Here is a 143516-nt window from a genome sequence, read left to right as displayed (position 1 = left end):
TTAAATTCTTTTCTTTCAGCTACATCATTATGAGTGTAAAAAATGCAACATATTCCTGCATATTAGTGGCATATCTACATTTTTTATGCATACATTTTCAGTTCTAATAATTTTTAGATGGATTCATTAAGGTTTTTATATATAGTGTCATGTCATCTGAAAATTGCAATTTTTTGTTATTCCTTACAAATTTGGATGACATTTCTATCTGATTCTTTTCTTATTACTGTGGTTACCACTTTTGGTACTAGTTTACACAGAAGTGGTGAAACTGGATATTTGTGCTTCCTTCCTGATCTTGGTGTAAAGGTTTTTACTTTTTCAACATTGAGTATGATATTACCACTCTGATTTTCTCATATGGCCTTTTTCATGTTGAGGTATGTTCTTTCTAAATTCATTTTGTTGTGCCTTATTATAATGAATAGGTTGTATTTTGTCAAATGCTTTTTCTGCATCTATAGAGATGAATATATGGTTTTTACCCTTCATGATTTTAATGTCATTTATCACATTGAAGTTGGAAACACCAAATGCATCACTAAAATAAGTTACAGTGGATAACAGCTAATGATTTTTAAAATTTAATATTGAATATGTTTTGGTGAAACCTGTTGAGGAATACTTGCATATAATGGTTTTCATATCTGTGTAATACTGGCCTTTTGAAATCAATTTGAAAGTTTTCATTTATGCTCTATTTTCGTTTAGTAGATTGAGAATAGTTATTAACTTTTTTTTTTAAGTGTTTGATAGAATTCCCCTGTGAAGCCATCTGAACCTGGACTTTGCTTTGCTTGGGTGATTTTTGATTACGGATTCAATTTTATTACTGGTAAACAGTCTGTTCCAATTTTCTATTTTCCAATTTATCTATTCCTTCTAGTTTGTCTAGTTATTAGCATATAATTTGTCTCTATATTATTTTATATTTCTTTGCACTTAAGTGATTCTGTTGTTATTTTAGCTTCTTGACTCATTTTATTTCTTTTTTAATGTTTAATTTAGTTTTGAAAGATACAGTGACCAGGGTAGAAGAAGGGGGGGGGGGAACAGAGGATCCAAAGTGGGCTCCGCACTGACAGCAGCAACCAATGTGAGGCTCAGACTCACAAACCATAAAGACCATTACCTGAGCCAAAGTCTGATGTTCAACCAACTGAGCCACCTGATTTTATTTTTTCGAGTCTTCTTTTTTCAGTCTGGCTGAAGTTTTTGTTTTGTTTTTTTTTCAGTTGTGCTTATTTTTTCAAAGAACAACCTCTTGATTTCATTGATATTGTCTTTTTTTTCTTTTAATTTATATTATTAGTGTATGGAAACCAATTTGACAATAAATTTCATATTAAAAAAATAAAAAATGCATCCATTTAACCAAAAAAAAATAGTAGATTTTTGTTGAATTTCACAACCAGGAAATGCCGGGTCTTTCATTTGTGGCCTGGTACACCCTCAAGTGGCAGATGGAGAGACTTCCCCTTCATTCTCATTGTGCAATAAATGTTAGATTTTAATGGCTTTATATTTTATATTTGAACAGTCATTTATATTCACAGAAAAAATAAGGGTAAGGTATAGAGATTTTCAATATACTTTCTGCTTCCACACATGCAGCTTCCACCAGAACCCACATACTCTACCTGAGTGGTACATTATTTCCAATAGATAAACCTACACTGATACATTATAATCAACAAAAGTCCAGAGGTTACATTATTGTTCATTCTTAGTGTTGCGTGTGTGTGTGTGTGTGTGTGTGTGTGTGTGTGTTTGGAAAAAAAGTATATTGAGTTGTATGGATCTTTATAGAATTACAGATTCTAAAAGTCCTCTGTATGCAAAATATTCCCCTCTCTCCTTTTCCAACCACTGATCCTATTGTTTTCTCTGCAGTTTTGCTTTTCCCAGAGGTCTTGTAGTTGGAATCACACAGATGCAGCCTTGTTATTGGATTATTTAAAAAACTATCCCAATATCAGATGTTTTTTGATAGTGAAAATGGGCCACAAAAACAGCAATATTGATAAGGATTAAGATTAAACTTAGTTATAAGAAGTTGTTCTTGATGGGTATTACAAAAACAAACACGTGGTAAGATTCTAGAGTTGTTTCCTTATTGCTGACTGTGTGAAATAAGATGAGAAGAAACAACTGAAGAGACTTGGAGTTGGGAGTGACAGAATAGTCCACCACAAGAGCCTACAAGTTTGTGTCAAACAAGATACTTTGGCGAGGAGAGTGTATACCTCAACCCTAAATGCTGCTTGAATGGAGATTCACTTTTAACATTTACTAAGTACAACTGACCAAACAGTTGGAGGAGGCTGTTAGAAAGCAGGCTACAAATTTCTCACCATGCAGCTGCCCTGGCAGAGTGCTGAAATCCCTATAAAAGGATTACTTCAGGACACTGCGGTGGCTCAGTCAGTTAAGTGTCCAACTCTTTACTTCAGCTCAGGTCTTGATTTCACAGTTTGTGAGACCAAGCCCTGCATCAGGCACTCTGCTGCATACTTGGGATTCTCTCTCTCCCTCTCTCTATGCCCCTCCTTTCTCTCACTCTTAAAAATAAATAAATAAAAGTTACAGAAATAATTAATTCTCCCAAATTAAATGGAGGAGACACTACTCATTCCCACAAATGTGCTGTATCACCTAGCTAGGAACTTGAGACCAATTTAGAATATATGTGAAGACTGCCAAAACCTTCCAACCATCAGTTACATTGGACAATCTGCTACTGTGTTCTGGTTATTTGAAATTAACATTATTGAAAGACTTTGGGTCTTTCCGATGCTGAAACCATAACTTTCCCTAGAAAGTTATCTAGGGAAATGATCTTACATGTAGAATTTGGAACCCAGATGTTTCCATTATTATCCAGGAAGTAGGAGATTTCACTTTTCCCTATAGTGTCTGCCCCTCCTACAAATCCCAAAGCTAAGGCTGTACTGCTTCTACAGGTGAAATGACATTTATGGACATGGGGGAGATGAGCTGAGAACATCCCTTCCCTATAACTTCTTCTTGTCCCATCTCTCACAAACAGTCTCACTCTAAAGTCTCATTTGGGTAAGTGACTATTTCTCAGCTTCATTAACAGTAAGTGTTCAAGACTCAGAAGGGAGGTGAGATGAGGCATGATTTTTGGTTGAAATATTAGAATATTCATAGCTTCAGTCTTACAACTTATTGAATTATAACTACCATCAGTTGATATTTCCAGGTTAAAGGTGAATTTAATTAATGTTATTAGAGTATACAATTATATACTTATAGAATGACATTTGTGTGCATATCATGTTCCATTTCAAATTTGAATGCATTTTACTTTTTCTCACTTTGCCTGCTTATTCCTTTCTCCAGGATTTCAGAGAATTAAATAGCTTAAAAGAATGATATCTTTGTCATCATTCATCATGTTTCCCTCTGCACCCTGTACTCTTTCAATTGCCAGAAAGCAGCAGATGCTTTCCAGTTACTTAATGGTATCTGATGATTAGCATACTAATTATTTTGACATTAGTACCTTTTACAAAAACATGTTCTTTTACAAAAAAGTGTTCTTTTTTAATTTTTCAAATGTTCAGCTCTGTTTCTCATGGTGTCACTATCACTACTGAACCAACCAACTTACCTGCACCTTTTCACTTACAATTCTCATAAGGACTTTAAGCTATAAATAACTAGACATAGGTTTTGTGGTTCATTTTTAAGAGTATGGTAAAACTAAGGAGAAATGTGATGCTATTGACTGAAACAATAATACAAAAGAAGATGGGATGTGATTTTTTTCATATAGATTATACAGCGTGTGTGTGTGTGTGTGTGCATGCGCACACGTGCATGTGGCAGTCTAGAAAGCACTGTATAAATATTATATAATTTATTGGATAATAGAACTTCGAATGAAAGATTTTTTATAATTGTAAGGAAATACATTTTATAAAACTTTATTTTCTCCTATATAACATAATCTACTGAGAAATATCACTTGGGTTGTTGCAAATGATTTCTTCCTTTCATTTCCCCTTATTATTTCAGACATTTGATGTCAGTCCAAAGAACTTATGATGGGTGTTTGTGCCAGGTTTATTTAAGGGTGATATTTACTCACCATTATCTATGATTATGTACATAATTTTGGCTTAAAATATTCAAAATACCCTCAAGTAAGAGCGTACACATTAGAGTGAACTTCATCTGCCTTATCCGTCTTCCAGGACTGTTTAGTGTTTGCACCCTCTACCCCAGGAAGAACTAATTATCTCTCTTCAGACTGAGTACTGAGATGTGCATTTAGATTTAGAGGTTTTCAATATTTGTGCTAAGACCAAGTTCCTTTTTATGTACTCACCAATCAAATATACATATTTTTTAAATATTTCATTTCTACAGATAGAATCCATGTCTTCCAAATCCCATTATTTTTCCTTGGTAGGGTTTTCAGATTTATTGAATATAATCACAGGATGCAGGAACTGAAATTCAGAAAAGTGGCAGTGACTTTTTGGACCACTATATATTACTTGCATACATGCATTTAATATGTGTATGCAATAGTTGGTATATACATCTACTAAAATAATTATTCATCATTTTTATGATAATTAAATTTAACTGAATGTCTTACACTTGATTGTCCAACTCAAACCTATGGCAAACATGGTAATTTCTTATCTAGGCTCAACACCAAAACCATTGAGAGTGTCACGGTGGGGGGATGGCAGAGAACATTATGTATCTACTCAGCAGAAATACACCTTTTCAGTATGTGATAGCCATTTACAGAAAGCAGGCATGACTTAGAGGTGGTCAGCCATATATTCCATAAGCTGGTAAAATATTAAAAGTTATATATATATATTTTATTGAATATAATTTATTATCTCTTTTGGGGGGATACATGTCTTATATCTTTAAAATTCATATACATTAAGTAAGTAATTATACATACATACTAGTGGCCAACAGCCAAATGTTCCTTTACTGACGCTGGACTATGATCCCTACAATTTGGATATCATTGTGCCTTTAAGGCAATATAGCCTAATAGATCAGGCCTAGTCTCTAGGGCCTAATATGACAGCATAACCCAAGTGTTCTGTGGTATAGATATATATTTGTGGCAACTATTAGTTTTTTGTTTCTGACTTTGAAGATAAATTTGTCACATAATAAACATTTGGAAACAGCCATTTAATCGAATGTGCAATTACTGCTTTATAAAATCCCATATATCATGTGATTATAGAACATTTTTTTTACCTCAGCAATGACATTCTGAGTTTCACCCAAGAACACTCACTCTCAAAATATCTTCATTGAGAACAAAGGTGAGTACTCCTTTCAATAGAAGAATAAATAGAATAAGTAGTACAGCTAAATATTTTAATCCCTGTATCACATTATTTGGGTAAAATAATTATGCTTACATACAGGGCAAATACCATAATAAATAATTGCAAAATTATTCAGTGACATTTTACAAAGTATTCTGATGCTGGAAATATCAGCATATTTTTTAATTGGGACATTTTTACATATGTTCATTTATTTATTTTCAGAGACAGTGAGTGTGTGACAGTTGGTGAGGGGAGAGAGAGGTAGAGAGAGAATCCCAAGCACGCTCTGAGCTGTCAGTGCAGAGGCTTACACAGGAATCACTCACAACCCTGAGATCATGACCAGAGCTGAAATCAATCAAGAGTCAGACCGTTAACTGACTGAGTCACCCAGGCACCCCTATTGGAGGATTTTTAATGGTGTGGGAGGATATCCTCATATTAAATGAAATCCTTTGAAAATATCTCCATGCAAACATTTTAAAACAACTTTGTGGACATCATAAACTGGATAATCATGTATTTGTCTTCTTGTCCACTTGAAAATTGAGAAATGGTCTTCAGCAATTCCCTACTGATATAAAAAGAGATTACAAAATGAATCACTGTGATGAAAATAAAAGGGAATGTGGCAGGTTCAACCTGAATAAAAATTTTAATAAGATTTGGAATAAAATAGTTATTCTTATCCTCTGGTATGTCTATATGCAAATCCCCATATCCCTGATATGAATACATTAGGTTGTATGTCAATGAGAATTAAGATTACTGGTAAAAAGATGATTAATAATAATCTGATTTTAAGGTGAGATTATGCTGAATTATCAAAATAGACCAAATGTAATCATGATGATCTCTAAATGTGGAAGGAGGAAGAAGAAAAAGTGTCACAGAATGTGATGGAAGACTTGCCTGGGCATAATTTTTTCCCAATTATTTGTTTGGTAATTCTTTCCCCATTAGCATAAAATTTATAACAGTTCAACTATATGAACACCTATGCATACTTTATATGGCTATTAGTATTCTTGGTGCTGAATATGAGACAGGGCAATGGAGGAAAGGTAAGAACAACTTTCTAAAAAAGAAATGAATGTACTGTAGGAGTATGGGGAATGGGTACATCATCCTGGCATGAATATGGATATGAGTTCTTTCTCTTTGTCCCCCACCCCGCCTCCCTCTCTTTTCTTCTCTCTCTCCCAAGTTAGATGATGCATATATTATAGAATATAGATAGATATATGATGGATAGATAGATAGATAGATTGATAGAATGATAGATATAGGAAGATGACAGATAGGTAGGTATGTATATAATATACACATAGTAAAATTGGTGTACAAATAATGTTGAGACTGTATTCCTAAGATTTTATACAACATAGGTTTACTGATTAAACGAGTAAAATAAAAATTGTGGTGATGATTTTGACAAGAAAATGAATCACATTGATGATGTAAAGTGTAATTTTTTTCAGATACACAAAAGGATCTATTTTTTTGGCTACTGTGATGATGACATATTCCATTTATATTACTATTAAGATAGGCCAAATTTTACACATTAGTATTGTAATTTTTGCCAACACCTTCCTGCTTCTCTTCCACATCTTCATGCTCCTTCTGGATTACAGGCCTAAGCCTTCTGAAATGACCATCTATCCCTTGGCTCTTGTCCACATACTAAAACTCTTCCCTGCACTGTTTTTAATGTCTACAGACATATTTGAAGTACTGAACATTCTAAGTGATTTCAAATTCAAGGCTTTATTCTGTATGATCAGGGAGACACGGGGTCTCTCCTTGAGCACCACCTGTCGCCTCGGCATGTTCAAGGCCATCATCATCAGCCCTAGCACCTCCTGGTTGGCCAGCTTTAAACATACGTGCAAAAAGTACATCTTCCATTCTTTTATCATCTTATGGTTTCTCAGTTTGTCTCTCATTAGTAACTGCATCTTGTATACTGCTGCTCCTTCTAAAGTGACCCAGAGCAGTCTACTGCGTGTCAGTAAATACTTCTCACTTTCTCACCTAAACTCCATCATCAGGGAACCGTTTTTCACTTTTTTAATATCCAGGGATGGTTGTTTGTTGGAGGCATGCTGCTCTCAAGTGCATACATTATGATTCTCTTGTGCAGTCATCAGAGGCAGTGCCAGCACCTCTCCTCAAGAGTCTCCCCCTAGAGAAGGGCCACCCAAACCATCCTGCTGTTGGCGAGTTTCTTTGTGGTCATGTATTAGGTGGGCGTCATTATCTCCTTCTCCTCCACTCTGTTATGGGCACATGACACGTTCATTCTGGATGTCCAGAAGCATGTGCCAATGTCTATGCCACTGTCAGTGCATTGGTGCTAACAAGTTCTAATAAAATAATAAAAAATGTGATTCAAAAGTATGGGAAAATTACAATCAAGTTATAAGTACATATTCTGAAAATCGTTATCTATAACTGATTATTTTGATTTTATTCAAATTATGGAGTGTTTATATATAATATTTAAATGTAATTTTAATTTATATGTAATTGAAAGTTTTACTGTATCTAAATATTTTTCAAACCTCTGTTACCAAGTACCCTCGAGTTTCTTAGTATAGTATCAAGGAGGATTTGATATTCCCATGTGTTGACAATTCCTTTATCTTTCGTTTTATTTCTCAAACACCCTTAAGGAAAATTTTTCTGTATACAAGAGAAATACACTCTAAAGCATGACTATTGTACTTTAGTACAATGCTAGTAATTACCTATTGGTAATGCAACATTTGAAAATTCTATTTACTCTTTTTAGTTCAAGATATTTAGCTGTGCATTTAATTTTAATTAAGCAAGACTTTTCTAACACTATATTTATTTATGTGTGTTCTGGCACCTATTAAGGCTGCAGAGTGTACTCTCACCTCTGTAGGTTTTCTAATTTATTTTTCTCTGCTTTAAAACGCTGTGCTTTTTAATGTTTTTGTTGTAATTTCTTTTGTTTACACAATTTGATTAAGATTTCTGGTGAGTATCTTTATCTGCTTTTGTTGCAATGCATTTCTTTTTTATAACATCATGCCTAGTTTTTAAATTAGAAATTTATAATCATCATTTCTTTAATTTTGCTTTATTATTTTGTATAGACTAGTGAAACAATTAAATGATTCTTATTTCTTCCCATTCTGATCTTCATATTTCATCGTGACAACTCTATTCTCCATAAATGTTCTCTATTTATGTCTTTAGCTTCAATATTTTTGTTCAATATCTAGTATATTATTTCTCTCATCAACTCAGACTAATATAATTAACTACTATATTGTGTACTAAATTGAATTATTTAATTTTCTTTTTTTGTATTTTTTAATATGAATTTTATTGTCAAATTGATTTCCATACAACACCCAGTGCTCATCCCAACAGGTGCCCTCCTCAAAGCCCATAACTCACTTTCCCCTCCCTCCCACCCCCCATCAACCTTCAGTTTATTCTCAGTTTTTAAAAGTCACTTATGGTTTGGCTCCCTCCCTCTCTAACTTTTTTTTCCTTCCCCTCCCCCATGGTCTTCTGTTAAGTTTCTCAGGATCCACATAAGAGTGAAAACATATGGTATCTGTCTTTCTCTGTATGGCTTATTTCACTTAGCATGACACTCTCCAGTTCCATCCACGTTGCTACAAAAAGCCATATTTCATTCTTTCTCATTGCCAAGTAGTATTACATTGTGTATATAAACCACAATTTCTTTATCCATTCATCAGTTGATGGATATTTAGTCTCTTTCCATAATTTGGCCATTGTTGAAAGTGCTGCTATAAACATTGGGGTACAATGTCCCTATGTATCAGCACGCCTGTATCCCTTGGGTAAATTCCTAGCGGTGCTATTGCTGGGTCATAGGATAGACCCATTTTTAATTTTTTTGAGGAACCTCCACACTGTTTTCCAGAGCGGCTTCACCAGTTTGCATTCCTACCAGCAGTGCAAGAAGGCTCCCTTTTCTCCACATCCTCTCCAGCATCTATAGTCTCCTGATTTGTTCATTTAGCCACTCTGACTGGTGTGAGGGGGTATCTCAGTGTGGTTTTGATTTGTATTTCCCTGATGAGGAATGACATTGAGCATCTTTTTATGTGCCTGTTGGCCATCTGGATGTCTTCTTTAGAGAAGTGTCTATTCATGTTTTCTGCCCATTTGTTCACTGAATTACTTGTTTTTTGGGTGTGGAGTTAGGTGAGTTCTTTATAGATTTTGGATACTAGCCCTTTGTCCGATATATCATTTGCAAATATCTTTTCCATCAGTTGCCTTTTAGTTTTGTTGATTGTTTCCTTTGCAATGCAGAAGCTTTTTATCTTCATGGGGTCCCAATAGTTCATTTTGCTTTTAATTCCCTTGTCTTTGGGGATGTGTCAAGTAAGAAATTGCTGTGACTGAGGTCACAGAGGTTTTTTTCCTGCTTTCTCCTCTAGGGTTTTGATGGTTTCCTGTCTCACATTCAGGTCCTTTATCCATTTTGAGTTTATTTTTGTGAATGGTGTGAGAAAGTGGTCTAGTTTCAACCTTCTGCATGTTGCTGTCCAGTTCTCCCAGCACCATTTCTTAAATACACTGTCTTTGTTGCATTGGATATTCTTTCCTGCTTTGTCAAATATTAGCTGGCCATCCTTTTGTGGGTCCAATTCTGGAGTCTCTATTCTATTCCATTGGTCTATGTGTCTGCTTTTGTGCCAATACCATGCTGTCTTGATGATGACAGCTTTGTAGTAGAGGCTAAAGTCTGGGATTGTGATGCTTCCCACTTTGGTCTTCTTCTTCAATATTACTTTGGCTATTCAGGGTCTTTTGTGGTTCATACAAATTTTAGGATTCTTTGTTCTAGCTTCGAGAAGAATGCTGGTGCAATTTTGATTGGGATTGCATTGAATGTGTAGATTGCTTTGGTAGTGTTGCCATTTTAACAATATTTATTCTTCAAATCCATGAGCATGGAAGGTTTTTCCATTTCTTTATATCTTCTTCAATTTCCTTCATAAGCTTTCTATAGTTTTCAGCACACAGATCTTTTACATCTTTGGTTAGGGTTTATTCCTAGGCATTTTATGATTCTTTGTGCATTTGTGAATGGGATCAGTTTCTTTATTTGTCTTTCTCTTGCTTCCTTATTAGTGTATATGAATGAAACTGATTTCTGTACATTGATTTTGTATCCTGCAATTTTGCTGAATTCATGTATTAGTTCTAGTAGACTTTGGTGGAGTCTATCGGGTTTTCCATGTATAATACCATGTCATCTGAAAAAGTGAAAGCTTGACTTCATCATTGCCAATTTTGATGCCTTTGATTTCCTTTTGTTGTCTGATTGCTGATGCTAGAACTTCCAACAGTATGTTAAACAACAATGGTGAGAGTGGACATCCCTGTCATGTTCCTGATCTCAGGGGGAAAGCTCTCAATTTTCCCTATTGAGGATGATATTAGCTGTGGGCTTTTCATAAATGGCTTTGAGGATGATTAAGTATGTTCCTTCTATCCTGACTTTCTTGAGGGTTTTTATTAAGAAAAGAGGCTGAATTTTTTCAAATGCTTTTTCTGCATCGTTTGACAGGATCATATAGTTCTTTTCTTTTCTTTTGTTAATGTGATGTATCACATTGATTGAGTTGCCAATGTTGAACAAGTCTGCAGCCCAGGAATGAATCCACTTGATCATGGTGAATAATCCTTTTTATATGCTGTTGAATTCGATTTGCTAGTACCTTATTGAGAATTTTTGCATCCATATCCATCAGGGATATTGGCCTGTAGTTCTCTTTTTTGACTGGGTCTCTGTCTGGTTTAGGATTCAAAGTAATGCTGGCTTCATACAATGAGTCTGGAAGTTTTCCTTCTCTTTCTATTTTTTGGAACAGCTTGAGAAGGATAGGTATTATCTCTTCTTTAAATGTCTGGTAGAATTCCCCAGGGAAGCCATCTGGTCCTGGACTCTTATTTGTTGGGGGATTTTTAAAAATATTTTTAATGTTTATTTATTTTTGAGAGAGAGAGAGATAGAGCATGAGCAGAGGAGGGACAGAGAGAGAGGGAGACACAGAATCAGGAGCAGGCTCCAGGCTCTGAGCTGTCAGCACAGAGCCTCACGTGGGGCTTCAACTCACAATCTGCAAGATCATGACCTGAGCCGGAGTTGGACACTTAACCGACTGAGCCACCCAGGTGCCACAATTGGGAGATTTTTGATGAACTGATTAAATTTCTTCGCTGGTTATGGGTCCATTCAAGTTTTCTATTTCCTCCTGATTGAGTTTTGGAAGTGTGTGGGTGTTTAGGAATTTGTCCATTTCTTCCAGGTTGTCCAGTTTGTTGGCATATAGTTTTTCATAGTGTTCCCTGATAATTGCTTGTATTTCTGAGGGATTGGTTGTAATAATTCCATTTTCATTCTTGTTTTTATCTATTTGGGTCATTTCCCTTTTCTTTTTGAGAAGGGTGGTTAGAGGTTTATCAATTTTGTTTATTTTTTCAAAAAAAAACAACTCTTGGTTTCGTTGATCTGCTCTACAGATTTTTTAGATTCTATATTGTTTATTTATGCTCTGATCTTTATTATTTCTCTTCTTCTGCTGCGTTTAGGGTATCTTTGCTGTTCTTCTATTTCTTTTAGGTGTGTTGTTAGATTTTGTATTTGGGATTTTTCTTGTTTCTTGCAATGTATTCCTCTCAGCAGTGACTTCGCTGCATCCCAAAGCATTTGGATTGTTGTATTTTCATTTTCATTTGTTTCCATATATGTTTTTAAATTTCTTCTCTAATTGCCTGGTTGACCCATTCATTCTTTAGTAGGGTGTACTTTAACCTCCATGCTTTTGGAGGTTTTCCAGACTTTTTCCTGTGGTTGATTTCAAGCTTCATATCATTGTGGTCTGAAAGTGTGCATGGTATGATCTCAATTCTTTAATACTTATGAAGGGCTGTTTTGTTACCCAGTATGTGATCTATCTTGGAGAATGTTCCATGTGCACTCGAGAAGAAAGTATATTCTGTTGCTTTGGGATGCAGAGTTCTAAATATATCTGTCAAGTCCATCTGATCCAATGCATCATTCAGAGCCCTTGTTTCTTTATTGATCCTGTGTCTAGATGACCTATCCATTGTTGTAAGTGGAGCATTAAAGTCCCCTGAAGTTACCTCATTCTTATTAATAAGATTGCTTATGTTTGTGATAATTATATATATTTGAGGGTTCCCATATTTGGTGCATAGACATTTATAATTGTTAGCTCTTCCTGATGGATAGACCCTGTAATTATTCTATAATGTCCTTCTTCATCTCTTGTTACAACCTTTAATTTAAAGTCTAGTTTGTCTGATATAAGTATGGCTACTCCAGCTTTCTTTTGACTTCCAGTAGCATGATAGATAGTTCTCCATCCCCTCACTTTCAATCTGAAGGTGTCCTCAGGTCTAAAATGAGTCTCTTGTAGACAGAAATAGATGGGTCTTATTTTTTATCCATTCTGATACCCTATGTCTTTTGGTTGGAGCATTTAGTCCATTTACATTCAATGTTATTATTGAAAGATATAGGTTTAGAGTCATTGTGATGGCTGTAGGTTTCATGCTTGTAGTGATGTCTGTGGTACTTTGTGGTCCTTGCAACATTTCCCTCACAGAATCCCCCTTAGGATCTTTTGTAGGGCTGGTTTAGTGTTGATGAATTCCTTCAGGTTTTCTTTGTTTGGGAAAACCTTTATCTCTCCTATTCTGAATGACAGACTTGCTGGATGAAGGATTCCCAGCATTCCTTTCAGGCCTGCCAAGTTTCAGTAGATAGGTCTGCCACTACTCTTATGGGTCTACCTTTGTAAGTTAGGGCCTGTTTATCCCTAGCTGCTTTCAGATTTTTCTGTTTATCCTTGTATTTTGCCAGTTTCACTATGATATGTCGTGCAGAAGATCCATTCAAGTTACGTCCAAAGGGAGTTCTCTGTGCCTCTTGGATTCCAATGCCTTTTTCCTTCCCAGATCAGGGAAGTTCTCAGCTATGATTTGTTCAAGTACACCTTCAGCCCCTTTCTCTTGCTTCTTCTTCTTCTGTAATTCCTATGATGCAGATATTGTTCCGTTTGATTGCATCACTTAGTTCTCTAATTCTCCCCTCATACTCCTGGATTTTTTTAGTCTGTCTTTTTCTCAGCTTCCTCTTTTTCCATAATTTTATCTTCTAATTCACCTATTCTCCCCTCTGCCTCTTCAATCCGTGCTATGGCTGCCTCCATTTTATTTTGCATCTCACTTATAGCATTTTTTAGCCCTTATGACTATTTCTTAGTCCCTTGATCTGTAGCAATAGATTCTCTGCTCTCCTCTATGCTTTTTTCAAGCCCAGCAATCAATTTTATGATGATTATTCTAAATTCTTGTTCCATTGTATTGCTTAAATTGGTTTTGATCAATTCGTTAGTTGTTGCTACTTCCTGGAGTTTCTTTTGGGGACAATTCTTCCATTTTGTCATTATGGATAGTCCCTGTGGTGGCTCCAAACTGCAGGGCACTTCCCATATGCTGTCTGGAGTAACTTGTGTTGGTGGGCGGGGTGGCAGTCAGATCCGATGTCTGCCCCCAGCCCACCGTTGGGACCACAGTCAGACTGTTGTGTACCTTATCTTCCCCTCTCCCAGGGACAGGACTCACTGTGGAGTGGTGTGGCCCCTGTCTGGGCTACTTGCACACCACCAGGCTTGTGGTGTTGCTTCAATGGGATCTGGCGTATTAGCTGGGGTGGATCCACAAGGTGCACAGGGGCGGGAGGGGCAGGCATAGCTCGCTTTGCCACCGGTGGTCCCCTGCAGGAGGGGCCCTGCAGCACCAGGAGGGAGGCAGACCTGTTGGAGGGATGGATCCACAGAGCACCACGTTGGGTGTTTGCATGGTGCAAGCAAGTTTGTTGACAGGAACTGGTTCCCTTTGGGATTTCGGCTGGGGGATGGGAGAGGCACATGGTGCTGACCAGTGCCTTTGTTCCCCGCCTAGCTGAGCTCTGTTTTCCAGGGCTCAACAACTCTCCCTCCTGGTGTCCTCTCTCCCTCCTGCTCTCTGAGCAGAGTTGTTGACTTATAACATTCCAGTTGTTAAGTCCCGCTGGCTGTCAGAACTCAGAGTCCAGCCCCTCCGCTTTTGCAAGCCAGACTTTGGGGGCTCTGCCTTGCCGGGCTGGTTGCCCCTCCACTGCCCTGGCTCCCTCCCACCAGTCTGTATAGTGCACACTGCCTCTCTGCCCTTCCTACCCTCTTCCATGGTCCTCTTGTCTACGCTTGGCTCTGGAGAGTCCATTCTGCTAGTCTTCTGGCGGTTTTCTGGGTTATTTAGGCAGATGTGGGTGGAATCTAAACGATCAGCCAGATGTGGTGAGCCCAGTGTCCTCCTATGCCACCATCTTCCAAGCACCCCCCACCTTAATTTTATTTTATTCCCACAGTGAAGTTTATGTTCATAAAACAATACTAATGAATAATAAAGCCACCCAATCTTACTAGGCCATTTCTCTTGTGGGATACTTGAATGGGCCATATTTTCTAATTTTAAATTTCTCCTTATATGTAAGCAAAAGAAATCATGACATGGGTGTCTGGGTACCTAAGTTGGTTAAGCATCTGACTTTGGCTCAGGTCATGATCTGGTGGTTTGAGTTTGAGCTCCACATCAAGCTCTGTGCTGACAGCTCAGATCCTGGAACCTGCTTCAGATTCTGTGTTTCCTTCTCTTTCTGCCCCTTCCGTGCTTATGCTTTGTCTCTCTCTGTATGAAAAATAAACATTAAAAAAATTTTTTTAAGAAATCATGGCATGCCTCTTTTGAAATCTCTTTACCACTTATTTGTTTAAAGTTATTGAAATAATGAATGAAAAATGGAATATTCTTCCTGCAACATCATCCTGGATCTCACACAAGTCAAACTCGTTTAATATTTGATGAATGTTGAAGGGTAACTAACTCTGTCACCTACACAGTTCATGAAATAAGGTTATTCCAGCACCTCGATTTTCAGAACAAGAAAAAATGCCTAAATTCTCTAGTAATAATCCTTCTGAATGTGATTTCCTAAGAGTACATATTGTTTGCCAGTCACACTCAATTTCCTTCCATAATCATCATTTGTATTTCTATCCTTATTCTCCATTTTGGAAATTAAGATACTGAAATCTAGCATAGGTTCCTTTTTAAATGTCTTATTAAACACCAGGGACCAACTTCTAACTGTTACATAAAATGATCTTAAATAGTTCTTTCAATGCTCATAGCTATATTCAATTTTAAGGGAATACTAGCTTTCTGTGAGAGATCCACCACCTCTTATTTGTTAATTTTAAAGTAAGAAAATGAAAGACAGATTTCTTTTCTTTTTCACATTTTTATTTGATTTCTAGTTAGTTAACATAAAATTTAGCATTGGTTTCAGGAGTAAAATCCAGTGATTCATCACTTACATATAAACCCAGTGCACATCCCAACAAGTGCCTTCCTTAATACACATTACCCATCCCCTACCTACCTCCCCTCCAACAACTCTCAGTTTGTTTTCTATATTTAAGAGTCTCTTTTATTTTTGTTGATTGTGTCCTTTGCTGTGCAGAAGTTTTTATCTTGGTGAGGTCCCAACAGTTCATTTTTGCTTTTATTTCCCTTGCCTTTGGAGATGTGTCAAGAAGTCGCTGCAGCTGAGGTCAAAGAGGCTGTTGCCTATTTTCTCTTCCAGGATTTTGATGATTTACAGTCTCACATTTAGAACTTTCATTCATTTTGAATTTGAATTATTGAGTTAAAATTGAGTCATTTTGAATTATAAGAAAATGGTCCAAGTTCATTCTTCTGCATGTTGCTCTCCAGTTTGCCCAGCACCATTTGCTAAAGAGACTGTCACCCCCCGCCTTTCCACTCTCTTTCACCCTAAGTTTGTTCTCTGTATTTAAAAGTCTCTTATGGCTTGCCTCCATATATAGATTTTTTTCTTTCCCTTCCCCGATGGTTTTCTGCTAAGTTTCTCAACCTCCACATATGAGTGAAAACATATGAAGTCTGTCTTTCTCTGAGTGACTAATTTCACTTAGCATAATATCCTCAAGTTCCATTCATGCTATTGTAAATAGTAAGATTTCATTCTTTTTCATTGCCAAGTACAATTTCACTGTATCTATATACCACATCTTCTTTATCCACCCATCAGTGGATGGATTTGGCTCTTTCCATAATTTGGCTATTGTTGGCAGTTATGCTATCAACATTGGGATACATGTGTCCCTATGAATCAACACTCTTGTATCCTCTGGATAAATTCCAAGTAGTGCTATGGATGGATTGTAGGGTTATTCAATCTATATGTTTTTGAGGAACTTCCACACTGTTTCCCAGAGTGTCTGCACCAGTCTGCATTCCCACCAACAATGCAAAAAGGTTCCACTTTCTCTATATTTTGTTTCCTGAGTTGTTAATTTTAGCCACTCTGACCAGTGTGATGATGTATCTCGGTGTAGTTTTGATATGTATTTCCCTAATGATGATGAGTGATTTTGAGCATCTTTTCATGTGTCTATTAGCCAGTTGGATATCTTCTTTGGGAAAATGTTTATTCATGACTTCTGCCCATTTATTCACCAAATTATTTGTTTTTCAAGTGCTGAGTTTGTTAAGTTCTTTATATATTTTGGATTTGAACCCTTTTTTTTGATATGTCATTTGCAAATATCTTCTCCCATTCCATTGAGTGGCGGGGGGGAGCGGAGGGCAGGGAAAATAGATGATGGCCATTGAGGAGGGCACTTGTTGGGATGAGCACTAGGTGTTTTATGTAAGTGATGAGTCATGGGAATCTACTTCTGACGCGAAGAGCACACCATATGCACTGAATGTGTGTGTGCGCATGCACACACACACACACACACATATGTATATATATATATGTGTAGTTCATTTCCCTCTCCTTTTTTCCTTTCCCATATTCATCTGTTTTGTTCTTAAATTCCATGTATGAGCATAATCATATGATATTTGTCTTTCTCTGACTTATGTCACTTAGCATAAAACTCTCTAGTTCCATCCACATCATTGCAAATGGCAAGATTTCATTCTTTTTGATGGCTGAGTAATAACTATTATATATATATACCACTTCTCCTTTATACAGTCATCAGCCCATGGATATTTGGGCTCTTTTCATAATTTAACTATTGTTGATAATGCTGCTATAAACATCAGGGTGCATGTGTCCCTTTGAATCTGTATTTTTGTATCCTTTGGGTAAAGCCAGATCTTTTGAAAGCCAGATGATCAGTTGTAAGTATTTTGTAGTAAAATCGCAAAACATGCTACTTTAACTCCCTGATTCCCAGGAGGAAACAATTTTAAAATCATCACCACAACCTGATGACAGCCTTCTCAGAAAAAATAAAATAAAAAATAAAAACAAACAAAACCTTTTACTTAGTGATGTCCAAAATCTACAATTAAAGAGTCATTCTCTAGGTCACTGTTTTCAAGCTTTGGCTAATTTTGATTTACTCAACCCCACCTGAGTTCTAATGAATCAGAATCTTCAGGAGAAGGCTTGGGAATGTGTATTTTTCACATGGATTCCAGATGTTTCTGGCAGTTTACTATGTTTGGAAATTTCTATTTATATTTCTCATTAAGGGGCACATCACTAGCAAATTCAAGAAACGTAGCTCTTTGATGTGTTGTTTGCATCTGAACCTATATTATCTTATTGTAGCAAGATTCTGAAGCAAGATCTGTAACACTACTGAGGAAAAAAGAAGAGGGAGTAAACAGCAAAGGCTAACTTCCACAATAGTTCCCAACAGTGGATGTTGGACCCACTCTTAATATCAACAGGAGACCTAAATATTTTTAAATGCAGGGATGATGTGCTTCTATTAAATGAAGTCTTATGAAAAAAATTTGCACATTTGGATGGAAATTCACATATGACATAAAGTAGAGAAATGTGTGTTTTTCCTCTTGAAAATTGAGAGCTTGTTCTTCAGTAATTCCCTCCTAAGGTTATAGAAGAGATTTCTGCAATGGAAAATAAAAGAGAGTGAGCCAACTTTAAAAAAAATAGGGGAATGGTGGTGGTGCCTGGGTAGCTTAGGTGCTTAAGTGCCTGACTTTTGATTTTAGTTCAGGTCATGATCTCACATTTCCTGACTTTGAGCCCTGCCTTGGGCTCTGCTTTGACAGCTTGGAGGCTGTTTGGGATTCTCTCTCTCTCTCTCTCTCTCTGCCTCTTCCCTTTTTTCTCTCTCTCTCTCTCTCTCTCTCAAAAATAAATTAACTTAAAAAAAAGAGATTTATACAGGTTCATGTTGAATAAACATGTTAACAGAATTTATGTCAAAAATAACTGTTTATGTACACTCCTCGAGGATGTCCACATCCAATTTCTAGTACTGTAATGTGAACACACAAGGTTATGCAACAGTGAGAATTAAGGCTATAGATAGAAGGAAATTTGATAATCATATGTCTTTAAGGTGAGGAGATTATGTTGAATTTACAGCACTCAGAAAGATCCTGTCAGGTGGAAAAATAGAAAGTGTTAGAATATCTGATCTGGAAAGTATTTTCTCCCAATTGTTTATTTTGATAAATTTCCCCATTAATATAAAATTATTTCAGTTGAACTATACAAATGCTTATGAGTCCTCTGTATGTACATCACCATTCTCAGTGCTTAATATTAAACAGTGTAATGCGGAACAGTAAAGCAATTCTTTCTAAAGAGGAAATTTATGCACCATAGTGTATGAATACTGAGCACATTATCCTGCCATGACTGTGAAAATGTTGTTTGTATCTTTCTATCTCTCTTTCTCTGTCTCTCTGTCTCTGTCTCTGTCTCTGTCTCTCTCTCTCTCTACATATATATGTATATGTGTGTGTATATATATATATATATATATATATATCCAACCATATCCAACTATATCCAAATAACTATATCTCCAGAATTTATAGAAACCCCAGGACTAGACCCACAAACGTATGGCCAACTCATCTTTGCCAAAGCAGGAAAGAACATCCAATGGAAAAAAGACAGTCTCTTTAACAAATGGTGCTGGGAGAACTGGACAGCAACATGCAGAAGGTTGAAACTAGACCACTTTCTCACATCATTCACAAAAATAAACTCAAAATGGATAAAGGACCTGAATGTGAGACAGGAAACCATCAAAACCCTAGCGGAGAAAGCAGGAAAAGACCTCTCTGACCTCAGCCGTAGCAATCTCTTACTCGATACATCCCCAAAGGCAAGGGAATTAAAAGCAAAAATGAACTACTGGGACCTTATGAAGATAAAAAGCTTCTGCACAGCAAAGCAAACAACCAACAAAACTAAAAGACAACCAACGGAATGGGAAAAGATATTTGCAAATGACATATCGGACAAAGGGCTAGTATCCAAAATCTATAAAGATCTCACCAAACTCCACACCCAAGAAACAATGCAGTGAAGAAATGGGCAGAAAACATGAATAGACACTTCTCTAAAGAAGACATCCGGATGGCCAACAGGCACATGAAAAGATGCTCAACGTCGCTCCTTATCAGGGAAATACAAATCAAAACCACTCCTGAACAAATCAGGAGACTATAGATGCTGGAGAGGATGTGGAGAAATGGGAACCCTCTTGCATTGTTGGTGGGAATGCAAATTGGTGCAGCCACTCTGGACAACAGTGTGGAGGTTCCTCAGAAAATTAAAAATAGACCTACCCTATGACCCAGCAATAGCACTGCTAGGAATTTACCCAAGGGATACAGGAGTATTGATGCATAGGGGCACTTGTACCTCAATGTTTATAGCAGCGCTCTCAACAATAGCCAAATTATGGAAAGAGCCTAAATGTCCATCAACTGATGAATGGATAAAGAAATTGTGGTTTATATACACAATGGAGTACTACGTGGCAATGAGAAAGAACGAAATATGGCCCTTTGTAGCAATGTGGATGGAACTGGAGAGTGTGATGCTAAGTGAAATAAGCCATACAGAGAAAGACAGATACCATATGTTTTCACTCTTACGTGGATCCTGAGAAACTTAACAGAAACCCATGGAGGAGGGGAAGGAAAAAAAAAAAAAAAAGAGGTTAGAGTGGGAGAGAGCCAAAGCATAAGAGACTCTTAAAAACTGAGAACAATCTGAGGGTTGATGGGGGGTGGGAGGGAGGGGAGAGTGGGCGATGGGTATTGAGGAGGGCACCTTTTGGGATGAGCACTGGGTGTTGTATGGAAACCAATTTGACAATAAATTTCATATATTGAAAAAAAATATCAAATAATTAATCAATGTAATGCACCATATTCAGAGTATAGAAGAAAAAATTATCATTTCAATACATACATGTTATTATTTCTCCTCTATCATTGTTAGATACTCACATCAGTATCTATCGTTGTTATTTCTCCTCTATCCTTTGTGATTTTGTTAATTTGAATCGTATCTATCTCTATTTCTCTTTTTATGACTCTGGCTAGAGGTTTATAAATTTCATTAATCTTCCTAGAAACAATCTTTTGGTTTCATTGATCTTTAGTTTCCATATCATTTAGTTTCCATATCATTGATTTCTGTTCAAATCTTTATTATTTCCTTTCTTCTGCTGGTTTGGGGTTTTGTTTTTTCTTTTTCTAGCTCCTTTACATGTAAGGTTAGGTTATTTACTTGAGGATTTTCTTGCTTCTTGAATTAGCCTATATTGCCATAAACTTCCCTCTTAGAACTGCTGTTGCTGCATCCCAAAGGGTTTGGACCATTTGCTTTTATTTTCACTTTACATACAATTTTTTATTTCTTTGATTTCTTGACTGACCCATCCATTATTTCATAGAATGTTATTTAACTTCCATGTATATGTGGCCTTTCCAGAATTATTATCGTGGTTGATTTCTAGTTTTACAGTGTTGTGGAAAGGAAATATGTATCATATGACGTTGATCTTTGTGAATTTGCTGAGACTTGTTTTGTGACCTATTATGCGATCTATTCTGGAGAGTGTTCCATATGCACTTGAAAAGAATGTGTATTATGCTGTTTTAGGATGGAATGTTCTGTATATATCTGTTAAATCCATCTGGTCCAATGTGTCCTTCAAAGCCACTGTCTCTTTGTTGGTTTTCTATTCAGATTATCTGTTCCTCCAAATAAGTGGGGTATTAAAGTGCCTTACTATAATTTTATTACTATGGATTAGTTACTTTATGTTTCTTATTGACTGTTTTATGTATTATTTGCTCCCATGTGAAGAACATAAGTATTTACAGTTGTCACATCTTCTTGGTGAATTGTCCCCTTTATTATTATATAGCGCCCTCCTTTGTCTCTTGTTACAGTCCTTGATTTAAAGTGTATTTTTTCTGGGGCATCTGGGTGGCTCAGTTGGTTGAGCATCCAACTTTGGCTCAGGTGAGTTTGAGCCCGTGTTGGGCTCTGTGCTGACAGCTCAGAGCCTGGAGTCTGCTTTAGATTCTGTGTCTCGCTCCCTCTCTGCCCCTCCCCCACTCATGCTCTGTTTCTCTCTGTGTCTTGAAAATAAATAAACATCAAAAGGAGAAATTTATATTAAAAATAAAGTGTATTTTTTTCTTATATTAATATTGCTACCCTGGCTTTCCTTTAGAGATCCATTTGCTTGATAAATGTTTCTCCATCCCATCACTTTCAGTCTGAAGGTGTCTAGGTCTGAAGTGAGTTACTTATGGAGACCATATAGGTTTTTACTTATGTTTTATTCACTCTATCACCTATGTCTTTTGATTGGACTATTTTGTCCACTTACATTCAAAGTAATTATTCATAGATATGTAGTCATTGCTATTTTGTTACTTGTTGTGTGGTTGTTTTATAGTTTTTCTCTAACTCTTGGATTTTGGTCTTTTTGTTTGTTTCTGTCTCTTTCATGGTTTTCTCTTTATTTTTTTTTTCAGTAATATATTTGTATACCTTTTCTTTTTCTTAGCATATCTGCTACAGGTTTTCATTTGTGGTTAACATTTTGTTTGTTTATAACATATATTATAGCACTGTCTATCAAGTTGATGGCTGCTTACGTTTGAGCCAGTTCATACTCCTCTCCTTACCATGATTTACATATATGGCATCATATTTTACATCCTTTATTTTGTGAATGCCAGGCTTCTTTTTACAGAAATACTTATTTTTACTGATTTTGTGTTTCCTATTTTTCAAATTCTTATTCATGGTCTTTTCTTTTCACCCCAAGTCCCCTTCAACAAATCTTGCAGGACTGGTTAATGGTCATGAACTCCTTTAGTTTTTGTTTATCTGAGAAACTCTTTATCTCTCCTATGCTGAATGATATCCTTGACAAGTAGAACATTCTAAGTGACAGAGTTTTCTGTTTCAGCATTTTGAATATGTCATGCCAGTCCTTCCTTGCCTGCAAAGTTTCTGCTGAAAAATCTTTTGATAGCCCATGGATTTCCCTTGGATATTACTTTAGTCTTTCCTCTTGCTGCTATTTTTTTCTTTATCACTACTGTTTTCTATTTTGATTACTCTGTGTGTTGGTGTGGACTTCCTTGGGTTAAATATGTTGGGGGTATCTCTGTGTCTCATAGATCTGGATATCTGTTTCTTTCCCCAAATTATGAATGATTTCCATTATTGTTTCTTCAAATATATTTTCTGCCCCCACTTCATTTCTTTTCTCTTTCTGGGATTTCTATAAGGTGAATGTTATTAGTCTTGATGGATTTGTTGAATTAAAGTCTATTCTAATTTTGTGAAATTTTCTTCTCTCATCTGCTTCCATTATTCTGTTTTCTAGATCATAAATTCATTTCTCTGCTTCCTCTAGTATGCTACTTATTATACCAATTTCGTTTTTATTTATCATGTTCTTTATCTCCAATTGGTTCTCTTTTGTCTCTTCCTTTAGTGTCTCACTGAGGTCATACACTCTTTTCTCAAGTCCTGTCAGTATCTTTATGATCATTATTTTAATTTCTCTATCAGGAACATTACTTACATTTGTTGCAGTTAGGTCTCCTGCTGATTAGTCCTGTTTTTTTATTTAGGACATATTCCTCTGTCTCATTTTGTTTAACTCTCTGTGTCTGTTTCTGTCTGTTAAGAAAGTCAGCTACATCTCTTGCTCTGGAAGGTAATGTTCTCATTGAGAAAAGTTCCTGTAGTCCCTGCAGTACAGTGCCCCCTGTGCATTGTGACCTGGCACTTAAGGACTGTCTCTTGTGTGTGTACTCTGTGCCCTGTTGTGGGTTACTTTTTTCCTTAAGTCCAGTTGTCTGCAGTGGCTCTCCTTGCCTGTGGTGGGGTGTTTTATTCCCAGCCTTAGGTGAAGTGCATTTTAACAATTGACGTGCTGGTCTGCTTGTTAAATGAGGTCTGAAACCACTGCTTCTGGCACCTGAAAGACCTAAGTGTTTCTGGGAAGTGGGTATGGGGTATATGCAATTTTGCCAAGATGCACCTCAACTTGCATAGCAGCCACCTCTATGCCAGCACAGTCACAGCCCCCAGAAGTACCGAGGCCTTGCAAATCATGTGGGTAGGGATATGACTTGGTGACATTTGCTTATTTTTTCTGGGGGAGGTTCACTGTAGGGCAGGAAATGAGGCAGGTGTCTGCTCCCTACCACATAACTGCCCTTCCTACCCTCTTTGATATCACTTCCTCTCTATCTTTAGTTGTTAAGTTTGTTCTGCCAGTCTTTGGGTCCTTTTCTGGGTTATTTACACTGATGTGAGTATCTAGTTGTATCAATGGAATGAAACAAACTTAGGGTTCTCCTACTTTGCCATTTTCCTAGCTTTTCTCCATAATTTTTCTTTTTTGTTTCTGTACACTCAAGCTATTGTCTGGAGCCACATACTGAATGCAATATGAGATTACTCACATTCAGCCATTTTTGCACATATTGGAAAATGTATATTTCTCTATTCATAGACTCAATAATTAAACAATATGAATTTTATCCAATTATATACAAAATGATTATATATAAACATAATTATACATTATGTAGAATTTTATAAAATTAAAAATACAATTACCACATGATCAAGTAATTCCAATACTGGATACTTACCCAAAGAATATTACATCAATAATTCAAAAAGATATATGCACCTCTCTCAACACACAAAAAACAAATAATTCAGTAAAGAAATGGGAAGAAGACATGAATAGACACTTTTTTCAATGAAGACATCCAGATGGCTAATAGACACATGAAATTATGTTCAACACCACTCACCATCAGGGTAACATAAGTCAGAACCACAATGAGATACCTCCTCACACCTGTCAGAATGGCTAAAATGAACAATTCAGGAAACAACACATGTTGGCAAGGATGTGGTGAAAGGGGAATCCTTTTGCACTGTTGGTAAGAAGGCAAACTGGTGCAACCACTCTGGAAAACAGTATGGAGGTTCCTCAAAAAATTAAAATAAGGGTTATCTTGTGACCCAGCAATTGTACTACTAGCTAGGCATTTATCCAAAGGATAAAAAGTGTCAATTTGAAAAGGTACATGCACCCCATGTTTATAGCAGTGTTGTCAACAATAGCCAAATTATGGAAAAAGCCAAAAGTCCATCGACTGACAAACGATTAAAGAGGATGTGGTGTGTGTGTGTGTGTGTGTGTGTGTGTGTGTATGAGTGTGTGCGTGTGTGTGTGTGTATAATGGAATATTAGTGATAAAAATGATATCTTGCCATTTGAAATGATGTGGATGGAATTATAGTGTATTATGCTAAGCGAAATAAGTAAGAGAAAGAGAAATATATTATCGCACTCACATGTGGAATTTAAGAACCAAAATAGATGAACATAGGGGAGGTATGAAAAAGTAAGATAAAAACAGAGAGAGAGAGAGGCAAATCATAAGAGATTCTTAAATACGGAGAAGAAGCAGGGTTGCTGGAGGGGAGGTGGGTGGAGAGGACAGACTAAATTGGTGATGGTCATTAAGGAGGGCAGCTTTTTGGGATGAGTACTGGGTATTTTATGTATGTGATGAATCACTGCTTTCCACTCCTGAAAAAAATAATACTCGGGGCGCCTGGGTGGCACAGTCGGTTAAGCGTCCGACTTCAGCCAGGTCACGATCTTGCGGTCCGTGAGTTCGAGCCCCGCGTCAGGCTCTGGGCTGATGGCTCAGAGCCTGGAGCCTGTTTCTGATTCTGTGTCTCCCTCTCTCTCTGCCCCTCCCCCGTTCATGCTCTGTCTCTCTCTGTCCCAAAAATAAATAAAAACGTTGAAAAAAAATTAAAAAAAAATAATACTACACTGTATGTTAACTAACTTGAATTAAAATAAATTTTTTAAAAAAGTATACTGTCTGTAATTATCAACTTTTAATATTCATCATATCTTTTCTAAAGTTAATGACTACCTTCATTAATGGGAGTTTGCAATATCCATCATGATTTCAAATACTATGTTAAATCAATTAATTTTAATAATTTGTTTTTATATGGAATAAAAAATGTTCATTAGAGTAAATTTGTTTAGTTATGAGATAATAGTAATTTTCAAATTTGAAAGTGATAGTATCCCTTATTATCAAAACTATACTCTTAATCTCCAATCTCTTCATTCTCTGATAGTTTCCATTTGTAACTTTTATACAAAAATGTTTATTTACATATGTGACAAGTATATTTCAATTTAGATGTTGAAATTTAAATTTTACAAATTCTACTGTATGAATTCATTAGGAAGAGCGACTTTTTTTAAAATCATTTTTTATGTAAATTCCCATTAGTTAACATGCAGTGTAATATTTGTTTTAGGTGTAGAATTTATTGAATCAGCACTCACATACAACACCCAGTATTCATCACAAGTGCACTCCTTAATCCCTATCACCTATTTAACTCAACCCCTCACCCACCTCCCTTTTACTAACAATGTTTGTCTCTACAGTTAAGAGTCTGTTTTTTTTTCCACTTGCCTCTCATTCTTCCCTCTATGTTCATTTGCTCTGTCTCTTAAATACCACATCTGAGGGAAATCATACCGTGTTTGTCTTTTTCTGACTTGCTTCATTTAGCATAATATTCTCTAGCTCCATGCACGTTGTTGCAAGTGGTAGATTTCATTCTTTTTATGACTGAGCAATATTCCATTGCATGTATATACCACATCTCTTTTATCTGTTCATCAATCAATGGACACATGGGGTCTTTCCATAACTTGGCTATTGTTGACAATGATGCTATGAATATCAGCATTCATGTTCCCCTTCCAATAGGTATTTTGTATCCTTTGGGTAAATACCTAGTAGTGCCAGTTTGTAGGTTAGTTCTATTTTTAACTTTTTGAAGAACTTCCATACTGTTTTCCAGAGTGGCTGTACCAGTTTGAACCAAATTAACAATTTAAGTGGTTTCCCCTTTACATACATTGATTCCTGCATTGTTAACTAGTTCTCAACACAGTGGCAGTGACGTTTAATGTCCAGATTTATTTAATTAAGAATGTGAGAGAAATTAAATCAAGAGGGAATAAATATACAATGAGAAGAAAGGTTTTTTCCATTTATGATATGTGAGGTCATCAAGCCCTCAAAATTCCTACCATCAGTGAGCCTTTATATTTTGGAACAGTAGTACGTTTTTGCCTTAAAAACTCATATTAAAATTCTACATTCCATCCTTTAGGGAGAAAAATGTTAGGATAAAGCTCAACTGATCCTAGTCAACATACATAAAGAAGAGGGAATATATTCTTCAAAATTTTAATTTCCAAGAATTCTTCCAAATTCAATGTTTACACATTTGGTGTGACTCCCATTTTTTTTTACTCTGATGCCTTGAGACAAGATTATAAAAGATCTGTCATACTTGTGGAAGAATATTGATATAATTTCCTGGTATCTTGTTTATGATAGAAAACTCACTACCAACAGGATATTGGGATTTTCCCAAAACATAAAGAATGGATATATAAGATAAACCCCTCTAGTTTTTCCTGACTACCACATATGTAGCGATATTTTCTTCCAAATGGTATTGCTCAGAATTAAGTGTGTTGAAATTATACATACACTTCAAGAACCATAAAATTCCTGAGTAAACCTGAACAAAGATGTAAAATGTCTGTATGTTGAAAAATATAGAAAACTCATGAAAGAAATTGAAGAAGACATGAAGAAATGGAAAAACATTCCATGCTCATGAATTGGAAGAATAAATATTGTTAAAATGTCAATACTACACAAAGCAATCTACACATTCAATGCAATCCCAATCAAAACTGCACTGTAATTCTCAAAGCTAGGACAAACAATCCCAAAATTTATATGGAACCACAAAAGATCCCGTATAGCCAAAGTAATGTTGAAAAAGAAAACCAAAGCGGGAAGCATCACAATCTGTACTTTAGCCTCTATTACCAAAGCTGTAATCATCAAGACAGTATCTTATTGGCACAAAAACAGACACCTAGACCAAAGGAATAGAATAGAGAACCCAGAATTGGACCCAATATCCAATGGAAAAAAGAAGTCCCTTTAGAAAATGGTTCTGGGAGACCTGGATAGCAAGATGCAGAAGAATGAAACTGGACCTCTTTCTTACACCATAATCAAAAATAAACTCAAAATGGATGAAAGACCTAAATATGAGACAGAAAACCATCAAAATCCAAAATGAGAACACAGGCAACAACTCTATTTGTCTTTGGAACTTCTTACTTGACATGTCTTAGGAGGCAAGAGAAACAAAAACAAAAATAAACTATTGGGACCTAATCAAGATAAAAGCTTCTGCACTCCAAAGGAAACAATCATCAAAACTAAAACGCAACCAACTGAATGGGAGAAGCTATTTGTCAATGACATATCAGTTAAAGGGTTAGTATCCAAAATCTATAAAAAACTTACCAAACTCAACACCTAAAAAATAAGTAATACAGTGAAGAAATGGGCAGAAGACATAAATAGACACTTTTCCAAAGAAGACTTACCAGCAATCAGAATCCAACCTTACATTAAATGAATAATTCCCCACAATCAAGTGGGATTTATTCCTGGGCTTCAAAGGTGGTTCAAATATTCACAAATCAATACATGATACACCAAAATAGTAAAAGAAAGTATAAAACCCATATGATCATTTCAATAGATGCAGAAAAAGGATTTGACAAAGTACATCATCTCTTCATGATTTAAAAAGCCTCCACAAAGTAGGGATAGAGGAAACATACCTTGACATACACAGCCCATGTATATAAAACCCATACCTAATAATATTTTCAAAGGGGAAGAACTTAGAAATGTCCTCTATGGTCAGGTACCAGAGAGGGATGTCCTCTCATTCTCATCACTGTTATTTAACATAGTACTGGAAGTCTTAGCCACAGCAGACAACACAAAAAAATAAAAGGCTTCCAAATCAACAAGGAAGAAGTGAAACTTTCACTATTTTCAGCTGATATGATCCATAATGTAGAAAACATGAAAGACTCCTCCCCCAAAATTGCTACAACTGGTATATAAATTCAGTAAATTTGTGTGATACAAAATCAATGTACAGATCTATTGTATGTCTGTACATCAATAATGAAGCACCAGAAAGAGAAATCAAGGAATCAATCCCATTGTTAAATATGCAAAACCATAAGATACCTAGGAATAAAACTAACCACACTGATAAAATATCTGTATTCAGAAAATTATACAATACATATGAGAGAGATTTAAGATGACAAAAACAAATGGAAAAACATACCATGCTCATGGACTGCAAGACCAAATATTGTTAAAATGTCTAAATGTTACAAAGTTAAAATGCACCTCCCCCACTCAACTTCTCTCTCACTCTCTCAAAAATAAACATTTAAAAATTTTTAAATTAGAGAAGAGAACACAGGAAGTAATCTTTTTGACAACAGCCATAGCAACTTTTACTAGACATGACTCCTGAGGTATGGGAAATAAAAGCAAAAATAAACTACTGGGACTTCATCAAAAGAAAAACTTATGCACAGTGAAGGAAACAAAGAAATTAAAAGGCAACCTATGAAACAGGAGAAATATTTGCAAATAACATATTTAGTAAAGGGTTATTATCCTAAACATATAAAGAACTTATTAAACTCAACACCCCAGAAAACAAATAATCCAGTTAAAAACTGGGCAGAAAAGGGGCGCCTGGGTGGCTCAGTTGATTGAGCGTCCAACTTCGGCTCAGGTTATGGTCCCATAGTTCATGAGTTCAAGCCCCACGGCTGACTCTGTGCTGACAGCTCAGAACCTGGAGCCTGCTTCAGATTCTGTGTCCCCGTCTCTCTCCATCCTACCCCTGCTTGTGCTCTGTCTCTCTCTTTCAAAAATGAATAAACATTTAAAAAAATTTTAATGGGCAGAACACATGAATAGACATTCTTCTAAAGAAGTCATCCAAATGGCTAAAAGACACATGAAAACATGCTGAACTCACTCATCATCAGGGAAATACAAATCAAAACAACAATAAGATGGTACCTTACAACAAGCACAATAGCTAAAATTAACAACACTGGAAACAACAGGTATTGACAAGGATGTGGAAAAAGTGCAACCCGCTTACAGTGTTGGGAGGAATGCAAATGGGCACAAGCACTCAAGAACAAAGTATGAAGCTTCCTCAAAAAGTCAAAAAAGGAGTTACCCTTTAATCCAGTGATTGCTATACTAGACATTTATCCAAAGGATACAGCAATACGGATTTGATGGGAAACATTTACCAGATGTTTAAAGCACCATTATCAACAATAGCCCAATTGTGGAACGAGCCCGAATATCCTTTAACTGATGAATGGATAAAGAAGATGCTGTTTTATGCACAATGGAATATAACTCAGGCATCAAAAAGAATAAAACTTGTTATCTGCAATGATGTGGATGAAGCTAGAGAGCATATGCTAAGAGAAGTAAGTCAGTCAGAGAAAGTAAAATACCATATGATTTCATTCATATGTGTTATTTAAGAAACAAAACAAAGGATCACAGGGAGAAAATAAAGGAGAGACAAACTAAAAAACAGTCTCGTTAACTATAGAGAACAAACTAATACTTACCCCAAGGGAGGTGGGGAAAGAGATTGGCTATATGTAAGTATTGAATCACTATGTTGTACCCTTGAGTATAATTTACCCTGTGTGTTAAATAAATGAAACTTAAATAAAAACTTAAAATGTAGTTGGTATAGAAAAGGAACAATATTTAAAATTTATGCCAACACAATGGTACAAGAGCGGCTAGAAGGTGCTAATAATTGTAAAGCCTTAGTTGTAATGATGATTAATAACAAAATAATCACAGACTACTAACTACACATACTGGCTTCCTGCTCTAGGCTTTGGGAGGAACAATACCATTAACATAAAGGAAACTGGGATGTGGCTAACAGATATTTATAGGAAACCTGTTAATCCCTAGGCACCATGATAGGCTTGAAGAGGTAAGTGGGAGGGACAGAGTGAGAGAAAGACAGTAAAGGAATAAAATATGGACCCTGCCCCAAGGAGCTGTCATCTTATGAAGGAGGCAGATGCATGTTTATAATCACAGCAACAGTCAGCAGACAAAGGTGATAACAAAAATGATAACATTGCCATTAATGGTGTGTTTGCTCAGTGTCATGCCAGGCATGTACCTGAGTATTTTGCAGTGTTAACTCCCTTAATCCTAAGAACAGGTGCTATGAGATATGTACTATTGCAGAGAATTTACATCAATAAACTCTGCCCAAGGGAGTTGAGGGAAGATTTATGGGCAATGAAGGATATATAGGAGTCTATCACTGTCAAGAGTGAGAAAGGACATCCCAGGCAGCAGGAATAGCATGAACAATGGCAGATGGAGGGTAGGATGTGTGTGAGGACTGAAGGAAGGATCCATGTTGGGGGACACAGCATCACAGACAGTAGGAAACATAGTCCTGGGGGAAGGGTGGTGTGAGTTAGGTTGGGACCTAATTGTGGAGAATTTGTTAATTAAAGATGTTAGGGAAGAGAAATGGGGCCTTGAATAGCTTTGGGATTTATAACACTATTTCTGGACTTTTGTGGACCAGGGAGAATTTGGAAGCAGGAGACATAAGACAAGGGTCTTAAAAGACACTAGAAACATTGTAGGAGAACACAAGGCATTCGGAATGTCATCTCAGTTTTACACGAGGAATACATGGGAAAGAGACATTAAAGACTATGGAATTACTTACATTGAGTCTTGCTAAGGCATATATATGAATATTCAAATGAGTCCTGTGCACTATTCATGTAGAATCTACAAACAGGTTGAGAGAAGAGTCTACACAAGCCTCCCTGAGGGTTATGTAGAGAGAGGGGAGGGGTTGAGAGACTTCAGTGGTAGGACTCACAGGACCTGACAAGTGACTGGATATGAAGGTGGCAAGGCCACAGACTCAGGTAAGGATGGGTGAGAAGGAGAGGAGAAAAGACCTTGTATGATGTTGTAAGGATTAAAAGTGAGGCTCCTCTAGGAGGTGGTGGTGCTCCGCCAGGGATGAGGAACAAATTTCATGGGCTCCTGAGAAGGTGCTTGACTCAAGACTAATCTGCAAAGTGTGCATGAGGACAAAGGGAGCAAGGAAATCTATTCATATTTTATGTGCAATCAGGCTCAAGAAAGAACCCTGTTTCCATCCCTCCCACTCCTTATTCTACCCAGTAACATGTCCATCAGTTTTATAAATCTCTGACCATTGTCTCTGGGAGATCTGGGCAGGTAGGCCTGTGTAGAAAACTCCGACGTTCAGCTGGTCTAAACCCCTTTCTCCCTTGCCTGCCTCCACCATGGAGGCCTAACATCTAAATCCTTGTATTACCAGAAAAGCCATGTGACTCAGATACGAGCTTCCAGGGTGTGGTTGGAGCAGAGCTGGAGTTCTCAAGGGCCAGGTTTCCTTTTGAGGGTCAGTTTAAGTGGGTTGACTGGATCTGGATCACTTCACCACGTTGTGGGTTCTTCTGAGTGGGCCTTCTTAACTCTGGTTGATGGACCCATGGGGTGATACCTGAAACTTTAAGGGCTGTAGGAGTTGTTAGAATAACAGTATGTGGCCCAGTCCACCGTGGTCTAAGGTTCCCTCTTCCTATCTTTGACCCACACAGAGTCTCCTGGCTGAAAGGGGTGAATGGGGGTCCCTAAGGAAATTGGGGCCCTCTCTATGGTGTATCTCTGTAACTTATTTAGGACTGCCCCCAAGGTCTGGAGCTGTTCTCTTATTCCCTTGTCTCCAATCTAGTGTAGGTCTCCTGGGAGTTTTCCTAAACATGGGGGGAGGGGGTTGCCCATATAATAACTAAAAAGGGGAGAAACCCAGTGCCCCAGGCATGCATTGGGCATGAAGGAGGGCCAGCAGTAGTAAATCTGGCCATGAGAGATTAGTCTCTTGGTGCAACTTAGCCAGGGTTTCCTTGAGGGTGCAATTCATCCGCTCTACTTTCCCTGAGCTCTGGGGTCGGTAAGCAGTGTGCAGTTTCCAGGTAGTGTTGAGGGACGTGGTCAGGGTTTGTATAACATCTGCCACAAATGCAGTTCCGTTATCACTGTGTATGGTTACGGGTAGACCAAACCAAGGCACAATCTCCCATAGAAGGGCTTTAGCCACCTCGCAACTTCATTCCGTTCTGGTTGGGAATGCTTCACCCCATCCCCAATGTGTGCAGATTATTACAAAAAGGTACCTGAACCCTTTATTTGGTTGTATGTCAGTAAAGTCCGCCTCTAAGTCTTCAAAAGGGGTGGCCCCCCCATCCTTTGCGTGCCAGGCAGGGGCCATGGGGCAGACCAAGCATTGTTTTTGGCACACGTTACACATTGCTCACTGACAGCTTGGCATAATGCCGGCAGCTTGCTGATATAGTAGTCCTTTTTGAGGAGGGCCTCCAGTGCAGTTTTCCCTAGGTGCGTGAGTTGGTGATATTCCTTCACTAGGTGTTTTCCCATAGATGTCGGGACAAAGATGTGCCCATTTGGCATGACCCCCCATTCCTCTTTGCTTACTGTGTCCCCTTCTGTTGAGGCCCAACTTCTTTCTTCATTGGGGCAGGGAGGCTTCCCTCTGGGGTGCAAGAGTCATAGGTAGGAGCTTCACCTGGGTCACCACAGGTGGCCACTCTGGCTGTTTTGTCAGCCAGGCGATTTCCTTGATTTATGGGGTTGTCTTTTTTCTGATGTCCCTTAAAGTGTAGGATAGCTACTTTGTCTGGCAGCCATACGGCCTCAAGAAGCTTTAGTATTTCTTCCTTGTTTTTTTTTTTTCAACGTTTATTTATTTTTGGGACAGAGAGAGACAGAGCATGAACGGGGGAGGAGCAGAGAGAGAGGGAGACACAGAATCGGAAACAGGCTCCAGGCTCTGAGCCATCAGCCCAGAGCCTGATGCGGGGCTCGAACTCACGGACCGCGAGATCGTGACCTGGCTGAAGTCGGACGCTTAACCGACTGCGCCACCCAGCGCCCCGATTTCTTCCTTGTTTTTGATAGTTTTCCCTGCAGCAGTAAGGAGGCCTCTTTCTTTATAGATGGCCCCATGTACATGCACAGTAGCGAAGGCATACCAGGAATCAGTGTAGATGTTGACTTGTCTACCTCTGCTAAGGATGCGGGCTCGGTTTAAGGCATGCAGTTCAGCCCGTAGTGCCAACCATCCTTCCGGCAAGGCCTTGGCTTCCAGAATTTCGGTGGTTACCGCATATCCTGCTATTTGGCTGCCCTCTTGTAAATAGTTGCTCCCACTGCTGAACGGGGTGATCTCTGGGATTGTTATAGGCTGGTCTTGGAGGCCCGGGTGGCTGGTGTAGACGTCATCCACTACTTTGGAACTGTCATGGTCAGGTTCTCCCTCCTCCTTAGAAAGGAAGGTGGCCGGGTTTAGTGTTCTTACTATTTCAAGAATGACCCTTGTGTTTTCGTAGAGAAGGCCTTGGTATTGTGTCAGCTGAGAATTGGAGAGGAAATGATATCCTGGGGTGCTTATGAGGGACATGACCGCTTGTGAGACCTTAACATTAAATGTTTGTACCAGTATGAGTTTGCCTCCTTGATGAGCAGGACTGTGGCTGCCAGTGCTCTGAGGCATGGTGGCCATCCTGCAGCCACAGGATCAAGTTTTTTTGACAGGTAGGCCACTGTCCATTGCCAAGACCCCCATGCTCTGAGTGAGCACTCCAAGGGCTATTTTGTCCTTTTCATGTACAAAGAGGTTAAAGGGCCTTTCTATGTCAGGCAAACCCAGGACTGGGGCTCGTCCCAGAGCTGACTTTATTTCTGTGAAAGCAGCCCTTGCCTCCTCAGTCCATGCAAGGGGCTCCTGGTCTTGCCCTCCCAACAGGTCATAGAGGGGTCTCACTATGGTTGAGAATCCAGGAATCCAAATGCGACAGAACCTTGTGACCCCTAAAAATTCATGAAAGCCTCATTTTGTTTGGGGTTGTGGCAGTGTGGTGATAACTTTCTTCTTTTCCAGTCCTAGTTCTCTTTTTCCTTTTGTGAGGAGGAAGCCTAAATATTGGACCTGCTGCTGACAAACCTGTGCCTTCTTCCAAGAGGCTCGGTACCCTGAATAGGACAGGAGCTGCAGGAGGACCTTGGTACCTTTCATACAGTCTTCTTGGGTGTCGCTGGCAAGGAAGAGGTCATTTACATATTGGAGGAGGACACACCCTGTGGTTTCCCTCGGAAAGTCGGCGAGGTCTGCAGCTAGTGCTTCCCCAAAAAGAGTGGGCAAGTTCTTGAAACCTTGGGGAAGTCGTGTCCAGGTCAGCTTCATCTGGCACCCTGTAACGGACTCAGTCCATTCAAAAGCACACAATGGTTGACTTTGAGGAGCCAGTTGGAGGCAGAAGAAAGCGTCCTTTAGGTCAAGGCATGTAAACCATCTAGCTGACCCCGGAATTTGCCTGAGGAGAGTATACAGGTTCAGAACCACTGGGTGTAAGGAAACAGTCACTTTGTTAATGTCCCACAAATCCTGTACTGGTAGGTATTCTCCTCCTGCCTTCTTGACTGGAAAGAGCGGGGTATTCCAAGCCAATTGGCACTCAATTAGAATACCTGCTTCTCAGCTTGGTCAGGTGCTCTTGTATACCCATTGTAGCCTCGAGTGGAAGGGGGTACTGCCTTTGTCTCTAAGGTTGGGCTCCAGGGATCAGGTCAACAATGGTGGGGCCCCAACTCCAAGCTAGTCCAAGTGGGTTATCTTCAGCCCATACAGAGGGTAATGTAAGCCTGAATTCTGAGGGGCTACAGGGTAGGGCTTGGGCACAGAATAGTCTCCATTCTTCTTCCCTTGGCAGGGTAATCGCCAAAACCAGGGTTTATTTCTGCCTTGGGTATAATTGGAGGCTAGTGTGTCCAGTGGGATCAAAAGTTGTCTGGGCCCCAAGTTTAGAGATCAGATCCCAGCCCAGGAGAGGAATCGGGCAGTCAGGTAAGTAGAGGAACTCATGCTGGACCTTGCTCTCTTTTGAGAACATTGTCGAGCTTGACAGAAGGGCTGCTGCATCACCTGTGTCCCAGTAGCCCCAAGTATGGTTTCAGTCTTTTGGCTGAAGGGCGCCACTGGGGAAGTAACAATGGAGTATTCAGCCCCAGTGTCAACTATGAAAGTTATTGTTCGGCCCCCCTACCTTCATTTTGACTATGGGCTTGTGGAGGCCAAGAGAGAAAGAGCCCGGTCCCCCTCAGTCCGATTCTACCCCAGCCAGACCAATGAGGTTCTCGCCTCAAGGTTCCTCCTGAACCCTCCTGGCTGGGTTTTGAGGGCCCCTTCCAATTCAGACATTCATTCTTCCAGTGTCCTTTCTCTTTGCAGTATGCACATTGGTCCTTTGCTAAGGGGGCTCTGGGCTTCCCCCCATTTGGTGGTTAGGGTCTTTCCATCTTCGCAGCATCTGTTTCTTTTAGTGCCGCTGTGAGAAGGATGGCTTTCTTTTTTAGTCTTCTTTCCGCTTCTCTTTCGGCTGCAAATTCTCGGTTCATGATAACTTTGTTGGCAACCTCTATCAGCTGAGTGATAGTCACCCCAGCAAAGCCCTCCAACTTCTGGAGTTTTCTTCTGATATCTGGGACAGCCTGTGCCACAAAAGAGGTATTTACCATCTGTTGACTTTCTGGTGCCTCGGGGTCAAACGGGGTATATACACAGTATGCTTCACATAATCTTTCATAGTAGTCTCTGAGAGACTCCCCAGGGTGCTGCATGACTGATGATATTTTAGTCATGTTCACGGGCTTTCTGGCTCCAGCTAGGACTCCCCAGAAAAGGGCTTCTTGCTATCATTGGATGTGGGCCTGTCCTTCTTCTGTTTTGAAATCCCATGTTGGGCATTCTTCAGGTGTGGCAGCTTGAGCACAGACAGCAGGGTCATTAATCCCCGGGGGTGCGTGATCTTCTAGGTACTGTCGTGTTTCTCTCATTCTTCTTCTTCTTTCTTCTGTATTAAACAGAGTAGGGAGTAACTGTTGACAATCTTCCCAAGTCGGTTGGTGTGTCTGGAAGAGGCACTCCATCAAGTTGACCATTGCTTCTGGCTTTTCAGAGTATGATGAAGTGTTGTGTCTCCAATTGAGGAGGTCGGTTGTAGAGAAAGGTTGATAATGCATCATGGAACGGCTGCGCTGGACTGTTCCATCCTCATTCTGTCTTTCAGGCTGTCTCATCTCCCTTACAGGCATTTGGAGAGCATTAGGTCTGGGTCTGGGGCACAGCCTGTCTGCTGGCCCTTGTGGGGGAGGGTTCTTCGGTCTGAGAGGGACGGGAAGATGGGCGGGGGTGGCAGCAGTGGTGGCAGAGAGACAGATGGGGGAGGAGTTCCAAGCTCAGGAGAGCAGGGAGGGAGCTTGGCAAGTCATAAGGAGGTAGAAAGACAATATCTTCCTCCATGTCTCCTTTAAATATTAGAGGAGCAGTGAGTCGCTTCTTTGGCTCCCTGGGTGAGCCTCCAGATAAAGTGGCTAAAACCTTTGCCTGTCTCTGTTTGCTAATGATGAATTGTACCCAAGGTGGGGGATTTCAGGCAATTTCAATCCAAGAGTCAATGTATGGAAATTGGTCAGGGTGGCCTGGGTTCCCAGTGACTATTAGCTAGACCCACTGCACTACTTGAGCATCTAATGTCCCTTCTGGGGGCCATCATACATTGAATATGGGCCATTCTAGTTCACAAAAGGTCCTTAACTTCCTGGGTGTCATTTTCACCCCATAATCGCCTGAAAATCCCTTTTTAAAATTTTTGAGCATGACCTCTAAAATCGTAGGCTTACTCTGTTTTGATCCCATTATTAATTTCTTTCTCATGTTCGGTGTTGCAAAGAGACAAAGGGAGGGCATCCCCTCAGATGAGAGGACCAATGAGATATTCGTCTGCTCGTGTTCCTGAGGGAAACTTTAGGTGAGGTTTGGCCATAGTGGACTCAGCTTTGTGACCTGTGATTGGAATCTGATCCAATGCTGCCCTAGACCTTATACGCTCACCACAACACAGGAAAGCCCATTCAGACTCCATAGACTTTTGGGGGCCTTAAGGGTGCCCGTCCGTTGATCCACAAACACGAACTCGACTAGCAAGCCTGGCTGAGCTTCACATTCACACACACACACACACACACACACACACACACACACACACACCAGAGTCTATTACATTCCCTCCTGCAAAATTCTCTACCTGTGAGAACTGTTAAGGCCTCTGGGGATTGATCAGGTCCCCCTTCCACCCTTTTGGGTGGGCCTGACTTCTTTGGGGCCCTGGCCTTACTGGTTCCAACATTGGGTCCAGGTCTTCACCTACCAGGTTTCTTTGAGTCCGGTGGGAACAAAGGAGCGGGCCGGCCTGAGGTAACTGAGAAGGTGACTCCCAAAATTCAGGCAGGGCGTGCCTTCTCCCTTGCGATCCCTCGCTCCTCCGTCACCACGTCACCACCTCGCTGTTCTCCCAAACTGGTGGCAACACTAGACCAGTGCGGTTGGGTTTCCCGGTCATGGAACCAAGTATGTTACGGAACTAGGCTGGAATGCTGGCAGAAAAACCAGGCAGCACTCAGAAATCTTGGTGGATTGGAGATTTATTTAACACAGGTGGGCTCAGAGGAGACTGTTTCTCCAAAGGTCTGAGCCCGGAATGCAAGTGGGGAGGGTAATTTATAGCCTACAGCCTCCATATCTGTGGGGGTTTTCATAGGCACAGCAAACGAAGAAGAAACCAGAGGAAAGGTCTCTAAGATAGAGACCAGAGTCTGTTTTAGCCCTGTCAGCCATCTTTGGCATACTTTATTTACTTCTCCAAGAATCTCATGATTAGTGAGATCGGCCCTACATGGGCTCTGTGTAGACAGTGCCTATCTCTCAAAATAAATAAACATTTAAAAAAATAAAACACAGACACAAAGACCAATCCAGAAAAGAGAAAAATTGATAACATGGACTTTATAAAATAAAACTTCTACCCTTGATAAACCTTGTTCACAAAACCAAAGACAAGCCACAAACTGGGAGAAAATATTTGCAAACCACATATCTGAATTCAGAATGTACCCTGATCCTAAACCCTAGCTCTCTCAGGGTCTTCTACCTCTAGGTTGGAACCCACAAATTCCAGTTAATCAGTCTAGTGCTGTCCCTAATGAGTCCTCTGGACAACCGGGTTCTCCTTGCATCTTCCACTTCTCCAGCCTAAACACATTAACCATTATCTCCAATGACTCAAGGCCCACCCTACTCCTATCCTCATTTCCTAAACCCTCGTGCCCTAAACCATTACCACCTGATCTCTATAATCTCTCAACTAATAAGCATTCATTCCCCAAACCTTCTAAACCCACAGCCAATACTGTCACCCCCTTACCACTTAAACAATTACCCTCTCAGACCTTCACTCACTCACCCTTAAACCATCGCTTCCAAATTCTGAACCCACTAGCTCCCCCACACACCACCCACTAAACCTCCTAAACCCTCCCCCCACAAACATCCACCAGCTTACCCCCTCATCCACTCACCCACAAGAAATATTTCATCTCAAACCCAATAACACTCTTCTTCCCACCTCCTCACACAAAACACCTAAATCATAAGGGCGTGTGAACAAAAAGCCATATGCCATCAACCCAAAACCATACACCATTAAATAATAGAATCCTAAAACCATAATCTATAAACCATACACCATGATCCACACATCATGAACCAGAACCGTAATCATAACTAAAGCCAACATAAATATTCATAGCAATACTATTCACAATTGGAAAATGGTACAAAATATGCAAACATGCCACAAAGGGTAAAAGAATATACAACATGGGGTAGATCCATAAACAGAAATGTTCTTCCAATATATCAACAAATGAAATAAATTTGAGCAGCTACTGAGGAAAACTGAGTGGGAGTGCCTCAAAATCTTAAGGGTAATAATCTAATCACAGAAAAGAATATTATAAGATTCTACTTGTTTGGGGTATCCATAATAATCAAATTCACCTACAAAAAGTAACATATGGTTGACAGGCAGAGGAGAAAGGGGAATGGGGAGTTAATGTTTAATATACACAGACTTTCACTTGGTCAAAATTTAAACATTCTCAAGGTGGAAGGTGGTGATTTGTGCACAATGGTAATATATTTAGTGGCATACAACTGTAGACTTAAAATCTTTTAGGGTTGCCTGAGTAGCTCAGTCAGTTAAGGGTCCAACTTCAGCTTGGGTCATGATCTCACAGTTTGTAGATTCGAGCCCTGCTTTGGGCTCTGTGCCGACAGCTCAAAGCCTGGAACCTGCTTCAGATTCTTTCTTTCTCTCTCTCTCTCTCTCTCTCCTTCTCCCTCTCAAAAATATATAAACATTTTTTTAAAACTTTTTAAAAATCTTTTAAATGGTCACTATTATATTTTGTAAATTGAACCACAATTAAAATCATGACTAAAGTACTAAAACATATCACAACATGAACAAAGATTGAAAATACTAAATTACAGAAGCCACACAGAAAAGGCTGCCCAGATTGGAGCCCTCTGTGATCTTTAAATCAATCATGGTTGTGAAGTGAGTGAAAGTCTCAAGAACAGAAAAGTGGGTCACAACAGGAGGAGTCATTGTCACAGAGTTCAGGCAGGTTATTACAGTTGAAGTGGCCTCTGGATTAGATTATCATGAGGAAACCATAATGATTTCCCTGTTTGGGAGTTCTATAACAATTCCTGGGGAAGGTGTCCTGTTTTGAGTAAAAAACAAAGAAGTATGTCATAAGAAGTGGCAACTGTGTAAAATGACAGCTGGTGAAGCTGAGTGCAGAGATAAAGAGTATTTCTACTGCTATTGCAGGCTTTCTATATGTTGGAAATTTATGGAAACTACATGACTTCTCAGAACAACTATATTAGTAACATACCAGAAAAGTGCAGAACATATCAAACCTTATGATGGAGGCCAAACCCTACCTGGACACAGTTCACAAGATGCAACATATTACTAAAGGACACTGTGGTAGAATTATATTAGTGGCCACTCTGCTGTGGATGTTGTGGATGACCTAGGATATGGTAGAAACACGCCATTTTGAGTTCCCATCTTTCACCACTCACTCCACACAAATACAAAAAAAAAGTTAAAGCAAATAAACAAACTCAGTGAAATTGTAGAATACAAATTCAAGATACAAAAATCATTACATTTGACAAGCTCATAATGAACCATCAAAAGAAGTTATGAAAACAATTAGAAAAAAATTTTACCACAGACATGAAAAACTTGTATCATGGAAATAAGACATTGATGAAGAAATGGAAAGATATTATGTGTTCCTGGATTATAAAAATGAATATTATGGAATTGTCATTTTACCCAAAGTGATGTACAGATGCAATGTAATCCCTCCTGATCAACATTCTAGTACCATTTTGCACAGAACTAGAAAAATCCTAAAACATGTATGAAACCACAGAGGACCATGAATAGCCAAAGTGCCTGTATAAGAACAAACCGGGAGGCATCAAATTCCCTGATTTGAAACTATATTACAAAGCTACAGTAACCAACAGTATGATATGGGCAAAGAGATAGAAAGACCAATGGAACAGAATGGAGAGCCCAGAAGCAAATCCACACATACATGGACAATTAATTCGCAACAAAGGAGCCAATAATACACAATGGTGAAAAGACAGTCTCTTCAATTAATGGTGCTGGGAAAACTGGACAGCCCCAAGCATAACACCAGACCCTTATCTTACACACCACACAACAACTAACTAAAAACCCACAACAGCTAAGAGGAAGGAGGAGCACCAGTATGGAGGGCAGGGATGCCCTGAAGTTAATGAGGCCTGGTGTCCTGATGGGATTAATTCCCAGTGGGGACATTGGTGGGACCTGCAGTGGTTCTGATTTCCTCCTAGGCTCCGCTTATTAAGTATCAGCAAAGACAACTCTGGGCTCAGCTGTCTCCTGGTGATGTTTCCAACTCTGAAACAATGGTTTTACAAAGGAACAAGACAATGTGCTTCAGAACTTTCCTCAATGAGGGAAGGAAGAGGGAAATTGAAAGGGATGAACCCTAAGAAGCTTTTCCTGTAAGGGATCCTGTGGGGAGAGGCAAGGACCATACAGTGGGGAAGTGATGGACAACAGCACACCGAATGCCTCCCTCACACATGAGAAAGGCCCTGTTCTGAGGGCATGAGGACCAAGCACCCACTTCCATGCTGGGGGGCTCCTTCTCTCAGTCCCAACTGAGGATGATGTCCTGAAGAGGGGTGTTCCAAGTTTGCACATGCATCTCATGGTTTAGGGTCAGAATCCTGATTGGGAACCCTTTGCCCAAGTATGTGATCCAGGTGATACTTTGGTCATCAGACACATCAGAGGATACCTACAAGGGGGCCCTCCCATGAAGACTTCTGAGAGGTGGGGCAGAGAGGGATAAAATGCACTGGGAGGGAAGGTGCATGCCTTACCCACGAACACCATCTCTGGGCCCCTCCAAGTATCAGAGTCTTGGGGGATTCCAGCCATTGAATCCAATCTCTTCCCCTAGTCACTCTGACCCCCCAACCCCAGCAACTGTCTCTTCAGCCTTCACACTGGGATCAGACAAGTTACTTAACACACCAGGAATTCAAGTAATTCTTATTCACCACTGATGGGCACGGCTTTTGCCCAGGCACTGGTCCTCCAGATACGTCGTGCCAAGCAGGCATCAAGGGAGATACCAGAGCGGCGTGGGTAGGCGGGAGCAGCGTAGTGGGCTGGACTAGTTCTAATATTCTATTTTTAACATCTTCTAAGTGCCTACCTTGGCACCCCAGCCAGTCACTAGGGTTATAGAGACAGAAAAGCCCCACTCTGTGCAGGAAGGGCATTGCAGGGGGCCCACTGACCCCAAGCCCACCACTGACCACACAGCCCTGAGCATTGCCATGACCTCTGAACACATCTACAGCCGGCCCATCCCCAGAGCACCCAGGCCTGGGGTCTTAACCATGGGGCATCTTTCCTCAAAAACATGGGCCTAGAATGCCCCCACCACCCACTATAGCCCCCAAGTTTCCAGACATCCCACATATTCTGTTGGATATCTGCAGGCTGCACAAGGATAAGCCAAGAAAGTGACATCCTTATGGAGTCAATGCTGAGGAGACTGTCTTACTCAACCCTATGAGTCCTTCCCTCTGGACCCTTGGACCCCTGGACCTCAGGGCTGGTGAGCAGGGCTGGGCTGAGAGGCTCTCTTTGCATTGTTGCTGATCTTTCCTTCCTCAGATGTGGCTTGGAACCTTGGAAATAAATGCTGAGATTGACTTTTTCAAGCATTTTCCTGAAACAGTGGTTGAGGCCAAAGATGTTTTGATGCTGCCATGGATAGGTGCACAGTGGGGAGCAGTCAGAGCTGGGGACAACTTGCTGCCCTCCACGTCCCTGGGCTGATGTCCCTCACTGACCTGGTAATGGATTTTCTCAGTACCTGCTGGTGGCAGGAGGAGGTGGGATCAGGATGTCCAGGGGTTGTTCCAAAACTATGGACGTCTCTCTACGCCAGCCCCGTGTACCTGGTGGCTCTGCTTTGCATACTGGATCCCCTCATAAATTACATCTGGGATCAGTGTTAGTTCCTGGCTCCAGCCTCCATGTCAGCTGTCCATCCACTTGTGCTGAGGCTGAGTACAATATCATGGACAGGAGGCCAACCCTGGGCCTGATCCCCACTTGGCAACAGCAGGAGACCTGACACAAGCCATGGGAGGGGAGCTTACAGGAGGGTCTCATTTACAAGACAAATCTTTGAGTTGCTGCTCCATGAGTCAGGGCTCGTTTTCTGGAAAAACCTTCTTGGTCAACTGAGATTTTCAGAAGTAGCTCATGGCTTTGATGTCAATTAATGTATTATGAAAGGACCTTATTTGATCTTCTTAACTTTGATGCAATTGAATTAACAAACATGGATCCTATTTACAAAATTCACCAGGTTGCCAATGAATAGACACCTTGAAGTCAGAAAGTACTGCATCAGGAATCCAGGTCCCCAGTGTCATCCTTTTGCAAACTGTGATGTTTGCAAACTTGTGAAGACATAGGATGTACTTTGTAAGGACCACTGATACCCTTGATCCTCAGAAGGTGAAAAGGATACAAGCTTGAGTTATGGCTGACGACCACATGGTAGACATGCCTGGGTGATCCCAGGTCCCACTGGGGCTTTGGCACACATGCCTGCAAGACCAGGCCATGGCTCATTGAACCATAAAGCAATGATGTTCCCAAGGAAGCAGCCCTGACGTGCCTGCCCCATCTACTGGCTTTTTCATTTCTTAGATCTGCTGCTCACAGTTTCCACATCTCTTGCTCATGTCACTGCTGCCAGCATGCCTCTCCTGCAAGAGCAACCACCTCCTATCTTTCATGGTCTATGTTCCAGGCATCCTGCAGCTTCACTTTTTAGAACACAGCAGAGAAGAGAGCAAGCAGTCAGGAGGTGGTGCCTGAGGGCTGCACCTGCATGCAAAGTCATGCCATCACGTGGACATCATGTGACTACTTAGGGCCTCCTGGATGTCTGGGTTGTCCACGCACATGTCACATGGTCACATGCACATATGTGAGCAATTGACTGTGTCTAACTCTTGTTACCCAAAATGTTTGATCTTACAGAGGCTACAGCCCTACAACCCAGGTGATATTTAATCTCCTGAGGTTGATGACCCTGAGGAACAGTTGTTTCTGGGCCAGTCCAGACCTTGTGTCTGACTCACAGAAGGAGAACACAGGGTTTATTTGCTGGGGCCAGTTGCCTCCATAATTGCACAGTCCCTCGAAGTCAGGCAGGAATTCTCCTTCCACCTCTGGAGCACTGGGAGGAGCTGCAGCTGAAGGAGGTGGTGAAGACACCACTTCATCCCCTCCAGGTGCATTCCTGGGCAACCTACTCCAGAGGTCATGGACCACACAGGCTCATCGACCACATCAGTATGCTGGATATGTTAAGGAACCAGGCTGGAACGCTGGCGGAAAAACCAAGCGGCACTTGGAGATCTTGGTGTATTGGAGATTTATTTAACACTGATGGGCTTAGAGGAGACCGTTTCTCCAAATATCTGAGCACTTTATGCAAGAGGGAAGGGTAATTTATAGCCTTCAGCTTCCATATCTGTGGAGGTTTTTGCATGCACAGCAAACAAAGGAAGAAGAACCCGGAGGAGGGGTCTCAGCTAGAGACCAGAGTCTGTTTTAGCCCTGTCGGCCATCTTTGGTGTACTTTATTCACTTCTCCAACAGAATCACAAAGTTCTTTGAATAAATTTGAATGGCACAGTGAGAAGCAGAGGGGATGAGACAGAGGAGCACATTACCTGAATCCAGGGGTGCAAACATTAACATGCCCAGTCTCACTCTGTCACATTAGCCTTTCCTGATTGTGGGGTCCAGAGCTCAAGTCAAAGCAGGAGTCCCACACCTGGAAGGGCCCAGAGCAAATGACACACAGTGGCTCCATCAGACAGGCATGGGGATAAGCATGCCTTATCGCAGCATACCTGCACAGCCCTCAGTGTTCAGATGATCACCTGGCCTACACTGTACCTGAAATATATACCAGTGCAGCAGCTTGACCGCCAACAGAGAGGCTATGAGGAAGGTTGTGGCTTTAAAGACATGACTGCAGGGAACAGAGGACAGGGTCATCTGGGACTTCCAAAGGCAGTGTCTATGGAAGGTGGAGACCCCTTCAGGAGACAGCTGGCAATGAGGCTGGAGATGTAATACCTCTATGGTCTGAATGGTCATGTGCCCCCCAAGCTCGTGTTAGAACCCCAGCACCCAAGATGATGGTGTTAGGAGGTGGGGCCTGTGGGAGGTGGTTAGTTCAGGAGGATGGATCCTCCATGGATGGGAGTGGGGCCCTTACAAAAGACCCCACAAAGCTCGCTCACCCCTCCACCAAGTGAGGACATGGCAAACAGGTGCTGTCTGTGAACCAGGAAACATGCTCTCACAAACACCTGATCTGTGGGCATCTTGATCTTGGGCTCACCACTCACTGAGGGCAGAGGGGGTGCACAAATAAATGCCTCCTGTCCCCATGGGGAGAATTTTGAGGGGTTCATGCAGCCCCTTGGGCAAGGTTTTGCATTGCCTGGAATCATGGTGAGGCCCCAGCCTAAGCCAGACCCTGCTCTCTACTGTCCTGGGATGTGTCACCCTGAGCCAGAATTCCCCCTACACCAACATCCCACAGAACATGCCAATGATGAGGCAGGGGAGGGGGGTGTCTCCAGGGCCCAGGCCAAATGGCATGGTGGTGCTGCTCCCCTCCCCAACCTGGTCTTAGCATAATTCTCAAACTTCCTGGATGTGGACAGCATGCAGGGCTCAAGTATCAAGGGCAGCACAGCATGCGTGGAAGGGCAGGTGCCACTGCCTGAGGACTCTGAGCTTAGCAAGGTGATCCCACAGTGCAGTCCTGAGGGATTCTCCAGAGGCCTGGACACCCTTGAGAAACAGAGGAACAACAGACAGTGTGTGCCCTGTGCAGAAGTGGAAGGGGCTCTCCATGGTGATGTTTCTTCCCAGTGGGCACAACGCTGAGTGAATGTTCATTCTCCCACTGTGAAGGCACAGGGAGGAGACTGAGGCTTTCAGAACTAGCTTCCCTCTCTCATGCTGCATGCCGTCGTCCCATGCTCTGCAAGAGCCCTGCCCCCTGCACCACAGCAGAGGGGAGGGAGGCTGGGAGGTTTCTCTGGACAGGCCCCACCAGCCCCTTCTGGACACAGTGCCACACTGCTCTGCCTCTGGTCCTGTGCATCCATGAGAGGCTCCTGGCGGTCTCCTCTGGGGGTCTCTAGCTTCACTGTGCACATGGCGTCCAGCACAGGCACATGGCTAGGCGGGGCTCCAGAGAAACAGCATTCTGCTTCAGGGAGGACAGATAATTATCTCATGTTGGCAGAACAGTCAATGTTCTGGGTCTGAAGTTTGCAAACAAAATCCCTGTCTTTGAGAAGGAAGATTAGCAATGGAATACCTTCCACATCGCTATCTGTGGAAATGATTTGTCCTGAAGTCAATCTCTCTGTGTGCCAAACAGCGTTCTGGGTGAGACTGTAAGGTGATTCTGGGTGAGGTTCACACCAGAACCTGCCCTTGTCAGTGAGGGTGGGCCTTGTCCAGTGCACTGAGGCCTGAATACAGCAGAAAGGGGAGTAACCCCCTCTCTGCCTGGCTGCTGAGCGGGACCTGGTCTTCTCTGCCCCCGGACCAGAATGTGCACCTGCTGTGCTTGTGCTCTCAGACCTCCCGGCTCAGGCTCTGACCCCAACCACCAGCTCCCAGGTCTGCAACGGGTCTGGGTGTAGGTCAGGGGGTTCCCAGCCTCCATAACTATGTGAGCCAATTCCTTATAGTACACACACAGGTATACACACACACATACATACCACATACACACATGCACACCACACACATGCAGGTACACACACATACAGAATCATACCACACACACACACACAAACACACACACACCACGCACACACATACATACATGCACACCACACATATCACCAGCTCCCAGGTTCTCAGCAGGCCAGCCGCAGGTCAGGGGGCTCCCAGCCTCCATAACTTTGTGAGCCAATCCCTTGTAATAATGTTATGCTTCCCTGGAAAACCCACACTAAGACACTCATGTTCATTATAAAAGACAAGAACCAAAATTACATTTGCATCGCTTTCCCAATTTTCACAATTTTATGTATATAAATACCTACATACACACACATGACACAGTTTGGGAAGAAACACAGCAAAATACCCTGAGGGTTAAAACTGAGTGGTGGGACTCTGAAGAAATACTGCTTCTCTATCCTTCATTCTAATTTCTATGTGTTGTACAAGCATAGTTTACTTTTTTCAGAAAATAATAAACATCCATTTTTTCTAAACTCATACTATCCACTGTTGAAGGCATTTATTTACAACCATCACAAACATGGAAACCACCCAGTGCCCATCCACTAGTAAATGAATAAACAGGAGTAGGACTGTGCATACACGAAACCACATGGACACGAGCAAATTGCTGGTGCGTGTCCCCCCACATCACAGTGAGGTTTAGATGTCCTGCAGACTCACTGGTTCGGTGGGTTTGGAGGCTTTTCTGCTAAATATTGTTTCTCATTTAATTTTATTCCTTCCAAAAATGATCTGTTATGTACCAATGTTGATAGGTTCTTAAACAATGCAAGGGTTAGGGCACCGACCCCCCATGCAGTCAAAAATCGATAAGTAACTTCTGACTTCCCCAAAACCTAACCACTAATAGCTACTGTTGAGCAGAAGCCTCACCAATCACATCAACAGTTGATTAGTACGCATTATGCATGTTGTAAGTATCATATGCTGAATTCTTACAATAACGTAAGCCAGAGAAAAGAAAATGTCATTGAGGAAATCCTAAGAGAAAGTATATTTACAGGACTGTACGGTATGATTTTAAAACCACTTACACTCACATCCACACTCGGCTCCTGCTGCTAGGTCCTGGACAGTGCATGTGCTGTTGGCTGCTCCAGGTCCATCATGCTGGGGCTGAACCCCGAGATGCTCCTGGCATTTCCCAAATGTATATGGTGACAGAAGATTCCACAATTCTGGTGGAGAAACATATCAGCCTGCTGACAGGTGCAGCTGAGTCTCAGACACATCTGCACACAGGGTTCTGATCCAGATTAGCTGGAAGTCCCAAGTGCGGGCTGATCCCCATTTTGGGGAGCTCCCAGAGAAACTGTCCTTGCAGCTGGCCCTGCCTGCATCCACCTGGCCTCATCTTACCCTCTGGAGAGGATCTGCGAGGCCATCGATGCCTCAGCAGGATTCTCGTGGGGAGAGACTGGGCACGAACTCCTTGGATCACTTTTGTTTCAAAGAAAAGTGTGGGATTCAGGAAACAAATGATGGGCTACTGTTGGCTTCGTTGCTCATGTTGTTCACCTTCCCCACCTAGCCACACTCTCATGGAAGACACTGCCCTCTTCCTACTCACTGGCTCCTCACTTCTTTACCCACCAGAAGAACCCAATTCTGCATTTATGTAGCAGGCAGAGAGCCCTTGACTCAGAGAAAAGGAGGTTCCTACATCCCTTTGGTCTAAACTAGTCACAGCAATAATGTCCCTTTCCTTTGCCACTGATTATTCCAGGGGGTGACTGGCACCTTGCAAGGCAAAAAGAAAAAAAAATCAGTGAGATGCCTGGGTGACTCAGTGAGTTAAGCATCTGAGTTCAGCTCAGGTCATGATTTCATGGCTCGTGGGTTCCAGCCCCACATCAGGCTCTGTGTTGACAGCTCAGAGCCTGGAGCTTACTTCACTTTCTGTGTCTCCCTCTCTCTCTGCCCCTCCCCTGCTCTCTCTCTCTATCTCTCTCCCTCTCTCTCTGATAAATAAACATTAAAAATTTTTTTCAATCAGCTGGAGACTCCATCAGCTTCCCCCCCCACCCCACCCTTCCTTCAAGTGTGGGATGTAGGTGTCAAGCCTGGAGCTCTGGTAGCTATTTTGTAACCAAGAGGCAGCCAGCATGAGGGTTAAAAGTCTTCATGTTGGGAATGGAAACAGAAGATCAGGACATGCCTGGCTCAGGGGATATCATTCAGCTCTGGCCCCAGCTCTGACTATTTCTTTGGTAACCCCACCAAATGCCATTACTGTAATAGCCCCTCTGAGATGGGTTTTCTCATATTTGCAGCCCAAACTTCTTGTTCAGAAATAGCTTTACCAAATTTCAGCCCGAGTAGGTGTTACTTTACCCAAACATATTCATTTTTTTACAACCAGACTGAATTGCTGTGTTTTTCATCCTTTGTCCTGTAAACAGTGTTGGTCAGCAGACAGGGCAAGTGCAGTGGAGCTGGAGGGTGTCACCTTCAGATGAAAGAGAGGTAGGAAACTGCCTGTGCCCTGCAGATTGTGGAGGCCACCTGTAGGCGGGGTGGGGGGGAGGAACTGGCCAGGCAGCTGTCTCCTGGAGTGGGTATGGGGCTTTGGGACAGTCAGCCTCTTCCTGGGTCCCCCACAGCTCCCCAGGTGGGCTCTGTGGCCCATAGTACTCCTGAGGCTCCCATCAAGCAGGCCATACAGCTGTGCCTGCTTCCCTTGGGACATCTGTGTGGGTAGTGTCCATGCAACAAGCTGGATTCTGAGGGCATCTAGCAGGGAGACCACATGCAGAGAAAGAGACAGAAACAGACTGAGAGAGAGATACACAGACAGGGCCTGACCTGTGTGCAGCAGGTCATTCAGAGGCCATTTTCCAGCCTCTTGCAGCCCACATCTTGGCCACCATGCCAAGGGGCCCTAGGCTGGATCGCTGTGGAGTAGGGTGGCTGCCCCTGCTGACTAGGGACATTGTGTTGTATCTCAGGGGGCTGCTGAGGCTGCTACAGAGAATCATTTCAGACTGTTGGAGGTCCAGGGGCTCTGGTAGAGCAAAGAGAGCAGACCCATCACCAGGCCCTCCACCATCAGCCTGCCCTCCCAGCATCTAGAAGCTTCTCTGGGGAGGGCAGGGCTAGTGAGAGAGCCAGAGGGATGTATGCTGCCAAGGGCAGCTGAGCTCGAACCACCCAGTGGACTTTGCCGGGGTCACCCACCATGACATGCAAACCACAGAAATGCCCTTATGGAAGCAACAGGCATGTATTGTTTTGCATGACTGTGTGCGTGGCAAGTAGGTCCCCACTGATTTCTTCTGGGCCCCGGCAGGCCTGGGTGGGGTGCCAGGGCCTCCACACATGTCAGGAAGTCCCCAGGCTCTCCCCATAAAGGGTCTCTAATTCCAAGCTTTCCCACACACAGGGGTCCAGGCAGGTTCCCCGGGGCCACCTCCCATCTGAGGAGGCCAGTGTAGAGACCAGCACAGTCTCACAGTGTAGAGACCACCTGCTGAGGCAGAATCTGAGGTACATCTGGTCCATATCTGGTCCACTGCAGACGGATGTCCAGGATGGATGGGATGGGGGTGCCCGCTCCCTCCTGTCACCCCAGCTCAACAGACAGAGGCTCACAGGTTGCTTCAGTCTTAGCAGGTGAGGGCCCTGCCCTTTCTGTTGACCCACCTGTATCCATCTACCTGGAGTCCCTGGAGGGTAGGCAATGTCACCATTGGTTTGGGACATTTTAGGTATCAAAGTGAGCACTGGAGACAGATTCTCGTGGGCCTGATGTTTGGACTTTGCACCTGTACCCCCAAAATCTCCACACAGGCTGGTTGTTTTATTTTACTTTAAACATTTTAGTAAGAACGGCATCTATTTAGGGTGTTCAGCACAGTGATGTGAGGCATGCATACCAGTGACATGATGGCTGGAGCCAAGTTCTGGACCTGCCTTCTCCCCACTCAGTTACCCTCTGTGTGTGATCACAGCACCTGAGGTCATGCACACTCAGTACAGGGCTGTCAGCTAGTCACTGTGTCGGGCACCAGGTCTCCAACTTCCTCCTGCATCACTGCCACCATGTGCCCTGGGATCAACATGCCCCCACCCCACGCCATTCTGTGCTCAGCTTCTGCCTGTTCTTCAGATTCCACATGTAAGTGAGACCGCGCAGCCTTTTCTTGTGTGTCTGGTTTATTTCACTCAGCATAACATCCTCAGATCTGCCCAATGTTTTTTACAGCTGAGCAATATTCCTTTGTATATTCATCACTCATTGGATGGACACTTGACCTGTTTCCATGACTGGCCATTGTGAACAATGCTGCCACGAATGTAGATGTGCAGAGATCTCTTCCAGACAGTGATTTCCTTTCCTTTGTGTAAATCCCCAGGAGTGGAATTCCTGGATCATCAGGTGGTTCTATTTTTAACTTTTTGAGGAACCTCCATTCTGTTCTCCACAGTGGCAGCACCAGTTTGCATTCCCACCAGGAGGGTTCCTTTTTCTCCGCATCCTCACCAATACTTGTTATTTTAAAATAATGAAGGTTTAAACAGTGCCTTCATTGCCAGCAAAGAGCCAGGATGCGCCCAGGGAGCTGGGAAGTCTTTTGGCCTTGGAAGTAATAGCAAGAATGTCCTGAAATTCATTGAGTATGGTGAGCCTCTCCTGGACATCCACTTTCCCTAGGGCTGAACGGCTGGCTTGTAGGAATACTTGGCAGGAAGTTAGGGACAGGGAACAGAAAGGCAGGGGGAAAGAGATGAGAGACACAAGACACAGGGAAGATGCTGGAGAGCAGGTGCTGTGTGGAGCAGGAAGGCCAAGCTGCAAACGGGTCCCTGCTGCCCAGGCTGCTTAGAGCAGGCAGGTCCGAGAGGTGCTGTCACCATCTGTCAAGTGGAAACAGTGACTTCCCAGCCACTGTGAACCTTTATGGGCAGTGGGGCCCCTAGACATGTTGGTGTGTCTTGGGAGCAACTGATATAGTCCCTGAAACTGCAGACACTGTGATTGTTAGTAATGATTCATGACACAACAGCCTTGTAGTGTCCATGGGCATTTCCTCTGACCATACTTACAGTAGTATCAGGTGTGATGGTCCCGAGCATGTCAAGGGATGAGGCCTCTTCCAAGTTACACTGGCTCTTCCATTTCTCTGCTTGTTTCACGGACACCAGGAGAAGGGAGGATGGAAGCGAAGTAGGGACACCACCCCAGGGCAGCGCCCACCTGGGGCCCCATAGTCGCCCACACACGGGTAGAAGAATCATCTTGTCACACAGGCAGACTTTTCCTCCAGAAAGGACATTGTGGGACCACAAGGCAGAAGTTCCACTCATGGGTTTTCCCCTGAGATAAACCACCAGCAATGTAGGATCTGAATCAAGAAAGATCCCAAGGGAAACTCTCCCCTTCGTGTTCCCCTAGAACTTTCCAGTTGCTATGGTGACAGGCAACCTAGTGGTGATACCTCAGATACCTGATAAGATGCTCAAGGTTGGTCCCACTTCAGCAGGTGTGTGTACTTGGTGCCTGGATGGTGGGGGAAGGAAGGATTCACAGCCCTGGTGCCAGCTTGATCTCTGATGGTGGCACCCCAGCAGCAGACTGGGGTTTCCACAACACATAGCTGGCCAGCCAGGAACAGCAGCTTTATTTCAACGAAAAAATCCCACAGCCGATGAGGGGAGGAAATTGGGGAACAGAGGACAGACCTTGCCCAGCGATTCCTAACTGCTGTCCCCACCTCATGTGCTTTTGCCTTTGGAACATTTATGGAATTGCTTACTGCACAGCTCTCTGAGTGAATCTCTCTTCTCCAATTGCTGCTGAAACTCAGCCTCCATGATCTGACTTACTTTCATTAAATGATTTCATTGAAATCATACACTTTGCAACTACATGGAAGGAGCTAGAGAGTAATATTCTGAGTGCAAACTTCATTCTAAACCAAACCCTAAGCCTGGTACCAAACCCCTAGCCTCAGAGCCATAAACCTAACCATGACCCTAACCATAACCTTAGCCCTAAACTTCTCTCTCTAGAGAGGTTACTGAACTACAGGATAATGGGCACATACTTTCACACTGGCCCTAACCCAAACCAGAACCAGAGCCCGAACCTGAGCCTGAACCCTAACCCGAAACCATTCCTGATCCTGAACCAGAACCCATATTGTAATCCTAACTCAAAACCTAACACTAACCCAAAACCAAACTCAAATCCAATCACAAATTCGAACCCAATCCTCAAGGTGAACCTGAACCGTAATTTTAAAGCCACTCCTTAACCCAGATCTGAACCTTAAATTCCAAACCTTACTCCAAACACCAACCTGAACCTGGCCCAATTTGAACCTCAGTCCAAACACTAAAGCTAACCTGAATGTGAACCCATACTCCAACCCAACCCCAAAACTGATCCTGAACCTGTGCCCAACCCGAATCTGATCCCTAACCAGAATCTAAACCTGAACCCTAACCTGATCCTTAACCCGCACCAGAACCCCCAACCTTAACACAAACCCATACGTGAACCCGAACCCTAACCTGAACCCTAACACTAACCCTAAACCTTAACCCATTACCAAACTCAAACCCAAACCTTAACCTTGAACCCAAACACTGACCCTAACCTGAGCTCTAACTCTATACCAGACACAACCTGAACCCGACCCTTAAACCCATACCTACCTCCAGACCTGAATCTTGAACCCCAAACCAAACCTGAGCCCTTAAACCTGAACTGGAATCTAACCGGAGCTGAACCTGAACCCTATGCCCTCATCCATAGCCCCACCTACTCGCTATGGGGATGACTGCTCCATGGGTATGTGACCTGTCTTGGTCAGTAATATTGCAACAGCCCTAGGTCTGTGTTGTCCTGCAGAGCACACCATGTGGTCGACAGACAGGCTGGGGTGCTTTCTGCCACTATGGCACAAGTTATTAATGTGCTTGGTCAACACGCTGCCTCAACGTACTGCACACGTGTGTACGTATTTCCACATTTGGTCAATTTCCAAATAATGTGTGCATTCTCCTTTCGGATTGTGATGGTGTCACTTTTCATTTGTGTCCAATTGTTATTTATAGGCAAATATCACCAATAATGAATCAGAGCGCTAGATGGATTATAAATGTCCTGATGTTAGAACATTCCTAAGAGAATATTCATCCAGAGTCAAGTGTGATTCACTGAATGCATAAATATTTCCATGTTGGAATTGAGAGGAGACTCATCTCTATGTCAACCAGAAGAAAATACAGTGGAATGGCAGTATGGTAAGCTATGTGGCTTGAAGTTAGAAAGGATTAAAATGTTGCAGAGAGGGGCGCCTGTGTGGCTCAGTGGGGTAAGCGTCTGACTTTGGCTCTGGTTTTGGCAGTGCGTGGGATGGAGCCCTGTATCGGGCTCTGCGCTGACAGTGCAGAGCCTGCTTGGGATTCTCTTTCTCTCCCTCTCTCTCTCTCTGCCCCCTGCCACCTGTGCTCTCACTCTCTCAAAAATAAATACATAAGCTTGAAAAAATAAAAAATAAAATGTTGCAAAGAAAGTTAACACGAATCAGCAGTGATATTATTTCTTTATTAATGCAGATGTCTAAAATGAAATAATTGACATATCAGTGCTATGGTATGAATGTTTGAGCTTCCCCAAAGTTCACATATTCAATCCAAACCCCCAATGTGATGGTGCTAGAATGAGGGACCTCTAGGTGATTAGATCATTGGGGTGGCATTCTGGTGACTGGGATTACAGTGGACCCTTGAACAAGGGTCCTTAAAATGCATGGGTCCACTCATATGTAAATTTTTAAAAATAAATCCAGAACAGCACTGTAAATGTATTTTCTCTTCCTTATGATATTCTTAATAAAGTCTTATCTTTGCTAGGTTACTTTATTGTAAGGCTACTGTATATGAAACACATATAAAAATATATGTTAGTGAACTGTTTACATTATCAGTAATGCTTCTGCTCAACAGTAGGCTGTTAGTAGAGAAGTTTGTGGAATCTAAAGTTATACATGAATGTTTCACTGCATGGGGGGTTGGTAGTCCTAACCCCCACATTGTTCCCCTTATAAAAGAGCCCCTAGCCCCTTCTCTCCATGTGAGGACACAACAAGAAGTTTGTCACCAGAGAGTGAGCCCTCGCCCTATCATCCTGCCACCCTGGTCTCAGACTTTCAGCATCCAAAAGTATGATAAATAAATGTCTACTGTTCTTTTTAAGTTTTTTTTTGTTTATTTTGAGATAGAGAGAGAGAGAGAGGGCAGGTAGAGGGAGAGAGAGAGAATCCCAAGCAGGCTCCATGCTGTCAGCACAGAGTCTGACTCAGGGGCTCAATCCCATGAACCCTGAGATCATGACCTGCACCACAGTCCAAAGTCAGATGCTTAACTGACTGAGCCACTCGGGCACCCCCAAATGTCTACTGTTTGTAAGCCCCTATCTGTGGTGTTCTGTTATAGAGGCCCAGATAGACTAAGACAATCAGCAATGATGCATAAAACAAATTGAAATTTGAAATGAAAACAAGCTACAGTACCAGGGCAAAAAATTAAAGTTCATAATATAAATCTAACCAAGTATATATATAATATGCATTCAGAGAAAACTGAGACATGGGTTGGGAGATAAATTGAAATATAAATAAATGCAGAAATATTACTTGTTCAGGAGCAATACACTCAAAATTGTTGCCATGGCGATTCCTTCTACCTTGATCTACAGATTCCATGGCCCTCATCAAATTACCATCACAGATACTGACAAATGGTCCACACTGAGACTAGATGATGTAAGACTGAGGAACACGTTGAAGAACCCACACATGTGGGTTCTTGTCATAAAGCTACAGCAGTGAGGAGAGTGTGATATTGGTGAAGGAATAAAGAAAACAGCAAAGCACAACATAGAGCCATGTGAATGTAGTCATTGATTTGTCAAAGGGACAAAGGTAAATCAATGCTGAGGAAAGTCTGTCCCACAAACGGTGATAGAACAATTGGGAGATGGGGGAAATATGAATGCACATGTAAGCATTCACTCAAAATAAACATAAGTAAACAAAATAGACATAAATTTTCAAATGCAAAACTATAAAGATTACACAGGCAAAATCTACACGACCTTGGGATGGTTGATTCATTTTTTAAATAAAACACCAAAAGCCAGTCCATTAAAAAATTTTGCTGGCATTTACCTTATTAAAATTTAAAATGCCTCTCTGTGAATGTTTTGTTAAGAGAACAAAAAGATAAGCCAGATTGGGAGAAAATATTTGGAAAACACATGTGAAAGAGGACTTCTATGGAAAATGTACAAAGAAAAAAATACATACAAAGAAACCCCAAAAGAAATCGAGACAAACAATCCAAATAAAATTGGTAAATATGTGCAAACACAGTGAACCAGATGAGATATACCAATGACAAGCATACAAAATAATGGTCAACAATTTGTCAGTAAGGAAAAGCAAATGAAAACAGCAACATAGCACTGTATGCCTACCACAATAGCTAGGATCTTAAAGGGAAAAAATAGCAACAGGAAGTTTCATTCACTGTAGGTAAGATGCACAATGGCACAGCCACTTTGGAAGACAGTTGGGCAGCTTTTCCCAAAGGTAAATGATTGCATTCTTGGGTATTTGGACAACCGCTTTGAAATTCATGTCACGCAAAACCCTGTGTGCAATTATGCACATCATCTCTTCGTGATGGCCAAATACTTGTAAAAATCAGGGTATCCTTCAAAAGGTGTATCAATAGCCGCGTGAGGGACATGTAAGCATCCATGAATGGAATACTGTTCAACAATATGAAAGAATGGTCTCAAGCCACGCAAAGAAATGGATGGATCTTAATGGATATGACAACACACACACAAAAAACTGACCCAAGTAAACTACACGCTGTGCGCTCCAGTTTCTATGACGTGAGGGGAAAGGAAACATTACAGAGGGTAAAGAGACAGGGGAGATTAAGAGAATAGGGTGATGGAAGGCACTGAGGGGCCAGGTTGGAGTGGACTCCCATGAAGCCTGTCAGGGAAATGCAAATCAAGACCACAGAGAGGTGCACTTCACATCCATTAGAACGGCTATTACAGAAACAGTGGACATGAACACGAGTTGGTGCAGACATGGAGAAATTGGCATCCTAGCATGTTATGAATGAGAATGTAAAATGTCTCAGCCACTGTGGAAAAGGGTCTGGCAGTTCTTCAAAAAAGCAGAACGTACATTTAAGATGTGATCTTGCAATTCCATTCGGAATCTGAACTCTAAACAATAAACCCAAATTCAAACCTGACCTCAAACCCAATCAGAAACCCCAGCCTTACGCCGACCCAGAAGCTAACTCCCTGATGGCCGGTGTTGTTGGCACTGGACCCCTGTCTCAGACACTCGACCTGCTCCCCTCACTCAGCCCCTCCCATGGGGCATGTTTTGGGAATAAGATCTTCCAGGGACATGAGAGACTCTGTCTACCACTACCCATGTAGGGTCTGTTCCTCTGCACACCCTCCAAGTCCCACCCCCCCACAGGGACGTCCAGGTAGGGAGCATGGATGGGGACCCAGAGGAGAAGCAGGCACTGGAGGTGGCAAGGGGAAAGAAGACTTGAAGAGGTTGAAGACAGCTCTGCCATGGGCCAGGACTGCCATGCATCCAGTCCCCTAGCAGCATGCCCAGGCCCAGAGAAAGAGGAGGGTACAGGTGCTGGGCTGATGGTTTGTGGGGCCCACCTGGGTTGGGGCCACCGGTGAAACACTCTGGAGAGGACAGGGCTTGGGGTCCTGTGTCCTCCATGCAGACACCTGGAACTAGGATGAGCAGCCTTCCCTGGTGAGAGGACTACAGGAGAGAAGGCCTCAGTTTCTTCCCTTACAAGTCGGGTGTGTGAAGTGGGTGACCCAAAGGGTTCCACATGATCAGAGAAGCGTGGGTTGGACTTGGTCCTCTAGGGATGGCCCACTGTGTTTGGGAACCCTGGTGGTCCTTTTAGTAGGGTCGCGTGGGGACTCGGGGGCCAGGAGCTGGTGTGGTTCGGCATGTGCCGAGCACTGGATTCTGACTCCAGCATGATTTAGAGAGGTGACCATCCTCACTAGAGCCTCGGATCTTAGTTTGGCAGTGGGGATGTGGCCGCCTATTGAGGCGACCTTGTGAGGGAACAGGGGAGCCTGCCGCCGGCTCCTCCGTCCACTGGACACTGGGGAGCCCCCACCTGCTCACAGGCACAGGCGGGTTTGGCTCCAGGTGTCCCGCCTGGGATGCAGTTCCAGCGCCGTCCACCAGGGGGAGGGCCGCTCCCACCGCCAGAGCGGGCCAGACGATAATTCCGGGTCCCAAATGCTAGCTGCTCACGGGTGCGAGGGACTCCGCATCCCCTCACCTCCTCCTTCACCTACTGACACCAAGCACTCGGCCCCGATGCCACAGTTCTGGGTGGCCCCTGCCCTCCAGGAGCTCACGGTCTGGAGGGTAGAGGGGCAAAAGCAAACGCATGTGCAAGGAGAAAAGCCAGTACAGGGCGGAGGGGAGAGGAGGAAAGAAGAGGGAGTGAAAGAGATGAGATGAGGAGAGAGAAGAAGGGGAGGGGAGGATGGGGAGGAGGACCAGGAAGGAGGAGGAGGAGGTGGAGGAGGGGGGAAGGAGAAGAGAAGAGGGAGGAAGAAGAAGGGGGAGGGGGAGGAGGGAAGGGAGGAGGAGAGAGAGGAGAGGAGGGAGGAAGGAGAAGGGGAGGGGGAGGAATGTAGAGGAGGAGGAAGGAGGAAGACAGAGGGAGAAGAGAGGTGGGAGGAAGGTGGAGAGAGGGGAGGTGGTAGGGGGAGGGGGAGGGAGAAGAAGGGGAGGGGGAGGAGAGAGCAGAGAGGAAGGAGGAAGGAGAAGGGGAGGGAAGAGAGCGGAGGAGAAGGAGCAAGGCAGTCATGGGAGGCAGGCAGAGCCTGGCAGAGGGCATCAGCTACCTATCAATCTATCCATCTATGGCCTTCGGTCACCCTGCCCAAAGCTTCCTGGCTCACAGCCTGCAGTGCCTCACAGGCTTAGCAGGAGCCTTGGCTTCAGGGTCTCCCAGGAGGCTGGGCTGTGCTCTCCACTGAGGCTCAACTGGGGATGCCCCTCTACCAAGCCCCTCACTCCTGAGTCCTTGACAGAGGGTGCCAGGGCCCTCCTTCAGTTCGTTGCCACGTGGGGTTCTCCACAAGGCAGCACATAAAAAGGCAGCTTGTTCTCCCATAGCCAGGGGTCAGGGGGAGTCATTTAGATAGAGGGACAGAGACACAGAGAGGGAGAGAGGCACAGAGAAGGGCAGATGCAGATAGAGAAAAACACAGGAGGGAATACAGGAGACAATGAACAAGACAGAGCCTTGGGCTTCTCGCAGTGGCATCCGGCAGGTGACAGCCTCGCACTTTGCATCCTTCACAGTTAGACAGGAGTGACCAGGCCTCCCTGCTCAGGGCAGGGGCGGCGGGCACATTACAGAAGGATGTGGGCTCCAGGAAGTGGGGGTTGCCAGGATGCCACCACATGGCCAAGACAAGGCACTCTGGTCTGATCCTAAACATGGCAACAGGCCATTGAACTTGTGATGCCAGAATGGAAAGCTGTCTGCCTTTCTGCTATTTCAGGCCCCTCACGGTGCAGACTGGGGCATGAGGGCAGGAGGGGGAGGTCAGGGCACTGGCACCCAGGCCCCAGGCTACATCTCAGTGTCTGAGCTACATGGGACAGACACCACTTCTCTGCCTGGAAGGGGCATCTCACATGTACCTGATCACATCACTGGGAAGTAAATGCTGGATAATTCCCACTGTGCAGTGGAGATGCCTGACAGGCAGTGATTCATCCAGGGTTACAGAACAGTCAGGTCTGTGTCCTCTGTGTCCTCAGAGCTGGGGTCCTGGCTGCACCCAGGCCATCTTGGGGGCCGTGTTGGTGTAACTGTGTATGGACATGGGTTGGGGCAGCAGGGTGAGCAGTCAGAAGCCCAGAGGGGCCTTTTGGGGGGTGATCCTATCTGAGGAGGGGCCCAGGGAAGGGGACCCTAGGAAGAGACCTCAGTTCCTTGGTGATAGGTCCCCAAGATACCTTGGGCACCCACATTCTAGAGACAGCCCTTACCAGCTCACTTGGACAGAGATACTGCCCTGAGCAAAGTGTCCTCCTGATGTGTACTGACTTCCTGAGGCTCTGGGCTCAGAAAACCCAAATGACAGCCTTTTCTGTTGCTATAGACATTGGCTCAGCCCTCACCCCAGTGCCTGTGGCCATTTGGCAAGAGGGACCCAAGAATAACACAGGAGAGCCCAAGCCACCACTGTGACTTCAGTTACCCTAACCCCCTGGCCACATCACTTCTTGCCTCCATGTTGTCCCATTGTTGGTGACAAGGAGAAAATTAGGGTGGAGCAGAGAAAGCAGGAGGTTGTCAGATGAGGCCCTGTTTGTCTGGGGAGAGAGAGATGAGGGGTCATATGACCTGACATTAGGAGTGCAGGTCCAAGATGGCCAGCTGATGGCCAGCTGTACCTACTGAGGGCTCACCCAGACCCCACCCTCACGACTGTTCTCACCACAATCAGGCCCTGGGAGCTGGGATGGCAGATGTTGGGGCCTGGTCCATGCTCTTGCCTAACTTTCCAGTGAGGGGTGTTTGAGAGATTCTCCTCTCAAAGGTCAGCCTTCCTGTTGCCACTGCCAGAAGCTGGCAGTGTCTGAGGAGGTCCTCGGGGACCCTAACCCCTAAATGGAACAAGGGGAAAGGAGTAGGCTTCCGGAGAGGGAAGACCCTTCCAGCTGAGCTGATGGCCTTGGCCGAGGGAAGCTCCACTCCCTGGCAGATACTGGGGGTTAGCTCTCATCCAACTGGTAGATAGCAACCCTCTAGGCCCTACCTTGGCTGCTCCCTAAAGGTGAATTTCTAGGCAGAAGAGGGACAGTAGACATCTGTTTCAGTTCCCTGCTTCAGGGGGACTGTCCCCTCCTTGATGGAGGGGCTACACCTCCAAGTGTGGGCCTTTGGGGTTTGAAGCGTATGGGTATTGCTATGGGAGTGTCTTCCTGGGTGTCCTCTGACTCTGCTGTCTGCCTGCCTTCCCCCAGCACCTTCTCTCCAATCCTGGGTGCCTGGCTGGACCAGTCCCCAGAGGATCTCTGTCAGTTTCCATACCTTTCTCCCCAAAATGCTAGTGGACCAGCACAACTTAACGTGCCTGGTCTGGACTTGCTGCTCTGCCCAGATGTTCCTCACCCAGTGGAAGCCAACTGAGGCAGAGCCAGAGGGTCAGAAGAATTAGGGTGGCTGCTGTGATGATGGAAGAGGGGGCTGGGCCACAAACACAGGAGCAGAGAGTGGCCTCAGCCCACTCCTTTGGTGAACTCTAGTCTGGGAACCCTTCCTGGGACATGGCTCTTGGGTTGGCTTGGGTTTCTCTTAAAGGCAATAGGGTGTTTTCTGTTTTTGGAAAGTCACATGGAAAGGTAATCATGTTGGTTGAACATTACTCTGCCTGCAGTTCATGTCAGCTCTGAAGCCAGATCCAGAGCTAATGACAGCTGTGTTGCCAGCTTTAGCAACTGCTCTGTGAGCATCAGTCTACCATCTCCAGAGTTGAAGTCAACTCCAGAGATAGCTTGAGCACGAGTTCTGGCACAAGGTCCATTTCCAACTCCACCACAGCTCCAGAGCTAGCCCCAGCATCTGCAAAATTATTACAGTGAGAGCCATTTCTAGCACCAGCTCCAGTGGTAAAGTCAGCTCTGTTGCCAGCTCTGGAAGGAAGGAAGGAATGAAGGAAGTAAGGAAAGAAGGAAGGGAGGGAGGGAGGGAGGGAGGGAGGAGGAGGAGGAGGAGGAGGAGGAGGAGGAGGAGGAGGAGGAAGGGAGGGGAGGGAAGGAGGGAAAGGAAGGGAAGGAAGGAAGGAAGGAGGGAGGGAAGGAAGGAAGGGAGAAAGAAAAAGAAAAGATTCAAAGCCAGGTTCAGAACCAACTCTAGCACCATCTCTGGCACCAGATAGAGAGATGGGGTCAACTACAGCACGAGCTCTTACATCAGCTCCCAAGTTTGAGCCAGCTCTGGCACTGGCTCCAGTGCTAGTTCCAGAGTGAGGGTATTCACCATCCTCTGAGCTACAGTCAGCTCCATCATCAGGTCTGGCACCAACCCCAGAGATAGAGACTATGTCACCCACTCCTATGCCAGTTCCAGCAATAGCTCTAGCATGAGCTCTGGATCCAAAACTAATCTCAGAGTTAGAAACAGCACCAAGTTCTGAGCAAGAGCTAGCTCCACCACCAAGTCTAGAACTAGTTCCAGAGCCAGAGCCCACACCAGTGCCAGATTCTGCACCAGCATAAGGGCGAGAGCCAGCTCTGGCATGAGCTATGGCATCAGAGCCGGTGCCAGGTTTAGAGGAAGAGCAGCTATAGCACCAGCTCCACAGCTAGAACCAGTACAGCAACAGCTCTAGCTCCATCAGAGTTAGAAAGAGCTCAAGTACCATCACTACCACCAACTCCAGAGCTAGAGGCAGCTCAAACACCCACTTCCAGGCCAGCTGAAGTACAGGCTCTAGCTCCATCTCTGAGAGCAGATCCACACCTGCACCGGCTCCAGAGCAAGAGTCAGCTCACCTCCAGTGCCAACTCCATAACCAGAGCCTGGCTTGCTCTCTTCCTTCCTATTTTTTTCTTTTGTCGCTTTTTCTTTTTATACTTTACAATTAAGTGTTTTGTTATAACATTTATATAAAATAAAAATTTTCTTTTAAAGTATTTTAAATTGTACAATTCACCAGCATCAAGTACATTTGCAATGCTCTGAAACCACCACCACTGTCTAGTTTCAGAACATTTCATCACCTCAAACAGAAACCCTATCCCCCCTCATGAAGTGGTCCCTCTTCATTACCCCTGGACCCTGGAAACCAATCATCTTTTTTCTGTTTCCATAGTTTTACCTATTTTGCACATTTAAGTGGAACCAATCTGTGGTTTTGTGTGTGGCTTCTGTCACCAAGCATAGTATTTTTGAAGTCCCATCCATGCTGTGTCATGTCCCAGTATATGATCCGTATTGTGGCCAAATATTTCAGTGTACATGTAAAGAAATGGCCTTTATTCATCCCATATCCATATCCACAAATTTACTTATCTGTTGCTGATGAACATTTGGGTTGTTTCCACTTTTTGGCTATTGCAAATAACGTTACTATGAATGTTCGTGTACAGACATGTGTTTGAGCGTCTGTCTTCAACTGTGTGGGAAGAATTGCTGAGTCAAATGGCAAGTCTGTGTCTAACTTCTTCAGAAACTGCCAGTGTTTTGCACAAAGGCTGCACCATTGTACATCTCCCACCCCGACTCCAGGGATGTATGAGGCCTCCAACCTCACCAACACTTGTTGTTCCTTGTTTTTTAAATTATAGTCACCTTTGCAGGTGTGAAATGGTATCACTGCAATGTCTGTGTTTTATCGATAAAAGACTCTTATCATATTTATTATTTGCAAGTATTTTCTACCATCATGTGGGTTGTTTCCTTACCTCTTGTGTCCTTTGACACACAAAATTTTTTTTATTTTTGACAGAGCGAGTGCGAGCGTGAGCTAGGGAGGGGCAAAGAGAGAGGGAGACATAGAATCTGAAGCAGGCTCCAGACTCTGAGCAGTCACCACAGAGCTTGATGTGGGGCTCAAACTCACAAACCATGAGATCGTGACCTGGGCTGAAGTTGGACGCTTAACCGACTGAGCCACCCAGGCAGCACTGACACACACAAGTTTTAAGTTTTGATGCTGTCCAATTTGTTTTATATTTTATTGCCTGTGCTTTTGGTGTCATATTCAAGAAACCAGTGTAAATCAAATGACATGAAGGTTGGCCCGTGTTTTTTGTCTAACAGTTTTAGAATTTTAGCTCTTAAATTTAGGTGTTGGATCTATTCTGAGTTAATCTTTATATATGGTGTGAGGTAAGGCTTCAGCTTTACTCTTTTGCATATGGATATTCACTTTCCCCAACACTACTGTTTGAAGTTTGTTTTCCTTCATTGGATGGTCTTGGTGCCTTTGTTGAAAAATCCACTGACCACACATGTATGGGTTTAATTCTTGGGTCTCAATTCTATTCCATTTACCTTGTATCTTGCAGCCTGACTGAATTTATTAGCTCTAACAGGTGTGTGTGTGTGTGTGTGTGTGTGTGTGTTCTTTAGGATTTTCTACATACAAGATCTTGTCATCTGTTAATGGACAGTCTTACCTCCTATTTTCCAATTTGGATGTTTTACTTTTTTTGCCTAATTGCTCCATCCAGACCTTCGGTGAAATGTTGAGTAGGGGTGGTGGGAGTGGGTGTCTCTGTTCCTGACCTTAGGGAGAAAGCTGTCAGTAAACTGTGCATGATGGTACTTGTGGATTTTTCATACATGCCCTTATCATGTTGAGGACATTTCCCATTATTTCTCCTTTACTGAGTTCTCCTATTGTGAAAGCATGTTGGATTTTGTCAAATACTCCTTCTGCAGCAGTGGAGATGATTGTGTAAATTTCTTCTCCTCCATTCTAATATAATAGATTTTCATATATGGAACAACCTTTCAATCCCTGGGGTAAATCCGTTGGCCATAATGTATAATCTTTTAATTTACTGCTGGATTCTGTTTGCTATGATTTATTCGGGCATTTTTGCACCTGTATCATAGAGGATATTGATCTATAGTTTTCCTGTGGGGTCTTTAGCTTTGTTTGGTATTAGGGTAATTTAGCCTTGTAGAAATCAGAAATGTTCCCTCCTCTTGGATTTGTCAGATGGGAAGAACTGGTATTAATTCTTCTTTAAATGTTTGGTAGGATTCACCAGTAGAATGTTTTGTAGTTCCTGTGCTTCTAGGAATTTTTACATTTCATCAAGATTATCCAATTTGTTGCTGTTCAATTGTTCGCAGTCTCTTTTAATAAACCCTTTTATTTCTGTAGGGTTGGCAGTGTTTTTCAAACTCTGTTTCTAATCCCTGTCTAGATTTCTCTTAGTCAACCTAGGTAAGGCTTGACAATTTTTGCATTTTTTCCCCAGAAAAAAAGTTTTGCTGATTTTCTCTACTGCTCTGTTCTTAATTACATTAATCTCTCCTCTAACATTTATTCAGTTTAGTTTTCTTTGTTTCTAGTTCATGAAGGGCATCTTCTAACTGACCACCTTCTCTAGGTTGTGGCTGACCCGGGCAGCCAGCACCACTTCCCTCCAAACATGTCAGCCCAGGCCACCACCAGACTCTGGTCTCATCACTGAATCTCTCCCATGGCTGGGCATGATGCCTGACAGTTGATAGGTCGACCTGGCCTTCTGTGGACCACCTGCTGCCTTCAGTACCTTCTGCTTTCCAGGAACCTGAGGACCAGCTGACCCTAAGGAGCACTGCCAATGAGCACAGTACAGGTCACTGCCACCTGTGCCCACAGGCACCATGAAGCATTCACTCGTGGTGAGTGAAGCACCTACTGGGTCTGATGACAGCAGTTATCTCTTCTTGTCTACATCTCCCCAGGACCCTGCCAAGAGGCATGGCTCTGCTTGCCAGTGCTCCAGCCTTTGTTGGATAGATGGACTCTCAGATTCCACCATCAAGACCGATGGAGAGTGAGAGTCCTGCCAAGCCCCATCTCCACCCCATCCTCCCCCAGGAGTAAAGGCCCCTTCACATACTTTGCTCTTCACCAGGTGAGGAAAGGCAGATGAGTGCCACTGAAGGGCTCTGAGACCACAGGAGATGGGGTCAGTGGGAGGGGACCATTTCAGAGGAGGTGAGAGGGTAACTGAATTTTTGCACAACAGGTAAAAAAAACAACAAAAAAGGGCTTACTGATTTGGACAATACTGAACATAAATGTAGAAGCTACAGGTGAATACCATATTAAAATCCTCTTTCTACGACAGCTGGGAGTTGTGATTTCGTCCTTTCATTTCCTGCGTTTAAATGAAACAGACGCACTCCTCATTCAATAAGAAGTCTTGCAGGGTTATCAGTTTATTTTAGGTGTGGGATGTGAGAAGGGCCAGTCACAACTCTCCAGCCACTGCGAGACAGGCCCAGACACTCTTCCCTCGGAGGACATGGTCACATCAGTATTGTGACCCTGGACAGGAGCAGAGGCAGCCCCTCAGAATTCCCGGCATTTAGCGGTCAGAGGTACGTTCTCAGGTATGGGAACAACCACTCAAATTTGGGAGTCTTTATACAGCCCTTGCCAGGACTGTTGCCTCTCCCAGGACAGTAGCTGTATTATTACAATTTGGAGGAAGAGGGAAACTTCTGCTTCTCTAGCTGAGATTTCTTCTGACAAGGATTGAGAAATTAACAGTTTTCAAGGTCATACTCTGGAACTCCATCAGACCATAGTGGGAAAAATCGTAAAAACAAAACAAAAGCCAGAAGCAAGGGAGAACACATATGGAAAGGATGAGGCCAGAAAAAGGTTATTAGTAAATGTACTGAGAGCAGGCAGGACTTAGCCTCTGCAAGCCTCCCCAAGGACCTCCCATGGTCCACTCTTTACCTACACTTAACACCTCCTGGGAGGTGGTCTCTGACCTCAGAATTCCTTTTCCTGCTGGCTTCTTGTCCAGGGGAAAGGTTTGTGATGCAGAATTTAGAGCTACAGCTGGGCCTCATCCCATAAGCATCCCCACAATGCCTTGCACAATAGCTTACTCCAGAAATGCCCTAGACGGGGACACTATGGTCACTCTGGTCAAGGCCTGTGCCTTGGTTATGTGACAGGAGTGCCAACATTTCCCATGAGGAGGCTGAAAGATGTAGCCTGACAGGTGAGGGGTGTCACCAGAAATGACCATCCATGGGCACCAGTCGCTCCCTTACCAATACCAGAATGCCTCCAATCCGTGGGAAACACACACTGCCCTGAGCTTACTGGAGTGCCCTCCCATATCCTTCCCCAAGACCAGAGGCTGAAGGGCTACACCAGACATGCCAGAAAGCCTCCAAGGCCCTACATAACTTCCTGTGTGTCCTGTCACAGACTTCCAGTAGCATCCCAACAGACAGCCTACAGAAGCAAGAGCTAGGTGAATTAGGGGGCAATTCTGAGTTATCCCCTCCTCCCCAGTGGCTGCAAGTATCACCTACACACACAGCAGGGCTCACGTCTGCCAGGCCCAAGGAGTGTGCAGATCGTCCAACATAAGCCACCCGGGTGGCTCAGTTGGTTAAGCATCTGATTGTTTTTGGCTCAGGTCATAATCTCAAGGTTCATTAGACTGAACCCCATGTTGGGCTCTGTGCTGACAGTGTGGAGGCTGCTTGGGATTCTCTCTCCCTCTCTTTCACACTCTCAAAATAAATGAACTTTAAAAAAAGAACAACATGGAGCAAGAAGCTGCTCACATGTGGCATCTCTTGGTTTGGATGGTCCAGAATTGTCACATGTGGCACTTTTTGGTTTGGAAGATCCAGAATTACCACGCAAGGGACGCCAGATGAATGATCACACATGCAGTGGTCATGGGTTTGCAGAGCGAGTATCTGATGGCACACCGTGGCTAGGGAGGGAGCTGTAAAGAGAATGACGGTAAGTGATGACCTGGCCTGGGACAGTCCAGGGGTCCCGAATGGGAAGTGTGCAACAAGACAGGGTCTGATAGCACCAAGTGGGTGTGCTAGGATCAAATGTTTGACAGCACAGGAGGAGCAAGTGGTAAGCACTGCAGAAGGATGTGCTGGGGCGAAAGCTGGAGAAGAAAACACACAAGCATAGACTTGGATTGTGCACAAGTGTGTAAAAGGTGACCGAAATGGCAAATAATGGCTGTGCAAAGAGCAAAGAAATGACAGAGTGGGCATTCCCATGGTGGAAGCTGATGGTATGGAACAAGGGTGCAAGGGGCAACTGTTCAATAACCCAGTGAATGCACACTGGTTTAGTCAGCGTGCCAAAACGTGGCTGGAAAACACTTAGGGAAGCGTGCAAACATGACTGTCCAACGGCAGAGTACAGGGGGGCCCGGTGCAAAGGAGTACACAGAGGGTGGCCGTACGACTGCCCACAGCAGCTGGGCAAGGTGCTCAATGTCAGGGTGGGTGGTCAGAGGCAAGGGAACACTGGGGAGTGATTGGTGGTCAGGTCCACATCCTCTTGGCCAGGCCACAGCGCCCACCCATTTGGTCCAACGCCAGGCTGGATATCACTGTTAAGGCATCTCTCAGATATGATTAACTTTTAATTCTGCACACCTCAACAAAGCAGATGACGCTCCACAGTGTGGGTGGGCCTCACCCAATCAGCTCAAGGCCTTATGAGCAAGGACTGAGGTTTCCCAAAGAAGCAATTCTGCTTCCAGGCTGCCACACACACCCTCCTGAGTTTCCAGGCTTTGGACCAAAGGGTACAGTGTCAACACATCTCACTCACCATCTCTCGCTCTAGGTAGATCCTGTGGGTTCCATTTCTCTGGAGAACCCTACCACCCTGTTAAGTGGCACACAGGTGTGAAAACTGAATGGCACAGGTGAGCATGCAGTTCAAATAGACCACAGGGTGCAACGATGAACTTTTTTTGCCTGGCAGAGGTGCCGTGCAAGGTTTGGAGGCTCGACAGGGCAGACGTGCCCTGAACCACATACCGCTTGTTTGGTGGCTTAGGATGACAAACATGAGTGAAGGGTGGAAGAGGGTCACAGGGGCCCTGGAGACCATGGGAAGTACTTATCCATAGTTACCTAAGTAGGAGAGTCCCAAACCTGCAAAATGCTAATACAGAAAATTTCCACTGATTTCACATTAACTTTACCAGTGCCATCTCTGCCTATACACCTCCTGGCTGGTGGGGCATAGATATTTTTGATGGTACACACATACACGTAGAGTTGCTCCAGAATCAAAGTGGGACTCATAATACAAGAAAGGTAGAAAAAAACATCTTTAGGTTCATGGTCTATTGTTTTATGTGCAGAGAGAGTGTGCTTACTAAGGGGCACTGCTAAGTACCATCAGAGAGCTGCCAAAATGGCCAGTAGAAACATCTAGTTTTGCTGGTTCTCAGCTCCATTCAATTCTTTACACACCTTTCAGCATCTGATAGGTACAAGATTCTACAAAGTTACTGTGGGAGTTCAAGATGGTTAACACAAGCTCCTGACTCTTAGGAGCTTATAATCAACTAGAGGAGATCAGTAATAAATATAGATACATGCAATGTGGAGTTAGCAAAGTGCCAGGGAAATACTGAAGGGACACTTCTGATTGGGAAGGAGAGAGGTTCACTCAGGAGGTGGCATCTGATGGAAGTTACAAAAGAGGTAGAGTCTGAGTAGATGAAAACATGTAGCCCTCGCTGGGCTCCAGGTCTACCCCTGATGGGAAAAGGCAGGGCTGTCTCAAGCAGGAGAGAAATAAAACCCAGCAGACCCACAGACCCTGAATGGTGCCCGAGTGCTGCACCACAGTGATTCCTGGGGGCATGCGTGAGGCCAAGGACAGGGCACAGGGCCGCAGAGGGAAGGCAGGTTCTGTGTAAACAATGGCTCTAGTGTGGGACAGAGACAGAAGCCCTGGCCTGGGGGCTGCCCTGGGCCCCAGTCCCCGCCAACAAGAAGGGGCTTGCTCCAGGGGAAGATGCACATTCACACAGTGGTCCTGCTGCAGAGGGTACCCTGCCAGACACACTGGCTGCCTCACGCTGCCGTGGACGGGAGGCCTGTGGGCTTGCAGGCTGGTCTTTGCTAAAAGGCCGGGGGCACCGAGAATCCCAGCCACCTTCTGCCCCCACCTGAGTCCCCAGCACACTCCAGCCTTATTGCTGCAGATCTCACTTATCAACACCTCCCACCCAGCACCTCACTGGATCCAGAATACTCAGCCCTGGCCGAACCTCAGGACCAGGAGCCTGGACCCTCTGCACAGGCATCAGGGCCCCAGGGAGGCCAGCGGACAGCCAGGACGTTATCACGCCCTTAAGAGCAGGAGCCATGCCTGGGACACTGGAGGCCACAAGGCTCAGTGGGAGGTGATGTGTCCTAGGCTACACAGAAGCATGGAGCTTTATTTCCGGAAGGCGCACCAGAGGAGACCACCTACCCTCCATGCTGGTGCCCCACAATCCTGTCACGTCATGGGGTACCTGATCCACGCAGCATGCATTAAACAGTCGTGGTGGTGACCACGACCTCCTCTAGCTGCTTCAGAAGCTCCTCAGGCTGCGGCGAGAACATGCTAGTGTCCACTTTCTGGAAGTCTGGGTGGGCCACCACGGACGCCAGCACCTCGGCAATCCGGCCGATGTCGAAAGCAGCCTGCTGGGGGCCCAGCACAGTGCCCTCGCCACCCTCACCCTCCACTTCATCAGGGCCCATCCCCTTCGCCAGCAGGAGAAGCCTCCTCTCAGCGATGATCTTGAGGAAGCGGTAAAATTCTTCAAAATTGATCCCAGAGCAAGCCCTCATGATGACCTGGCCAGAGAGGAGCAGCCAGTGAGCCACAGCTTGCTCGCGGCTCCAGGCAAGTATCTGCTGACTGTGGGCAGGGCCCAGACCACAAAGGATCCAGAGACTTGGCCCAGTTCTCGAGGATGGGGACAGAGATGACTGGGGGTCAGCCAGCGATGGGATGGGTCTGAGTCCTGCAAGCTGGAAACCCCAGTGACCTGCCCCAGGCCCAGAGGGACCTTCACACAGGCAGACCTAGAGACTACCACGCCCCCAAGACCACAGCTCTAGCCCCCTCTGAGAATGTAGGCTGCCCTGGGGGCTGCCCCACACCCTCCCCACACTGCAGCCATGGCTCTGCAGAGCCCCTCCCCAGTCCCCACTGTAGCCCTGTGGAGCCCCCTCCCCAGTCCCCACTGCAGCCCTGCGGAGCCCCTCCCAGTACTTCCCACACCCCCGTCCTGTCCAGGCTGGCCTACCTGGCAATGATGGTGCCAGTCAGGCATGGTGTCCCTCCACTCACTGACCTCCTGCTGCACGGCACAGAGCTCTTGCTGCAGGAAGTGCCACATGTTGGCCAGGTTACAGCCATTGACCCAGTTGTGGTTGATGGAGATGGTGTCCTCCTGGGAGGGGTGAGGCAGAGGTGTCCCCATGAGCCCAGGGCAGGTACCGCCCCTCCCCCGGCCTGGAGGTCCTTCCAGCCCTCCCCAGCCCTGAAAGGGCTGCTCTTGTGTCCCAGAGGTGCCAGCAGGGAGAGCGGGCTGGTGGAACCTGGCCTGCACGCAGGCTCTCCTAGACAGGGTGGGGTCAGCAGAGGTGGGCCTAAACCCTCTCTGTGGAGAGGCATCTGAGAACATGCCAGGGGTGAGGACTGGTGGGCCGGCCAAGGGGCAGTCACAGGGGGAGACGGACTCTCTGGGGCGGGAGCCACACCAGGAGGACCCCAGGACGTGCCTCCCTGGCCCGTCTGGGCCATGCTGCAGGCATGTGGGATGCGGTGTGCCCACCCTACCAGGTTGTGGACTTGGTGGTGCCAGCCACTGGGCACAAACACCATCTCGCCCGCCTCCTGCGTGACCTCCAGCGGGGGGCTGCAGTGCTCACGAGTGGGGTACAGACGGCGGTCAAGGAGTGCAGGGGAGGTCACATCGTAGGGCAGGCCACCATGGCAATCCCGCAGGGCTTCTTCCTGCCCTGGAGGAAAGAAGAACCACTTTTTCCTCCCACAAATGTTGACAGACCAGCTGAAGGAGCGGAAGATGTCGGCGTGAAACGGTGACCTGTGCAAAACAACCCCTTAGTGCCTCTTGGCTGGGTGCCGTCTGGTTCTTTCCAGTGGGACGGCCACAGGCAGAGCCCCGGGGGGGAGAAGTGGGTTAAACTGGCCAGAAACAGGGGCTCTCATGGAGTGGATGCGCTTCAGGACCACATGCAGGGAAGCAGAGGGGACGAGGTGCCAGCAGGAGGGAGGAAGCGGACAGACTGTACCAGGTGCCAGTGGGCCCCATGTAGACGAAGCGGTAGTCATCCACATCCAGAGAGTCCCAGTACTCATTCAGCCAGTCGGATGAGAAGTACACAGGCAAGGTGAAGACGTCCTCCGCCGATGAGTCCCTGGAGGGGGTGGCAGGGGGCTGTGGCAGGAGTGGCTAACAAGATGCCAGATCCTAAGCATTCTGGAATGATGAGTAACCCCGAGCTGCCTTCCAGAGCCAGTGCCAACTGACCACCCAGCGCCAGTCCAGCCACCAGATGACCACAGCCTCCATGGCCCAACCACAGTCACAGCAGGTAAAATGGCTTTGGGGGCGCATCGACCACACAGGCAGGGACCTGACTGCTCCAGAACTTTCCAGCACCACTTCTAGGATTTCACCCTCTGGCTGGGCTACAGCTCCAGATGCCTCATCTGCATCACCCTGTCTTTCCAGAGTCTGGGGACCTCTGTGCTTTCACCCCACCAGTGACCTCCAGTCTGAGTGGATGCGAGACCACCGGCCCATATATGCTGAGATCCTTCTCTCCTACCTCTCAACACTCCAAATCCCTCTGGTCCAAAAACCTGATCCCACAACCAAGCTGATGGGGCCCCAGGCACAAGAGCACACCAAAGCAGCCCAAGGGAGTGGGTAGCCCCCCCCAACAACATGCTGGAACAAGCTTCTGGAGCCACTCACACATCTCTCATGGTCACAGGCCACAAGGGGGGGAACCCCAGGAGCCCCAAACCACCTGTAGTTACCCAGAACACCGGCCACTCCCTCTGCGGCCATGCCTTTATGTGCCATCAGACTCCTGCTTATCCTTCAAAACCCTGCTCCAATGTCATGACTCTGATGGCCACCTCTGCCTGCCTGACCCAAGTGTTGCTTGGTTCTTTCTTCTATGGTTTCCAGGGTTTCCATATGTGACACTCAGCCAAAATCAGCCACCATATAATCACTGAACAAGTTTCTCGAACAAGTTCTCGTGCAATACCTAGAACGCACACCAGAAAACTCACTTCTTGTTTACTGGAAGCCTGAATCCACAGTGCAGGAGCATCTGGGTCTACAAGTCCATACGTGCTGCTGGAACAGGAGTCCCTGAGGGCCAGGACCTGTGTCTGGTCTGTGAGGAACAAGCAGCACTGGGGCAGAAAGCACCCAGGGCATGCTGCTGCCACGTGCACTTTTGGATTAGTCTCAGGAACCTCAAGGGAGCGAATCTAGTCTCAGTTTACCTTTCTGAACCTTACCTTCCACACCAGCAAAACGAGAATTCAGTCATTCACTCATCCATCCGACACTAACTTAACACCCACTCTGTGCCCTGTGCTGCTCGCTGGGGTCTGAGTACAATGGTCGATGCTTGTGAAAAACACACCCCTGAGCAGGGGAAAGGGACAAAAAAACCCCAGGACGACCTCAGAGAGTGGGAACACAGCAGATGGGACGAGACTGCCCATGCATGTCAGAGCTCCCAGGGAAAGAAACGAGTGCTAGGTGGGGAGACCACAACACGCCTCCTTACAGACAGAGAGTTGCTGGTCAGTGATGGAGACTTGCTGGAGACTGGAAACTCCCAGTCCAAGGTGGACAGGCACTGGCCTAATTTGGAAAAGCAGGGCTGGAAAGGGAAGGCCAGTCCTAGTGGCACCTGAGAGGAAAGGCGAAGGCTGAGTACTACCTGCCAGCTCGAGAGGGTGGAGTCCTCAAAGAGGGTTCTGGGCAAACGTGAAGCAGAAGAGGTGGCCGCGGGAGCCCACATTCCTCACAGTCACCCACCCTGTGATTGAAGAGGACGCCTCCAACCGCGGAAGAGAGCCAGGTCTGTGCGTGCCGAAACACCCTGGCTGGGGGCGGGGCGCCTGGCTGGCTCAATCCACTGAGCGTCGGGAGTCTTGATTTGCGCTCAGGTGGTGGGTGATTCCAGAACCGCGAGATCCAGCCCCGGTGTTGTGGTCTGCGCTGAGCGTGCAGCCTGCTTGGGATCCTTTCTCTCCCTACCCCTCTTCCCCCCCTGAAACAAAATCCCTAACTGGGGAGAAGATGAGCTGCCCCCCGTGTGCAACCAGGGCTCGTTTAGGTACAGGTAAAACAGCGCCACTGCGCGCGCAGCGCCCCTTTACCTGCACAGGTGCCAGTCTTTGAGATAGAGGCAGCCCCGAGGAGAGAAATAGCCACCCTGGATGTACTCTTGCCAGTAGCTGATGTAGTCTCTAAGCGGCATGTGTTCTTTGGGGTTCGAATTGTACTCCTGGACCCCGCAGTTGGCAACAGGCACAACGACGTCTCCTGAAACAACAGGGTGCGGCACTGACTCCTCCGAGGCTCTCCGAAGACGACCACCCTCGGTACGCGCTCCCACCGCCGGCTGCCGGCCCCCGATCCTCACCGTACTTCCGAAGCAGGTGCTCGAAGTTGGGCTTCCCGCTGGACGTCACCCAGTGCCTGCGGCTGCCCCAGCCGGCGGTGAAGGAGCTGGAGAAGACGCACGGCATGTTGGGAAGCAGGTAGCCCTTGAAGAAGTCGGCGTAGGAAAACGAGTCCGGATTCTCGATGAAGTCCACGCAGCCTGGGGGCGGGCAGGCGCCGCCTGGGGGCCGCCCCTGCAGGCCTCGGAAATGATTTTCGGCGTAGACGCGCGTCTCTCTGTCCATTCCGGCACAGGCTGGGCGTCCGCGCCGGGCGGGCGGCGCAAAGGCCGCCGCTGCCCGGTGAGGGGCGTACGCCCGGACTCTCGCCTCCCCTTGTCCGGCCCGAAGACTGAGAGTGATCGGAAGTACTTGCTGAAACTACTTCCGGAGCAGACGTTAGGGGCACCGGCTGCTCACGGCCTCCGTGCCGGCCGGAGCGAAAACCGCGACGCACAGGCTCTCAGAGCCCACGGTCGGCCCGGCGCCGCGGAGCGGAATTAAAAGCATGCGGGTAGAGTTCCTGCCCGAGTATGAAACAGGGAGCGCCGGGCACTGGACGCATGCGCGTAGCAGCCTGCGGGCCTCATTCTGCGCAGGCGCGGGGGCGTCCCTTAGCACCTCTGAAGCATCTGGTCCCTCCCGCGGCACCTCTGAAGCATCTGGTCCCTCCCGCGTCTGAGATTGTCAAGCCGCGCCAGACCCGAGTCTCGCGGTCTGAGGGCCTCCCGGGTGACACAGGTAAGCGGCGCCCGCACTGTGCGGCTGGGCCTCTGCCGGAGCCCGCCCACAACTCCCGCGGCACAGTCCCGCCTTCCACTGCTGTCGCGGTGAGAACCCCTCCTCTTCCCAGCGCGCCACTGACCAGGGGAGATGGTGGGGCGTGCACTGGGCTGACGAAGGGGCATGGGGGTCAGAGGTGGGGCCCTGGGGAACGCTTGGGGCCCAGGGAGTGATGGGGACCAGGAGGGGACGCTGGGCACCTCGAGGGGATGCTGGGGTTCCGAGGGTGATAGGGACCTGGAGGGGATGCTGGGAACCTGGAGGGGATGTTGGGGGACCTGGAAGGGATTCTGGGGGACGTGGAAGGGATGCTGGGGGCCCAGAGGGTGAGGACCTGGAGGGGATGCTGGGAGCCCAGGGGGTTGATGGGCCCTGGATGGGATGCTGGGTACCTGGAAGGGATGCTGGGGGACCGGGAGGGGATGCTGGGTACCTAGAAGGGATGCAGTAGCCCAGGGAGTGATGGAGACCAGGAGGGGACGTTGGGGGCCCCGGGGGGATAATAGGGACCTGAAGGGGATGCTGGGAACCTGGAGGGGATGATGGGGACCTGGACAGGATTCTCGGGGTCCAGGGTGTAATGACCTGGAGGAGATGCAGGGCCTAGGGAGTGATGGGGACCTGTAGGGGATGCTGGGGGCCCAGGGGGTAATGGCCTGGAGGGGATGCTGGGGGCTCAGGGGGTGATGGGGACCTGTAGGGGATGCTGGGGCTCAGGGGGTGATGGGAACCTGGATAGGTTGTTGGGGGCCCAGGAGATAATGGCCTGGAGGGGATGTGGGGCCCAGGGGGTGATGGCCTGGAGGGGATGCTGGGGGCCCAGGGGGGTAATGGCCTGGAGGAGATGCTGGGGGCTCAGGGGGTGATGGGGACCTGGATAGGTTGCTGGGGGCCCAGGAGGTCATGGCCTGGTGAGAATGCGGGGTCCAAGGGTGATGGGGGCCTGTAGGGGATGCTGGGGCTCAGGGGGTGATGGGGACCTGGATAGGTTGTTGGGAGCCCAGGAGGTAATGGCCTGGAGGAGATGTAGGGCCCAGGGGGTGATGGGGACCTGGGTGGGATGCTGGGGCCCAGGGGGTGATGGGGACCTGGGTGGGATGCTGGGGGCCTGGAGGGGATGCTGGGGCTCAGGGGGTGATGGGGACCTGGATAGAATGCTGGGGCCCAGGAGGCTAATGGCCTGGAGGGGATGTGAGGCCCAGGGGGTGATGGGGACCTGGGTGAGATGCTGGGGGCCCAGACGGTGAGGACCTGGACGGGATGCTGGAGGCCCAAGGGGTGATGGAGGCCTGGATGGGATGCTGGGGGCCCAGGGGGTGATGGGGGCCTGGACAGGATGCTGGGGCCCAGGGAGTGATGGGGACCTGGACGGGATGCTGGAGGCCCAAGGGGTGATGGAGGCGTGGATGGGATGCTGGGGGCCCAGGGGGTGATGGGGACCTGGATGGGATGCTGGGGGCCCAGAGAGTGAGGACCTAGACGGGATGCTGGAGGCCCAAGGGGTGATGGAGGCCTGGATGGGATGCTGGGGCCCAGGGGGTAATGGAGGCCTGGATGGGATACTGGGAGCCCAGGGGTTGATCGGGCCCAGGGGGTGATGGAGGCCTGGATGGGATACTGGGAGCCCAGGGGTTGATCAGGCCCAGGGGATGATGGAGGCCTAGATGGGATACTGGGGGCCCAGGGGGTGATGGAGGCCTGGTTGGGATGCTAGGAGCCCAGGGGGTGATGGGGGACCAGGGGGTGATGGAGGCCTGGAAGGGATGCTGGGGGTCCAGGGGGTGATGGAATCCTGGATGGGATGCTGGGGGCCCAGGGGGTAATGGCCTGGAGGGGATGCTGGGAGCCCAGGGGGTGATGGAGTCCTGGATGGGATGCTGGGAGCCCAGGGAGTAATGACCTGGAGGGGATACCGGAGGCCCGGGGGGTGATGGGGGCCTGGACAGGATGCTGGGGGCCAGGAGGGAATCCTGGGACCCATTGGGATGGTGAGGGCCGAGAGGGCATGATGGGGGAATAAGGTGCCTGAAATGGAAGTGTGGGGGATCAAGAGTGAGGATTTGAGGCTGCACACACCAGTAGGTCTGAGATGGAGGATCCTCTGAGTGGGGACGTGGGAAGGAGTGACAAGTCAGGGCCTTAGCATATTGGAGAAAGAAATGTTCTGTGAACACAAACCTACCCACATCAACATGGAAAGAAAGATTGTAGGTTTGTTACTACGTGAAGTTGGCAGATTACATGTACATAGAGAGTCTGCAAGAGAGTATAGAGTTGGGCAGAACGCGTGTCACACACAGTAAAAGCAGAAGAAAGGACAATTAGAGCTCTCATCTCCTTGAGGGAAAAGCAGATGCACCTCCTTGGTCTTTTGAACCTGGTGAGAAGTTTCTGATTCTGTTCTGCAGGTGTGTGTTTACAGCTCTGAGTTGGCAGCTGGTGACTGCCTTGTAAAATCTGGACGCTGGGTTTGTCTCATTCCTGCAGGAAGGAGACTCTCTGTGTAAAGAGGAGGGACAGGTGTCTCTCTTTTATTAAATGAGGAAGATGCCACCCTGCTTACCTTTACAGGTGGGATACGGAGCTTCTGGGTATGTTGGGACTCTGAGCTTTGGAGGAGGGCTTGAGGGGGATTCTTCCCAAGTGGCATGAAGCTTACCCAGAAGGAGAACAGGGAGGACCAGAAGTGGGGAAAGGAAGAGGAGGGGGGCAGGAGGAGAATGAGCTGGGGTGAGTCTGAGTTCCGGGTAGAAGTGGGATCTACGGTGGGAGCTGAGAACACCGAGGAGGTGGGGTAGGTGGTAGACAGTGTTTGTGGCGAGTAGAGCAGTGTGAAGAGCCGTGTGCTTCTGTGTGTGTGGTGCTGGCTTCCCACTCGGCTTCATTGTGCCCTGAGGTCAGCATGTGGCCATCAGCAAGGACACCTGGGGCCATTCATGTGGGGGAAAAGAATCACCCATGGGGTGCCTGGGCAGCTCAGTCGGTTGAGCATCTGAGTATTGCTTTCAGCTCACGTCATGATCTCAGGGTTTGTAGGCTTGAGCCTGGTGTTGGGCTCTGTGCTGACAGTGTGGAGCCTGCTTGGAATTCTCTCCCTCTCTCTCTGCCCCCCTGCCCTGCTTGTGTGCATTCTCTCTCTCAAAATAAGAAAAAAAAATCACTTATGATCCTATCCAGATAAGGCTTAAAAAACTTTTTGATATAGAGCTATCCTTGCAGGTATGCATTTGTTCTTTAATTCTTTCTTCCTCTCCTTGTATGCACACGCGCGCGCACACACACACACATACACACACACACACACACCCACAGTCTGTTTCATACGTATGAAAAGTTACATGTGTAAGCTTATGCTGTCATTACCCTTTTGCAAAAATTTGACTGTGTACTGTTAAAATCTTGCCATCTGTTGGCTCCATGGTCCTTAATTACTGGATTTCACTTGTGGCTGCAGACCTTGGGAGGCAGTTGGGGATAGTGTGGGAAACAGAGTGTTTGTGATTGTTTGAAGATTTAGGAAATACGGCTTTAAGTTTGCGGCTGAAGCTCTGAGGTTGCAACTAAGTTCCTAAGAAAGAGGAGGCTTTGGCCTAGCAGGTCCACACGCTCCCCAGGTCTGATTGCACAACTGAGCCTGTAAGTCAGGGTAGGAGTTTTGTGCTATTACCTGTAGTCCATGTGGTGGCCCTCTGGTGTGGTCAGTGGGGCTGTGGCAGCAGGCGTTAGAGCAGGGCTGGGGCCAGAACATGGGCTGTGCCCCTCAAAGGCCCCCAGATGGCAGGCCTGGCATCACTGGGGAACTGTGGGAAGAGCACATTCCTGGGCCTGGGGCAGGGCACTGCTCCCAGCCTGAACGCAGCCCAGTGATGTACTGTGCACAGCCAGAGAGGAGGGCTGCAGGGGGAGTTTAAAAGTTAGCACTTGGTGGGAAATGTCGTGGGAATGAGGACAAATCCTCATTCTCTGTCTGCAGCATTAGAGGGATGGTACACGCCCTGTGAATAGACCACGTTGTTGCAGCGGGACACCCCCAAACAGCACATGTGAACCTCTGGGTTGAAAGCACGAGCCTCTAAGGAGCAGGAGGTAAAGGTAATGGAAAAGGCGGCTGCCGGCGCCCAGAGACACTGCTCCCACTGTTCTGACTCCAGACCTGCTTGTGCCCAAGAGTCCTTGGAACTTGTGTAAAATGTCGCTGGTCCTGTTACTTTGGAAACTAACTAAAAATAGGGTGTTTACTTGATACTGAGTGTCAGTCCAGGGCACAGGTCTGATGTAAGCCCTGGGAGTTATCCATGCACAATAGCGCGTCTCATAAAGTGCCGAGCGTCGCACGCTGCACCCACGTGCCCACTCATCTCTCCCCACGAGCATCCCCAGTTCTGCTGCTTTCCCAGGTCAGCACAGGTCCCGTGGGTTCCAGACGCAATAAGGACTCCAGGAGCTTAGCACAGATCAGAGACCCAGGTCAGGACCTGGAAGGAAGAAAGTCATCCATGGTGGATGCGGTCAATGTTGCCACATGAGGTGATTTGTAGTTCGCTCAGCAGGCATTTACCAAGGGCCGAGGTGTGCCAGCATTGTGCCCAAGGCACCCTCCTTGTGATGTTTGCCTTCTGTGGTGGGTAGACTGAGCCTGTCAGCATGTAGGATCATTCACAAGCTCCTCAGAGCTGTGGGCAGTGCTCTGGTCGGAGCTATGGGCAGTGCTATGGTCAGTGCTGTGGTCAGGGTGGGCCCACTATGGCCCACTGGCCAAGCTTGGCAGCCACCTATTTTGTCCACGAGGACAGCCATGCCCCTCTGTTGCTGTGGTGTCTTGGCTGCTTCCATCGGCAGAGCGGGGTGCTTGTGACAGTGACCAGTGCCCACGGAGTCCAGGGTATTTACTGTCTGGCCTTTGGTCAGAAGGCAAGGAGGCTGGTGTTGCTGCATAGGGTTGGGATCAAGGGCAGGAGAGGGAGGCCTGGCCTCTCAAGGGCACTGCTTCGCACAGACTAGTGAGGGCCGGTGTGGGAGTGCTGTTCTCACTTGGGTCCTCCACATCTTCCCTGTCCACTCTGTCTGCCGGGGAAGAACCATGGGAACATGAGGAAGGAGGGGTGCCGGCTGCGGGTTTCTCCTTTTGCTGCGTCCTTGGAATCATCCTCAGAATCATCCACCCTGAGTGCTGCTCCCAATAGGCAGTGAGGTTTCTCCTCCTCTGGACTGTTCTTTCCTCTTCCCTTGCTCTTCCCTGAGTGAATTCTAGCATATCTGAGAGGTGGAATTGTCCTGGGGTCTTCACTTATTTTACTGGCAGATGAACAGGCCCAGCAGGAGCCATGAAGCTCGTAGAGCAAGCTCCTGACGATGCAGTACCGGCCTCAGTCACTGTTTACAGAAGGCGTGCGTGGGCTCACGCGGTGCTCGTGGAGTGACTCCTGGGCCAGCAGCTGTGGTCGGGGATTTACAGTGGGGCTCATGCGGTGCTCGTGGGGTGTCTCCTGGGCCGTCAGCCGTGGTCAGGGATTTCCAGCGGGGCTCACACGGTGTCTATGTATGGACAGGGACTCCCTGTGGGTTGCACACTGTGGAGACTAGGGGCCGATTTGGGGGGGCTCCTGGCTGCTGGAGGACTAGGGTCAGGCTGGCCCCAGGTGCTGACCAGTACAGTGACAGGCTCCATGGCAGGGCTGAGGTGCCTGGCCTCCAACCTTAGTCTTGGTCTCAAAATCCCAAAATCATGTTAGTCGTCCCTGGTTCTGAGAGTAGAGGCTTGCCTGCCATCCATGTTCCGGATGACAGCAGGGGCCTCGTGGAGGAAGGGCACTAGCAGGTCACCTGCAGAGGACTTCACAGGTGTGTGCACCTGACTTTCCTGTCCTGCCAGAGCTCCAGGCCACCACCAGCGCTTTGTAGTCTGTTTTGTGTTTGGGTCAGTGTCAGGGGAGTGCCCTCTTGGTGGGGACAGAAGTCTGGGGAAGAGATGCTTGTTTTCCAGTTCCCACTGTCCGGCTGTGTCTGCTGCAGATGGTGACCTTGCGCACCATCCCAGCATGGCTGCAGGGCTGCTGGGAACGCTCACAGGTCATGCCCCTCGGGAGCATGACTCAGTTGTCTGTGCAGAAGGTTGGGACCGTGGATACCTGGGTCCCTCGCACTATGAGGTTGGCGTTTGTCAGGTGCACCTGTAGTGCTGAGGCTCCCCTGGTCTGGCACTCACCATGTGGCCAAGGAGATGGGCCTCCCAGGGAGCTGTGAGCAGGCCTCCAAGGGGACAGTGTTCTGTAATCCTGGCCAGGAGGCAGCAGATGGTGTCTCAATCAGGAGGGACAACCCTGCACCACTATGAGAAGAAGCGCCTGGGACAAAAGCTGGCATGAGATGCAGAGAATTACATCCTGGAAGTGCCTGCCCCTGGTTTCTGTACCATCTCAGCTTCGATGGACTTTCCTGAGTCCCCTATCCGACACACTGGTTAACTAGGCCAGGACCACATCTGCCATCTGTGTCTGACGGTGTTCAATGAAGGCTGCTACCCACAGAACTGTGAGCAGCAGGGTGAGCTGGACAGACACATTCAGCCCCAGAGTGTTCCCTAAGTTGGGTTAGGAGCACAATGCTGTCCTTGCCCCAAGAGCTGGCCGTCACAGGAACCGGTGGCTGTCCTGCCGTGCCATCCTCCGATAAGACTTCCTTCCCATATGTCACCACACCTTCACCTGTGAGCTGTGGAGTTTAGTCTGCGTTAGCTCAGTTTGTATTTGGTGGAGCATTGCCAACTCTCCGCTCACTGTGTTTCTCTGTAAGTGGGCAGCTCCGTGCAGTACACTTGGCTTTGTTGTCTTGTCCAGCCGTTCTGCTCTAGTCTGGGTCTTTAAGGTACAACTCAGTGAAGATGTTCACAGGGGTCCAGTGGACTGAGCTCCACGGGCCCAGGCCGAAGCCAGTGTTGTTTCCTCAGGGCCTGTGGCCCGTGGCCGGGATGCAGGGACTCCCTGTGTGTTGTTAAGAGATGACATTAGTTATTTGTTCTCCCTATTTCACAGGGAAGGCCATGTTGTGACTGCGAGGGGTGAAGACAGAGGGTAGCAGCAGAAGCCCATGGTACGGGGGACCCTTGCCCAGAAGTGAGCTGGACGAGGCATTCCCAAGCCCAACTCTGGCCAAGTCAGCATCACGTGCTTGTGGCCTGAGCTTGCATAAGGTCCTCTTCCTGTCCCGGCTTCGGTGCCTTATCTGTTCAGTGAGGGGCGGACTGCGTGTCCTTCAGGGGTTGTTCACATCTGCTGTTTGTGACTTTCCGCCCTTCGTTAGCAAATGCAAACTGTAGGTGTGAACAGTGCGCCCCTGCTGCTTGTAACTGTATGAAACTGTACGTGTACGTTTGTATGCATAGCCTGTCAATTACGTGGAGCTTTGTGAAGTTAGCGGGCCTTACAAGAAGGGAAAAGTTTTTCTGTGGGATTTTTTCTTTTATGGTATTAAGTCAGTTTCTGCACATTTCCAGTGGAGAATGTTAGTACAGGAACTTGTCAGGAATGTGTGGGGGAGGTGGGGGTCATCACAGCCAAAACAGTGTATGCATGAGGGATCCTGGGGTGGCCGTTTCCAGGGGTTTCTGCCCTTCAGTCAGGTCCAGCCATGGACCCTGCTTCTGGTGGGGCGGGCCTGCATCTTGCTCACTCCGGGTGGAGGGAGACGGCTGTGCTCAGAGCCTGGCCGCCCCCTCTCCACCCCTGCCGGTGGTGTCTCTGGTCCAGGTGTGATGATGTGCTGTAGCCTGCCCCACCCACTGATTTATCCCTCTCCTGCACAGGCAGAGTGGCTGAGGCCGTGGAGCAGACCCACCGGGAGCCAGATGAACAGAGAGGTCTGCGTGCACACCTGGCCGTGCTCCTACTACTTAGAGCTGGACAAGCGATGGGTCCCTGGAAAGCTTTCCTTAACCTCCTGCTCCCTGAAGTTTGCGGCTGATGAGGCCCAGGAGACGCTGGTGAGTTTCCTGCTGTCTGGCATCACTGCGATCAAGAAGGAGGCTTCTCACTTCGTCTTCAGCTCCATCACCGTCCTGGAGAAGGACAACCGCAAGCACTGGTTCAGCTCCCTGCAGCCCAGTCGCAATGCCGCATTCAGTGTCATCGAGCATTTCTGGAGAGAGCTGCTGCTCTCCCAGCCGGAAGCACCGCTTCCTGCAACCAAGGGGAAGGAGCTGACTGGCCTCATGGCCTGTTCCCAGAAGCGCCTGGAGGACACGGCCAGAGTCCTCCACCATCAGGGCGAGCAGCTGGACAGCATCACCAGGGGCCTGGACAAGATGGAATCCGACCTGGACGTGGCTGACAGGTAGACAGAGCCACGTAGCCCTGCCCTGTGTGTCTTCCCCGCCATTCCCTGTGTCGTACATATGAGTCACCCCGCCAGGTGGGCTACAGTGGCACATTTGTGGGGGGAGGGCTCTGTGTTTCCAGTGTCTCAGGAAGACCACCTCATTCAGGCGCCTGTGAGGGAACAGGCCATGCGGCCGGGTGACTCGTGGAGGTCACATGCGGTCCACCGGCACATCTGTTGTGCACAGCCACGTAGCAGCAAGCCTGAGGCTGCACTGAGGCGCTCCAGCTGCTCCCAAGCCTTCCATCGCAGGACCCCCCTCTGTTTCACATCAAGGACCCCACGTGGGTCATATGTGCCAATATTAATCTGTTTTTTATGAACTAAGATTCAAAAAATCACTTGTTTGTTCAAAAAGTGCAGTAATAAACCCACAACCTGGTAACAAACAGCTCTGTGAATGAAAAATAGTTTTTGTAAAGCAGACATGCTTAGTGAGAGGGTAGCCTTGTTTGGGGTTTTGCTCCTCTCTTTCCCGCACAGTCCTGCCGCCCGCCTGCTTCTGCAGTTGCCTGCAGGTCATACTGTGTCCTGGGGCCTCTGGGTGCCCCTCACACGTCCGTGAGCACAGAGCTGAGTGCTGCCAGGTGCTGCTGTGAACACACTGGCTCCAGAAGGTCTCAGAGACGATGCTCTACACTGTGCTGACTCTAAGATGAGTGCAGGACGAAGGAGATTTTAGCGTCTGCTGGGAACAGCCTCTCCTTGTGTCCCTGATGGCTGTCGGGGAACTCATGACCAGATGGCCTAGTGCTGGGCCCTGAGTCCAGGCCTGCGTGGCTGCTGCTTGTGGGGACCCTTGACTTGAGTGACCCCACTCTGCAGGCACCACCTGTTGCTGTCCTGGGACACTCCTGACTGCCTGCGTGGTGTGGGAGGCGTGTGCTCGAGCTGCAGGGAACAGAGCCCCAAATCTTACCTTCAGAGGAGTGCTTGTGGGGGCACCTAGGGGGCTCAGTGTGTTAAGCGACCAGCTCTTGGTTTTGGCTCAGGTCATGATCTCGTGGTTTGTGAGTTCTAGCCCCATGTCGGGCTCTGTGCTGACAGCACCGAGCCTGCTTAGGATTCTCTCCCTCCCTCTCTCTCTGCCCATCCCCAGCTCATGCTCTGTCTCTGTTTCTCAAAATAAGTAAACTGGAAAAAAAAAAAAAAAAACAAGTTGCAAGTAGATGTGTACAGCAGAATACCGTTTATCAGTAGTGGAGGACAAAGTACAGAGAGCACCCGAGCAGGGCAGGGGGAGGGCACACTGGGCCCCTGGGAAGGGCAAAGCAACCGCCTGGCGCGCCTGGCCACAGTCCTTGACGCACATCCATCGGTGCTTTTGTGGGGAGTCCCCAGGGAGCTCTCTGGTTGGTCCATGAGGTCTGGTTCCCCCTCAGTTCTAAAGTGTGTTCCTTTCAGATTCCTGTTGTCTGGTTGTCTGGCCTCTGATCTCATTCTGTGTCTTATCTTTTTGTTTTACTTTCTGTTTCTTGAAGTGTGTCTTCCTCCTACCCTTCCATCTCTGTGATGTTTTTAATTTCTCCTAGTTATTTATTAATCTCCAAACGTTCCTTCTGAATAGCAGCCTGTTGCTTCATGGGCACGCTGACCTCTGTGTCTTGGGGTTTTCTGGAGAGCCATGTGCGGAAAGGACTTGGGTGTGTGTCCCAGCTCAGGAGAGGAGTTTGCTCCCCTCCCCTGCTCCCAGCTCACCTCCCGCCCTTCAGCTGAACCACATGCGAGCTGGCCAGGCTCCCTGTCGCCAGCTCCCTCCTGACACACGGCTTGGACCTTCTGCTTGTGGGGTGAGGTAAGGCCCAGCTTCACAAACACGCCTGTTGTCAAGGTCCCTGGTACCCTCTGTCTCCACGTGTAGGTTCTTCACCACAGACTGGGTCGTGTCCCAGCTTTGCCACCACTGCCTTTTCCCTTACTTTCCTGGATTCACAAAGTCTGTCTGGTTTCTAGGTTCCAAAATGTTGTTGCTGCTGTGTCTTCTCGTTGTCCTTGGGGAAAATATGTGTATTCGATTTGTCATCTCTGATAGTGTGATTTATAATAAATATGGACTCGGCCCTTGTAACTGTTCCTGGCTCAGAGCTCCTAAAGCCCTTGGGTTTCCCAACTGAAGACGGCAATGAAGGTGTCACGGTGTTCATAACAAGTCCGAGTTCATGTTGTTGCGGTGACTTTGGAAAGCCCCTAGGGATGGCGGCTGGTGGCCTGCGGACCCCACCGTGGGACCAGAGGTTGGTGGCTTCAGTCCTGCCCCTGACTTCTGGGGAGGGGAGATGGAATCAATTACCGATTATGTCTATACAATGAAGCCCTAGTGAAAACTCAGAGGGACGGTCTTGGGGTTGTGGGGGGGCTTCCAGGCTGGGGAGCACGTGGAGACGTAGGTAGAGTGACGTGCCTAGAGAGGCATGGAAGCTTCCCGCCCCTTCCCCAGTGCCTCACCCTGGGCATCTCTTCCATCAGGCTATCCCTGAGTCATATCCTTTTGTAATAAACCACTAACCTAGCAAGTGAAACATTTCCCTGAGTTCTCTGAGCCCCTCCAGCACATTCATCAGACCTGAGGAGGGGCCATGGGAACTTGTGATCTGTCACCTGTGGGTCAGAGCACAGGTGATGTCTGGACTTGGGGTTGGTGCCTGAAGTGGCGGTGGTCTTGTGGGGCTGAGCCTGTGAGGTCTGATGCTGACTCCATGTGGACAGGGCCAGAGTGGAGTCCATGTGGACGGGACCAGAGCTGAGTGAATGGCTTGGTGTGGGGATAAAACCACACACACCTTGTAATTGTCAGAATCTGATCATCCTCTGACAATTTTTCAAACAGGCATATCCTTGAGCATCCTTTTTTAGTGGACCAACCTACAATTACTTACAATTCTGTAAGTATCTGGTGCGGAGGAAGGAGGAAGAGATGCAGGGGCCAGTGCAGAGAAAGGGATGCAAGGAGCTGTGGCAGGGGGCCGGTACATAGTCCGTTTGCTCCAGCCCTCATGAGGATGCCTGAGTTTTCTGCTCACAGCTGCTTGCTCCATCCTGGAGCAGGTGCTGTCTGTGCAAAGTTCAGGTTTTCCTGCCATCTTTGGACATTGTCCCATTTACAGTCATAGGGTAAAACAGACATAGTGCAAGTGCTTACTTCTCCATCTGTGTGGTCTTCTCCTTTGATTTGCCATTTTGTTGCCAGTTTCTGCCTTTTTCTGTGTCTGGGTCGATATTTCAACAGGAAATTGGGAAGAGCTATCTAAAGTGTGCTTTCTTCTCTTCTGTGTCAACCCATGAGCTCCTGTTATTTGCTTTTGATTCCTACTAGGAAATGAGGGTAACAATGGACTAACTCGAAATATCTGAGCTACTGCTCTGTTTTACATGTTGTGTTCCTCTTCCTGAAGACTCAGTGGATGAACCAGAGAAGGACTGTCACAGAAACAGACCCTTCCACTCCCAACCACTGTGCTGCTTCCATGGGGCACCAGGCATCCTGAGTCCCCAGAAGGACTGCCCCTGCACCCATCCTTCACATCTCCCTGTGTCCCACTGTCTCTCCAGCAGCGCATTGCCGGGGCTGGCGGACTGCTGGCCCCCAACACACCATCAAGAGTTGGCACCTTCAGACATTGGTGTGAGCACCCCTGTGGGCCTGACTGCTTGCGTTTTTATTTTTGTGCTTTGTGATTTATTGTCCCCTCAGAGGTCTTTCCCGCGGGTGGGCCAGGCCAGGTACACTGTGGAGTCCTTGATTCTGCTGGAGGTGGTCTCTGTCCCACCACGGTCCCAGGTGGAAATAGCTGTGGTGCCTCCAGGGGTCCTCAGGGATGGTGGTGCCTCTTTGTCCTGGCCTGTGCCCGCCTCTGCCCACCCTTCTTCTCTGTCTCCTTCTCTGCTTCTCTCTATATTTGTGTGTGTGTGTGTGTGTGTGTGTGTGTGTGTGTGTGTGTGTGTCCGTCCTACAGGTTCTGTCTCTCTGGAGAACCTGACAGATAGGGAATCTGGTACTAAGACTGAAGGGTGATTTCTGAATGTGTTCTACAATTTGGGGGATTAATAATCTGATTAGATTTAAATCTAATAACTCTCATTTCCACGCACTAATGCATGGCATGTAGCATTAGAGATACACAAAATATCTCTGCAGGACACTCCTAGTCAAATGCTTTAAGAGGCAAGGATCCGAGTGACCACATATTTGATGCTAATAGCATTTTTGTCAAACTGAGATTTGCTGGCTGCTCCCAGCTCCACTGGACAAAGTGCAGAAAGGAAAGAATGAGCTCAGGGTGCCACAGAGTGGCCTGAATGCCCTGTCTCTGCCCTGAAAGATGCCCTGAGTGCCTGTGGTTGCAGGGCCAGGGTTTCTTACCTTATTATTATATAAATCCTAGTTAGGTAACTGAAGTGTAATAACGGTTTCAGTAGTAGAATTCAGTCATTCATCACTCACATGCAATACTCAGTGCTCATCCCAACAAATGCCCTCCTTAATGCCCATCTGCCCCACCTCCCCTCCAGCAACCCTCAGTTTGTTCTCTACTGTTAGGAGTCTCTGTGGTCTGTTTCCCTATCTTCTCTTCCCTCCTTCCCATATGTTCATGTTTTATTTATTAATTCACATATGAGTGAAATCATATGGTATTTGTCTTTCTCTGATGGACTCATTTCGCTTAGCATAGTACATTCTAGCTCTACCCATGTCATTGCAAATGGCAAGATTTCACTCTTTTTTTTTAATTTTTTTTTTTTTTTACATTTATTTACTTTTGAGAAACAGAGTGAGACAAAGCGTGAGCAGGGGAGGGGCAGAGAGAGGAGACACAGAATCTGAAGCAGGCTCCAGGCTCTGAGCAAGAGGTCAGCACAGAGCCTGATGCAGGGTTTGAACCCACGGACTGTGAGATCGTGACCTGAGCCGAAGTTAGACACTCAATCAACTGAGCCACCCAGGCGCCCCAAGATTTCATTCTTTTTGATGGCTGAGTAATATTCCACTATGTATACACGTATGAATACATGTATATAGAACTTTTTTATCCATTCATCAGCTGATGGATATTTGTGCTATTTCCACCACAGTTTGGCTGTTGTTGATAATGCTGCTATAAACATTGGGGTGCATGTACCCTTTCGAATCAGCACTTTTGTATCCTTTGGATAAATATCTACTAGTGCAATTGCTGCGTCACAGGGTTGTTCTATTTTTAGTTTTTTGAGGAACCTCCACACTTTTTCCAGAGTGGCTGTACCAGTTTGCATTCCCACCAACAGTGCAAGAGGGTTCTCCTTTCTCCACATCCTCATCAACATCTGTTGTTTCCTGAGTTGTTGGTTTGGCCATTCTGACAGGTATGAGGTGGTATCTCATCCTGGTTTTGATTTATATTTCCTTGATGATGAGTGAGTGATGTTGGGCCTTTTTTCATGTATCTGTTGGCCATCTGGATGTCTTCTTTGGAAAGTGTCTGGTCATGTCTTCTGCCCATTTCTTAACTGGATTATTTGTTTTTTGGATGTTGTGTTTGATAAGTTCTTTATATATTTTGGATACTATCCCTTTATCTAATATTTCATTTGCAAACACCTTCTCCCATTCCATCAGTTGCCTTTTAGTTTTGCTGATTGTTTCCTTCACGTCCAGAAGCGTTTTATCTTGATGAGGTCCCAATAGTTCATTTTTGCTTTTGTTTCCCTTGCCTCTGGAGACATGTCTATTAAGAAGTTGCCATGGCCAAAGTTGCCATGGCCGAGGTCAAAGAGGTTGCTGCCTATGTTCTCCTCTAGGATTTTGATGATATTCTGTCTCACATTTGGGTCTTTCATCTATATGTTGAATTTATTTTTGTGTATGGTGTAAGTACGTGGTCCAGTTTCATTCTTCTGAGTGTTGCTGTACAATTTTCCTGGCACCATTTGCTGAAGAGACTGCCTTTTTCCATTGAATATTCTTCCCTGCTTTGTCGAAGATGACAAAGATGTCGAAGATCATATAGTTGTGAGTTCATTTCTAGGTTTTCTATTCTGTTCCATTGATCTATGTGTCTATTTTGTGCCAGTACCACACTGCCTTGATGATTACAGCTTTGTAATATAGCTTGAAGTCCAGAATCTTGATGCCTCCAGTTTTGTTTTTCTTGTTCAGATTGCTTTGGCTACTCGGGGTCTCTTGTGGATCCATACAAATTTTAGGATTGTTTGTTGTAGCTCTGTGAAGAATGCTGGTGTTATTTTGATTGGGATTGAACTGAACGCGTAGATTGCTTTGTGTAGTATGGACATTTTAACAATATTTGTTCTTCCAATCCATGAACATGGAATGTCTTTCCATTTCTTTGTGTCTCTTCAATTTCTTTCACAAGTTTTCTATAGTTTTCAACATATGGATCTTTTACCTCTTTAGTTAGGTTTATTACTACTTACTGTTTTGGTGCAGGTGTAAATGGGATTGACTCTTGGTTTTCTTTTTCTGCTTCTTCATTATTGGTGTGTAGAAATGCAACCAATTTCTGTATGTTGATTTTATATCCTGTGACTTTGCTGAATTAATATAGTAGTTCTAGAAATTTTTTGGTGGAGTCTTTTGGGTTTTCTACATAGAATATCATGTCATCTGCAAATAGTGAAAGTTTGACTTCATCCTTACAGATTTGGATGCACTTTATTTCTTTTTGTTGTCTTATTGTTGAGGCTAAGACTTCCAGCACTATGTTAAATACTAATGGTCAAAGTGGACATTCCTGTCTTGTTCCTGATCATAGGGTAAAAGCTCTCAGTTTTCCCCATTGAGGATGATATTTATTAGCAGTGGTCTTTTGTATATAGTCTTTATAAGATTGAGGTGTGTTCCCTCTATCCCTACTTTGTTGAGGGTTTTTGTCAAGAATGGATGCTGTATTCTGTCAGATTCTTTTTCTGCATCTATTGAGAGGATCATATGGTTCTTATCCTTTCTTGTATTGATGTGTGTCACATTGATTGACTTGCAAATATTGAACCAGCAGGTCTGGGATTTCTAAAGACCAGATCCGAGTGTCGTCTGCGAGCACATTAATCACAGCACAGATTGAAACCCCAGCTTTGTGTGCTGTCTTCTGTTAAGCCTAGGATACTGATGAAGAAGAAACTGGATCCTGAAAAGTGGAAAGTGGACATATGGGAAAGTCCTGATGAAACTGGGGGCATTGAACCCCTCCATTCGAGTGAGTCTTTGTCGGCAGACACGTCCCTTCCACCATCATCCTGCTTTGTCGGAAGAGTCTGTAACGGCCCCCCTGAGGTAACTGCCTTGCAGAGACCCACCCTACCACCCTCCTTTGCTCCTAGATGAATTGTAGGCTCGGGTCACAGCAGATCCCAAAAGGTGAGGCACAAAGCGTGACCCTGAGGAGGATGTGACCCTGTGGCAGAGTTGCGTGAAGGTTCCAGTGTCCACAGACAGAAGGAAGTCCACAGGACATGCATGGGAATGGGTATCAAGGGTGGGGGACAGTGGTGGAAAGGGCATCATTTATAGCAGAGGGCCTACAAAACAAGGGACTGGATTCAGTACTGTTGCTCCCCGGGTTGGAGAGGGCTCCACCGGTCCACTGGTGGGTGAGGCATTATGGAAGGTGACCTACGCTGGGTGAGGTTTGGAACGGTCGTATGGACTTACCATGTGAGACCCGCTCCCCACCCAGCCTGGCCCAGAGGGACACACTTGGCCCAGGACCATGAGAACCCTGTTTATGAGGAGGCCCCATATCCTTGAGGAGCTGTGTAGCCACTCTTCTGCGTAGGCCAGAAAGGATGGTGGGCACTGCTGCCCCTGAGCTGGGACCCTCCCCGTGGCAGGGGTGATAGACTCCAGAGGGTCGGGCCAGGACCCTCCCTGTGGCAGGGGTGGTGGACTCCGGGGTGCTGGGCTGGGACCCTCCCCATGGCGGGGGTGATGGACTCCAGGGTTCCAGGGCCAGTTGGTGGCCTGCAGTCACTGAAGATACGTGGGATGGTCACCACAAGGGACAGCAGAGCAGAAGCAGCAGTCAGAGTGGTGTGAGTCCTAGAGACCTGTGGTGTTGGCTGGTTGGTCACGTGCCCCCAGGGAAGTAACAGATGGGCAGGCAGGGCCTTTGGTCCTTACCAGGGCTGTGTACACAGAAGGGCCCTGGGTCAAGTGAGCGAGCCTCTAACTTGAATTAGAAAGCAGTCATGGCCCCTGAATCATCTTCCAGACTTGAACCAGTTTCCAGATCCGAAACCCTTTGAAAGATGGGGACACGGCCCCCTTGAGGAGAAACCCTGGGATGCCACTATCTGTTGAGACTATCATTTCTTGTGCCAGCCTTCCCCCCAGGGCCCTGTGGTGTCTAACCAGGGCGACTGAGCACTGGAGGCAGGAAGTCATCAGACTTTTAGGGACTAGGGGACACTGGATCTGGTGCTGATGCTAGCAGACCCAAAACGGCCCTGTGGCCCACCAGTCAGAGGAGGGGCTTATTGGGCTCAGGGGATCCGTGGAGTCTCAGATCAGGTCCGCCTCACACAGTCACACAGTAGGCCTCTGAACCCAGCCCATGGCTATTTTTCCCAGGCCTGGAGCATATAATCGGAATACACGCTCTCACTAGCTAGAGAACCCCACACCAGTTCCCTGACCTGCGTAGTGAGAGCTATTCTGTGGAAGCCACTGGAGCTACCTAGAAGAGTGAACCATTCTTGCAGGGATTGCAGAGGTGCATGTCCCCATCAAGGACCTGCAGGGTGCACGGGCAGTGAGCCCTGCACCATTTCCGTTCAGCGCACTCACTGGGCTGTGCAGGGAAAAGTTGGAGAAGAACAGTGGATTGTCCCAACCGTGACCAGGTCGTTCTCTTATGGCACTCGCTGTACCAGACACTTAAGCAAGTTAGCACATCATGTGAGACCGGGGGCGCAGCGCTTACTCTGGCAGACACTCTCTGTCCATGCTGTTAGGAGGGGCCACCAGAGCAGTTTGCTCCCCAGCAAACTGCAACGCTGTCCCGCCTCATGGCAACACCAGCTCTCCAGCCCCATGCCCATTCCCGTCACAGGGACCTGGACTGTGTTTCCCTCCACAGGGTAGCACCCTGGTCTGTTACCTGGGTGATACCGTGCCGACTGCATCGAGGGCGTAAAATTAGCAACTACTCAGGACACACTGCGAAGGCATGTCAGAGGGTGGGAAAGTAAATCTCCCAGAGAATCAGGGGTTTTCCACCTCAGTGAAATTTCTAGGGATCCAGTGGTGTGGGGCTCACCAAAGTGTCTTCTACTGTGAAGGACAGGTTTTTGCTTCTGGCTCTTTCTACAACCAAAAAGAAGACACTGCCTGGTGGTGAGCATTTTGGAAGCAACGTCCTCATTTGTGGTGCTACTCTGGCCCTTTTACCAAGTGACATGAAAAACTGTTGGTCTTGAGTGGAACCCAAAGCAAGAAAGCTCTGCAGCAAGTCCAGGCTGCCATGTGGGCCACATGATTGAGCAGATCCAGTGGCACTTAAAGTGTCCGTGGTAGACAGGGGTGCTCTCCAGAGCCTGTGGGAGACCTCTGTAGGGAGTCGCAGTGCATGCTGTTAGGATTTTGGAGCAAAGCCCTGCCATCCTGTGCAGATAACTTCTTTCTTTTTGAGAAACAGCTCTTGGCCTGCTACTGGGCCTTTGTAGAGACTGAACGCTGGACCGTGGACCACCATGTTATCACACAATCTGAGCTGTTCTTCATGAAATGGGTGTTATTTGACCCAGCAAGCCATGACATGGGGCACGCATGGTGACCCTCCCCCCAGCCCCCGCATCCAACGATGGTGTGATGCAGGAGATCAGGGGCAAGCAGGCCCTGACAGCACGGGTTAGGCTGTATGAGGAATTAGCTCCCGTGCTACGGTGCCTGCTCCTACACCCCTGCCTTCTGCCCCCAGCCTGCACCTACGGCACAACCCATACCTGCTATCAGTTGACTGAGAACGAAAGCAGCAGGGCCTGGTTTACACTTACAGATGGTTCTATACCATGTGCAGGCATCACCCAGAAATGGACAGAGGTGAAGGGAGATCCTTCCAGTGGCAGAACTTCAAGCCATGCGCCTGGAGGTTCACCATGTTGGGAAGGCAGTCTTGTGCAGTCTTCTGACCCACTGTCAGCCCTGTTAGAATGGATCTGAGGGCTGGAGCACACAGCCTATGCCAGGCTTATCACCTAGTAGGGAAATAGCTTTCCCTGTTACAAGCTCAACTGGTACTCATTTGTTCTACTGAAGCACTCTGCCAGCTGTCAGAGTTCATATATCAGAGTCCACGGAGAGGGGGCAGTCCTTGAACTACAGCATTCAAAGGATGTGCATAAGCCTGTTGTCCTGCATCGGCTGCCAGGGGACCAGCGGCCACTACCAGAGCTGGTTCTGTTCTGCTCTTCTCTGCACTAGGAAAGCTGAGTATGGTATTGCTCTGTCCAGTGCTGGACTGTGTTGTGCTCCATGGTAACTCCGATACCAGGATGCTGTGGGCAAAAGTGTTTGAGTCCTCCCCTGAGATTGGTGACCAGTGTGTGGCACTCTGCTCAACAGGGTTCTTGGAAGGAGGAATGGCCAGATGCTCAGTTGCATGCTGATTGGCTGCAGCCAGTGGTTTGGCTGATGTTCAGGACTGGAAGAAACAGGACTGGAAACTTCATGACCAGGAGATCCAGGGCAGAAGTGTTGGATAGACTTCTCTGGTTGGGAAAAAAGGCAAAGATGTGTCTCACCTGAATGCTCACTGAAGGGTGTCTTCAGCAGAGGAGGATTGTAATAATCCAGTGGATAGGATGACCTGTGTCCTAGATACCCATCGGTCTGTTTCCCCAGCACCTCCTGAAGTTGCCCACTGAGCCCATGAACAAAGTGGCCATGGTGACAGGGATGGAAGCCATGATTGGGTCCAGCAGCACAGACTTCAGCTCACCAAGGCCAGCCTGACCACAGCCACCAACACCAAGTCTCCAATATGCCTCTAGTCTCCAGGGTGTTCAGCCTGCTACTTGGTGGCTGGCTGATTATGTTGGACCATCTCTTACTGTGAATCCTTTGAACGTGGCTCCTCATTTGGATTTCAACAGTTTGGATTTCAACAGTTTGACTATAATGTATCTTGATGTGGCTCTTTTTAAGTTTATCCCCCTTGGAGTTTGTTGAGCTTCTTGAATGTGTACATTCATGTCTTTCATCAGATTTGGGAAGTTTTCAACCAATGTTTCCTCAAATTCATTTTCTGTCCCTTTCTCTCTCTTGTCCATCTGGGATTCCCATAATACGTTTGTGGATATGTTTGATGGTGTCCTTTGGGCTCTGATCATTTTTCTTCCTTTATTTTCCTTCCTTTCTGCTCCTCAGACTGGGTAATTTCAAAGGTATTACTTTCAAATTCACCCATTCTCTGTTCTCCCCTGTCAAATCTGCTGTTGAATCCCTCCAGCAAGTTTTTCATTTCAGTGATTGCACTTTTCAGCTCTAGAATTTGTTTCTTTCTCATAATTTCTTTTTACTAATATTCTTGTTTTGTTCAGACATTTTTTTCTTATTTCTTTCAGTTATTTGTCCATAGTTTCCTTTAGCTCATTGAACATATTTAAGATTTTGGTGTAACATCTTTGATAAAATATTAGGACTTCCTCAGAGATGAGTATGGGCCTTATGAATCAGCCATACTTTCTTCTTTCTTTGTATGTTTTATCATTTTTTCTTGAGAAGTGCACATTCTGTTGTGGTAAATCTGTTATGGACTAAATGTTTGTGTCCCTGAAATTCACCTGAAGTCCCTGAGGTCACCACCCCCAGCCCCCACCCCAGTGTGATAGTGTTAGGAGGCAGGGCCTTTGGGAGGTGATTAGGTTTAGATGAGGTCATGAGAGTAGAGCCCCCATGATGGGATAAGAGGAAGAGGCTAAATCTCTCTCTCTCTGTCTCTCTCTTTCTTCTTCCTCCTCCTCCTCTTCCTCCTTTCCTCCTCCTCCTCCTCCTCCTCTTCTTCTTCTTCTTCTTCTTCTTCTTCTTCTTCTTCTTCTTCTTCTCTCCCCCCCTTCCTCTCTCTCTCTGTGTCTCCCCCTCTCCCTCTCCCTCTCCCTCTCTCTCCTCTATCTCTGCTGTACGAGGACACAACAAGAAGGTAGCTGTCTCCAAGCCAGGGAGAGAGCTCTTCCCCCAAACCAAATCTGTTGGCACCCTAATCTTGAACTTCCTAGCCTCCATAACTGAGAAATAAATGTCTGTTGTTCAAGCCATGCAGTTTGTGGTATTTGTTACAGTAGCCCAAACTGACTGATACACTCTGGAAACCTAATTCTACTCCTTGGGGATTAGTGGTCTTTGCTTGTTGAGGGTTATGACTGGAATTGGAATCTTTTCCCAACTGTTTTTGCAAAGTGTGTCTCTCTTGTTATATGTGGTCATTGAAGTTTCTCTTTCATTGCGTCTCTGTTCAGCTAGTGAACCGACAAAGATGTTCTTAGGAATTGGGTCTTGTCTCTTTGAATTCCCTCTGGCTGGGAAGCCACTTGGGCTTATCGTGGCTGAAACCTCTATGCCAGCCTCTCTGCAGTCAAAAGCAGCATAGGACGTCTAGAAAACAAAATGTTAAAATTCTGTGTTATACACTTCCTACTTTTTGGCATTCCATGTCTCTCTTTAAATGAAATGAAGACAAATTGGTAACCCAGTTTTGATTTCAGGAGTTTGGTAGAAGCTACTTGCTGAGGTAATTGGTCTGGTTGTGTTTTCATTGGCATCTGTGAGTAACTGGTATTGCCTCTGTTCAGAGGTTGGAAAATGGCACTCTGGAATGACAGTTTGGCTCTTCACAGTTGAGCCAAGTGTAGCTCAGCACTTTGAGGACATTTCCCATTGTGTTCCTAGTGTACATGATTGCTAAGTTGGGTAGGATTGTGCCTACTATTTTTTCCTCCCTATCCTAGATATTCTGATTGTTTTATTCTGATGTGTCTCTGATATGTAGATTTTTTAGAACAGGCTTTTAAATTACATACCATAAAATTTACTCACTGTATGTAAACAATTCAATGATCTTTAGTAAACTTACAGAGTTGTACGAACAAGACTGTAGTCCAACTTTTAGGACATTTCTATCCCTCCCAAAAGTCACCTCAAGCCCTTTGGCAGTCACTCTGTTCTTGCCCTGCCCAGGTCACCACTGATCTAGTCTTTCTGTGTAGACTTGTCTTTTTAGAGAGTTAACATATGTCTGGCTTCTTGCACTGTGTCATGTTTTTGAGATTCATCTCCATTGTAGGATAGATCAGTACTTTGTTACCTTATATTTCTGTTCTTCTTTTCTCTTTCCTTTTCTTTCTTTCCTTCCTTCCTTCCTTCCTTCCTTCCTTCCTTCCTTCCTTCTTTCTGGCTCCATGCCTACTTTAAATGGGCTTGGACTTACAACCCTGAGATCAAGAGTCTACTGACTAAGCCGGCCAGGCATCCCATTAGTTTGTATTTCTGACCAATACTCTGTTATATGATCTATCACATCTTGTTTGTCCATTGACCAATTTTGATGGACATTTTGTTGTTTCTGTTTTGTGTCCATTATGAATAGTGCTGCTATAGACACTTGTGTACAAGAGTTTGCATGAACATTTGTTTTCATTTCCCTTGGGTAGGAAATTGCTGGGTCTCTCTTTAACATTTTGAGAACTTGACCAATTGTTTTCCAAAGTGGCTGTGCCATGTTTCACCTCCCCACCAATAATGTTATGGGGGCTCCAGTTTCTCCGCAACATCACTAACACTTGTTATTGTCTGCTTTATTATTATAACTGTCATAGTGGGTGTGAAGTGGCGTCTCATTACACAATCATTTTCCCAATGATAATAAGCATCTTTTCATATGCTTTTTCCCCATAGGTCTATTTTATTTTTAAATTCTTTGACCATTTTTTATGTGGTTGTCTTTTTATTATGGACTTTGTAGGAGTTTTATATATTCTGGGTAGAAATCCCTTTATCAGGTACATGATTTGAAAATATTTTCTCCCTTTCTGTGGATTGCCTTTCTTGAAGGTGGTTTTTGAATCACGGAGGATTTTAATTTTTTTTCTCCAATGAATCAAGCACAATTTATTTTAGAACTAAAAGGACAGACTGAGCAAAAGAAAGTTTTATCCTAAACTTTCCCAATAGACATTTTCTCCCCAGACTGCATGTTACCAATTTTAAGTCCCATCAGTGGTCTTCATACTATTCATAGAGGATGTACAGATTGTGTCGTTTCCTTAAAGAGTCAAGTTTGAAAATAATATTTCTACTTTTTGTGCTTTAGAATTATTTGTAAGTAATCTCTGTGCCCAACCTGGGGTTTGAACTCACAACCCCAAGATCAAGAGTTGCATGCTCTACCTACTAAGCCAGCCAGATGCCCCACTTTTTGTGCTTTAGAACAACTCTCAAAACATACTATTATGCTCCCAGCTCATAACTGTTCAATTCATTCTTTCTTCTTGAAATAACTTAGAGCAAGAGAATCATTTACTTTGTACATTTTCAAAAACAGAACTTGTCCGTTTTCTCTCCAGTGTTCATGGAGGGAAAAACTAGTCCAACCCAACAGATGAGCAAAAAGTCTTTTTCCTATTTTGGCTTCTCTGGTTTAAGTGACCAGAGAAAATCATTAGCTGTTTTTATTTTGGTTTCAACATAATAGCATCTATAGCCTTTTCTTCCTCTGAAGCCAACACTGGTCTTTCACATTCAAAACATGAACATTTCAGAGCTTTGCAGTTTTGCTCCTTCAGATACTGCCCAGCCAACTCAAGGGGAGCACACCTCGGAAGACAGAAGACCCTCCCAGGTCCTCATTCTCCTTCTCCGCTGCTCCCTCCCCTCACCCTCAGGGTACCATGATACGCAGGCCCGATTGCTTGTGCCTTGCGCACAGATGGGGCCCAGACCTGGCTGGACACAAGGCCAAAAGATTTTAAGTTTGATGAAGACCAATGTACCTGTTTTTTTTTTGGTTTTTTTTGTTTTTTTTTTGTTTTTGTCACTTGCCTTTGGTGTCATATCCAGTTCATTGCCTAATCCAGAGTCACAGAGGTTTATTCTTTTGCTTTGTTCCAAGAGTCATAGTTTTAGCTCTTCTGTTTAGGTCCCTGAACCACTTGGGGTTCATTTTTGTGAATGATGTGAGAAATGAATCAAATTTCTTTTTTCTTTTCTTTTCTTTTCTTTTTTATTTTATTTATTTATTTATTTATTTATTTATTTATTTATTAATTTAGTATGACGCTATTCAGTGATCTCAGCAATATTTGTTGAAAGATGGATGTTTCCCCACTGAATTGTCTTGTCATCCTTGTCAAAAACCAGTTGACCATAAGGATAAAGGTTTGTTTCTGGACTCTGAGTTCCATCTCATTAATCCACGCTGTAACCTTTCACCAGTACCACACCATCATCATTGTCATGACCGTGTAGTAAGTTTGCACTCAGCAAGAGTCCACCAACTTGTTTCTTTTTCAGGATTGTTTTTGTCTATTCTGGGTCTTTTGTGTTTCCATGTGAATATTGGGATAAACTAAGGGCTTAACAGTGCCCTAACTGGGAGAATTAGGGAGGTCTTGTTACCACCCACCCTAGAGGTGCACCCCCCTGCACCCGTAAGGTTTCCGTTGTTACCGCTGGCTCTTCATGTGGCCTCCTATACCGTAATCCCGTGCTTGGGGAAGGACCCTAGTGCAGCAGGTAAGGGTGGATGTCCACGGCCCCCCTTTTTAAATTGAAGTATAGTTGGTACACAAGGTTACATTAATTTTCAGTGGATAGCATATCAGATAAGTTGATACTTGATGCTGTGCTCACTACCAGTGTAGCTACTGTCTGTCACCATCCAACACTATTATAGTATCGTTGATCATACTCCTTGTGCTGTATCTTAATTTACCCCTATGATTTCTTCGTTCCTTAACTGGAAGCCTCTATCCCCCACTCCCCTTCACCCATTCTGCTCCTCACCCAACCCCCCTACCCTCTGGCAACCATCAGTTCTATGTATTTATGGGTCTGTTTCTGCCTTTTCTTTTTCTGTTTATTTGTTGAGTTTTTTAGATTCTGCATATAAGTGAAATCATGTAGTGTTTATCTTTCTCTGTCTTATTGTATTTAGCATAATACTCTCGAGGTCCATCCATGTTATTGCAAATGGCAAGATTTCATTCTTTTTTGTGGCTGAGTGATATTCCTCTGTGTGTGTGTGTGTGTGTGTGTGTGTGTGTGTGTGTGTGTGTGTATCACGTTTTCGTTATCCATTCCTCTATGGGTAGACCCTTGGGTTACTTTCATAGTTTGGCCATTGTAAATAATGCCTCAGTAAGCATAGGGGTGCATATATCTTTACCACTTGTGTTTTCATTTGCTTTGCGTAAATACCCAGTAGTGAAATTATTGGGTCATATGGTAATTCTATTTTTAATTTTTGACACACCTCCATACTGTTTTCTAGAGTGGCTGCACCAGTTTGCACTCCCAGCCAACAGTACAAAAAGGTTCCCCTTTCTCTGCATCCTCACCAACATCTGTTGTTTTCTGAGTTGTTAATTTTAGCCATTCTGACAGGTGTGAGGTGGTATCTCATTGTAGTTTTGATTTGTATTTCCCTTATGATGAGTGATGTTAAACATCTTCTTATGCTTATGTGTCTGTTAGCCATCTGGATGTCTTCTTTGGAGAAGGGCCTAATCAGATCCTCTGCCCAGTTTTTAATTGGGTTGTTTGTTAGTTTGTTTTGGTGATGAGTTGTATAAGTTCTTTATGTATTTTAGATATTAACTGCTTATCAGATGTATTATTTGCAAATATCTTTTTTCCATTCAGCAGGTTATCTGTTTGTATTATCAGTGATTTCCTTTGGTGTGCAGAAGCTTTTTATTTTATGAAAATAAAAAATGAAACAGTTTGTTTTTCACTTTTGTTTCCGTTGCTTAAAGAGACATGTCCACAAATATGTTACTAAAGCCGATATCTAGGTGATTACTGTGTGTGTTTTCTTTTAGGAGTTTTATGCATTCATGTCTCACATCTAATCCATTAATCCATTTTGAGCTTATTTTTGTGTAAAGTGTAAGAAAGGGTCCTATTTTATTCTTTTGCATGAGGCTGTCCAATTTTCCCAACACCATTTGTTGAAGATACTGTCTTTTCCCCATTGCATATTCTTGTGTCCTTCATCATAGATTAATTGACCTATAAGTGTGGGTATATTTCTGGGCTCTCTATTCTGTTCCTCTGATTTGTGTGTCTGTTTTAGTGCCAATACCATACTGTTGTGATCACTGTCACTTTGTAGTATATCCTGAAATCTGGGATTGTGATAACTCCAGCTTGGGTCTTATTTCTCTAGATCACTTTGGCTATTTGAGGTCTTTTGTTGTTCCATACAAATTTTAGTATTATTTGTTCTAATTCTGTGAAAAATGCTCTTGGTGTTTTGATAGAGATTGTATTAAATTTGTAAATTGCTTTGGGTAGTATGGATGTTTTAACAATATTAATTCTTCCAGTCCGTGAGCATGGTATATATTTCCATTTCTTTGTGTCATCTTTAATTTCTTTCATCAATGTCTTAATAGTTTTCAGAGTACAAGTCTTCCACCTCCTTGGTTAAATTTATTCCTAAGGTATTTTATTATTTTTGGTACATCTGTAAGTGAGATTCTTTTTTTCTCAATTTCTCTTTCTGCTACTTCGTTATGGCTATTCATACTCTTGAACTACTTCTTGCTTCAGTTTTGGAAGGTTGTGGTTTTTGAGTGTTTTGTCTGTTTCATAAAAGTCCAATTTATTGGTGTGAAATTGGGTATGGTATCCCCTAGGAGCCTTTCCAGGGCTAAAGGCTCTATGGTGATGCCTCCATCACTCCTGATGTTGGTGATATGCATTTTCTTTGTTTTATTTTGGATCATTTTTTGTAAGGGTTTTTTTTTTTTTTTAATTATTTCAAAGAACCAACTTTTGGCTTTTTAATATTTTCTTTTTTTCTGTTTTAGATTTCATTGATTTCTGCTTTTCCTTTATTCTACTTACTTTGGGTTCAATTTATAACTTTTTGAGACAAGCTTAAATAGCTGATTTTAAATCCTTCTAAGAAGTTTTCCAACATCCACTGAAAGCTATAAATTTTCCTCATGACTGCTCCACTTGCACCCTGCCATTTTTTGCATATTGGTTTGTTTCACTCACTTCAGATTTTTTTTGATTCCCTTTACTTAGAATCGTATTTAATTTCCAGATATTTGAGGATTTTCTATTAGCCTTTTGTCATTAATTTCAAATGTCATTTGTTTGAGGACAGAGGATATGCTCTGTATGATTTCAATACTAGAAATTTATTGAGATGTGTTACATTTTTTTAATGTTCTGAATACACTTTAAAGAGTGTATTCAGCAGATGGATGTTGGTTCCATAAATATCAATCAAGTTGAGTTGTTTAAATAGTGTTTATATTCTTACTAATTGTTTTTGTCTTCTTGCTATATTATGGAGAGAAATTTGTTAAAACCTACAACTGTGGTTGTCTATTTCTTCTTTTAGTTTTATCAGTTTTTGCTTAATGAATTTTGAAATTTTGTCAGATGTACTTGTTTAGTATTCAGTCTTTTTGTTGGATTGGTGGATTGTTGATGGATTATTATGCATTGTCTGTCTTTATCCTTGGTAACATCCTTGTCTTAAGGTTTACTACTGGCACGATGCATCTTTTTACCAATACCTTTGCTTTTGACATGTCTGTGCCCTTATATTTCACAGTCTCTTGTAAACAAGATATAGCTGTGTCTTGTTTTCGTTTTTGAATCCAGGCTGACAATCTGCCTTTAAATTAGAGGATTTGGTCTATTTACATTTAATATAATTACTAATATGGCTATATTTAAGTCTACCACCTTGATTATTTTCTATTTTTTCCATTTGATCTTTGTTCCTTTGCTTTTCCTTTCCTGCTTCTATTTTTTTTTTCATCACAAGATAGATCTCGTGGTGTTATTAGTGGTTATTTTACAGCTGTACCGTCTGATATGGTAGGCACTAGCCACATGTAATTAAGTTTAAAATTCAGTCCTGCATTAGGAGCCACACTGTAGATGCCCAGTAACCACATGTACCTATTACCATATTGGACAGACAGATTACTGCAGAAATTTCCATCCGCTGGCTCTCTACAGATTCAGATCAGGATTTATTTGGAGTCAGAATCACCCAGGGTCAAACCTGAAAAGAGCAACATTTTTCAGAAGACATGTGTTTCTTTTTCTTTTTCTTTTTCTTTTAAAAAATTGTTTTTAAGTTTATTTATTTATTTGTAGAGAGAGACAGAGAGTGCCAGCAGGGGTGAATCAGAGAGAGGGAGAGAGAGAATCCCAAGCAGGCTCTGCACCGTCAGCACTGAGCTTGACTGGGGCTCAAACTCACAAACTGCGAGATCATGATCTGAACCAAAATCAGGAGTCAGACACTTAGCTGACTGAGCCACCCAGGCACCCCAGAAGACATGTGTTTCTATTGTGGGCTTATTACTGATAGCTTTGTGTCTGTAGACAGAAGAGATATGCTCTTGGCCTCGGTTTTCTTTTCTAAAACACGGGGTAGTAATTCCTGCTCTTCTGCTTCATGGAGTGCTTGGGTAAAATGTAGCCCTGTAAAATGGCTAAGTGCTGTATGAAGGCTAAAGCAGTCTTCAAGAAAACGCACTGAAGCCCCGTTGACTGTTCTGTGTTTTGTTTGGTCTTTTAGGTTGCTGACAGAGCTGGAGTCCCCTTCCTGGTGGCCCTTTAGCTCCAAGCTTTGGAAGATGCCATCAGAAACAAAGCTTAAGGGAGACACTTCAACGGCTAGTCCCAGAGCTCTTGGGAAGGAAGGGGTAGTGGTCAGAATTCCTGCTGTTGTCTCCCAGAGAACAGCATCCCATGTCAAACCAGGGAGTCTCACTGTCCTAGTGTCTGGACTGGAAATCTATGATTCGAGTTCTGTGCTCATGCACAGGTTCGAAAGAGAAGACGTGGATGACATTAAGGTTCACACGCCCTATGAGATCAGCATCCGCCAGCGGTTCATTGGGAAACCTGACATAGCCTATCACTTGATATCTGCCAGGATGCCAGAGGCCATCCCCGTTTTGGAGGTGCAGTTCAGCAAAAAGATGGAAGTGTTAGGAGACGCCCTGACACCCAGCAGCACCAAAACCTCCTCCCCAGCAGAGAAGGGCTGCTCCATGTGGCACACAGGTGAGTGACCGCTGGTACAGGCCCTGCACAAGTCTCCAGAATCATGGTCAAATGCAGCATGCCTGTGGCACGTCCGTCATTTGAGGCATTGCTTGGAGCAGCTGCTGGTTTCCAGGCACCAGCAACTGTGCATTTGTTACCAGGTGAGAACAACTTCGGGCCTCTTTCCTTAGTTCCTACCACCTCGAAGTGGGCAAGTCCCAGACTCAGGTGTACCACACACTCAAATGGGAGCCAGGCAGGTTTCTCCGGAGTCTGCTTTCTATCCAGAACAGAGGAGGGCTCCAGGGTAGGTGTTTTCACCTCTTTCCTCTGTGGGACTTAATTGACACTAACATGCCGGCTCTGCACCCCCGACCTGGGCCCATTCCAGGAATGTATCTGGGAATCAGAATCCTGGACAACCGTGCAGATACGTTTTGTGGGTTTGTAGGCCTTGGCGAGGGCCCACGGAGTCCTCCCGTGTGTCTCCATGCAGAGCGTGGGGCTGGACGTATGCCTTTGGACAGCCTGGGACCACCTGACTCCTCAGGCTCGCCTTCCTGATGGGTGTCAGGTAACATCTTGGTCACGTCTTTAGTCTTTTTTTTCTTTTTAAAATATTTTTTTACACTTATTTATTTTCTTTCTCTTTTTTTTTTCAATATGAAATTTATTGTCAAATTGGTTTCTATACAACACCCAGTGCTCATCCCAACAGGTGCGCTCCTCAATGCCCATCACCCACTTTCCCCACCCTCCCACTCCCATCAACCCTCAGTTTATTCTCAGTTTTTAAGAGTCTCTTATGGTTTGGCTCCCTCCCTCTCTAACTTTTTTTTTTCCTTCCCCTTCCCCATGGTCTTCTGTTAAGTTTCTCAGGATCCACATAAGAGTGAAAACATATGGTATCAGTCTTTTTCTCTATGACTTATTTCACTTAGCATAACACTCTCCAGTTCCATTCACATTGCTACAAAAGGCCGTATTTCATTCTTTCTCATTGCCAAGTAGTATTCCATTGTGTATATACCACAATTTCTTTATGCATTCATCAGTTGATGGGCATTTAGGCTCTTTCCATAATTTGGCTGTTGAAAATGCTGCTATAAACCTTGGGGTACCAGTGCCCCTCTGCCTCAGCACTCCTGTATGCCTTGGGTAAATTCCTAGCAGTGCTATTGCTGGATCATTGGGTAGATCTATTTTTAATTTTTTTTTCAATATATGAAGTTTATTGTCAAATTGGTTTCCATACAACACCCAGTGCCCATCCCAAAAGGTGCCCTCCTCAATACTCATCACCCACCCTCCCCTCCCTCCCACCCCCCATCAACCCTCAGTTTGTTCTCAGTTTTTAAGAGTCTCTTATGCTTTGGCTCTCTTCCACTCTAACCTCTTTTTTTTTTTTTTCTTCCCCTCCCCCATGGGTTTCTGTTCAGTTTCTCAGGATCCACATAAGAGTGAAACCATATGGTATCTGTCTTTCTCTGTATGGCTTATTTCACTTAGCATAACACTCTCCAGTTCCATCCATGTTGCTACACAGGGCCATATTTCATTCTTTCTCATTGCCACGTAGTACTCCATTATGTATATAAACCACAATTTCTTTATCCATTATTCATCAGTATTTTTAATTTTTTGAGGAACCTCCATACTGTTTTCCAGAGTGGCTGCACCAGTTTGCATTCCCACCAACAGTGCAAGAGGGTTCCCATTTCTCCACATCCCCTCCAGCATCTATAGTCTCCTGATTTGTTCATTTTAGCCACTCTGACTAGCGTGAGGTGGTATCTCAGTGTGGTTTTGATTTGTATTTCCCTGATGAGAAGTGACATTGAGCATTTTTTCATGTGTCTGTTGGTCATCTTGATGTCTTTTTTGGAAAAGTGTCTATTCATGTCTTCTGCCCATTTCTTCACTGGATTATTTGTTTTACAGGTGTGGAGTTTGGTGAGATCTTTATAGATTTTGGATACTAGCCCTTTGTCTGATATGTGATTTGCAACTATCTTTTCCCATTCCATAGGTTGCCTTTTAATTTTGTTGATTGTTTCCTTTGCAGTGCAGAAGCTATCTATCTGGATGTGGTCCCAATAGTTCATTTTTGCTTTTAATTCCGTTGCCTTTGGAGATGTGTCAAGTAAGAAATTGCTGCGGCTGAAGTCAGGTTTTTTCCTGCTTTCTCCTCTAGGGTTTTGATGGTTTCCTGTCTCACATTCAGGTCCTGTATCCCTTTCGAGTTTATTTTTGTGAATGGTGTAAGAAAGTGGTCTAGTTTCATCCTTCTGCACGTTGCTGTCCAGTTCTTCTAGCACCGTTTCTTAAAGAGACTGTCTTTTTTCCATTGGATATTCTTTCCTGCTTTGCCAAAGATTAGTTGGCCATCCTTTTGTGGGTCCAATTCTGGAGTCTCTATTCTATTCCATTGGTTATGTGTCTGTTTTTGTACCAATACCATGCTGTCTTGATGATGACAGCTTTGTAGTAGAGGCTGAAGTCTGGGATTGTGATGCCTCCCGCTTTGGTCTTTTTCTTCAGTATTACTTTAGCTATTCGGGATCTTTTGTGGTCCCATACAAATTTTAGGATTGCTTGTTCTAGCTTCTAGAAGAATGCTGGTGCAATTTTGATTGGGATTGCATTGAATGTGTAGATTGCTTTGGTAGTGTTGCCATTTTAACAATATTTATTCTTCAAATCCATGAGCATGGAAGGTTTTTCCATTTCTTTGTATCTTCTTCAATTTCCTTCATAAGCTTTCTATAGTTTTCAGCATACAGATCTTTTAACATCTTTGGTTAGGGTTTATTCCTAGGTATTTTGTGATTCTTGGTGCAGTTGTGAATGGGATTAGTTTCTTTATTTGTCTTTCTGTTGCTTCATTATTAGTGGATAAGAATGCAACTGATTTCTGTACGTTACTTTTGTATCCTGCGACTTTGCTGAATTCATGTTATCAGTTCTAGCAGCCTTTTGGTGGAGTCTGTTGGGTTTTCCATGTACAATATCATGTCATCTGCAAAAAGTGAAAGCTTAACTTCATCTTTGCCAATTTTGATGCCTTTTATTTCATTTTGTTGTCTGATTGCTGATGCTAGAACTTCCAACACTATGTTAAACAACAGCGGTGACAGTGGATATCCCTGTCGTGTTCCTGATCTCAGGGGGAAAGCTCTCAGTTTTTCCCATTGAGGATGATATTAGCTGTGGGCTTTTCATAAATGGCTTTTATGATGTTTAAATATGTTCCTTCTATCCTGACTTTCTCGAGCGTTTTTATTAAGAAAGGATGCTGAATTTTGTCAAATGCTTTTTCTGCATCAATTGACAGGATCATATGGTTCTTTTCTTTTATTAATGTGATGTATCACATTGATTGATTTGCAAATGTTGAACCAGCCCTGCAGCCCATTAATCACAAACATAAGCAACCTTATTGAGAATGTGGTAATTGCAGGGGACTTTAATACCCCACTTACAGCAATGGATAAATCATCTAGACACAGGATCAATAAAGAAACAAGGGCCCTGATTGATACATTGGATCAGATGAACTTCACAGATATATTTAGAACTCTGCATCCCAAAGCAACAAAATATACTTTCTTCTCAAGTGCACATTGAACATTCTGCAAGATAGATCACATACTGGGTCACAAAACAGCCCTTCATAAGTATAAAAGAATTGAGATCACACCATGCACACTTTCAGACCACAATGCTATGAAACTTGGAATCAACCACAGGAAAAAGTCTGGAAAACCTCCAAAAGCATGGAGGTTAAAAACGCCCTACTAAAGAATGAATGGGTCAACCAGGCAATTAGAGAAGAAATTTAAAAATATATGGAAACAAATGAAAATGAACATACAACAATCCAAATGCTTTGGGAAACAGTGAAGGCAGTCTTGAGAGGAAAATACATTGCAATGCAGGCCTATCTCAAGAAAGAAGAAAAATCCCAAATACAAAATCTAACAGCACACCTAAAGGAAATAGAAGCAGAGCAGCAAATACACCCCAAACCCAGAAGAAGAAGAGAAATAATAAAGATCAGAGCAGAAATAAACAACATAGAATCTAAAAAAAACTGTAGAGCAGATCAATGAAACCAAGAGTTGGTTTTTTTGAAAAAATAAACAAAATTGATAAACCTCTAGCCAGGCTTCTCAAAAAGAAAAGGGAGAGGACCCAAACAGATAAAATCATGGGGGAGCCTGGGGTGGCTCAGTCGGTTAAGCGGCTGACTTTGGCTCAGGTCATGATCTCACAGTCCGTGAGTTCGAGCCCTGTGTCGGGACCTGTGCTGACAGCTCAGAGCCTGGAGCCTGTTTCAGATTTTGTGTCTCCCTCTCTCTCTGCCCCTCCCCTCTTCATGCTGTGTCTCTCTCTGTCTCAAAAATAAATAAACGTTAAAAAAAATTGGATAAAATCATGAATGAAAATGGAATTATTAACCAATCCCTCAGAAATACAAGCAATTATCGGGGAATACTATGAAAATTATATGCCAACATACCGGACAACCTGGAAGAAATAGACAAATTCCTAAGCACCCACACACTTCCAAAACTCAAACAGGAAGAAATAGAAAACTTGAACAGACCCATAACCAGTGAAGAAATTGAATCAGTTATCAAAAATCTTCCAACAAATAAGAATCCAGGACCAGATGGTTTCCCTGGGGAATTCTACCAGACTTTTAAAGCAGAGATAATACCTATTCTTCTCAAGCTGTTCAAAAAAAAAAGAAAAGGAAGGAAAACTTCCAGACTCATTCTATGAAGCCAGCATTACTTTGATTTCCAAACCAGAGACCCAGCAAAAAAAGAACTACAGGCCAATATCCCTGATGAATATGGATGCAAAATTCTCAACAAGATACTAGCAAATTGAATTCAACAGCATATAAAAAGAATTATTCACCATTATCGAGTGGGATACATTTATTTATTTTTGATAGACAGAGCGTGAGCAGGGGCGGGGCAGAGAGAGGGAGACACAGAATCAGAAGCAGGCTCCAGACTCTGAGCTGTCAGCACAGAGCCAGACGCAGGGCTTGAACTCACAAATTGTGAGATCATGACCCTAGCTGAAGTTGGATGCTTAACCAACTAAGCCACCCAGGAGCCCCATGTCTTTAGTCTGTATTTTTGTCTCTGTGAATGATTGTGAGAAGGCGTGTCTCACACCTTTTATTTGTTTTGTGGCCTCACAGGTTTGTGTCTGTGGACTGCCTATCCCGTTTGTTTTTCTACCGTGCTGTTTCTTCATTTGATCTGTAGTAGCACCTTATTTGTTGTAGATATGTATCCCTTGTTGACTTCAGGGGCTACCAGTACCTCTCCCAGATGGTCATTTTCCACCACAGAAATGTTTAATGTTGCTGTGGTCACATCCACCATGTTTCCCCTTCAGTTTGTTTTTGAGTCCAGCTTAAGAAATCCCAGAGTCATAAAGTATCATATTTTCTAATACCGGTGTTATATGTGATCTTACTTCTATAATATAGCAATTTTTCTGACAGGCCAGTAGTCCTTCCTTATTAACTTTGATTGCCAGGTGTCTGTTAAAGTAAGAGACATGTTTTTACTGTCCTGGTTTCTTTTTTCTCTGAAGTGATTGATTTCAGTGCTAATGTATAACCAATTTCCCTAACACATGAATATTGTGATGTTATTCTGAATAGAAGTTTCAAGAAGAAATGTGCTTAAAAATAGACCTGGTCCCATAAATACCAAGACATTGGGAATGTTAACGTAAAAACTTAATTTAAAAAACGTATTTTTTTGGTGCACCTAGGTGGCTTGGTTGGTTGAGCATCCAACTTCAGCTCAAGTCGTGATCTTGTGGCTCATGGGTTCAAGTCCCATGTCAGGCTTGCTGCTGACAGAGCCTGGAACCTATTTCAGATTCTGTGTCTCCCTCTCTCTCTGCTCCTCCCTTGCTCGCATGTGTGCACTCTCTCTCTCTCAAATAACAATAAAACATTTTTAAAAAATGTATTTTCTTGGCGCTCCCAGATTTTTCTTTGGCCCCTCTCTCAAGGCCAGACTTAGAAGCCCATGACAGGGCCAAGGAGGGTGAGCAGTACGAGCCAGCATAAGACCCTGACCCAAGGGGCCTGGGCAGTGAGGGGAGACCAAGAACATGGTGCTGGGCACCCACAGCCCTTGTCCTCGTGGGGCTCCACCACATTCATGGTTCGTGGGCTTTCTGTTAGAGCTGGCGTCTTCAGAGACAGGACATGGCTCAGGGGCCAGAGCCCTGCGGCCAGGGTTTGGATCAGGAAGGGCACCAGCCAGGACTGCTGACCACGGGCCAGACGTCTTCCTCCTCAGGGAAGCCACAGTCACCTACCATCAGCCATGTCCGCACACACCTCCCGAGCAAGGTCCAGATTCGGGTTGGATTGAGTGATGGGGCCTGTGTTCATGGAGTGAGTGGAGCCATATCAGGATGACACATGAGTTTTCACCTTAGGGCTAACATCAGCCTGTGCAGATCAAGACATGGAGTCCTCCCTTGGGGAGGCCACCCTGCCTGCCTGTGAGCTTCTGCAGGTGGTGAGGAGGGAGCTGGGGAAGGAGCTACAGGCCCCGGTTGTGAGCAGAGTGGTGTCTGACTTGCTGTGTGTCTCTGCTGTTGGCTGTAGCACCTGAGGTGGAGACCATGGCTGGACATCTCCAGCTGCTGTTGTGATAGAGCCTGTGGCCAGAAGGTGGCAGTGTAGTCACGGGACCCAGAGGAACTTCCCGGAGATCTCTGCAATCCTGTGCAGTGTAGGCGGCCCAGCCAGCGGCCCGGCCGGCCCAAGGTGTCTCCAGGGGCTTCGGGAGCCCGGACGACACAGGTGGGCAGCGTCCACCTTGGGGGAAAGCAGTGGAAAAACTGCTGTGTTTGCCTAGCTTCCAGCTTGGGGACAAGCTGCGAGGAGGGTACAGAGTCCCCGTGTCTCAGACACCGATTCCCCTGACGAAGCAATGCTCACTCACACTGTCGCTCTCCCAAGTCCGCGTTTTGTCCACATTCCCTCACGCCTGCTGTCCCCAACTGCGTGTGGTGTCCCATGGGATGTGTCTGTGTGGAGGTTGGCACGTTGTCTTATGTTGTCTCATGATCTTGGGTTGACAGGTTTCAGGAGGACTTAAGAGCAAGGCCCATGCATAGTGTTTTACAGAGTTTTGGGTACTTACTTTCATCTTTGCCAACTGGTCACCTTCTCTGACTGCCTATTTAAGAGGCCCTGGTCACTGCTCACTCACCAAATGGAGATCTTACTCAGCGCCTGCCCTCAGTGCCCCCTTGGCTGTCCTGCTTCCACACTGGGACATGTGCTCCGGACCAGACCTTAATGACCAGCACCCAGGACGGGCCCGGGTGTCTAACAGTACACACATCTGTGTGACAGTAATGTCCCTGTGCAGGATCACTCATTTAAGACTCTGGCTCCAGGTAGAGTCTTGATCCCAGGGCGCAGGGACCACAGTGACCACAGACAGACCCTCACCCATGTGGTCTCTAGGCCACGGGAACCATGCTACCACATATACCCTCCCTGTGTGGTCACTAGGACACAGGTACTCCCTGACCCCAGTGGACCCCCTGGAAGCTGTGTGGCTCTGACCCACTTGATCCCCTCCAAGGACCCATGGGTCTGAGCTGTGTGCTCTATAGTTTTTCATGTTTGCAGAGTACGGTGTTGTGGTTGTAGTTAGTGGAGACTGCTGTTTCCCTCGTTTCCACTCTGTCCTGTGCTTCCTGCGTAAGCAGGGGTGGGAGCATCCTCTGATGTTCTCTGGGCCCATCCCTCAGCCATCGTTGAGGTGTTGGGGTCCCAGAGACAAGGAGAATGACCTCTGGAGGCTCCGCTCTGCTCCCAGGTGCAGCTGCTGGGCCTTGCTCTGGGCACACAGTGAGGCCAGGTGTGCGTCCACAGCTGCCCCTCCCAGCCCAGTCGTCGTTCCTAGAAAGTGAAATCATCCGTACATTCCCTTGTACCTTGAACGATTTGTGCTGATTCTGTTTAACTGAGATAATTAATGACTTCAGAGACAGAACTATTTTGTACTGAAATTGATTTTTCTTCGGAGATATTTCAGAGCATTGAAGTCACTGAGTCAGTGACTCAGGTCTCAGTACAGAGCACAGGGGTGCTAAGCTCTGTGTGGATCTGCTGACCCCATAGCTCTTCATGAAAAATAGCCCTGACTTAGTATATTCCAGGAAGAAAAATTCTCTGTTTCGGCTTTCTGGTTAAGTAAAAACCCCTTTTGTTACACATTCAGAAGAGGTCGGCAAGCCCTCTAGAATACAGCTGCAGGTGTGTGAGCAGCAGTGGAGGCACACAGTGTTGGGCCCCGTGGGCTGCAGTCTTGGACACGCCGGCTGGAGAGGCCCAGCTGGAGAGTGCAGGGGCGGCACGGGACTGCCGGTGTGCAGGTGGAGTGATGCTGGGACAGGTGACGAGGAAAGGTGGTTGCTGCTCGTGTGGCCAAGGGGGGGGACACGTCGGTGTGATGTGGGACGGGAGCCCCGGGGGACCGGGGAGTGGACACCGAGGAAGAAATTTGCCATAGAACTGCACTCACTGTGTTCTCACTGATAACTCTGTGACATCACGTGTGTCAGCTGGCTTTCTTTTAGTCCAATAACAGCTGCAGACCAGGTTTTCTGTTTTGGCCTCCATTCTTCCAGCCGGGCTCTGATGCCGCTTTTCTGTGGCCCACTTCAGAAAAGTGCTTTTCGTTATGTAACATTGTAGGTGGTGACATCTTTGATCACGTTAAGGCCAAACAGCACTGAATTGCGGCCTATGGAAAGTTCCTTGCTAATTAAAAGCCCTGAGGAAGTTGGAGGAGGATGGGGCTTTGGAGATTTTAGAACACAGGTTGTGAAAGCAATTTCATTGGTTGCAGTCAGCATTTATTTTATTAAAAATGTTTATTTCTTTTGAGAGAGAGAGAGAGAGAGAGAGAGAGAGAGAGAGAGAATCCCAGGTAGGCTCTACACTGTCAGCGCAGAGCCTGACATGGGGCTCAAACTCACAAACCACAAGATCATGACCTGAACTGAAATCAAGAGTTGGATGTTCAACTGACTGAGCCACCCAGGTGCCCCGGCTTTTTTTTTTTTTTTTTTTTAAAGAATGGAGTAGAAAACCTGATGTGTGTGCATGGTTTTGTCTGGGAGGACATTTGGACCCCCTGGATGAGGGTGTGGTGTTCTCCATGGACCCACTACTCATGGGACACACACACGGTATGCACACACCTGCACAGGGCCTCCTCCAGCAGAGGCCAGCCAAGACCCAGGGTCTTGCCTCCACGCAGCCCCCGCTCTGCCCATGCATTCCTGAGTGCTCTCTGTGTGGCCTGGGCCCCTTTCCTCTGCAGGACCCTGAGAAACCTGTGTCTTGTCCTCACCCAGCCTGCACTTGTCCTGGATGAGGCCGTGCTTCCTTTGCTCCTCAGGGAGGATGACTGTGTAAGAGTTATGTGGAGAAACTCAAGTAGCAGGGGAGTCTGTGTATGTGTGGAGCTCGCCCCAGACCAGCATCCTTCTTCCTTTCCTGACTGTGCGTTCATCCGGCTGCTCTGATGACTGCTCACCACCTCTGGGGTGGCCCTTCTGCGCCTCCTGTCCCACAGAAGCCAGAGATGCTGGCATCCAAACAGCTGACTCTCGTCCTGTGCACTTTCTGCTCTGCAGCTCCCTAATATAAACGTGGCTATGCCACGTACCTGGATGCTTTGCATGATGGAGAAGGGCAGACCACAGACCCTGACCGATGCCCCAGGGCTGCAGATGGAGGTTGGTTGCACCCCACAGGAGGGCCTGTCTGCCCTTCCGCTCCTCAGGAGTTCACCGGGCGCAGGTGTTGGGGGACAGGAGACACCCCTGAGCAGTGCCGGGCCACATGTAGCGCTCTGACTCACCCCCAGCTCGGCGTGTCTGCACACTCAGCTTTGCTTGGCCCAAGCTGCTGGCCATTTCCTGTGCTCTGGAGAACCACAGCGTTGTGTGGGGTAAGACTCGGTGCTGCAGTTTCCAGCAGGGGATTTCCTGGGCGTTTCACCAGGGGTCAGCACATGGTACATCTGATACTCCAAACGTATTGTCTTTTCCCCCAGAGAAGGATAACGACCACTCGTGGGCCTTTCTTCAGATGTTAGCCACAGAACCAGACCTTGACTCTCCAGTCAGAGCAAGGCTAAGGGAGCAGCGTGGACCTGGGGTGGGAGTGAGGCTCGGGCAGCCCCCACCCAGCCCAGCATAGCAGAGCTCAGGGACAGGGCCCTCCCACACCCACCTCCCCAGCAGGCACAGAGGCTGTGGACCAGTGCGTGTGTGAGAGAGCCCTGACGGCCCTCGAGCCCTCAACATCAGTCCGTGTAAAGTTCTGAATGTTCTTGGGTCATTCGCACCTCCAAGAAGATGTCACGGCTGTTTGACTTTCCTTTCCAGCGTCTGGGCTGATGGACCGGGCCGTGCACCACGAGCCCTGCCCAGGCAGCCAGGACGGCCAGCCACTCCAGCTGCAGACGACCCAGCCGTTCATTTCCGAGGGGGACGCCCAGGAACTGAGACAGGTAATGTGCGCTCCCAGTGCCGTGGTGCCTGCAGACATCTCCCTGCTGGTGTACATGGGCCACCGTGCATCTTGCTCTCTGCAGATGCAGAGAGCAGAGAAAGAGCGGTGCTTGTTCTGGGTCCTTGCACTTGGTGACGTGCAGACACGCCAGTGGGCCTGTACACACACGGTCTGCCTGTGGCCGCTCCTGCCTGTTGTACATGTGCAGATATGTGCATACATGTGTACTGTGTTTGTGTGCACTGTGTGTGTGTCCTCTGCGTGTGTCTGTATATGTGCATGTGCTTTGCGTGTGTCTGTGTGTGCCTGTACTGCGTGTGTGGTGTGTATGCATGTGTCTGTGTATGTCCGTGTGTGGGCTGTGTGTGCATATGCTGTGTGTGTGTCTGTCCATGTGTGTACTCTGTGTGAATGTGCTGTGTGTCTGTAGGCCCATGTGTGTCTGTGTGTGCATGTGCTGTGTGTGTATGTGTATGTCCACATGTGTGTGCATGTGTCTATGTCCATGTGTGGGCTGTATGTGTGCATGTGCTGTGCATACGTCTGTGTGCGTGTGCTGTGTGTATCTATGTATGTCCACGTGTGTGTGCATGTGCTATCCATGCATCTGTGTGTATGGTGTGTGTGCATGTGTCTGTGTATAGGTTGTGTGTGCATGTGCTGTGCATATGTCTGTGTATGTGTGTGTGTGCATGTGCTGTGCATGTGTCTGTCTGTGTGTGTGCTCTGTGTGAGAGTGCTGTGTATGTGTCTATGTCCATGTGTGTCTGTGTGTGCATGTGCTTTGTGTGTGTATGTGTATGTCTATGTGTGTGTGCTACGCGTGTGTATGTGTATGTCTGTGTGTGTTCTGTGTGTGCATGTGCTGTGCATGTGTCTGTGTGTATGCTGTGTGGGTGTCTATGTATGTCTGCGTGTGTTCTGTGTGTGCATGTGCTGTGCATGCGTCTGTGTGTGTGGTTATGTGTGCATGTGTCTGTATGTGTGTGGGCTGTGTGTGTGCATGTACTCTGCGTGTGTCTATATATGTCTGTGTGCATGTGCTGTGCGTGTGGTGTGTGTGCATGTGCCGTGCCTATGTGTATATCTGTATGTGTGCTGTGTGTGCATGTGCTGTGCATGTGTATGTGTATGTCTGCATGTGTGTGCATGTACTCTGCGTGTGTCTGTGTGTTCGTGTGCTGTGTGTCTGTGTATGTCCGTGTGTGTTCTGTATGTGCATGTACTGTGCATGCGTCTGTGTGTGTGCTATGTGTACATGTGCTGTGTGTGTCCATGTGTTTGCTGTGTGTGTGTATGTCTGTGTGTCCATGTATGTGTGCATGTACTCTGCATGTGTGTATGTCTGTGTGCATGTGCTGTGCGTGTGGTGTGTGTGCATGTGCTGTGTATGTCTGCATATGTGTGCATGTGCTGTGCCGTGTGTATATGTCCGTGTGTGTGCTGTGTGTGCATGTGCTGTGTGTGTGTATGTCTGTGTATATGTGCATGTACTCTGTGTATCTGTGTATGTCTGGGTGCATGTGCTTTGCATGTGGTGTGTGTACATTTGCTGTGTATGTGTCTGTGTATGTCTGCATGTGTGTGCATGTCCTGTGCACGTGTATATGTCTGTGTGTGTGTTGTGTGTTCATGTGCTGTGTATGTGTACATCTGCTGTGCATGTATCTGTGTGTGTGCTGTGTGTGCATGTGCTGTGTGCATGTCTGTATGTCCGTGTGTGTGTGTATGTGTGTGTGCAGGTGCCCCACAGGGGTGTGTACAACTGAACACACTCACCCACATTTCTCTCAAGGGCTTAACACTGGATTCTTGCCTCTTTTTGTCCAAAAGTAGAACTTTAAACAATATTAGATGGAAATATTTTAATTTGTCTTCCTATGTTATTGCTGGACAATAGTGATTTAACTTTTTCCTTTTTAAGTAATTTTGAAGCAAATGCCTAGACATCGTGCATGTGCACGTCGTAGACGTGTCAGTGCACGTCTGTAGAACGTAAGAACTGGTAGAAATCCCCACACCCTGCCACGCTCACCTGGGTTCACCAGACATCAGTCCTCGTGTTCAGGGAGGTGTGTGTGTGTTTGTGCCGCTCAGGACCCGCACGCGGCCCCACGCAAGACACTCAGCAAAGCGCCTGCGTGTGTACAGCTTCTCTCTGCCCTTCCCGTTCGCTTCATGGTATATTTGTAGAGAAAACTTGGATTCCCTGGTTCATAGCTAGACACTTTGTCAGACTCAGGCTCTGCTTTGGAGAGGCTATTCCGTCAGTGGCACCTCACTCTTCCACCAGGGCACACAGGAAGACCGTTCGTCTTTTAAACCTGTTTTTAAAGAAGTCCTATTGATGCATCTGCAGAGGCACGGTCTCCTTTAAGCTGGGCCATTTCCTCCTTGGAAAAAAGGCATTCATCTTTGCTGTGGGATATTTTAAATATGCATGAGCTGTCACTCTTTCCCCTGGTCTAACTTAGTCACTTTCAGTAATGACACATAGGAACGCTGCTTTCTAGCTGCAACCACAAATTCTGCAGGTTACTGACTACTCCTTGTGACCCGCGTATTGACTGCAGAACACAGCTTCAGGCCTTGAGAAACACTTATCCTATAACAGACAAGTCCCCGTTCTCCTGAGAGAGGATGAGAGCACACAGGCCTCAGGCTGGGGGGATCGGGGACCCTCTCCCACCCTCCTATGAAGGCATCCCACCATGTTGTGTTGAGGCCGAGGCAGGAGCGTGACTTTTTGATAGGAAGTGTAGGGATTTCATCTGTTGGTTCTGGTGGCGTCCATGTGGTCTGAAAGGCCCCTTCCAATTTCAAACCAGCAGTCTGTTCCCTAGGTGGTAGAGGTCAGGATGTGAGTAGGATGGGCTCCCATGCCCTCCTTCCCCATGAGACACTGCGTCCCTGGGGTTAGTCCTGACCGTTGTCCACAGGTGACCAAGCCGTGAGTCAGGACGCCAGTTGCAGGGCGGGAAAGCAATGACCCCTGGGTAGTGGGGCTGGGGAGCACTGCAGGAGAGCAGGGCTCTGCACCAGCCAGCTGCCTCCCCCCCTGCAGGGAGGGCCCAGCTCCACAGGACCTCGTCCTCTAGAGGTGAAACACATGTTTCATATTTAGACAAGAATTCTTAGCTGTAGTTGAAGCTCAAGCGAAAGTAGGAATGAGGTAAATTTCTGGGGAAAACAGAAATGCAAGACCCACCCCCCAAACCCCCCTCCCGTTCAGCTGTGGTTTCTGTGGCAGATGCCGTTACAGTTGTTACGTGGAAAGCAGTTCGGATGCTGACAGAGACGACCGGCTGTGGTTTCCCCGGGGCCAGCGTGCTCAGCGCAGCGGGCCAGCTCTCACCGCGGCAGCCACTGTCCACGGGGACTGGAAGAGGCACCGGATTCCCTGGACGGGTTTGGCAGAGCGCCGTGAACCATGTCTCGCGTCTGATGCGCTGGCCTTTCCTGCCTTGGGACTGCGGCCTGTTTGTCAGGACAGCAGTGTCCGCTGCCTGCTGGATGCAGTTCTCCCCTCGCTGGGAGTTTTCTCCATCATGTCTTAACCCCCACTGCCCTGTCTGCTCCTGATCTAGCTTTCCCTGCTGACCGTGGTACAGGGACCGCAGCCTGACGTGTAGCCACAGACGTGGCAAAGGAGGGTTCACCAGATACTCCTGCCCTTCCTATAACGGGGGTGCAGGGTGAGGACCTGGGCTGTGAGCTCACGGTCCCCATTCTGGGGGTGGGGGTGAGGACCCGGGCTGTGAGGTCACAGTCCCTGTACTGGGAGTGTGGGGTGATGAGGACCCGGGCTGTGAGCACACGGTCCCCTTTCTGGGGGTACAGGGTGAGGACCCGGGCTGTGAGCTCATGGTCCCCATTCTAGGGGTGCAGAGTGAGGACCCGGGCTGTGAGGTCACGGTCCCCATTCTGAGGGTGTGGGGTGAGGACCCAGGCTGTAAGGTCTCGGTCCCCATTCTGGGGGTGCGGGGTGAGGACCCAGGCTGAGGTCACAGTCCCCATTCTGGGGGTGCAGGGTGAGGACCCAGGCTGTGAGGTCACGGTCCTCATACTGGGGGTGCAGGGTGAGGACCCGGGCTGTGAGGTCACGGTCCCCATACTGGGGGTGAGGGGTGAGGACCCGGGCTGTGAGGTCACAGTCCCCATGCTGGGGATGCGGGGTGAGGACCCAGACTGTGAGGTCACGGCCCCTGTTCTAGGGGTGTGGGGTGAGGACCCGGGCTGTGAGGTCACGGTTCCCGTTCTCGAGGTGCAGGGTGAGGACCCGGGCTGTGAGGTCACGGTCCCCGTACTGGGGGTGCGGGGTGAGGACCTGGGCTGTGAGCTCACAGTCCCCATTCTGAGGGTGTGGGGTGAGGACCCGCACTATGAGGTCATGGTCCCCGTACTGGGAGTGTGGGATTATGAGAACCCGGGCTGTGAGGTCACAGTCCCCATACTGGGGGTGAGGGGTGAGGACCTGGGCTGTGAGCTCACGGTCCCCTTTCTGGGGGTGCAGGGTGAGAACCCAGGCTGTGAGGTCTCGGTCCCCTTTCTGGGGGTGCAGGGTGAGGACTCGGGATGTGAGATCCCGGTGAGATCATGGAGGGGCATTGGCGTAGGCAGGCAGGCAGGCACCTTGCTGGACTGGGCTCTGCTCGGGGACAGGAACTGCTGGTGTCCTTACTGGCCAAGAGGCTGGATTCAGTGCCCTGAGCTGTTTGGAGTGACTGCTGATGTTTGAGCAGTGGGTGCTGAACTCATTTCAGGTTTCTACCCTTCCCCCTGCCCATTCTCTTACTGTCCTGTATCTTCCCCTGAACCCTTCCAAGTCATTTTCATCACTTATGGGAAAAGCAGTGCTGCTTTGTGGGGTGTGGGAGGTTACGATGCCACTCGTATTTATGGTTTTGATGCCAGTCCAGATACTACTGGTGAGTTAGGCCCCTCTTTTCAGTATCTGTTACTTTGTAAGTTACTAAAAATGCCCTGACATCATGTCCTGTGTCACTTGTGTGAAACCATAAGAAGAGCCTTGGAAACCTCTGACATCCTTGACCGTTGACATCTCAGTGAGAAGACAGGTGTCCTGGGATGGGCCCTGCACTAGGAACTAGGGTCCTGGCTCTGGCCCGCCTGCTGCGGCTTCATGCCCTCCCTCCTATGCTGCCCCCTGAAATCGCTGGCCATGGTGATCGGCCCCAGGGCATCGCCAGGACGCAGCTGGGCTTTGAGGAGGGGCAGCTCCCTTGCAGTCTGGGTGGTTGGGAACGCGTTGTGCCCCTTCCACTGCCCCGGAGACGTGGATGGGGAGGCGGTGCCGCAGACAGATTCTAGAATGTGCCAGCCCCAACTAGAGCAGCTGCTGGGCTGTGTGGAGGGAGGAGTGCTAGAGACAGGAGCTCAGGGAGGGAGGAGCATGGTTGTGGGGGTGGGGGGAAAGGGGAGTAGCATGGGAGAGAGGAGCTTGAGGAAGGAGCTCAGGGGCAGGAGCAGAGGTGAGGGGGCGGAGCGCAGGACAGGGGACTGCAGGAGTGGGTAGGGTCAGGAGCAGGTGTTGGGGAACAGGAGCAGGGGCTATAGAGCCTGGGTTGAGGGCAGGAGCAGGAGTGAGGGGGGCAGGAGCTGGCGGGGAGCAGGGTGGAGTGTGGAGTGGGGTGGGGTGGGGAGGACAGGAGGTGGGGGGAGCAGGGTGGAGCGTGGGGTGGGGTTGGGAGGGCAGGAGCAATTACGAGGGAGGGTAGGAGCTGGGGGGGCAGGGTGGAGCGGGGGCTGGGGTGGGGTGGGCAGGGCAGGAGCAGGGGGAGCCAGGCAGGAGTGGATGCTTTCCTCTTGCCTCAGCTCCAAGGGAACCCCACACCTTAAAGTGCAGACATTTCAGGATGGCGCACCTCAGCACTTTACCCTGTGTGTGCTGTTGTAGTGAACACTCATCATGTAAGTGTATGGTTGTGTCCAAGTCCCGTACAGCGTCAGCTCCTGGCCGTGGCCCTCCTGTGCTGCTCCTTGAGGTCACCTGCTCTGGGAACCTCCTTCAGGTGCAGTCACCTGTGTGTCCATCCACGCTAGGCTTTCCTCGCTGCGTACCGAGCTTTCTGGCCGATGGTCTTGAAGCACCTGCACTTTCCTTTCTGCAGCCAAGTACACGGTGTGTGGATGGCCCACGTGTGTGCATTCACTGTGTCTGTATGTCTGGGCCCCACTGCCACTCCCAGGTCCCAGGGTCACTCCCCCTGTAGTATTTTCCACACACTCCTTCCCACGCTGGTGTGGGGAGCTGTGAGTCCTCCTGCCTCAGTCTCCTTCTCCAGGGTTGCTTTGGCCCTGAAGGGCTCGTTGCAATTCCAGACAGATTGGAGGAGGGATTGGAGATTCCTCCTCCTTCTGGGGAGGAAGAAAGGCTTCTGGAAATTTGACACGGATTGTGGTGAATGTGTAGGTCACTTTGGGACGTACCGCCATCTTGCAGCCCAAGAACACGGACACCCTTCCCTAGTTAGGTCTTGAACACGTCTCCGTGTGGGATGCAGGTCTTAGGCCTTTACCTCTATTTTCTTGCATTCTGGGGTGAGTCCTACTTGGATCCCATGGTGACCTGATGGTGAGCTGGTGCCCGGGGCCCCCCCTAGTCCTGGGCGGCGTTCCGTGTGCCTGCCCTGCCTGGACCCTGAGTTGGACAGGCCGGTCGGCCCACTTTGAGGGCTGAGGGATCCCTGAACGCAGCTGCCCATGTCTCACTGTCGGGATAGGATCCTGGTGAGTCCACTTCTCCACCCACTGCACAGGGAGGCAGTCTTGAGGAGGGGCCTCCCTAGAAGAGAACCCTGTGCTGCTGTCCACAGACAGCCCTCAGGGCCTCGAGGAATGCAGCAGAACGGACGAGGTGGGACATGGGGGTGGTCTATGAGTGCTGAATGTGACAGATCGTAGCCTAGAATGTTCTTTACAGCCTCCAGAGCTTTGGCTGTGCTGGAGGCCAGTGTTTCCCTCTTTACCTTCTCTATAGCATATTAATGGCCCCAACTGGAAGAACTATTTGGACTTGCAGACAGCTTGATTTATCCCAGCTCTGTTCTTAAATGGTTACTAATTTCTCACTGCAAGAAAATTCACAGTTTTTCAGTGAGTCAGCTTAATAACAAGATCAGGGCAGACAGTCTCACTAATACTAAACTCACTTTAGGTGCTCAATATTGATGTAGTGGTACTCTGAATCCTGGGGTTTTATCATGAGGCAGAACAAGGCATTTTTTTCTTCAGACGGTGAGTTAGCACATTGCAGATGTGCACACGTGAAGGTCCATCCTTCTGTGCTCTGTGTCCCTCCCCTGCCACAGTGACGTGGTCGGAGCTGGAGGCTGGACAACCAGGGCCCTGGAGGCTCACAGCGGAGCTGGGCCTCTGCCTCCTCCCTCTGATTCTCACACCTTGACAGCTTGTGGTAAGGGGCTTACATTGAAACACACGTGTTTGTAAGTGGACCTTCCTTGCTGGATGAGCTGTTTTTCCATCATTTATTATAAACAGAATGAGAGTGTCATCTGCGCCACTATCTCACGGTCCGTGGTGTCGGGAGGTACAAGCCATCCTGGCATATGGCCAGTACGGAGAGAGCACAGTAACTTCTCTGCCCTGGGGACCACGTGGCGCCACCCGCTGCTGGCCCGAGCCATCCAGGCATCTCTCCTGGTTGTTGAAGCTGCCGAGCGGGCCCAGTGCCCTGCCGGAGGGGACCGAGCTTTCCCGGCAGTGCCTGTTTGTGTCTGTCTGTGCCTCGCCTGTGCTGTGTGCACCGTGTGTTTCTCTGTAGTTTACGAAAGTTGCTTCCTCCCAAAACTCAGTGCGCTTTTACTCAGGTCATTTCTGTGTAGGTTCACATGTGTCCAGGAAGATGGCTTGTCACTGGGGCAGGGACCTGAGGACGAGCCGTGGAGCCGGGTTGAAACAGTGCCCAGGGATGGCTTCTCTGAGCGGCCTGCTGATCCTTCAGAGACTGGCAGCATGAGACATTGCTGACGAGACAGCTTGTCATCCTGGGCCACAGCAGTAACAACTGTTCAGGTTTGGCCAGACTTGCTACTCCCCATTCTTTCCACCCTGTGTTCTGTGGAATGCACATGGTGCCGCTTAGTGTCTCCAGCCCCTTTCTTAAAGGGAAAGAACACCACACCAGCATGCGAGGCGCACTCTTAGCCTGACAGTGTCCTCAGTAATTTTATTGGCAGACATGGTGGCTGTAAAGGGCACTCGTATTTCTGCAGTATCAGTTCATTTCAAGCACAGTTTTGGCGGGCCGGCCAGGGTCTCCTCACAGGCTGCACAGAAGGCGTCTCAGAGAGACATTTTCAGAGTCCAGCAAGTCAACAGGAACGTGCCGTGTTTGGACTGTACACTCAACAGAATGCTCCGCGTTTGCGGGCGAGTCAGCCGGTCCTGGATCCTGGCAAGAGGCATGCGCTGGGCCACGAAAGGGCGCAGCTCTGTTGGGAGAGCTGTCACATGGTGGGGTGGTCTTGTGCTCCCTGGCACGATGGCCATGGGCCACATGTGGCTTATCCAGCTTGAGGTGTGCTGGGAGTACACCATTCGGCAATTGATGAAAGCATGTGTCTCGTTAGCGTTGTTCGCGTTGACCTCACGCTGAAGTGAGAATATCTTGGTTTGATGGGGTAAAATAGGGTGCATTATTGACAGTCATAATACTTACCGTTTTTACTGTTGAAAATGTGCACGTTAGGAAATTTCAAGTCCCAGCTGTGGCTCTCCATAGGCAGGACATCTGCCATAGCTGCTCAGGGCTACAAGAGTCCTAACCCCCTCGCATGGCTGTGTGAGTGCTATGACCTGGGTCATCACACCATGATCCCTGTGGGCTCATCACATCAGGGCTGCACTGACTGGCCCTGAGCTTAGGGTCTTGGGCAAGCTCCTGGGCCTGGTTTGAGACACAGCTAGTTTGAAGGCTCTTAGAGACCAGTTGGGGTGCATGGCAGGGGACCCACAGTCCTTACCCAGATCTGGGCTGACCGGGATGAGGTCGTGGGTGTGTGCTTCAGCCCCCAGAGTCACACGTCTGTGCGAGCGTGTGGGCACGGGGTGGAAGGAGGCCAGATGCTCAAGCGCCACAGCGTTACTAGCAGTGCTTGTCTGACAGCACCAGCTGGGTTTGGGTTCAGGACAACATACTTCCTTTTCTAGTTCTGTGTCCTGTGTGCTTGCCCAGTGAGATCTGGCCAGTAGCTGCCTTACTAAAAGCCCATGCCATCAGCACAGGTGCACCTGTGCCTGCTCACAGTGCAGATCCTGCTGGTCCTGGAAGATGCTTGGTGGGGTTGACAGGGACAGAGATGGCCCAGCACAGGGGGTCCCCTCGTGGGTGTGGAATAGGGTACACATGGGTAGTACAGGCCGGCCCGCCGGGGACATGGTGTGTGCATACCTCCTGGAGCGCCGCGTTGGTGCACTCAAGGTGGAGGCCTGCTGGGAGGGGTGGTTGGTGGGAGAGGGACCTGCCTCACACGGTGCTGAGCGGTGACTGTTTATTGTGCTGTTTGGGCCTCAGCCATGTGAGGTCATAGGAACGCGATGGAAAAGACCTCCTGTATTAGGTCATCCAGCCCGTCCCTCAGAGCCGACTGACCCCACAGTATACTTTCCAGAGCTCCGTCCAGTTTTTCCAGTGACTCAGCGGCTCCCAGAGGGCGCGCAAGGCTGGTGTCTGAGCCTGCTACCTTGGGTCAGGATTTGTTGTTCCGTGCCTGGACGGGGCTCCCGGGGGTGATGCTGGGCTCGCAGAGAGGTGAGGGGCCCAGCCTGCCTCTGTCACAGCGACCTCTGTGCTCCTCACCGCCGGCCCCTCCACGAAGCAGGCTGTCGCGGTGCTCCTGCAGCTGAGCCTCCAGGACTTGGCGGGCGCGCCTCACATGGCGCTTTATAGTTTTGACAGCTTGCTCCCATTTGTGAGCTCATTCCGGCCTCACCGCTCCTGAGGAAGGAGCTGATCTGCTCATCCTCCCGGCCACCTCCCTGCCTCCATTCTCTTCCTCGTGTGGCAGCCAGCAGTGCAGGGTGGCTTCTTGTGATGCCTCCTGAGACGTCACCTGGGGACTGGTGTGCTGTCCCTGAGGTGTGGCCAGTCCTAGGCTGTGGTGTCACCTGGTGGTGCCAGTGGGGGTGATATCAGTGCGCGGTATGGTGCCCTGTGGGGTCCCCACTGTGTCCCCTGGGCCAGTCACTGCTGACATTCGTCCCTGCATGACCAAGGACTTAGAAGTCATCTGCGGGCCATGGACCCGCTGGGAGAGGGCAGACAGGCACCCCGTGCTCCTCGACGATTCACATTCTGCAGGCCCTTTGTCCTGACCCGACTTTCCCTGAAACTGGCATTAACATTTATTGCAGGTAGTTGGTCATTAAGATTTCTCTTAAAATCATTCCTTTTTGTTGTCAGCTTGAGGATATTAAAGTTTTAAAGCCAGGCTCAGCACGCACGTAGTTAAAGTACCTTTCACAATGCAAGTAGTCTCAGTAGAATTGCAGTAAAACGCCTGCTCTTACAGCGTGTGAGACTTTGGACGTGTGACTGAGCCACAGAAATGGGGCGAGGGGCCACCATCCAGCCTGTCAGCGTCCCTCCTCCCCTCTCAGCCCGCAGGATTGTGCTCCACGATCTCACCTCCCTTGGGTGCTTTGTATGTGAAATGTTTCAAACACAAAGGAGAAAGTGGTTTGGCTTTTCTTTGTAAATCCTGTGTTTCCAGCTAGTCTGGGTTCGGTCCTTGGGTGCAGACAGGTACTGAAGACAGTGACTGTACAGACCCCAGGCTGCATTGTCAACTCCAGCCTGCTGCCCGCCCTGGGAGTCAATGCTGCTGAGTGGCCCAGCTGAGACCCAGACCCAGGACTGGAGGGCAAAGTGTTCATCACCCCTACTGACTCACATTTCCTAAGCACTATAAACGTGACGGGAAGATACACTGTTTTTGAGAGTTTGAAGAAAGGCATCCCCCCCCCCCCCCCCACCACATGTGCCTCTCTTGCAGATCCTGAGGAAACTCAAGGGTCTTGCCCTGGACACCGAGGCAGAGCTGGAGAGGCAGGACGAGGCCCTGGATGACATCACCGCCGCCGTGGACCGGACCACCCTAACCATCGACAAGCACAATCGGAGGGCAAAGAAACTGACTTAGAGGGACAAGAAAGCATGACAGTCACTTCCCTGAGTGCTTTGTTCTCAACACCTGCACGCTTCCTTGACCAGAAAGCCCGGGAAGTTGGGTCCAGGGCTAGGCGGTACCTGGAGGCCTTGCCCTGGGAGGTGCAGGCCTGCCTGGGCTGTAGGGGCCTGGCTCCCTGTGTACTGTGATGCTGACCGTGGCCCCCAGGGGGGAGGAGGAGCTCCAGGAGGCCTGCACCCCCATGGTGGCCCCAGCTCTTCTTGCTCCCACCTGTCCTGGGCCCTGATTCCCTGCTCCCTACCCTTACTCCCCTCACTCCTCCCCCCCCCACTCTCCCCTTTCTCCCCCCTCTCCTCCCCCCACTGCCCCCTGCTCCCCCCCCACCCCACTCCCTGCCCTCCCTCCCCATTCCTCCTCCCTGTAGGGCTCCCCCCTACCCACTCCCCCCTCCTTGCAGGCCACTCCCCTTTCATACTTGAGCCCCTTGGAGCCTGGACAGCAGCTGGAAGCTGACCCCAGTGCTCAAGGCTGCTTTGCATGGCCAGCAGCACAGCTAGCGGAGTCTTCATTGTTTCTCTCTCCTTGCTTGGTGCAAAAGGGCAATTTAAGTCTCTGGTAAAGAAGTCTGCTGATTTTTGACTCTGCCCCCCTAACTCTGTGTGCTATGTGAGCAGAGCCCCTTCTGCAGGGCCACATTCAGGCCCGAGACCCCCCCTTCTCTGGGCCACTGTGCGTGGGCCCCAGTGCCCTCAGTCTGTCCTTCTCTAGGGACAGGCCAGTTCCTTCCTGGTTGTGCTGTGATTTTCTACCCGAAGTCTAGTACATCTGGAGGTCATCCTATAAACACCCGAAATGTTCTTCCCCTGCCCAGTTTTTAGCCAAGTGTGAAAATAATACATATTGAACCTATTTTAAAAAGTGTCGATTTTTTCTTTAGATGCCCCATTTCTGCCCAGAAATAGAAGAGATACCGTAGTTTTAGAATGTATTTTGAAGATACATGTTGATGCTGCTTTCTGTTTGGGATCCCAGTGGGAGGGCCCCTCAGGAAAGGATGGGGGCAGAGTGCGGAAGTGGGTCAGCCCTTCTCTCACAGGCCGGGCCACCTGCAGACTGCTTTGGAATAGGCTCTCCTGTGGCTGTCCTCTGGCTGTGCAGGTATAGTGCTAATTTTCTGGGGCTGCTAATGAAGTACAAGTGGGGGGCCTAGGACAGCAGGCTTTGTTCTCTCCCAGGTCTGGAGGCCAGGAGACTGAGGTCAAGGTGTCACAGGGCCATGCTTCCTCTGAAGGCTCCAGGAGGATCTCTCCTGCCTCTCCTGACTGCAGAGCCTCAGGAGTTCTGGGCTCGTGGCCGTGTCTCCCCAGTCTCTGCCTCCATCACCAAATGGCTGACTGAAATTCCCCCTCCCTTGTCTCATAAGGACACCTGTCACTGACTCAGGGCCCGCCCTGATCCAGGGCTAGCTTTTGCATAATGTGGCCATTTCTGCTAATGTCGCATTCCAGTTCAGTGTGGATGTGAATTTGGGGTCACCTAGGAGTGCGCAAATTTCTGGAAGCTGGCTTGTTCAAGAAGACACAGGAAGTAGCACGTCTAGAAAATAACCTTCATGGGTATCTTCTGGTTCTTGTTACTTTGGTGAGATATAGTCCTCATCTCTGTCTACTTTATTTGGCCTGTCCCTACCAACCTCCAGAATGACAAGTGGGCCTGTGCTTTCAGGGCCCCCAGTCTGATGCTGGCATGTGAGCGAGTGCCCCAGCACTTTTCTGGCACCGTGAGATTGGAGCTCTCAGCCCCAGAAGCTCCTTCTTCTCAGGCTCAGTGCTGGGGAGGACAGGGAGGACACAGCAGATGTGTACGTGTGTCAACAGGACAGTTATTGAGAGCTTCTGCTGTGCCCAGATGCAGTGGCGGGATCGTGTCCTGTGGAGCTTGGAGTGAGGCGGGAGGACGCAGTTCGTGCCCTGGGCCCTGGGCACGTGCAGGTAGGCAGGCTGCCCTAACTCCAGAAGCTGCAGTTCCTGCAACAGCCCATGAGGAACGAGGTTCCTAGAGGTGGAGCATGTGGTTCTCTGTGACAGCTGAACTCCAGACTCACACCAGGGACTCAGAGTGCACACACGTGTGCATACACACATGGACTTGCATGTGCACACACACACACATGCTGACCCCAGGCTCCTCAAAACTCCGTGGGTATCTGTGCATCTCACATCAGCAGTCAGAGGAAGAGCCACAGGCCAGGTGACTTCTGCCATTAAGAGCCCTGAAGTCGGAAGGAAAGCAAACCTGTCCCACCCTTGGCCTGCTAGGGCAGTCCTGCCAGCATCCGCTCATGCTGGAGATAGCCACTGCCCTTCATCTCCTGGCGGCTGGGCTGCACAGACTTCTGCAACTGACAGTACTCAAAGCAGGGCCAGGACTCCCGGTGAGTTCTCCACAACTAGCCTCTCCTTTTCCAGCACCTGGGGATGCTTGAGACCCCAAGCACCAGCAAGGTATGTGGCACTGAAGACACTGGAGCGTTAGGGCATTATCTCTGGGCCATTGTCTCCCGTGAATACATAAATTGATGGAGACAACAGTTCTCTGCAGAATTAGACTGTTAAAAAAAAAAGGTACATCAGGATCATTTTATGCTACTTATTAACCTTGACTCCAGAGTTAACTTTTTCATCTTACACACTTCCACTAGCAAAACTCCATTGCCAAATCAGGCTGGAACCTAAGCACAGACACCTACCTGTTTAACCACTGGACTCCAAGGCACAGGCCAACCCTAACTATGAAGGGTAACCTAAAAGGCCAGCCCTTTTCAAAAATCCCTATGAAACCAGGCAGTAATTCCAACACCAGTTACTCCTAATCCCAGGTGCTCTAACTCCACCCCCACTGCTCCCACCCCAGGTGCCCTGACTCTTCTCCCCACCTCTCCCCTCCCCTGGTGCCCTGACTCCACCCCCACAGCTCCCCTCCCCAGGTGCCCTGATTCTACTTCCCACCTCTCCCCTCCCCTGGTGCCCTAACTCCACCCCCACCGCTCCCCTCCCCAGGTGCCCTGACTCTACTCCCCACCTCTCCCCTCCCCAGGTGCCCCAACTCCACCCCCATCGCTCCCCTCCCCAGGTGCTCTGACTCCACCCCCACTGCTCCCATCCCCTGGTGCCCTAACTCCAGCCCCCACTGCTCCCTAGTCTGAGTGGACTGGCCATGCCCCACTTTTTGGACTCAGGACATAACTGGGACTGGACACTGAGTTGCTTCTGGAAGCTGGACCAGGGGAAGAAGGTGAATAGTCAGGTGGTGATCTCTCTGGCCATCTTCAGGCAGCTCGGGTGTTGGTGTGATGGTTGGAGCCCAGTTCTTTGCATCAGGTGAGGAGATGCTCTGGAGGGTGTCATGAGGACCCCACTGACGCTTAGCAGTGGCAGCGGGCTGTTGGCAATGGGGCCTGTGGTGTCCACCCTGTTTTCTGCTTTCCTGATGTGGGCCTTGACCCCTGACACTGACGTTCAGTCCATTTGTGGGGTTGAAGTCACCCATGTGCTTTATTTCTGCACCAAAATATTAGTGTTTGCCCTTTAACTGACGATTGGGGCTGGACTATGTTGGTTTGTTGTCACCCTGGGAGGTGTTTGCACTTCCTAAAACACAAAATGCTCTGAGTCCAGTTGTACTCCATATAAAGGTGGGCAAAACGCAAGACCCTTGCAGCTATGGCACCAACTTCACGCTAACATAAAACTACTTTCACATCTCATCAAAAACAATTGACTCTGAAACAAAACAACCCTGGGTTAATTGGTCTGTTTCAGGCACAGGTGGGTTTTGTATAAAAGGCCCAGAAGTAACTACTTCATCTTGAGCCATGTGACGCATATCACAATGTCCAGGCTGTGCTACTTACAAGAGAGCGTCCAGGACTTGTGAACAAATGGGCTTGATGTGTTCAGATAAAACTGTGACATTACAGTGTCATTTATTTCACGTGTCAGGATTTGTTATTCTTGCTTTGATTTCATTCTTTCAACTCTCTGAATTTTAAACACGCCCTAGGCATGCAGGCTACAGGTGCGTCACCCGCCAAGGTGTGTGGGTCCCTCAGGAAGTAACTCGCTGGCCTCCTCAGCCCTGGACTTCAGTGTGGCCGCAGCCGGGGGACCCCCCCCCCCACTCCATTCCCAGGCCGTGCCCAGTGGTCCACAGCTTCAGAGGCTGCACGGATGGGAGTCCGTGGTCCTGGTCCTTTAGAAGGCGGAGCTTGGAATGGGAGGAGTAAAGTGAGGAGCAACTGATGTGGATTCCACAAGTGATTTTCTCTGCAGGCCCCAAATGAGCACACACAGAGATTTTAGCCGAGGAAAAGACGAACATCCTGGAGACATTTTCAAACACACAGACACACGCACACACAAGGAACGCGACTGTATGCAGTCAGTTAGGGTGGGGGCTTTGGTTTGGTTTGGACTTTGATGAAATGCCTTCTCAGAGGCAGGGCGTCAGCCCTGGCATGAGACCACCAGCCTCACCTGTGAGGAGCCCCCTCCCTCCTTATTGCTGCCAGTTTAATTATTAGCCATAGGTTTGAGTAAAACTTGAAAGACACACAAATTGTAGTCAGTTTTCACATTTGCAACTGATTTCCACATCCACATAATATTTCAAACTTCTGGCACCCATCTGGAAACTTGGAACAGCAGTGGGCCTGTTGAGGAGGTAATTTTCCCTGATTCATTTTGAAAGTGAAAAGCCGCAGGGCGGGAGGCAAGAGTGGTCCTGCTTCCCAAAACGGCTGGTCAGTCTCGCTCCTAGGCTTCCTCAGCACAAGCAGGCAGGAGCAGTGGGAAGGTATCGCTTTGCAGCCCCAGGAGCTCCTGCCAGCCCAAGAGAGCCACGCACAGCCAGGTTGTGCTGCCAGGTAGGGACCCCCGGGCTGCAGAGGTGTAGAGCTATGAGCAGGACCAGAGACTGTGCCCCGTGGACCAGACTCCCACAGGCGTGGACAAGCATGTCCTCAGTGTGGCTGGTGTGCCATCATGGGCAGCTGCTCTCCCAGTGGGCAGCTTGGGCACTGGCACCACCCTGTCTCTCTGGCACATTTTCCCCCACCAGGTGCCCCAGGGTCCTTCAGACTCTCCTCGACATCTCCTGTCCCCACCTCTGCCATTTCCTCTCACCCTCAGGATGGGGGACTGGTGACTCACTTTCCCCAGCTGACCCTTCTGCTTGGAGCATCTTTCCCGGAATGAGCAAAGGGCTTGTGTCTATCAGCTGGTTGCTGGGTGCAGAAACCCAGCTGGACGTGGAGAAGGCTGTGCCCACCCACAGTGGCCTTTTCTTCCCATGCCTGGCCGTGCAGCAGGTGCCCAGAGGGCTGACCCTTGTTGGGAGACTCGGGGGCAGATGTTCTGGGAGGTGTGGGGGCAGCAATGGCACTAATCCCACACTGTGTAAGGTGAGCGTGTGAAATTAAAGAGAAGCCCCACTAACGTGGACTCCGACACTAGCCAGGGATGCCGGAAAGGGGAGTCTGCCCCTTGGGGACCCCAACCAAAGCATCCACAACTGGAAAGAATCACCAGCTACAGGCCCCCCAAAGGAAGAGGTGTGGGTTGCATCTCCTACAAGAAGACCACCTCTGTAACCCAGCCAATGAGAAACCGTTAGAATGTCCTAAACTGCAACTCTCTGTTATCCCTGAATAAACCCATTTTTGCTGATAAAATATCTATTTATTTTTGAGGTGAACAAGGACAGTCAGGCAATGCACAGCCTCCTGCCGTCCCTTGGCTGTTGCTGTGGGACCTCAGGCCACGATGTCCAGTGAACTGAGGCTCTGGTTCTGAATGTGGCCAAGGCGCTAAGATCACAGCTGGGGAAGATGATGCAGACGGGTCAGAGGACAAGCCCAGGAGCCACCCCCAAGTGCTGAGGAAGCACTTCTATGATTCGGACACTCAGGTCTGCCCCGCGTGCAGTCTTGCCCCGAGGGCTCACAGAGGCACCCCAGAACAGCGCTGAGGCCTCTGGAGCATGAGATCCCTCCCAGCTGACCAGTGGGACCGAAGACTCTGGGAGGACAGTGTGGAGAGAAGGGAAGGGGTCTCAGCCCTCAGGGCAGGATCCAGACCAGCAGGCTGCTCAGCGTGCAGATCCAAACCCACCATTTATGCCCCATCTCAGAAAATGAGCTTCCTTCTGTAGTCGGTGGCTTCCTGCTAACCCACAGACCACCTTTCTTCCCAGTTGGCTTGACCACACAGGACCTGGCCCTGACAGAGGGTGTCACAGAGAGGGGCTGGAGCATTAGCTGGGGAAGAAGAGCAAGATGCCCTGGGTAGCAACAGTGATCCCTCGAGACTAACCCAAATCAGGAGGTGCCTGAACCTGCAGCCTCACTGGCTTTCTGGGCTTGCAGGGGTGTTCAGGTCCTGAGGAAGAAGATCATGGCATCTTGTCCAAGCTCACTCTGAGCTCTGGGTCTGGGGAAGTAGGTACCCTGCCGTCCTGTATTCAAACCCTGACCCCAGGATGCCCCACAGTCCAAGCCCTGCTGCCGGTAACACTGTCAGGCCTCCCTTCTTACACTGCCTAGTGGGGCGGGGGCGGGGGGGCAGACCTCACAGCCTGGACAGGATCCAGGATCCCCCCCCTCACCCACCCCTCACTGTGCACAGACCTCATAGCCTGGGGAGGGTCTCCCAAAACCCACCCCTCACTGTGCACAGACCTCACAGCCTGGGGCAGGGCCTCCCCCTCACCCACCCACCCCTTACTGCGCAAAGACCTCACAGCCTGGGGCGGGGTCTCCCCAACACCCACCCTTCACTGTGCACAGACCTCATAGCCTGGGGAGGGTCTACCCAACACCCATCCCTCACTGTGCACAGACCTCACAGCCTGGGGAGGGTCTCCCCCTCACCCACCCACCCCTCACTGTGCACAGACCTCACAGCCTGGGAAGGATCTCCCCCTCACCCACGCCTCACTGTGCACAGACCTCACAGCCTGGGTTGGGGTCTCCCCAAAACCCACCCCTCACTGTGCACAGAACTCACAGCCTGAGCAGGATCTCCCCCTCACCCACCCCTCACTGTGCACAGACCTCACAGCCTGGGGCAGGGTCTCCCCAACACCCACGCCTCACTGTGCGCAAACCTCACAGACTGAGGAGAGTCCCCACCCACCCACCCCTCACTGTGCACAGACCTCACAGCCTGGGGTGGGGTCTCCTCCTGTCATGTGGCCTGACTGCAAACTGAACAAAAAGCAAATAGAGGTGTGTGATTTTCCTGGGGCTTCCGTAAGGAACTACTACAAATAGGTCGGGGGAAACCATAGAGCTTATGCTCATGTAGGTGTGGAGGCCTGAATCTGAAGCCAAGGTGTGGTCAGGGTACTGCTCCCCCCAAAGGTCCCAGAGGAGACTGCTTCTGGCCTGTGCACCTCATGGTGGCCTGAAGCTGCATGTGCCCATCCCCCCAACATTGTGGCATCGCTGCCTCATCCACTGTGTGTCTATCAACACTTGTCAGTGGATTTAGTGCCCAGCAAATGACCCCACGTGATCTCAACATCCTTAACTGCATCTGCAGAGACATTTTTTTTCTAAGTAAGGTCACATTTGCAGGTTCCTGGAATCAGGACTGGGACATATCTTTTTGAGAGCAATAAGTCAGACCATTATAGGCTGCCCTCGGTTCCTCCTGAACTCACACTCGGCACACCTACAAAATATATTCACTCCATCCCAACATCCTCAAAAGTCTCATCTTTTTACCCATCATCTTTGTTCAGTGTCATCTAAATATCATTGGCTCGTTATGTGAATCTCCTCAATCTGGTGGGGGAGAGACTCAGTATGGTCCCCCCTGGGGCAAAATTCCTCTCCATCATCTCCAAACTACTTGGTGGGACAGGCATAGGGCAAGAGTAGCAGACTGTCCCTAGCCCAAGAGAAAAACACAGAAGTTAGAAAGGTTGCCAGAGTTCCTGTTCTGATCTCATACTCATGGAGCTGGGAAGTTGCTACCCCATCCTCACATCCAGACAAAAGCTGAACAAGCTGAAAACACAACTCTCCTTTAGTCCCTCAGAGAAATGAGGTCACAGGGCAAACACTGCCCCCAAATCTGGAGACAGGTGAGCCCAGAGAATCACAACCTACTAAACCAGAAACCCCCTTGGGAACCAGTGCCCAGGCGTGAAAAACTACACTGTACGGGACAGGTTGCTGGAGGCTCAGCATGGACAAGTCTGAGAGTGAGGACTCCAGCAGGCTATCATAGCGAAGACTGGAGGAGACGTCCCCTCATGCTCCTGACAGGGAGGGGAAAGTAGTCACCACGAAACACCAGAGCACTGGCCCATCTTCCGGAGAAATGAGTCTACCAGAGCCTGACCTGCTCACCACATCACTAAAGTCCTGTTTACAGTGGTTTCTTTCACCTGGTACATCATGTCTGTCACCATCAAGAAAAAAACACAAGGCACACTGAAAGATAAGAAACACAATTTGAGGACACAGAGCAGCATCAGAACCAGACAAGGCAGTTGTGTTGGAATTATCAGAGCAGGAATTTAAAACAGCTGTGATTAATATGCTAAGGACTCTACTGGATAAAGTAGAGAGCACGCAAGAACAGGTAGGTAATGTATACTGAGGGATAGAAATGCTAAGAAAGAATAAAAAAGAAATGCTAGAGGTCAAAAACACTATAGTGGAAATGAGGAATGCTTTTGGCAGGCTTATCCGTAGAGGGGACACAGCCAAAGAATCTGTGAGCCTGGGGATGTGTCAATAAAAATTTCCAAGATGAAAGCGAAGATACACAAGGCTGTAAAACAGAGAACCCAGATTATCCAAGGACTGTGGGACAACAAAAGGCAAAGTGTACATATGGAAGGGAAAGACCAGACAGAGAACCAAGAGGAAGAGGGACAGAAGAAACATTTGAAGCAACACTGAGTGAGAATTTCCCTCCAAATTCATGCTAGGCACCAAACCACGGATTCAGGAAGTTCAGAGTATACCAAACAGGATTAATGCAAAAACAAAATAACAACAAAAAACCCTAAACCTAGGCATATCATAATCAAACTTTAGAAAATCAAAGATAAAGAAAAAATCTTGAAAAAAGCCAAAGGGAGAAAATCACCTTACCTGTAGAGAAGCAGATCCCATGAACATTAAAATGATACTAAAGAAATATTATGAACAACTGTGGCCACAAATTTAATAAGCTAGATGAAATGGACCAATTCATTGAAGGAAAAATCTGCCAAATGCCCATTAAAAAAGATAAACAATTTGAATAGACCCGTTTCTATTAGAGAAAATGAATCAGTGATTTCATAGCCTCCCCAAACAGAAAGCTCCAGGCCCCAATGGGTTCACTGGTGAATTCTACTAAATATATAAGGAGAAATTTACCTTATTATCTACAGTCTCTTTGCAGAGGATAGAAGCAGAGAGAATACTTCCTAACTCATTCTATGAAGCAGCATTACCCTAACACAAATCTGGCAAAAACATTACAAGGAAACTACAGACAAATATCTCTCATGACCATCGATGCAAAAATCCTTGACAAAATGTTAGCAAACCAAATCCAACAATGCATAAAATAATTATACACCATGACCAAGTGGTATGCAAGGCTGGTTTGAATGGTGGTTCACCATTCAAAAATCAATTAATAGAATTCATCACATCAACATACTACAGAAAAACCACATGATCATATCAATAGATGTAGAGAAAGCATTTGACAAAATCGAACACCCATTCATGATTTAAAAAAAAAAAAAAACACTTCCAGTAAACTAGGTACAGAGGGAAACTTCATCAACTTCATACAGAACAGCTACCAAAAAATCTATGATCTATGGCTAACATCATAGTTAATGGTGAGAAACTAGAAATTTTCCTGCTCAGGTCATGAACGAGGCAAGGTGTTCCCTCTCGCCATTCCTTTTCAACGTCGCACTGGAAGTCCTAGCTAATGCAATAAGATAAGAAAAGTATACTGATTGGAAAGGAGGGAAAACTGTCTTTGTCTGCATGTAAAATTCAATACTGTCAAGATGTCAGTATTTCCAAACTTGATTTATAGATTCAGTGCAATCCCAATTAAAATCCCAGATGTCAACAAACTGATTCTGAAGTGTCTTTTCAGAGGTGAAAGACTCAGAAAAGGCAATTCAGTATGGAATGAGAACAGAGGACTGACACTACCTGACTTCATGACTCACTACAAAGCGACTGCAATCAAGACAGTGTGCTGTTGGTGGAAGAATAGACAAGTGGGTCACTGGAACAGAACAGAGCGCCCAGACATAGACCCAGAAACATGCAGCCAAAAGATTCTGAACGAAAAAGCAAAGGCAATACAATGGAACAGAGAGAATCTTTTCAAGAAGTGGTGCTGGGCATCTACATGCCAAGAAAAAAAAAAATCTAGGCAGAGTCCTTATATCCTACACAAAAATTAACTCAAAAATGGATCATGGGCCCAAATATAAAACATGCAACCATGAAACTCCTAGAGGATAACATGGGGGAAAACCCAAAAGGCTTTGGGTGTGGTGAGGCCTTTAAAACCCAACAAGGAAGGCACAGTCCATGAAAGAGAATGTATAAGCTGGAGTTCATTACCATTAAAATTTTCTGTTCTGTGGAAAACACTGTCAAGAGAGTGAGAAAACAAGCCACCGCCTGGGAGAAAATGTAAAATGCACACCTGATAAAGGACTATTATCCAAAGGACTGAATGGATATGTGAACAGTGGTCCATCCAGACAACCCTACAGCACTCAGTGCTAAAGAGAAACGCACCACCCAGCCGTTAAAGGACATGGGGAACCTTAACCACGTATCACTAAGTGAAAGGAGCCAATCCAGGGGATTAGGGGGGGCCAGGGATGACTCAGGGTGCAGGAGGGCTGGGCTGTCAAGGCGGTGACGTCACACACTGTGTGAGATACGGCTGCAGTGGTGGATACACTTGTCACACAGAATGCGCAGCAGCAAGACTGAACCCTACTGGAAACGGTGCACTTTGGGTGACAATGATGTGTCAGCATGGGTTCCTTTCTGAATAAAGGCACATCTCTGGTGTGGGGTCAGGGCATGTCTGGGAAATCTCTGTACCTTCCACTCAATTTTGCTATGAACCTACAACTGCTCTAAAAAAGAAAGTCTACTTAGAAAGGCAGTGAGTTGGGGGTGGGGGTTGGAAAAGAGTCCCAAGAAATATCAGAATCCAGCAGGGTGAGCTCCAGTGGGTTTCAAGGCATGAGAGCAATCCTCTGTGAATCAAGGCTGTGCTCTGTGCTCTTGGAGTCATTCAGCCTTTTCCTGAAGGGCAGCGCGGGTCCACAGCCTGTTTTCCTCCTGTGCAACTCTGGAAATGCAACAGCCCATTTCCCTTGGTCCCTTCCAGTCTAAGCACGCAGTATTTCTACTGATACTACATTCTCTGAGACCCAGTGGGCCACACCATCAGAACGCGGTCCTGGCTGGACTGCCTCTGCTCCTGGCCTGTGTGGAGAGGCCTGGACACCTGTGAGCCACATGGAGGGTCTCTCAGGGACATGCATTCCCACCCCCGAGTGGGTGCCACCTGGACCGGCTGAGGACGTCCCAAAGCTTCAGGAGCTGCTGTCTTCCCCCATCTCTCTCCACCTCACTACAAACCAGATGCACCTTTCTCCCCTGGCCCAGGAATCTCCCAGGGTCACAGCTCTCAAGTTCTGCCCTGCATCCAACAGGAGGACACAGTTCAGCCGGACACAGTTCAGGAGGACACAGTTCACTCTGCTGCTGTGACAAGTGCCCCTCCCCCCATCTCAGAGTGCCCACTGGCGCTCTGACAGCACATTTCCACCAACAGTCTGTTCACAGCAGCCTGGGATTTTCTCTTATGTGTCTCAAGAATCTCAAGCCGCTGCCCAATTCCCAAGCCACTTCCACGTTTTTAGGTGTTATGACAGTGGTGCCCCACGTCCTGGTAAGAGGATCTGTGTCAGTTTCCTGTGGCTGCCATAGCAAAGCACTTAAACTGGGTGGGTGGACACAAGAGGAATGTGCTGTCTCCTGGGTCTGGAGGCCAGAAGTCTGCAAGCAGGCTGTTGGCCGAGCTGCATCATCTGGGCTCCTTCGAGCAGAATCAAGCTCCTTGCAGCAGTGGCACTGAGGCCCCCCTTTCCTCTCTGGTTGTCGGCTGGGCCGCTCTGAGCTCCTAGAGGTCACCTGCATTCCTCGCCCCATGACCCCCTCCATCGTCATGCCAGCATCCTTTTCATGCTGGGAATCTCAGACTCCCCTTCTGTGACCAGCAGTTGAAAAGTCTGCTTATAAAGGACCTCATGTGATGAGGGCAGGCCTACCTGGACAGTGCCCTGATCTGGGACCTTGATTCCATCTGCAGAATCTCGTCACAGCATCGTCTCATTATTGTTGGACCAAGTTACTGGGAACAGCTGTGTGTGCACCAGAGCTGGGATACTGGGGGAATCTTGGGATCTGCCCTTCTGTTTCCAGGAGAGCTGTGGTCCAGCCCTCACTCCTCATGTACCCACAGGGAGTGGACACCTCCACCTTCAGTGACCCTTCTCACTGTTGGGGAAAGTCACTTCCCGCCTCTGCATCTACAATGTGCAGACCCTACAGAACCCATGTCTCAACCAGCAGAGCCCCTGGCCCAGGTCACCACTGCCTCTCTGCTCCTTGTCCTGTTCCAGGACCCTTAGAGCTACAACCCTGAAGAAGCCCCCTTCTTTCCCCCACATGGCCGAAGAGACAGCAAGAGCACAATGGAGCCCACTGTGGGGGCAGCGGCCTGGCGGGTGAGGGGTCCCGGTGCCTCCATCAGCTCAGCAGGAACTCCCTCCTGTCACTCCGGGCAGGCTGACCACAGGCTGACAGGCAGACCAGGACCTGCAGCAGGCCAGGGAGGTGCAGCTGGGGGCTCACGGAGATGGGCCGGTGGACACCGGTCCCATCCATGGAAACCTGCCGATGTGTTCCACGTGTCTGGCATGTTTTCAATGGGGTGGTTTCTGTTGTGGTGCATGGTGTTTATAGCAATGAAGCCCGGACAGATGGGAAGTCATGGTGGGCCCAGGAGTGAGTGGGGTCCAAAAGGGGACATCACTGTTTGTGGGCACAGCAGTGCAGTGAGGGGTGGGGGTGGGAAGAGACAGAGGCCTGAGGGGCCAGGCCTCTCTGGAGCTTACTCTGCTCCACAGGGTCCCTCAGCCCTGCAGATGCATGGGCGAGAGAGGCAGGCACCCGCTACTGCAGGCCGCAGTGTCTGATGGAGACCAAGTCCTGAGCACCCCAGCCTCTGGGCTTGCCCACTGCCTGGGTTCTCTGTGGGCAAGAACAGGCGGGAGATAGGGGCGCCTGGGTGGCTCAGTCGGTTGAGCATCTGACTTCAGCTCAGGTCATGATCTAGCAGTTTGTGAGTTCGAGCCCTGCGTTGGCTCTGTGCTGACAGCTCTGAGCCTGGAACCTGCTTCAGATTCTGTGTCTCCCTCTCTCTCTCTGCCCCTCCCCTGCTCATGCTGTGTCTCTCTCTGTCTCTCAAAAATGAATAAATGTTTTTAAAAAATTTTTAAAAAGAGCAGGCGGGAGACAGCGAGGCAGGACAGGTGGCTATGGCACATCAGTGTCCGGGGCGAGGCCCAGGCAGGCCCACAGGGGACACTGGAAGTCCCGATCAGTGTGTGAGTACATCAGGAAAACCCACTGCAGCTGGATTCCTCTGCCACCCTACAGGGAACTGCCCAGGTTAAAGTGGGCAGCACACAGTTGGTGCCAAACCCTGCTTAGGGCTGTGGCTGCATGAGGCCTGGCTCCTGAGGGCTGTGCCTCTGGAGAAGCTGCTTTTTACTGCCCTAAATCTTTTTTTTTTTTTTTTTTTTAATGTTTGTTTGTTTGTTTGTTTGTTTGTTTGTTTGTTTTTGAGAGAGAGGGAGACAGAGAGTGAGCAGGGGTGGGGAAGGGGCAGAGAGAGGGAGACACAGAATCCAAAGCAGGTTCCAGGCTCTGAGCTGTCAGCACAGAGCCAGACGCGGGGTTCAAACCCACGAACTCTGAGATCACGACCTGAGCCCGAGTCTGACACTTAACTGACTGAGCCCCCCAGGTGCACCTTTACTGTCCTAACCCTTGAAGCCCCAGTTCGTGTGTACCTCCAAGCCCAGGAGTGTCTCCTGGGGTGGGGGCAGGAGGCAGAAAGTCAGAAGGCTTGAGGGGGATCTTGGGGGAGGAGGGGTGGGCGTGCCTGCGTCCCCCTCCTGTAGAGAAGAGGACTGTGAGGAGACAAGCACAGTCCCCAGTCTCCGTGGAAGGGCTCCACCCTGGGCGCCCACCCCCGACCAGCCTCCTGTTTTAGAAAGGCGGCTGGCGCTCGCGAGGCTGACGTTGCTGCATGCCAGGCACCACTGAAGTCACACACTCTCACCAAAAGCAGACGTCTATCTCCAGATGCCATCCCAGAGAGCGTGCGGCCTGAATAAACAAATCACTCTGGATTCAGAGGAGAGCGTGCCTGTCAGCACCGGCTTTCCGTGATTTTCAAAGGAGAAGTTTCCAAAACAAAAATCTTTGCTTAGCTTTGGAAATGATACCTCCTTCAAAGCTTGATTCTTTCCTTATGTTCTGAGTCCGATAAAAGTGAGAGGCAGAATGAGGCCCATGCTGACACAGCCCTGCTTGCTGTCTGCATGGGGCTGAAAGGGTCAGGATAAGTTCTGTGCTGGAGGAAGTGATTCGCTCGTTCATTTGTGGAGCACAGACCTCTGTGAGTGGCACACCTGGACCCTGCCCTCCAGAGCCCTGGGAAGGTGCAGGACTGAGCCAATAGCAGAAGGGGCATTGTGGCGAGGCCCGAGAAGTGGGCAGACAGCAGGGATTTGGACCTGGGTGGACAGAGGGCATCCAGGAGGACAGAGGATGGAGTGGGGGAGTCTCCTGGCAGCTGGAACACTACACGTGCGGAAGGTGGGAAATGGGTGGGTGCTGAACTGTCTTCAGGAGGGAGATCTTCCCTACACCCTCCAGGCTGCAAGCCTCAGCAGGAAGACAGGGTCAAGTCCCAAGGGGTGATCTGGACACAGAAACGGAGGTGACAGAGGTGCGCCAACACTGTTGAGCCCTCCACACAAGCACATCTGCACACAGGCTGTGCCCAGGTGGGCACCAGCTCACCGCTGCAGGCTTCCGGCTCCTCACAGAGGGTCCCACCTTCTAACCAGACCTATGGCCTCCTCTGTCCCTAACCTCTGCTCCTTGGGCCGTGGTCACCAGTGTTTGCACAGGAGACATACCAGGAGCCCTGCCCAGGACTGGCCTCTTTCCCTCCTGACTCCAGAGCTGGGTTTGGTCAGGGGACACATGCTTGGTACTGTGTGGGTGCAGTGGGACAGCAGCATGGGTGGGAAGGGGAGGGCGAACCTGACTCAGGGTCTGTGGGAGAGGGTACTGCCCTGTAGCTCACCAGGCTCTCTCAGTGCATTGCTGGCAGTGTTCCTGGTCCTGGGTGGAGACACCTCACAGGGCACGTGGTGTGTGTGCATCGCATGTGTGTGTGTGTGTGTGTGTTTGTATATGTGTGTGTGCATGAATTTGGGCACATGAATAAGAGAGTATGGGTGTGTATGCATGGGTTTGGGTCTGTGAGAGTATGTGTTTTCATGTGTGCGTGTGTGGGTTTGGGTGTGTATGTGTGTGTGCACAGTTGTATATGAGAGCTTGGGTGTGTGTGTATACATGTGCATGGATTTATGACTCCATGTGTAGATTTGGGTGTCTGTAGGTTTGGATGTGTGTGACTTTGGGCGTGTGGGGGGTATGTGAGTGTGAGTTTGTGCATGTGTGTGTGAAGGTTTGGGGTGTGGGGTGTGTGTGTGGGTATGCACGGGTGTGGGAGGGGTTGAGGGTGTGGGGTATATATGTGGATGAGTGTGTACACAGGTATGTGAAGGTTTAGGGTGTGGGGTGTATGTGAGTGTGTGCATGGGTGTGTGAAGGCTTGGAGGTGTGCATCAGAGTATGTACATGTGTGGGCGTGTCTGGGTGGTGTGCCCCAGCAGGCTCGGGGGTGTGCATCAGAGTATATACGTGTGTGGGCGTGTCTGGGTGGTGTACCCCAGCAGGCTCGGGGGTGTGCATCAGAGTATATACCTGTGTGGGCGTGTCTGGGTGGTGTGCCCTACCCATGGAGTACACTGGTGTCAGTTCGGGAGATAGAAGTTGGCAGGACTTCAGTTTTGTCACCCCCCATGCTTCCCTGGAGCCAGGACTGGCATGTGGTGTAGATGCTCATTGGCTCTGGTTCCTCCTGTGGGTGAGCAGCTGGTCTGGCCCCTGGTGGCACCCTGGCCGTCCTCTGAGCAGCCTTATGCCTGAATCTGCGGGTGGCATTGCACCTTCCAGACCACTCACCAGTGTGAGCCACAGGCCAGGTGGCCAGTGCCGGTGGCAGGCCAGCAATCTGTGCCCCACCCAATGCCCAACTCTTGGACCCAAGGACATCTAGTGGAAGCAGGGTCCCAATGCATCAGCCAAAGTGCCTTCCCAGTGGCTGGATCCTTCACCCGGATTGTCAAACAAGGGTGCACATGTCCTTGGTAGCAAGACCCGCACTAGCTTCCTGTGTTCTCCCTCCACAGTACAGGGACTTTGTACTCACTAGGCCACTCCCAGGTTCAGCCCAGGACCCGCACGTGACCCTTCCCAGGTAAGCTTCCCAGGTAAGCTCTGGAAAGGTGGAGAGGGCTGGGGACACCAGGCCAGACATGTGACATGTCCCCCTGACTTGTCTAGGTACCCACGGCCCCAAGGAACCCCCCAGAGAATCTCTTCTGGAAGGACAGGAGCTGCAGCCCCTCACTGCAGCTGCACTGCAGCTGCAGCCCGGCGGGAGTCCATCATGGCCACATTGCCTCCCAGGATTTCTCTGTGAACCCACGAGGGCAGCATGTCACTCCGGTGGCCAGGCCTGGACATCCTGCTGAGGATGGGAGGAAGATGGAGAATGTGGCAGCCACAGCAGTCCTCCCGATGGGGCCCTCTCCTCAGCCCTGCTCTGGGGGGGTGCAGGACCCGCATGGCCTCCGGTCTCAGCCCCATCCTCCCCGAGTGCTGCTGGTTCTTCCCCAAAGCAGGAAACACGGTGCTCTGTCACAGCCACAGGCAGGCTCAGGACCAGCTTCCCTCTGAGGACAGGGGGGCTGATGTCTGCACAGAGCTGAAGGAGAGAAGGGCTACAGAGGTTTTAGAAAGAGGAGAGACCCCTGGTTCAATCCCCATCCCCTGACAGAAGGGAGGGAAGCTGAGGCCAGAAGGAGAGTCACCTGCTGAGACCACCCAGGACTGCAGGCTGAGAGCCAAAACACGGAGTGACACGGAGGGGCAGGCCCTGTGCACAGAGCCGTCTGCCCAGGGGGTGGGCACTTCTCCCCAACTCCACTCCTGTTTCCAGGTCTTCACTGAAAGGGGCCAAGCAAGTTGCCAGACATTGAAGGAAATCTGAATAAAAAAGCAGAAAAATTAACAAATACAGAATCTGCAAATAATGAGGATCCCAGGTAATAAATGAATGTGCCAACCAGCTAATTAACAGTGTATCTGTCTTAAAATAAAAGCATGTGTACCAAACACTGAA

The 143516-nt window shown here is 47.3% G+C and overlaps 2 protein-coding genes and 1 pseudogene across 5 annotated transcripts; 2 read left to right on the top strand and 1 right to left on the bottom strand.

Annotated features, from left to right (window-relative positions):
* Positions 1-6863: 6863 nt before the first annotated feature.
* Positions 6864-7773, top strand: LOC106985202 (putative vomeronasal receptor-like protein 4; annotated as a pseudogene).
* A 58566-nt stretch (positions 7774-66339) lies between these two features.
* JMJD4 (jumonji domain containing 4) lies at positions 66340-75063 on the bottom strand. Of its 2 annotated transcripts, XM_053218893.1 has the most exons (7): positions 74660-75063; positions 74394-74559; positions 72272-72397; positions 71796-72063; positions 71260-71406; positions 70477-70804; positions 66340-67911 (listed from the first exon to the last, which is right to left on the bottom strand). In XM_053218893.1, the coding sequence occupies exons 1-6, from the start codon at positions 74922-74924 to the stop codon at positions 70496-70498; spliced, it is 1281 nt and encodes a 426-aa protein (XP_053074868.1). In that variant the 5' UTR covers positions 74925-75063; the 3' UTR covers positions 66340-67911; positions 70477-70495. The 2 variants fall into 2 exon arrangements, with proteins under 2 accessions (XP_053074868.1, XP_026906468.2); XM_027050667.2 differs by having other exon boundaries at positions 66340-70804; positions 74660-75061.
* Positions 75064-75308: 245 nt separating this feature from the next.
* SNAP47 (synaptosome associated protein 47) lies at positions 75309-126753 on the top strand. Of its 3 annotated transcripts, none has more exons than XM_027050668.2 (5): positions 75309-75419; positions 83263-83789; positions 103595-104085; positions 114538-114662; positions 125701-126753. In XM_027050668.2, exons 2-5 carry the CDS (start codon positions 83305-83307, stop codon positions 125845-125847), a joined length of 1248 nt encoding a protein of 415 aa, XP_026906469.2. In that variant the 5' UTR covers positions 75309-75419; positions 83263-83304; the 3' UTR covers positions 125848-126753. The 3 variants fall into 3 exon arrangements, 2 of the variants coding, with proteins under 2 accessions (XP_026906469.2, XP_053074879.1); XR_008297001.1 differs by lacking the exons at positions 75309-75419; positions 125701-126753 and adding exons at positions 117915-118715; positions 118764-119656; XM_053218904.1 differs by lacking the exons at positions 75309-75419; positions 125701-126753 and adding an exon at positions 117915-119656.
* Positions 126754-143516: the final 16763 nt, after the last annotated feature.

Source organism: Acinonyx jubatus, chromosome A1 (assembly GCF_027475565.1).
Source record: "Acinonyx jubatus isolate Ajub_Pintada_27869175 chromosome A1, VMU_Ajub_asm_v1.0, whole genome shotgun sequence".
Lineage (NCBI taxonomy): Eukaryota > Metazoa > Chordata > Mammalia > Carnivora > Felidae > Acinonyx > Acinonyx jubatus.
The sequence above is the reverse complement of the archived record's forward strand: the minus strand, read 5'-3'. Positions and strand labels throughout refer to the sequence as shown.

What these genes read in the sequence shown, in the direction of transcription:
- JMJD4 (XM_053218893.1), bottom strand. Translation starts at nt 74,924, where the DNA reads ATGGACAGAGAGACGCGCGTCTACGCCGAAAATCATTTCCGAGGCCTG. An exon ending in ACCACCAAGTCCACAACCTG is followed by an intron (nt 71,407 to 71,795) that starts GTAGGGTGGGCA and finishes CACCCCTCCCAG; the next exon opens with GAGGACACCATCTCCATCAA. An exon ending in ACTGGCACCATCATTGCCAG is followed by an intron (nt 70,805 to 71,259) that starts GTAGGCCAGCCT and finishes CTCTCTGGCCAG; the next exon opens with GTCATCATGAGGGCTTGCTC.
- SNAP47 (XM_027050668.2), top strand. Translation starts at nt 83,305, where the DNA reads ATGAACAGAGAGGTCTGCGTGCACACCTGGCCGTGCTCCTACTACTTA. An exon ending in GACCTGGACGTGGCTGACAG is followed by an intron (nt 83,790 to 103,594) that starts GTAGACAGAGCC and finishes TTGGTCTTTTAG; the next exon opens with GTTGCTGACAGAGCTGGAGT. An exon ending in ACGCCCAGGAACTGAGACAG is followed by an intron (nt 114,663 to 125,700) that starts GTAATGTGCGCT and finishes CCTCTCTTGCAG; the next exon opens with ATCCTGAGGAAACTCAAGGG.